Genomic DNA, 144,179 nt, shown 5'->3' on the forward strand with positions numbered 1-144,179 from the left:
ACAATAAAAATCACAGACACACCAAACTAAAAACTGAAAAACACACGCAACTGGGATTTTATCTAAAAGAAAGGGGAAAAGAGGAAGATGTACCTAATTCTGGCCATCCGACGAGTGAGGAGGTAGGGGGTGAGCGGAATGTGCCTTGAAGCTGTGCCAAAATGCCCTCGGTGATGCTGTCTAACCCTGCTTTGCTGTAGGAAGCTAGAGCTTACAGCAGGTGGAACTCCTGGTGTGGCGTGAATCCAATGGTGAAGGGAGAAAGTCAGATGGGGGTAGGGCCGACTAGCCATGGCAGGGCAGACAACACCCATGCCATGGTTAGAGTCCTTCCATAGCTGCGAGTTCCTTCAAAATGGAGCATGAGGTGTTAGTTCCAGCAAGGGGAAAAGCATGGGAAGCTTTGAAAAAGAAGAAGAATGAAGGGAAGAAGGGCGGCGGCTCCAATAGAGGATGCATTTTGCTGCAACTCCCACGGATGGGGAAGAAGGTGGATGCAAGGAGCGACTAAAAGAGGAGATGGAAGAGGAGTCGGGCTCTCTAGGGCACAAAAATCCAGGCAAAGACCCCTTTCCTTGGGCGTCTCTTGAGCTTTTAACGCATAGACCCTCTTTCTGACAATTCCAGAAAGAGGATTAAAAAGAAAATATTTTCTAGGTGCCTAGCATGGAGGGGTTTTTAGCAAAGATTTTCTAAAAATCGTGAATGGGTTGAGGTGGGTTGGATCATGGAAATTTGGCATTGATCTAGGGCCCAGATGGGCCAATTGGTTCCATTTTTTGACTCGGTTCACCTGAGTTTTGACCCGCTACACTGTAAATGCGATAACTTTCTCGTTTTAAGTCTGATTCGAACGAAATTTGAACCGTAGCTCAATGACATCTAAATGCACCTAAGTGTGGGTTCTAAACCTATAAATGATGCATTTATGCAGTAAAAATATATTATAATTATGGGTAATTTATGCATCATCAAATACCCCCATGCTAGAATAATTGTTAGTCCCTAGCAATACACCCTACCTTTTCAATAAGGATACAGACTACCTGAATAGAATGCAAGCTCTTATTAAACAACTAACTCACTTTCGTAGGAATCACGGTTGCATTTAGCACATGCAACAAGCCCTTTAAACCCCTGGGTTACCCTAGTGGATGAGCAAGGTCTCATGAGGGTTTGCAGAGATGCTACCCACAAACACCAGAAATCATGTAGAACTTCAAATTTTTCTTTAAAAATGCTAGGTAATTCCAGAAATTGAATTTAGCAGACATTTCATGTGATTTTCATCCTCAGAACACGATTAGAGATTCTATGCCTCCACGATAAAAATTTTCCTTTCACTCTTCTAAAAATCACATTTATCTATGATTGCTTCTCAGAAATTCGTGCATTGTCATGCAATTGTTTATTTTTCATCACTCGCATATTTTTCTGCACAGTCTTTCATTCTACTTCTAAGTAATGACTTTTTCTTTTCATTTAAGCTCTTATTTTCTTTTTCATTGAATTTTGAATTTTTCCACTTTTTCAATTCTTTTCTTTTCATGTCATTTAATAGCTTGTGTGTGGTCTGCTTTTGTACCCCGTGCAATGTTAATGCCTTCTTATACCACTATCTATATGTCGAGGGTGTTAACTAGGCACAAAAGTGACTTCCTTCATTTACCCTTTCGGCATGAGGTTTAGACACTTCAACTTGTATCTGGTCTCAGCTTCCGAGGCTCACAAAGTTTTCATTCTCCTTTTCAGGTGAAATTCAAACGCTTTAACTAGCTTCTGAACTCATCTTACTCGGGATTGTGAAATCATCCAAACAATGTAACACACGCTCTTTTCTTTTGAGCTCGAGCTTTTTCTAATATTTTTCATTTACTTAGTAGCTTATTTCAAACTGTGCTTACTTATACTTTGTGATTCAAAATTAACTTTTCACATTCAAATACAGTCTTTTCTTTGAACTTCACATAAATACTCACTCTTTTTAGCTTTGTTCAGAAAAAATTTTCCTCATGGGGCTTCTAAAAATTTCTAACATGTCAGATTATGTCAAAAACATTCATATATTCTAAAAAAAAATTCTGAAATGCCTAATTTATGAGTTTTCGTTACCGGAACATGATAAATAGAATAACATAGTGTGTATCTACTGAACCACCCCCCATGCTTGAATGACATTGTCCCTAGTGGCATGCAGAGATATAAAATTATAGTGTAGATGCACACTACGAGAACTTGAAATCAAGACAGGAGAGCGGATAAATACGACGTGATATGCGGGGCCTCTTGAGTTGATTCTTGACTAGATCATGCTCCACCACTAAGCATATGCCGATGCTCAGTTTTCAGCTGACCTAATCGATTGTCTGCTCTAAAAGTCGTGCTCTATGTCTGGTAACTTGGACTCATGCATTGAAGCATCAGATGGAACGGTGTTCGTGCATGATAATCAATGAAATCCAAAACAAAAATCAAAACCAAACACAAAAACAACTAACAATTTTTATTTCTAATATACATATGATACACCCTAAATAACAGTTAACAAAATAAAAACATTAACACATAAAGCAACTAAACTATGTCAAAATTACTCTATGCAATGAAACTAGCAAACATAAATCTAGATCTACATCAGTAAATTTACCAAATACAAAAAAGCACAAGCTGTGTTTTCTAAACTCACCTGCCTAATCGCTCCTTGAATCATGAAATTCAGTGAATCATAGGAAACAACATGCGAATCCTATATCTGCTAACTATGTTAAATACTATTGACTAAAACAAATAAAAACAACTAACTAAACACATATTAATAAACTGAAATCTCAGAAATAACAGAATATAATCGTCGTTCCCCAGCAACGGCGCAAAAAACTTGATGTGTATTTTGTAAGAGCTTATTTTAAATATTATTTTATCATTGAAAACATTTTGGAAAATCACCCATCAAGTAATAATATACCGACTTTCCATGAATGTGGGAAGTACGGGTCGAATCCACAGAGAACGGGATACATTCGCATTAAAATCTAAAACTTCAATTTATTAATATCACAATTGTTTACAACTATGTTAATATTATAATTCTAATTACATGACAATCTAAAAAATATGAAAATGAACTTAAACAGCTTGCTAAGTCGTCTCCAGATCACCAGGGGTAATTCTATCTTTTCACCACACGTGCATCTGCACTTCGCATTGTAAATACACCTGTAGATTTGTTTCTAACTTATCATCCTACAACAACAAAAATCAAAAGTCAGTAAATCATCACTAATTAATTCTACGTCACTCTATAACTATTCCTGAACTAATTACTAAATTAACTACAATTAAAAACAAAGAAAACTGAAACTATCATTTCTAACTAAACTAACAAGTTGAATATACTTTAACTAGACTAAATACTGTTAGTTTATTACTAAATATTAGAAAAGACTAAAAACTATGTAAAATCAAACACGTAAGCAAATGATTGTTTTGTCCCTGAACAATGCAAAATCGAATTCAAATAGGTTTTTGCAAGCAGGATATATGAAGGGGCAAACTAAGCTCAATTCTAAATATTTCTCTTTTGTTCTCTTTCTGACATACTCAAGAGTTTGTCAGACTTTACGGAATTGAAAAACTCATTCGGGAACTTCGGATACAAGCATTTCAAGTTCGATAAAGATTCTGGAACCGTTTGACCCGAAATCTAAAATCGCGAAAAACCTAATTTTGCAGAACGCTTAAAAGGCAAACCAAATCAACTCAAAATGAGTTGATTTTTGGTTTACACGTAGTTAACACCCTAATGAGTAGCATAGAATAATAATTTCAAGAAAACTCAGATGATTGCACATAAGGTAATGAGCTGAAATTAATGGAAAAACTGGGTTTCGGCTTCAGTACACTATTCACTTAAATGAATGCAAAGCTTTCACTATTTCTTAAAGCACTTGTATGTATAGTCATTTATAGTTCTAAAATTAACTAAATATCAGGGAAGATAATTAATTACATTGAGAAAATAAAACCGCAATCAGCTACCTATGTTACTTATGAAAACTACAACCTAATGTGCACATACCATACGTTAAATCAATCTCAACTAATACCTAATCCATACGTTAATTAGCAGGTAAAGCTATTAAAAATTAATGCTAAAACAAAGCAACACCTATTAACAATATTTGCACCATAATACCTAAATCGCGTGTAGGGAAGAGCACGCTTAAACGATACAAAATCACAACAATACCCAAAATTATCATCAAATGAAATCAATTTCCTAATTAAGCTTAAAACTAACTAATGCTACAACTACTATACAGAATTTAAATCATGAATTGAGTCTAATACTATAGTAAAACTACTTAATCATACCCTATCGACACAATGATGCCTAAATCGGGTGGAGGGAGTCCACCCAATTTGTGGCTAATTGCAATCTCTCTAAACAAGCACATTAGATTACACTAAAACATGATGAACAATGGATCAAACACCAAAGAAAGAAAATCAAACGACATGCCATTCCAGACTTACAATCTATTCTAAATGGTACAAACGGCTCAAATCAACATAGCCGATTAGATGTTTAAGATTCAAATCGATATTCAAGTATGGACTAACATATAAAAAAAATGCAAAACCTAATCAGAAATTAAAAGTGAAACTCGACCTAATGTGCTGGTCTCAGCACTGATCTCTACTCTATGGCTGAAACACAATAAATATCGCAGACACACCAAACTAAAAACCGAAAACCACACGCAACTGGGATTTTATCTAAAAGAAAGATGAAGACATACCTAATTCTGGCCGTCCGACGAGTGAGGAGGTAGGGGGTGAGGAGAATGTGCCTTGAAGCTGTGCCAAAATGCCCTCGGTGATGTTGTCTAACCCTGCTTTGCTGCAGGAAGCTGGAGCTTACAACAGGTGGAACTCCTGGTGTGGCGTGAATGCAATGGTGATGGGAGAAAGTCAGATGGGGGTAGGGCTGACTAGCCATGGCAGGGCAGACAACAGCCATGCCATGGCTGGAGTCCTTCCATAGCTGCGAGTTTTTGCAAAATGGAGCATGAGGTGTTAGTTCCAGCAAGGGGAAAAGCATGGGAAGCTCTGAAAAAGAAGGAAAATGAACGGAAGAAGGGCGGCGGCTCCAATGGAGGATGCATTTTGCTGCAACTCCCACGGATGGGGAAGAAGGTGGATGCAAGGGGCGGCTGAAAAAGGAGATGGAAGAGGAGGAGTCGGGCTCTCTATGGCACAGAAATCCAGGCAAAGACCCCTTTCCTTGGGCGTCTCTTGAGCTTTTAACGCATAGACCCTCTTTCTGGCAATTCCAGAAGGAGGATTAAAAAGAAAATATTTTCTAGGAGCCTAGCATGGAGGGGTTTTTAGCAAAGATTTTCTAAAAATCGTGAATGGGTTGAGGTGGGTTGGATCATGGAAATTTGGCATTAATCTAGGGCCCAGATGGGCCAATTTGATCCATTTTTTGACCCGGTTCACCCGAGTTCCGACCCGCTACATTGTAAATGCAATAACTTTCTTGTTTTAAGTCCGATTCGAATGAAATCCAAACCGTAGATCAATGACATCTAAATGCACCTAAGTGTGGATTCTAAACCTATAAATGATGTATTTATGCAGTAAAAATGTATTATGATTATGGGTAATTTACGCATCATCACTATCATTGTAAGTTTATGCACGATGAGTGAATATGTCTGTATGAGGTTCAAGACTGCCAGTTTTGTGGCGAGGATGGGCATTCCACCAACGAATGCCAAAGGAAATATACCATCGATATGGGTCGGCAGGGATCAAACGGTCTTAAGGATGAGACTTCGCGTGTCAGTGGACCACATCATTCAAGTATTGGGAGTAACAGTACCCCAACGACTTCTGATGGATCGCCAAGTCTAAGAGACTTTGATTTGAACTTCCTTGGGGAAGTCAATCACTCACCAAGCTACCACCCAACATCACATATGCCAAGCTTGAATGATCTGTATGAAAGAGGGGATTCCTTTTATTCACCGATCATAATTTCAGACTCCTCGAGTCTTGATACTGCTGTCTGGGAGAGTGGACTGACATCCCTCATTTATCCCTAGAATTCGCTTGAGAGTGCGGAAGTGCCACCCAAGCCAACTCTAGTGGTGCCTAAACCAAGGCGATATGGTAACCGATGTACTTTTCTGAGTTCATACTCGTCAAAGAAATCCAGTTCTTAAGATACTGGTGATGTTTTCGAGTCAATAGACTCATGTATATAGTTTCTCGTCGCCTATGTCTGCCAGTGTGGCATGACACTTGTATATGAGGCGATGTTTATATAATGAAATATATATAAGTAAATAAAGTTTTACTTCCCTATATACATCAAGAAACTAAAAACAAGTGCTTGTGCATGAATAAATAAATGGCTTCTACGACGCAGAGAACCATGCCGAGCAAGGAGTCCCATATACAAGGATTCTTGCTGGAGACGCTCAACAACCTGGTTACAACCATCCGTGAGACAAGGCCAGAACCAGTCATACCACACAACGAGAACCTGGGAGGAATAACCTATGAGAAGTTTCTCAAACTTTACCCACCAGTTTTCGTCGATAGAGCCTATCCAGAGCTTGTAGAAAGCTGGATCGAGGAGACAAAATGTGCCTTCCTGGTATTAGGAGTACCAAAAGAGAAAAAGACAAACTTTGGCACGTATAGACTAAAGAACAATGCACAAAAGTGGTGGGATACCACTAAGTTGATCCAGTTCTCACAATTCGAAGTCGTTCCTTGGGAGGATTTTCAGAGAATTTTTATAGATAACTACTTTTTATTGCATTCCAGAAACAAGAAAAAGATGAAGTTTCTAGAGTTAGAGCAGACTGGTATGAGTCTGATCGACTATACCACCAAATTTCAAAATCTAGAGCGATACTGCTCCCAGTTGTTTGAGACAGACCAGGAGACATCTGACAAGTATATCAACGGTCTACGAAAAGGACTGCGGTCTCGAGTTATAACAAGCATGCCCTCAACCTTTCAAGCTGCAGTAGCGTTTGCTTCAAAAATTCATATGGATTGGGAGCAATCCAAAGGGGTCATAGCAAAAAAGCCTGTAATCAATGGTGGGAACCATAAGAGAACGTTCTCGAGTGGATAGGGTTCATGACAACCCTTTCAAAAGAGAAGGTTCCAAGGTGAAAACGTCGCTCAGCAAGTCGTGAAGCCCAGGCAAAATGTGGCTCCCAATAGTCAGCAGTCCAACTCCAGCTGCCCGAAGTGCCATGTGAACCACCCTGGGAGACCATGCCCTCATGACACTGGTGGTTCTATTGTGGCAAAATGGGCCACATTGTGAGGCAGTATGGAAAGAAGCTTGAGGATGAGCAAAGGAGGAATACCGGATCTATTGGACCCCCTCGACAAGTGCCATAATGCCCCCAGTTCCAATGACCCCCACCTAAAGTAGAACAAAGGCTTGTTGCAGGTCGTGTATACGCTATAATGACTGAATAAGTCGGAAATAGTGACCTGATTGAAGGCACCATACTTGTTAATGGACATGTAACTTACGTCTTGTTTGTTTATGGTGTCAGTCATACCTTTATCTCTGATGATTTCACCGAAGAACTCCATACTTTGGTGCAACCGGTTGATAAAATGATTGAGGTATATAATCCGCTTAGTTCATGCACCAAATATATCCGGTGTGTGAAGAACCTGGATATAGAGATAGCTGGGCAACACTTGCCTATCGATGCCATCCTAATAGATATGGTACAATACGATGTCATTCTAGGAATGAATTGGTTGATCTAGAATAATGTCAGGATTTTATGCCGTGAGGGAGGGTAATTCTATCTCGACCGGGATTGCCTAAGGTGGAATACCAGCTATCCAAACCTATCCCACAGAAACGACTCATATCAGCTCTTAAGGCACAAAAATACCTTAGGAAGGGTTGTGTAGCCTTCCATTAAGCCTCTTAGTGGAAAATTCAGATATCCGGTCCCTTGAGAGTTTGAAAGTGGTGCAGGAGTTTCCCGATGTGTTTCTTGAGGAATTGCTAGGACTTCTGCTACTTCGTGAGGTTGAATTTGGAATTCAATCCTTACCTAGAACAACACCGATATCAAAGGCCCCCTATCGAATGGCGCCAGCTGAACTCAGTGAGTTGAAGTGTCAGTTAGAAGAACTGATGGAACAAGGGTTCATCCGTCCGAGTGTATCACCGTGGAGAGCCTCGGTGCTATTTGTAAAAAAGAAGGATGGATCCCTTCGGTTATGCATCGATTACTGGATGCTTAACCAAAAAACCGTTAAAAACAAGTATCCGTTGCCTCAGATTGAGGACTTATTCGATCAACTGAAAACAACGAGAGTGTTCTCCAAGATCGACCTCAGGTCTGGGTATCATCAACTCAGAGTTCAAGAAGATGATATACCTAAGACTGCCTTCAGAACGAGATATGACCATTATGAGTTCGTAGTAATGCCTTTCAGACTCACTAATGCACTTGCAGCCGTCATGGATCTGATAAATCGGATATTCAGACCATATTTAGACAACTTTGGCATCGTCTTCATTGATGACATTCTCATATATTCAGAGAACCCGAAACAGCACAGTGAACACTTGAAAATCATCTTAAAGACCCTTCAGGATAATCAACTCTATGCCAAGTTTTCGAAATATAAATTCTGGCTAGACAAAGTGATGTTCCTTGTCCATGTAATATCAAAAGATGGGATCGCAGTGGATCCTGCGGAGGTGGAAGCTGTGATAGACTGGAAGCAACCAGAAAATATCACTGAGGTCTGCAGCTTCTTGGGACTTGTCGGATACTACCGAAAGTTCATACAAGACTTCTCCCGAATCGTCGTACCCATGACGAAATTGTTAAAAAAGGGAGTCAAGTTTGAATGAAACGACCAGTGTAAGGAGTGCTTCGAAGTTCTCAAACAGAGGCTTACTACTGCTCTTGTCCTTACTCTACCCTCTGGTCAAGGAGGATTCATAGCTTACACGGATGCCTCAAGGACGGGTCTGGGTTGCGTATTGATGCAACACGGCAAAGTGATTGCCTATGCATCACGACAGTTGAGAATACATGAGAAAAACTATCCAACCCATAACCTTGAGCTTGCCGCAGTTGTGTTTGCGCTTAAAATTTGGCGACACTACCTGTATGGAGAGAAATTTGAGGTCATGTTGGACCATAAAAGCTTAAAATACCTCTTCTCTAAAAAAGATCTCAATATGCGGCAACGGCGATGGCTGAAATTCCTTAAAGACTATGAATTCATGCTTTCCTATTACCCTAGAAAGACGAATATAGTAGCAGATGCCCTTAGTCGCAAGACGGTTGGCACTCTAGCCAGCCTCGCAGGACAATGAAAGTTGATAGAGGATTTTGTCAACTAGATGCCATTTTTGGCTGATTTTGGCAGAATACGATTGTCATATTTGACAATCCATATTGAGATCCTTGATCGAATTATAGCCAAATAGTTCAAGGACCCCCAGTACTTGGAATTAAAAGCTTGTACCGAAAAGGATGACACTTTCTTCCATTTGAAAGAAGATGGAGGAATATGGATGGAAGAAAGAATATGGGTTCTAAATAACCCTGAGCTAAGAGAGAAAGTACTTCAGGAAGCTCATAGTAGCAAGTACACTATCCACCCTAGAGGTACCAAAATGTTTCGGGACTTACAAAGGAAGTACTGATGGAAGGGTATGAAAAGGGACGTGGCTACGTTTGTCTCGAAGTGTTTGATGTGCCAGTAAGTCAAGATTGAACATCAGCGACCTGATAGAAAAATGCAACAAATCAAAATTCCAGAATGGAAATGGGAAGGCATTATGATGGATTTCATTGTAGAGCTACCTCGATCCAAGAGACAACACAATTCAATATGGGTGATCATGGATAGACTCACCAAGTCTGCCCACTTCCTGCCAATCAACGCTCGTTATTCAACTGAAAGATTGGCAGAAATCTATGTTCGAGAAATCGTCAGACTCCATGGAGTGCCGATATCGATCATATCTGATCGTGACCCGAAGTTTACCTCCCACTTTTGAGAGCAGTTGCAGAGAGCCCTGGGACGAAACTCAAGTTCAGTACAACATTCCATCCCCAAACTGATGGGCAATCTGAGTGAACCATACAGACTCTTGAAGATATGCTAAGAGTCTGTATGCTAGAATGGAAGGGTGATTGAGACTCCCACTTAGTGTTGGCTGGATTTGCTTATAATAATAGCCATCACGCTAGCATTAGGATGGCACCATATAAAGCCTTATACGGACAACCCTATCGATCACCAATCTATTGAGGCGAAGTGGGTGAGCGAACCTTGGACTCGCCGATCGTGTTGCAGCATTATACTGAGCAGGTCCATATGATCAGAAAGAAGCTACTGACTGCTCAGAGTCGACAAAAGAGCTACGTAGATCAACGACATAGGGAACTCACATTCTTGGTTGGAGATAAGGTTTTTGTCAAGGTCTCCCCAACCAAGATTGTGTTTCATTTTGGAAAGAAGGGGAAGCTCAGCCCCAGATTCGTTGGTCATTTTGAAGTTCTAAACCGGATCGAAGAGACTGCCTACCGAGTAGCATTGCCACCGCAATACGTGCAAATACATGATGTATTTCATGTATCAATGCTTAGGAAATACGTTCATGATCCTTCTCATGTCATTCAACATGAAGATATCGACATTCGAGAAGATATGACGATGGAAGAATAACCAGTGGAGATCATGGACCGACATGAGCAAGTGCTAAGAACGAAGGTCATTCAACTTGTTAAAGTGAGATGGCAACATCATGGAATCGATGATTGCACTTGGGAGCTCGAATCAGATATGCGAGATAAGTATCCTGAACTCTTTGCCTTGTACTCTTAACTGAATTTCGCAGACAAAATTCTTTTAAAGGGGTAATGATGTAAGACCCGCAACTTTTCAGACAATTTCTGAATAAAATTCATGTGGCATTTACCGATAAAAATAACATTTTCACTCAGAATGCGAAACAAATCAATTTCCACGAACCAGTTATACTTAGGTATTCATCGCTTCACGAATTTATGCTCAAACACTCTGAAAGTCATAACTTCCTACCTGAACGAAATCAAGAGATTTCCTCGAGCCAACTTTCTTAGTTATGTCAATATGAAGGGAATGACGTACTCAGAATTTTTCGAAAAAAAATCATCGAAAAGCTGGAATTTTTATGGGACCTACGAAAATGTTGGTGGGACCCACAAAAATATTTCTCAAAAAATATCTCGTAGGACCCACAAAAATATCTCATAGAATTTTCATATGAGCCCCACACCAAGGAACCTCTTGGAATTAAAAAGAAGCCAAGGGCATAAAGGTAAAAGGAAAACATGGGGGCCAAGTTTCATTTTCTATAAATAGAGGTTCCCCCCTTTAGAAAAAATCATCTGCCCCCTTTTTAGCCTTTTCTCTCTCTCTCTTCCTTCCTAAACCTTCCCTACCTAGACCACTTGGTCTGAGCCTGCCTGATCTGGACCTAGCCTGTTTGACCTGATCTGAACCCACTTGACCTGGTCTAAACCCGGTTGACTTGACTTGAACCTGGTTTAGTTTGAAGTCAATGTCAAGGTCTCTTTTGGTCCCAGATTCTTGTTTGGTTTTCTAAACCAGACCCAACCTACTTGGGCTAAGTACGAACCTGCTGAACCTAGTTGACTTGGACCGAACCCAGTTTGGTTCAAACCACTTAGGTTAAGCAGCCTAACCTACTCTTCCTCTTTCTCAACTAGGTCGAACCTATCTGACCTAGTTTGACCTCTTGAAAGGAGGATCGAAGTCATCGAAGCCGTTGGAGCCTTTCGAAGTTGTTTCTTCCGCAAATTGAAGTAAGTTCGCTTCGTTGATCCATCTCTTTCAAGTATTTGTTTGTTTGTATATAGCATATACTTTCTAAAGTAGTATCTGACCCTAGTTCTTGGTTGAGCCCTTTGAGACACTTCGGTGTTCAACCGCTCGCCTCGTAACTATCGTCGAATATGTATGTTGAATACACAATATATGCATTCTTAAAAATGGCATCTTATCCTAGTTCTTGGTTGAGCCATTCAGGACACTTCGGTGTTCACCCGCTTGCCTCGTAACTCTTGTTGGATGCCGAACTTCGTGTATATCGTCTGGTGACTGCCGTTGCGTCTTATATCGCCAAGGCCTTGTAATTTATCTTTGTCGTCGCATTGTATGATGCCAAGGCTCTCTGCTTTCTGCATTTTCTAAATTATGCACTTCTAATTATGCCTTTGTATTACGCCGTCGCGTCGTATGATGTCAAGGCTCCCTGCTTTCTGCAATTTCCAATTATGCATTTCTGATTATGCATTTACTTACGCCATCGCGTTGAATGATTCCAAGGCTTCTGCTTTCTGCAAATATATATGTAGAATATTTCATTCGGTTACACACCCCGAACAATATGTGTATGCATTTTCTTTACGCCGCCACCATATAAAGCACATGCTTCTGCTTTTATTACATATATGGCGTGCGTAAATGAGCGTTCAAATAGAGATCAACTCCAAATCGCTGATGTGATTCCCTTACCGCTCCTCGTTCAAGATTTTGCTTGATGAATGAAACCCCTATTGAAAAGGCTTCGCTTTTTGGAAAAATTGCTCTTTACGTAAAAACTAAGTCATTTACGTATAGCCTGATTATGACCTAGGATTCCAATCAACATTGATGGATGCAAGGTACATACAACAGTGCACATCCATTTCCAGGGTTAAACGTGGCGATTTTCCCTTCAAAGAGGTGAGATGCCGCTGAAATGGTCAAAAGAAACTTATGCTTTCTTCATCAAAGAGAGAAAGTGCTGTTGGAATTTCTGAAGAAGCTAAAAATAGCTCAGAAAGAACGTAGCAGGTTACTCTGTCATACAGAGGAGTTGCTATCCAGTTCATTGGACACTTTCTACAACGTAGAAAGGATCGTCGCATCCTTGCCGTTAGAGTAGGGGAGGTGCTGAGGAAATGGTTGGCAGAAAAGCTACCAGAACCGGTTAAATGGCACAATAATGCCCATTGTTGGAACGATGCCAGATTGACTCGTCTCCTTGATACCTATAAGGGCACCTTGCTCATAAGGGCCGCTCCGCCAGAGTAGTGGTTGCGCCTTGACTAGGTTGTGGGCTCGTTGCGTAAAAATACGTCGAACATCCGATCCATTGAGATCGTGTCATATGCATGCTCATTAAGAGACTGATATACAACTAGACTCGTAAGGGCCACATAGCCAGAGTACGTTGTCCATTCAGAAGAGGTGAGATGCTCGTGATGGCCGTAGTGCCGAGAGCAGAGTCAAGCATGCATATGAATAAAATGAAAAGACCCCGCGATTGATGACCGTGTTAGGGGCACACTGAATGGGGTCGGGTACATACTCCTCAACGGCTGCCCTATAGGCATGCATTAAGTAGCTTGTCCGACCGGCAGACCCCTTCAGAATTTTTCACCGAGAAAGACGGTGATGGTGCAGCCTTGAGTGACTTATATTACCCTCGAACCTGATAGAGTTCATGATGACCTCCGTCACTTAGGGGTATGAAGGTCGTGGTTATCCTTAAATTCTAAGGATTGAACCCAACCACTGCAGTAGCAGAATGCATTTGAATACCTAGTAGGGACTTCTTTCGGTATGATTGTACTATTCTACTAGGGGGATGGGGTCAACAAGCCTCTAAGGTATTTAAAAATACATAGAAAAATGAACCCCCAGATCATCGCGTTGATGCTCAGATATACCTCCCTTAAGCCTAGTGGGAGGGGTTAATTATCAAAACAAAGCACTAGCTTAGGTTCAGCGATGCTTGAATGTATGAGTGAATGAACGTTGTTGAGGCAGTCCTGCATAACCTTTGTGAATGTGTCATGATCGGTATACGACTGGACCGACTGGGCAAAAATCCGTGTTGTATCCACACGACTAAGCGAAGCTCGAGGAGCTGTTCTTAGATGCATGGGATACAGATGTGCCAAGTATAAAGACTTGAGCTAGACATCCCTTTTGAGACCTAGAAGAGGTCAAGGATAAGTCATGGAGACTTGAGCGGTTATTCAATCACATCCCTAAAAAGGCTTGAGCTAAGTTATGACGACTTGAGCGGATGTTCAACTCATAGCCCTGAGGAGACTCTTACGATATACGCTAAGTCGTGGAGACTTGAGCAATGTTATTGCGAACTGCGACCTTGAGTGGTCAACACATTTATTTGAGTTGAATGAATGTGTGATTGCTTGCTTACCAGACCATCAGTGGTTCTGACCCCATTTAATGGAGATTTCAGGTGTTGGACCTGCGTTGCGATATTCAGAGCAAGGCGACATCGAGTTCCAGGGTTTCTCTAGACAGAGTTGTGCTGCTCCTTTTTATTGAACCTATTCTGCTTTTCCAAGCAGTGTATTATAATGAATATTTGATTTTCGATAAAATGGAACACTTTGGTGGTCAATGAGTTGCTTGGCCACATACCTGTAATGTGTCTAGGGTTTTCTAAAACTGACAACTCATTATCGTCTGATTCCGCAGCTAAAAGCTTTTCTAAGTTCTGCTGCAAAGAAAAAAAAAATCATGAAAATTTTAACTTAGCTTTGTTTAGGAAATCCGGGGCGCTACAGTTCCTTTAAAAATCCGAATGTTAAGACCTAGTTTTTTTTCCTTTATTTTCTTTTTAAAGATCCGAGTTCCGACTCGGGTCTCATTTTTATATTTTATTATTTTCTAAAATTATGAGTTTCGACTCGGTCTTCCTTTTGGATCCAATGCTCGTGTTGGAACCAATCGTTTCTTCGAAAATTCGAGTTCTAAACTCGGGTTTTTCTTTTTTTATTTTGAAGTTTTGGGTTCTGACTCGGACTTTCCTTTTGATTCAATGCTCGTATTTGACCAAAATTTTCTTTTGAAAAATCGAGTTCTGGACTCGGGTTTTCATTCTCTTTCAGGTTAAGGGATAAACTCGAACTTCGTCCTTTGAGGTATTTTCATTCTCCTTCAGGATAAGGGATAATCTTGAAACACCGGCAATCATTCTCGCTTCGATTTCCAAATATCTTGAGAGTGTCGACCTTATTTTCAAAATCCAGTGCTCGTACTGGTATATTTTCAAAAATTCAGTGCTCGTACTGGTATACTTTCAAAATTCATTGCTCGTACTGGTACATTTCAAAATTCAGTGCTCGTACTGGTGCATCTTCAAAAATCCAGTACTCGTACTAGTGCATTTTCAAAATCTAGTGCTCGTACTGGTACATCTAGTGCTCATGCTAGTGTCTGAATGACTGATCAGTTAGCCCCCTAGGTTCAGTCTTTGCACTAATCGCTCATCAACATTCAAAGCTCTAAATCTCAATTTCAACCTTTGGGTTACCATTCTATCAAAAATCAATCATTTTCTCTTGCAAAGGACCCTCTTCTAGGGAGATTTTGAGGGAGCTCGTTCCTTTCGCATGCAACCATTTTTTGTTCGCAAGAACCCTTTCTATAGGGAGAGTTTGAAGAGACCCGTTTCTTTGCAAACTGTTTACAAAACAACAACCCAATTTTTACACAAAGGAACCCTTTTCTAGGGAGAGCTTCGACGGAAGCCCGTTTCCTTTTGTGGCCCCCAATTTCTCAATTTTGGCCACCCCCTTCACAGAGAACCCTCTTCTAGAGAGAGTGTGATGGACTCGTTCCTCTGTGATACTTTTTTAACCTCATTTTCGGCCGCCTTTCCATAAGACAAGCCTAGAGATAGGGAGTTTTGACAAAAACTTAATTTCTCTTCGAAAGTTTCGTTTTGCAAACACTTCCTTTTCAGGGAAGAGAGGAGTATTTTATATTTCCCATTCAAGTAAGGGCCAAGCCTGAGTCTCTTTTTTTGGGGAAAAAGAGGAGAATTTTATCATGGATGTATTGATTCGATGTCAAGCAATTCCTTTCATTAAAAATTTCAATAATATTTTGTCAATCTGCTATCAAAAACCATTGTTGATCTCAAAAATTTACCACACAAAGAATTACCTCAAACTACTTTGAGTATTGTTTCCAAAAGGACAAGACTTTTGCAAAGAAAGAAGAGAATTCAAGCTTTTTCTATTGGTCAACCAAGAGGATGAAGAAAAATCTTCGATATGACCGACGAAGGAAAAATTCAATGATGTTGAAAAGCCATAAGTGAATTGATATTGATCATAGCTATGGCACATTCTTAAAGTCCATTCTTCTGGCAGTAAGGCAGTGCAAATATCCTGAGCGATAAAAAGAATTCACTCAATCCATATCTCCTTGGTCATTTAAGTTGCAATCAAATATCTGCAAAAGGGATCTCTCAATTGTCGTCAAGTTGAAGACGAATATACGAGCTAGACCCCCGGGGACGAAGAAGATTTAGATTATCTCTGAGATGAAGGAGTTTGTGACAGATTCTTCTAGGAAAAGTTCAGATCACCGTCAAGATGAAGGCGGATGTGATGAACCTCCTGACAAACCCTAAAGAATATTTGATTTTTGCTTTCATCAAAAGATTCTCAACCCAAGAAACAATATCATTAGTATAATTCCTGAGAAAAAGAAGGATCAGAGCATCTTCAAGATGAAAGAGTTTGTGACATACCCTTCTCAGAAAAAAAGAAAAGTCAGGACATCTCCAAAATAAAGGATGATGTAATAAACTTCTCCCTGAAACCCAAGAAAACTCAATGTCTCAAAAAGAGTGCCAGAAAGATCGTTTTGGGAAAAGCCCCAGGATATCAAACTGCCAAATCCGCCAAGAATCATCTTTATCTATGTGAAATTCTTCTATCAATATCTTTTCATTCAATTGCTTTTATGAAACTAAGAATATTTTTCTCTCTTTTCATATCAAGGAAATTGATATCTTTCTTGAAGAAACTCAACAGCAACAAATTTGAATTTGTTTCTTGATTCTACGGAGGTAGCCCAATTGGAGGTAATACTCTAGGTAGAAAGAGGTGATATTTTTCGCACTAAACATGCATATTTCAATCATTTTTTAATCAACTACAATTTTTGCACTTTATTGACAATATTTTCTGGTTATCCCAGCATGAAGCAAGAACTTGATGTTCATTTTTGACATATCCTGGCGTTATCCCTCATTAGGACTCGAAAGTCTTTCCCTTCTGTTTGATCTAAGTGTCTAGACTCTCGGATTCACACACTTCTCCGTGTTCCACACTGTCCCGCCATAAACAGTTCCCACTCAGGATAAGGGTTAAACCTAAACTTTCTGCAAGAGGTCACCTATTTTAGTCTGAGCAATGAGACGCACAAGAACAACTCATTTTCAAGCTTTAGGGACCCCCATTTTTCTCCTTTTGGAAACCCCTCTTGGATTTGTTAGGCAAAATCCAGAGGTCCCATCACAGTTTTCTCGCTCCTCGAGGATTCTGTATCCGTTCAGGCTAAGGATTAAACCTGTTACCTCGCTCCTCGAGGTATCATCTCGCTCAGGATAAGGGCTAAAACCTGAATTGCAAAATGTCACCTATTTTAAAAGCTATTTCAGTCTCAACAATGACACACCAAGATCAATCCCTTTTTCCAGCTTTAGGGACCCCCATTTTTCGTCCTTTTGCAAACCTCTTTCGAATTTGTTCATCCAAACTCTGAAGGTCCCATCATGGTTTCTTCGCTCGAGGATTTCGCATGGTCGACCCCTTCAGGTTAAGGGTTAAACCTGTTACTTCGCTCCTCGAGGTACCACCCGCTCAGGTTAAGGGTTAAGCTTTAACTTCGCTCCTCGATGTATCATCCCTTTCAAGATATGGATTAAGCCTAAACCTCGCTCCTCGAGGTATCGTCTCTTTTAAATTAAGGGTTAAGCCTGAACCTCACTCCATGAGGTATCTTCCGTTCAGGTTTGGGTTAAATCTGAGCCTCATTCTAATGAGATTCCTCATTCCAATGAGGTTCCTCGTTTCGACAAGGTAGTTCTCTCAGTCCCATCATGTTTTTTTTCTGTCGTAGAATCCATGCTCCTTATACCCATCCAGGAAAGGATTGTACTTGAGCTTCATCTCGCGAGTTCCTCAAAATTGTCCCATCAAGGTCTTCATGTATTCTTTTCCCATTCAGGTAAGGGTAGAACCTGAAGTTCATCTCGATATATCTTCGTCCCATCCAAGTTAAGGGCTAAACCTGAGTCAATCCAAAAAGCTTATCTCATCTCACCCATGAGACTTAATCAAAATTTTCATTTTCACCGTTTTGGAATCTTCACCCAAAGTTCCATCACGATTTCCTCATTTTCTGTTATTCAGTTACATCATTTTCGACGATTTCGTCTCCCCAAAGCCATTCAGGATAAGGTTTTAAAGCTTGAGAAACCATGTTTTTCAAAATAAATTCTTCCACACCCAATTCAGATCTGCTGACTGGGGCAACAACAACTACGCCTTCATCCCAAAACAATTGGGGTCAGCGATATGAACCAAAAAAGAAAATCAGTCTTCCACACCCAATTCAGATTTGTTGACTGGGGCATTTTTCAAAATTTGGAGTGTTTTCTTTGCCACTAAGCTCGGCTTTCAACCGGCTTAGTAGCAAAGAGGGGCATTTGTGAACACTCCAAATTTTTCAAAATTTTATAAAAATTTCCTTTTTGCCCATGGCCCCCATTTTATGAGTAATTAAGTCAACTTTAAGCTAAAATTGTAGTTATTTCTTGAATCAAATCCATTTTTTATATCTGACTCGATTTTTGATCTGGATCCAGTGCCAAAACCCAAATCTGAGCCTCGTTATTCAATTTTTAAACTGAATTTATAAAAATGCCAAAAATAATTCCTAAAAGGCTTAAACAGTTCATCCACTATCCATTTTGGATCCACTGTCCTATATTTCTCAATTCGAGGTCCAAAAACTCGAATATTTTTTCAAAATCCAGATCTAAACCCGTTTTCTAAAGAAATTCCCAAAAATTAACCTGAATTCTCAGAAAAACCTTTTTTTTGTAAATATTTTTGAATTTTGCAAAATTAGTTTAAAATCCTTAGTTTTCAGAGTTTTTACTTCAAAAAAATAGAAAATACAAAGAAAAAGAACAAAAAATCAAAACAGAAAAAGAAAACACGAAAGAAAGCTTTTAGAAACTCTTCTTTTGAAAATTGTCTTTGTTAAAACCCCTTTTGAAGAAAACCTTGTAAAGGAGCCCCTTTTGAAAATTTTTAAAAACCTTAAGGGACCCCTTCGAAGAGCCTGTAACGGCCTTTTATTACGCAAGGTCGATCATCGCCTTCTATCCACCTTCTTCCATCTCTCTCTCTCTCTCTCTCTCTCTCTCTCTCTCTCTCTCTCTCTCCTTCTTCTCCTTTCTATATAAACAGGCATCGAGAGGGGGGGAAGGGGATCATTGGTTCACCTCTCCACCATCAACTATCCACTAGCATCTCTCTCGATCAAGCCTTTCCCCCTCTTCTTCTTCTTCTCCATCGGAAGAAGAGTTTAAGAAGAAGATAGAAGGAAAGCTCCTCTGATCCTCCCTGCAACGCAAAGCAATCTGGTAAGTCCCTCCTCCTCTTCTTTTCTCTATCGTTCAATTGTTCATCTTGAATTCTTTCTGTTTTATCATCAACGCACTATGGAGGGGTTGGTTTGCCTATAGCAATATCAACCCCTCCCTTTGTGCAATATCAATGGAACAAGTGGTTCCCACATCTTGTTTTCGGTTTTATGATTCTTCTTATCAAATTTATTCAACTTGCATAAGTATAAATTTCTTCAGATCTAATTCTCTTTTTGCAATTTGTAGAATCATTTTTTTTATTTTTTTATTTTATCTTCCTTATTCTCCTTTATCTTGTTTACATTTCTGCATCATTCTCTGTTATATGATTTTCTGTCTCTGTAACTTTGCAATTTGAGGTGATTAAATTCATTTTAGCGATACACACTCTCTGAGATTGCATTTCTGTAAATGACAATCTGGAGTTGCTAATTCACTTCAGCAATTTGTCTTCTCGAAGATCATGTTTCCGCAATTAATGATGGGAAGATGTCACTCACTTTGGCGATTTCATCTTTTGAGATTATATTTCTGCAACTTGTGATTCGGCAGTGCTGTTTCTATGATTTGCCATTTTCTCTCATTTCTGTTAAACCCTTGCCTTATTATGCATTCTCTTTTCTATTCAGCACCGCATATTCATTTTTATTGCGCCTTATTCTAATCCTTTATCATTGTATAAATTGTCTTCTTTTTACTCTAGTATCCATTTCCTGTATTGTATGTGTCACGGCAATGTGCATCACACCCTATATCTCTAAATCAGTTTCTCCCCATCTCATCTTTGCAATGAGGAGGTCATGATTTCCATCGCTAGAATTTTTCTTTTTCTTTTTCTTGTTTTCTTTTTATTCTAAAAAAAAGAAAAGAAAAGATACCCCCAGATCGGCTATTAGTACTTCCACTCACGAATGCTCTGTCCCCTTGTTAGAGAGTAATATTCATTGTGTTGGTACAGAAGACGTGTTTTGTGTGCCTAGTAGATCAAGAAGTCTGTATGCTGAGGGCAATGGCTGGGGCACTAATCTTGAATTAGGGCCTCCCTCGTTGTTTCATAGATCAGGAAGCTGTCAAGGCCTATGTAAGAGTTGAGGCCAAGATTTCTAGGAATATTCCAGGAGTACCGAAGATGGAATGGGTGAGTATGAAAGGATAATTGAATTATCACTTTGTTTCCTGTGTGGGTCATGTTAGAGACAATCATTGGCATTTGCAAGCTATTTGCAATCACACGTTTGGACACAGACTTCTCTTAGTGTTAAATTGAATTCCCTCATACAGATCTGAGACTGATGCTGGAGAATTACAAACAGTATATGCTAAATCTAGGGGAAGTCAATACTTGACGAAGCATATGTTAGACTTTGTAATTGTTTTGACCTCAAGGTTGTTTGTTTCTCTTGCAGCTAGACCAGTTCTGGTCTCCTGCTGTCTTTGAGGGCAGACATCAAATGTAGTTACCTGTGTATCCAAAGAAGATGATGTGCTTTCAGGACTGATGATAAATTGTTCCCCAATTGGTGTCACCATTATAATCCTTGTATTCACAAAAACATCTCACTAGTTGGCCGTGTCTCGGTTGACACAATTGGCCTTGCCATTAGCTCATTTCCAGTAGTTCTAGTGTCTGCAATTTGTGGGGTGTCATCTTATGAATATTTTTAAAAAATTATAGGCTTCACAATCACTGTCACACTGCTGAAGATCTACTAAGCAATTTTATAACCTGTGCATTTGCATAGCATTGTTCCCACCTGCTGAAGCTAACTTATTAAGTTACCTGTGCATTCCAGACGATGATTAATGTTTACTTACCAGCATTTGCATCAGGTTAAACACCTATATGTTGGGTCATTGTAAACACCCCAAATTTTCCACATCCATTCTCAAACAACCCTTTTCGTGCAGTGCCAACCCTGTTAGGTCAGTGTAGGAGTCAAACCTCGAGTCAGTTTCAGAAAATTACCACTTTACCCATTTTTATTAGGAAAATTACCATTTTACCCTTAGGTCATCCCGGACCCCAGTTAGTCAAAGTCAACAAATCTCATTGGTCAATTCAGAATAGTTAGAATATCAGTCATTTCAAGCTTATTTGCGCTCACAGTGAGAAAGCCATTTTCATTTCTGACCATTCCTGCCATAATGGGATCATTTCTTTAGAAATGAGCTCATTTCTCACTCAAATCTAAGCCAATTGTCTCTGAGTCAGTCATTTACAGTCAGTCATACTCCTCTGAGTCTAGCCTGAGCTCACCAAGAGTTCAAGCACTCCAGTTCCAGTTCAAAACCATTTCCAAGTGTCCAGGAGCCCATTTTAGTCCATTTCAGCTCTTTCAGCTAAAACTGAGCTGAGTTCAGTCAATTGAGCTAGTGTTCGAGCTTCAATTTTAGTTCATGTCAGTATTACTGACCTTTGTTTTAGCTCAAAGCCAGCTCAGATCCCTAATTCACTTCACTTCAGCGACGATTCTGTGCCATTTCTCTAAAAATGGCAGTATTTCTTAAAAATTTAGTCGGAGAGTCTAGTTGAGTCAGTACCTTGTTAGTTCATTGGAGTTCTGAAACTCTAAAACCCAGCTCAATCCAACTCATTTCAGTTCATTTCAGCTCAAACCCCGATTTTCAGTGTCACTCTAACCCAGTAGAGTCTAAAAACCATTTCTTCATCCATTTTGCAAATTTTATCAGTTTTTATGCTTTTTAAACTGGTACAACTGCCAACTGGGTCTAATATTCAAAATTCTTCATTCAAGGTCTGCATTTCGCATGTCATTTCTCATCATTTCATATCATTTCATCACATTTCATTCCATTTTCGAAGTCCAGAACTCCAGTTTTATAAATTTCAATCGAGATTGAGTTTTAAAAATTTTCATAAATCAATTTCAAACCCTGGGTTTCCAAAAATGACATTTTTACCTCTAGGAGTCTAAATTTAGAAATATTTTCTCGAGAAAAATAATCTGGATTTCTTTCAAAATTAAATTTTCAAATTCTACACTGGATTTGCTTCGCAATGGGGTATTGAACTTCAAAATTCGAGATCATTTCAAAAACTGCCAAAAATAGCCCATTTCGTCTAGAAATTTTTTGAAAAGACTATTTTACTCCTCTAATTGTCAAAATAAATTTTAAAAGTGGAATTTGGACTCGCTCTGAGATGGTCCATCCATTTGCATTTTCTGTTTTAATTTATAAAAAAGAATTTTTTTTTTACCTTTTTCCTCATTTTCTTTATTTAATTTTTTTTAAGGTGGGACCCACAAGGAGGGGGTCAACCACCCTAGCCCTCCTTCCTCTCCATTTCCTTTCTCTCCTCCTCTCCTTTCCTTTTCCTTTTTCCTTTCTTTCCCTCTTTCTTTCTTCTTTTTCTTCTTTCTTTCTTTTCTTCCTTTCTTCTTCCTTTTTCTTTTCTTTCTTTCTTTCCTCCTTTCTTTCCTCTCCCTCCACTCACGTATGGCATTTTTCCAGCCCCTTCTTCTTCCTCTTTCCCTTTCCTTTCTTCCCCTTTCTTTCCTTTTCCTTCTTTTCCTCTTCTTTCCTTTTCCTTCCCTTCCTTCTTTCCCCTTTCTTCCTTACTCCCTTTCTATTTCCTCAAAAGCAAAAGGGCTCCAGCCATTCACGGATGGCTCATCACACACTATTGAAAACTTAGGTTTTGATGTTATCAAAACCTAAGTTCTCAAAAAGAAGAGAAGATACGGCTGCCCAAGGGATCTCCCATCTAACGCCTCTCTCTCTCTCTCTTTAGCTATCTCCTTCTCTCCTTTGCTTCTACAGCCACAACAACTCCACCCTTCATAGCAGCCATTGCTCCACCTTGAAGCACCAGCCGGCTCCGTCAACGCCACCACTGCCAGCCAACAACTTCCTCCATCGGTTCCAAGCTCCTTCCTCCAGCCGACGACCACCACAAGAGCCCTTCCTTCAGCCAGCGCTTCACCATCCTTGTTGCAGCCCACCTCCAAGCTCCCTGCTCCAACCCCATCGTCTTCAGCCTCCATTATATGCTTGCAGCCACCACACAAGAGCCTCAGCCAAGGCATCACCAACCTTCAACACAATCATACCAACACCATCCACATTACTGCAGCCACCTTCAATGGCGCCGTAACCATCATAGTTCCAGCCGATCCAAGGTAAAGACTCTTGCTTCTATAATTTATGTATAATCCCATTACAAATCTTTTTTTTTTTATAATCGAAAGGGCTATATCATGGATTCATCATCTTGGTTTGCAATAATCAAAGTGGCATAGAGGAGGGGATCCATCCGATGGATGGATCGGGTCCCCTATTCTTGATAGCTTATATCAAATCAACTACGTGCATCCCTGTTTTTCTTCATTTTAAACATCATATCCATGTTAAATATGCATTTTAAGCATTTTCTTAATTTAGTTTTATTGTTTTATTAATAGTTTATTTGATATCATTAAGATTCGTATTAAGGCCTGTAGAAGTTAGTTTTAGCATAAGTTACAACCATCATTTTATGTAGATTTTTGTTCCAATAAATAAATAAAAAATCGTGGTGGTTAGGTATGTTTGTCCATAATCTCACATTAAAAATCTGGATCAATTTGTATTTCGGAACTCCATTAGAAAAAGCAAGTCCTAAATCGGGTTTTCTGTCTCTCTGAACTTCCAGTTTATGCTCTAGCAGACAAGAACCTTCGGATTCACCCTTTTGGAGAATTCGAATTGTCCTCCAAAAATCACAGTGGATTCATAATTGAATCTACTAATGATCTGGAAATTTTGAGGTTTTTCCAAGTAGTTTTGACCTCTGTCAAAAATCGGTTTTCTCAGACCTCTGGGAAAATCTTGGTTTTCCTTTGTCAGGGTATAGATAGAACCTAATGCACTAAGTCCGTTCAACCCGTAGCCTGTCTGCAAAAACTTTCAACACGAAAGTTGTTTCTAACACATTTTACTGTCATTTCCCAAAATTTGGGGATTTTTGAAACTGTTTCATTATTTTTCCCAAAATTTTCTTTTCTGTCTAACAGATTTCAATATCCAGAAATTCCAGAGATTTGGGTCTCTGATAACAGTGCGTCCTTTTCCAAACCGTAACCCAAATCTCAATCATGAAAAAAAATCAAATTTTTTTCTGTTTGTCAATGACATCTTCTCACAACTTTAGCTTTTTTTTCATCTGTTTGCTATTTTTACCACATTTTCTACTGAAACCTGTCTGTTTCCCCCAAATCCTAAAGTCGCCAGATTCCGATCCGACTTGCCGGAGCTGTATATCTCCGACCATAGGTTAAAACCAAAATATGTAAACTGGAAAAATCCTTAACTTACTGTCCTCTATCAACCCATAAAATTTGGGAGATTTTTAATGAAGTTTTATATCCAAAATCCCATTTAGAATCAACATTTTAGGCAAACTTTTGATTTTCTTAGGATTTTAGCAATTTTCCATATTCAGAAAATACAAAAAAAATAGATTTTCGAGCCTCATTCTGTTTTTAGGGCCAGTCTAAGTATCCATGCCAAATTTGGCTCAATTCTAAGTTCATTTGCTTTATATGTTAGTTTATCTTTAAATTCAGAAGCGAAAATCAGGCGAAAATCAAGTTAAATTTGATATTTTATGATATTTTTATCATTTTAGGGTTTTATTCATGTAAATAAGCATGTCATATCATATTAGGGTTAATTTCAATCTCATTTGCATTTCCATTTTCCATTTTTGCAAAATTTATTTCAGAAAACCCTGCTTTCAAGGCCATAGTCTTGTTATCAGGGGCATTTTGGTTATTTTGACCATAATTTCGAAATTTCAATCTTTAATTCCATAAATTTTCATGCATATCATCATACTTCATCATATTATGTTTGATTTATTTCATTTTATTTTCAAATTTTTAAATTTTATAAAAATTCTATCAGAAAACCCTGATTTCATGGTCATCAGGGGCATTTTAGTCATTTTTGAACACAATTTCGATTTTCCAAGATTATTTTTGAAATTTATTTATTATTTCTCATGTTTATATCAAAGGGGGTATGAATTTGGGTTTATGTCTGAATAATATTCGATAATTTTCCATATTTTCGGATAAATTCAAAAAAACCTACATTTCTGTGCTAACATGTTTTCTAGTTTTGCAGGAACATTCAAGAAGAAGATTTTATTTTCTTATTTTATTTCAATTCAATGTAACATCAAATGTAATAATTTGGAATAAGAGTTACTTTTCTGCTTAGAATAGGATTGCATTGCATATAGTTTAATTTTAGCAATTTTCAATATTTGATGTATGATTCATGTGCATTTATTCCAAATTCACTATGGCTGACACGAATGGCATGTGCACAAGCTTTTATGAAGTTTATAAACTCGGTGGGATTCGTATTTATGGCTATAGTTAGAATACAAAGAAAACCAAGATTTATGATCTTCATATTAGCCACATTCAACCTACACACTTAGGCTAACTTAAAAAATGCACTGCATTTCTCAAAACTCAAAAAGTTTTTCTCAATTCCTCAATAAAATTCCCTTTCAAATTCATATTCATTCATTCATATCATTCAAATTACATTATTTTCAAATTCATTTTTCAATTTCAATTTCAGAAAAATCAATTTTCTCAAGGATTTACTAAGTCTTTCTCAGGATTTGATTTTCCCAGAATCCTAAGTTTTCAAACGACATTTCAAATCATTTCCCAAGATCAAATCAATATTTTCCAATGTTTTAAAATTCTCAAATTTCAAAATCCCAAGTTTTCAAAAATTGACTTTCTCAGATTTCCCATTTTTCTGATAATCCAGTTTCCTGAGAATCCATTTTCCATTTCAAAAGTCATTTTCCAATGAAATTCCTGATTTTCTCAAGGTTCTCAAATCCATTTTCTCAGAAAAGCAATTTCAAATCTCAAAAATTGATTTTCCCAAGATTCAAGTTTTCCTAAGAATTCATTTTCCAATTAAATTTCTGATTTCCAATGAAATTCAATGATTTTCCCAGGAATTCCAATTTCAAGCACTTTTCCAATTATTTTCCAAGTACATTTTAATTTTCCAAAACAAACATCATGTTTCTCAAAACTTGCATCTTTTCAAAATTTCATAGCACATGCCTGATTCTTTGTGCATTCTAGGAAAAATAGAGCATAATTTAGATATTTGAGTCAAGGCAAAACACATAATTGATCCTTGTTTCAATTACCTCTGGTAAAGGCACCAGGAACGGTTGAACCTCATACCGACAGGCGGATCCCATTCCACGGAATTTTCCAACAAATTTTTAAAATGGAGGCGAGTTAATTTTCAAAACTATTTTCAAAACTTTGGTCGAGTTTGACTCGCGAAATTCGTCTCTCTCTCGCAAGAGAAGGGAAAAATTTTGTGATGATGACAGGTTTGGCGACCGTGATGGGACCTGTTTTCGCCTGATCAATTATGTGTTTTGACTTAGCTCAATTATCAAAATCGTGTTTTATGGAATGTCAGCTTTATTTTCTGATATCATGTGAACCTAGGAGCCTAGACTTGAACCCAACTGACATGAATTGCACGTAGACTAGGCATGGTTTGGTAGGACCATATTGAGGAGAATTATTCATGCTCACTTAGACTTAGGTCTGAAATACAACACTCCTTAATCTAGGAATTGTATGAAAACAATGCTTGCTTCTTTAAAAAATTTTAAAATCTCTATCTCTTTAGGTTTTAAAGCCCTCTGTTTGTCTGCATGTGATCATTTTTCAAAAACCACCCCACCTATGTTTACTTGGTCTTCACGTTGCTGGGCTCTCTTCCAGAACCATAGTTTAGGACAAAGCCTCACAACTGGGCCACTTATTTGGGCTAACGCCCCCCTGCCACGTACCAAGGGCCATAGTCCAACGTATATCGGCAGGCGCTCAAGGATGTTGGGAAAACACAAGCCTAGAACTGGAGATGAATTTCTATGCCACGTACTTCGAGTCTCAGCTCGAGTATATCGGCGTAACTAGATTGGACACAGTTGATCTGAGCCTAGAGTCAGGATTAGGATCCTAAATCTCTTTCAAAATCAATGCATTTAGAGTCAGCTTCTTAGGGATTGTTGTATGCGCATAATTGTTTGTGATTGAATGTATGATATTCATTTTCATCTTATTTTCTCATATTTTTCCCAATTTTTCCAAAATACCGGACAAATTTTCAAAATACCTCATTTTCCATCTTTTATGAAATATCTCTTTTTTCTTAAACACCCTGGACGATTTTTCCAAATTATACACCTTTTCCTCAAAACTCCAGGTGATTTTCTATTCTTTCGTTCCTCTAGACTTCGAATTTCCAGCTTTTTATCTTGCCTGCAATTTTTAAAATTCTTGTATTTTTCTTAAGTCTAATTCAAATCTTCCTATCTTTCAGTCCAATGGCATCCAATCAGCTCGACTCCGTTTTTCCTAAGGGTCACATCTCCTACGAGGTGCAACAAAGTCTTCCTGAGCATCGAGCTCTCAGCACCGGACCCTTCTTCCCCCGGTGGTACTACATTTGGTTCAAAAACTTCTCTCGTATGTTTTCGGACCATTTGAACGATTGTGGGTTGGAACTGACATCTGCAGTGGGAAAGTTGACAGTTAATGACAATCTGATCCATGCACTGGAAGAACGGTGGAATCCGCGCACTTGCACATTTTGGTTCCCATGGAGCAAGATGAAACTATTGATGGATGAATTTTCAGAAATTATGGGACTGCCTGAGCCAGCCGGTCAGCCTGGAGATCCGTTAGATCAGCAGTTTCTGATCAATGTCAAGGGTTTGGACCCTAAAGATGTTGTGGCTCGCATGACAGGGCACAAGTCTTGGCCACTAATTGAAGAAAATGGGAATGAATACGTGAGCCTGATCGAGATCTACCGACAGGTTGGGGAATTCATAGAAGTCAGCTCGCTATACAGAACAGCTCGAGAGAAAATTCAGCATGCGATGGTTCTATGCACCGTGGGACTTGCTTTCTTTCCAAACGGACAAAATTATGTGGATGTCAAAATAGTTCAGCTTCTGAGGAGATGTGGAAGTCGACAGACCAACCGTCTCTCGATAGCCATGGTCGCGCTTGCTTTTCTATACAGAGGATTGACTTGCTTCATATTTCGAGAGTTCATCTTAGTCGAGAGATGTACTTATGCACTTCAGTCTTGGTTCCTTCAGCATGTACCGACCAGGGCTAGTTCGTTTAGATACAACGGCAAGGAGCTCCTTCCAGTTGCGCGGTACCGATTCCTGATCGATTATCTACAGGAAGAAGAAGTGGTATGAGACTATTTTGATCGAGAATTATCGTCTCCCAGATACACCTATGCATATGGCAAGAGATTCAAGTTGCTTGGTCCATTCTTCTGCACTTATTATCATCAAGAGCGGTGTGTTCGACAGTTTTCTCAGAGACAGAAGCACATAGAGATGTGGCTGCTATCAGGAGTTGTGCCAAAATTCAACCTGACATCAGCACAATGGTCCGAAACATACTATTCTGCCAGATATGGCTGAGACTTTTTTGTTACTCTTCCACTTTTCCCCGGTCCTCGTGTCTCTGCTAGTTATAAAGAGTGGTGGCAAATTGTCTGTCCGCCCCCTCTTTCTCAAGTTTATTATTAATGCAATCATATTTTCCTTTCAATAAATAAAAATCTTGCAAATTCTTTAATTCTTGGTTTGACGACCTCGCCTAGGTAACAAGGCATAATTTTCAGTTGTTTATTTTCTTTGCAAAGGAACGACAACACAATTGTCGTAATCCCAGCAACGACTCAATCCCTAGTAATGGGATACTCTTTCAATTGTCTACCAAAATTCTCAGCAAATATTTTCTTCCAATCAAAATCTCTTTCAAAAGCCTAACCATCAACCTTGCTCTGCAGAGAGCGTTTATGATATTCAATGGTTCAGACAAGGTCAGGAAAGATGACCGCAGAATACTCAATGGCTTCAGAAGAGGAAATGGATTTCTCACGATCATTTAAAAGTCAAGGAAAGTATGTTGAGGATGGCATTGATCCTCAAATGTATTTTATGTTCAAAAAGATGATGAGCAAGATGTTGGCAAAGCAAGCTGAAGCCAGTGCAGAGAAGACCCAGGTCAAGCAGAAGGCAAAGGGCCGGGTAGTCAAAAAGGTTAGCCGCAATGAGCACTGGCCTAGTCAAGGCGCAACCACTATTCTGATGCACCGGCCCTTACGAGTATGGTGCCCTTATAGACAGAGATGAAACAAGCCATTCTGGTAGGGTTCTGACAATAGAGGCATCATCGTGCCATTCAAGCTTGCTGAGGTAAGCATTTTGCCAAACATTTTGGCAGAACTTCGTCCGTTTGATAAAGAAAGCGTGATGATCCTTTCTACTTATAGAAAGTAACTTGTCAGAATTTTGGCAACACCTCTTTTGTTTGACGGATGATATGCTATGCTCTTTCTAAGCTCGGTGAGCTTCTTTCAGAAAATTTGATAGCATTTTTTCTCTTTGATGGAGAAAGCGTTGTGTTCTTTTAAGCTCAGTGAACATCTTTTTAGAAAATTCGACAGCACTTCCTCTCTTTGATGGAGAAAGAGCTACACTTAAATCAAGGATAGATGTGCACAGTTGTACATACTTTGCATCTATTATGGTTCGTTGGAACCTAGGCCTTAGTTTAGGCTATGCGCAAGTGACTTAGGTGTTTACGAAAAAACAGTTTTGCGCAAAGAGCAAAACCTTTCCAATAGGGGTTTCTTTCATCAATCAAAGTTTGGATCGAGGATGGCATATGGAATCATATTTGATGATAGGAGTTGATCTCTGTTTGAATGCTTACTTATGCACAACTATATGTAGTATAAGTAGGAGCCTCTGCATGATATAGCATGGCAGCGTAAGTAAAAGCATATTTAAGGTTTGGCTAGCAAAATCGAATTAAATAACTTACAAAAATTAAATACGTATATATTTACGAAAAGCAAGAGCCTTGGAATTGTTTGATGTGACAATAATCTCAAATGCATAAGCAAATACATATATATTACAAAAAGTAGAAGCCTTGGCATTGTTCGATGCAACAACAATCTTAAATGCATAAGCAAATACATATATATAAATATTGTGGAAAGCATGAGCCTTTGTATCATTCAACGCAATGGCAATATCAAAAGCATAAGCAAATACATATATATTGCAAAAAGCAAGTGCCTTGACATCGTTTGACGTGATGATGATCTCAAAAGCATAAGCAAATACATATATATTGTAAGAAACAGGATCCTTGGCACCATTCAATGCGACGGCAATCTCAAAAGCATAAACAAATACATATATATCGAGAAGAGTAGAACTTTGGCAGTGTTTGGTGCGCAAACCTACCCAATCTATGTGGTGGTGCTCCAACGAGGTAGAGACATTCTTAGGTTGTGGTCGACACGTCCTTTACGTCCGGTATGGTCACAATCAAGAGTGTCTCTTGAAGCTTTCGACAAAATGGTGATCCGACGAAGTCTAGACCAAAAACCGAATTGGACCTAGCTTAGCTCCAACTGGGTTCAAACCTACCTCAACTAGGCTACGTTAGGTCGGATGGGTTGGACCTAGGCAATGGAATGTTAGAGGAGGTCAAGCCATCAGGGCTAAGGGGTTTTGTCTCAACTAGGTTTAGTCTAGGTCAAGTGGGTCTAAGCTCACTTCAGGTAGGCTAAGTCTAGGTCAAGTAGGTTTGACCTAGGCTAAGACCAAGTCAAGAGAGTAGAGAAAAACTAACCTGGTAGGTCATGTGAATCTTGATCAACTAGGCTCAGCTTAGGCTAAGCAAGTCCAAGCTCACTACAAGTGGGCTAGGTCTAGGCTAGAAGCAAGAGAGATGAGAGAGGGGAGAGAGGATAGAGAGAAAAAAAGTAGAGAGAGGGTTAAACGATTTTCTAAGAGGGGTCTCCTCTTATTCATAGGCAATTTTGTGGATCTTGGATCCACATAGGGTGTGAATCCAATCCAGTCAACTTACTTGATCAAAGACCCAAACTTAGTGGTGAAGTAATAAAATAACTTATATGTCATTGTGGGGCCCACCTCATGATTCTATGAGATATTTTTGTGGGGCTCACAGGATATTTTTGGTGAGATATTTGTGTGAGGTTCACCTGATATTTTTGTAAGTCTCATATTTTTGGGGTTTCGCTGACATTTTTTGCTAAAAAATATAAGTACACCATTTTCTTTGTATCGATAAAACTAAGCATGTTGGCTCATTGAAATCTCCTAATTTTGTTCAGAGAGAGAGTTATGGTTTCCTAACTATTTGAGCATATATCTTTGAGGATATATACATCATAAGTATAATTGGTTCATTTAAATTTGTTTATTTTGCATTTTAGGTTCGTATGGCAGTTTTACATAAAATATCTCTTATATTTTTTCAAAATTTTCACTAAAAAACTGTGGGTCTTACAACTACACTAAGCAAGTATAAAAGATACGAGACCGACTTTTGACAACTCAGAGTAGGTAAAAAAGTTACACAGACTAGCGCTAGCGAGAGCTCACTTTTCAGGTAGGAGACTTTGTATTTGTTAGAGTGTCCCCTACTAAAAGTGTGTTCAGATTGGGCAAAGAGGGCAAGTTGAGTCTAGATATGTTAGCCCTTTTGGGATTTTACAGTGAGTTTGTTAGGCAGCATACAAAGTGTCATGTCTTCTCAGTATGCACAGATTCATAATGTCTTCCACGTGTCTATGTTGTGAAAGTATGTCTATAATCCGTCTCATGTTATTTGATATGAGGATTGAATATTCGGGAAGACCTGCCCATCGAGGAAGCACCACTTGAGTTTCTAGATCAAATAGAGCAAGCACTGAAATCCAAAACCATTCATCTCATTAAGGTGCATTGGAGAGATCATGGTATCAAATAGTGTACATGGGAACCCGAAACAGATATGAGGAAAAAAATACCCCAGTTTATTTGTATAATCCTTGTATCTAATTTCGAAGATGATTTTTTTTTACGGGGTAGGATGTGACATCTGACATTTTTTCCTAAAATAAAAAAGAATAAAGATGATTCTTGTGTATTTATGGCTTGAATGTGATTCTTGATTTTCTTGAATTTTTTAATGTTTTTTATATTATTGATTTTCTTGATCTTCTTGATTTTCTTGAATTAATGGTGAATTTAATCTTAATTAATATTGAATTTTATGTTATATTTTCTCTGTTGTTTGGATATTTTTTGAAATAACTTGTATGTTTGAATGTGAAAATAAATGCTAATTTAGTTGATAATGTGCAATTAAATGTGTATTTAATTTGAATCTTGGATTGTTTTATGATGGACGTAATCTAAAATTCATGTAATGAATTAGAGATCTGATTAGTGATTGATGGATCAGACTCATAGGATGGGACGGCCATAGGTGGGCCCCACTTAGAGCTCAATAGCCTATGCGGCAATTATGTAAAATTAAATAATTTAATTAATTGGATGGGATTAGTTGAGAGGGTGGGACATCCCCACCTCTCTAAGCCTTAATTCATTAAGTCACTTAATAAAAGAAAAGTCAAACTTTTGGAAGTTTGAAACAAGTTAGAAAACCTAATTAAATAAGAGTCTCAAAATAAGAAGATAAGTTAGAAAAAGAGATAAAAAAAATGAGACTCAAAGAGGGTGGGTGTGAACACACCAAATTTTTGAAAATTTTATAAATATTCTCCTTTTGCCCCTGGCCTTCATTTTCTGAGTAATTGAGTCAATTCTGATCAAAATCCCAGTTTACTTCTCGGAATTATTGGAATCAGAATCCATTTTCTATATCTGACTCGATTTTGGATCTGGATCCAGTGTTAAAGCCCAAATCTGAGCCTCGTTATCCAATTTTTAAATCAAATTTATAAAAATCCAAAATATGATTGTTGAGTGGCTCAGACAATCCATCTGGTATCCGTTTGGATCCGCTGCTTTGTATTTCTCGATTCGAGGTCCAAAACTCAAATATTGTCTAAAAACCTGAATCCAAACCCATTTTCTGAAGAAATTTTCAAAGAATGACCCTGAATTCTCAGAAAACCCTTCTTTTGTAAATATGTTTAAATTTTGTAAAAATAGTTTAAAATACTTTATTTTTCCATTAGTTTTAGAGTTTTATTTTAAAAACACAAAAAAATATATATAACACAAAGAAAAGAACAAAAAAAGAAAACGAAAAGGAAATTCAGAAAAATATGGCTTAAAACCCCTTTTTCAAAATTAGAAAAACCTCTTTTTGAAAAAGCTTTTGGAAAAGAGCCTTTCTTTTAGAAAATCTTTTTAATTTTTTGGACCTAAATCGTAAAAATTCTAACGGCTTCTTGTTATAAAAAGGGAGTTGCAGGGTCCCCTTCAATTCATCGCCTCTTCACCCTTCCACTGCGCCCCTCTCTCATCCCTTCTCCTCTCGAACACCTTCCTCTCTTGAAGGAATTCTTCAAAATCGCGTTTCACCCCCGCACCTTCCTTCCTCTTTCACTGATCCATCTTCTGCCTCTTCATCCTATGGCACTTCTCTCATTTTTCCTCTGATCTCTTCCCCTCTCCTTCATTTTCTCTCCTCTCCTTCATAATTTCTGCAAAACAACGATAGAAGATATTCACGGTAGAACGAAGGGAAGGTTCCCTCTCTCGTTTCAGAGTCTTGCAAAACTACGGTGAGTATCCTTCTTCCTTCTTGGTTTTCTCTGAATTTTTCTTTCGATTTTCTATTTCCAATCCCCATTAATGCACCTTGGATGGTGTTGGGTTGCCGATAGCAATTCCAATACATCCCTGTGCTACAGAAAATGGAAATCCATGTTCCAACATATTTTCTTCATTTTTTTGTTATTTTTGTTGTTTTATTCCGATTTATAGTCGATTTATCTTTGATTTTCGTTTGTTATTCCTTGTTTACATTGAAATCTTGATCCCGTTGCGATGAATCAACTTGGGTTTTTATTTTCCGATCCTATGTTCTGCTTTTTTCTTTTTTTCTTTCTTCTATTAGTCATAATTAGCTGTATACATTTGAATCCTTATTTTTTATTTTATTTCTGTTGTATTTTGCTTCGAATCTCATTTTGTGCATTGATCTGTGCCATCGTCGATCTACATATGGCAGCTTTGATCTATATCTTATTTTTCGTTCTGTTTTTACATTTGAGCACTCGTTTTATTAGATCTTTCGTTTCTCCTTTTGTTCATTGTAGTTACTTTTATTAACCCGTCATTTTCATTTTCTTCTTATTGAATTCCGGTTTTCATCGGCATCACATCTACTCCTCTAATCACCCATTGCATTCATATAACCGTAGACCATCCCCAACATCAATTCAGCGTATGGCCTTTCTTTCACTCATTTTCTGTAATTGGTTTCTTTCTTTTTCTGTTATCTCATTTTGTTGTAGCCCACCATCGATTCTTTTTTTCTTTTTTTTCTTCTCTTTGGTATGTTGCTTTGTATATAATTATCATCGTTCTCTCTGTTTTATTTTTATTCTTTTGTTGGTTTTAATTAAGGCACCATCATAAGCCTTCATTCCTTGAGTCTCGACATGAGCATGTATTCACACTTTATCGTAGCATAAATACAGGCTCATTGTTCCCATCATTCACTTCATTTCATCCCCTTGGGCATCATGCATCATCATAGCAGTCTATGTGTCTTAAATCGGAACCCCCTACAATATAACCACTATTGATCTAGCCCGAGTCAGCTATGGCGGCTTAATAACATGGAACAGATTAATCCGGATTTTGTCAGAATATTTTCGACTTCATTATTCACTCCGATGTGATGAGATTTCTATCACTCATAAAATTTAGCTTTTGTATATACCTGTGATTTGATTGTGGATCTTTGGAATTTGCTATTTTATTTTTAAAAGCATGGAATGATGTTTCGAGTCCACTCTGAATTTGATTACCTTGCTCCCAGACAGTCTAATTAATTAAAAATTAGGATAAGTGAATAGGAGTATGGACCACAAGAATCTGGTTGAACTTCTGGAGTTGGCTATCCTGTTAGGCTATTGCATTTGTCTGGAAATTTCCAGAATTCTGCTATATCTTATGATGTTCAGAAACAACAGTTGGGGAGGCGGCCAATGATCCCTCTATTTTCTTTTAGTTCTCGATTTATTGCTATTGATCGGTTTGTTAGTACTTTCAGATTTTTATGATGTATTTCAGCTAACTGTGGTTAGTGATTTGCTAAAGCCTTGGAAGACCAACCTGTTGTGCGTTCAGTAGCCAGGACCAATCTATCATGCCTAACAGTGTTTGATCCACATGCGAGTTCAACTCCTGGTGGTCTAAAATCAGATCGCATAGGCGTGTGCATTCTCTTTTGGTTTCAGATCTACCTGAAATAGCAATCCTACCCAATTTCCCGAGAGGTTCATATAATTTCATCATAAAACGCTGGTGTGGGACCTATTTCTGCTTTTTCTTTTATGGTTTCTCATTTCCCTTTATTGATTCTTGAATCTTAAAGCATTGTGTTGTATATCACGACCATTCAAATTACCTGCAAGCCATGTTGTCTACTGTTCATTATATATACGTTAAGCTTCGAAATCAGGGATATGCCATGCAACAGAGAGAATAAAATAAACTAGATTTATTTAGCCTTGATTTTTTGGATTCATGCCCATGTTTTTTGTATAAATCTGGGAACTAGTTGCCTCTCCAAGGCGATCGGGTTCCAACAATAACTGTCTGATTGGTTTTCTTTTCTTTTTCTTCACTAAAGATTCATTGGGGATTAAAATCCCTAATGTTTTTGCCTCATTTGCGAAGATTTCTGTATCTAGATGAGTTCGATATGACAGTAGGATGATAGAATCAGATACATCATTGGCAGGGATCAATTTGATCACCCTGTTGCGCTAGTCTTACTGAATAATTATCGAGGGCACTGGAGGCTCAAAGAGAGAAGCTGATATTATCTGTAGCATTTTTACATGTTGCTTCTGGTTGTCGGTTTTTGAGATTTATGCCCTGCATTCACATTTTCTACAACATTCACATGTCCTTCATTCCCCATCTTTCACACTCACTTTCTCAATATCACTTTCTTGCACACATTCTATCTCTCACCTACACTTTACACAACATCCCAGTTGTAGCCTCTTCATACTGCACTTCTTCATCTAACGTTTACACCATACCTTGCAATTGTTACCATACCCAACACTTGTGCACCTGCTGCTACAGTCCCATTTGCAGCAGCAGGTGCAGGGTTTTGTATTGCCATGCTTCCACCTACCCATTCTCAATCCCTGTATACACATATCCAGCATCCCAGCCTATCCCATCACTAACACTCACAACAGCCTACTATGTTCATACCTTCACCAATGCGCAACATATACATCATCTCTTCCTATCCCACTATTGTAGCCACACCTCATTTACCATTTCCTGCACTTGTACTTGCATTCTCCAGCCATTGTGGCTACCTTTAGGACTTGCTCTCAGCAATCCTGCTGAACACCATGCACATATATAAGTCCAACACCATTTTCACTGCTTCTGTAGCTGCCAATATCCACTTCCCAACACCCCCACTTTACTCACTGCAACTACCTGTATCACCCAGCATATGTGCACTATTCATTCCACCACTATTCACTATCACCAGCGTGGCCACCTTCCACTCCTTTCATCAAGGTATTGTTTATACTTTCACTGTTATACCTTTCGCAGCAATACCTTTGCTGTCCACATCATAACAGCAAGACACCGACCAATTGCATTGTTCACCACCTGCTGTAGCTATCACCCTCTCCATTCATTAACACTTCACTCACAGCACCCATATTATCACCCTTATAGCATCTATCACTTACAACACTTCTTCATTTACTCATTATCACTGCTGCTGCAGATTTCACCAACCCCTATGCCTTCCATATAACCCTTCACCACACTAGTTCCCCTTATACTTATAGCATTCCACTTACCTTCCTGCACCTTCACACACTTTCCTGCACTATTTCCCTGCATGCGTGGCAACATCTTCATGCTTTCATTATACTACAACTCACCATTGTAATTCCCACCACACTTACTACCAACCTCCAGTATATTGCCACATCCCATAGCCAACATATTGTTGTAGCTTTTCATAAGGGTAAATCCCTTTTTCTTTATTATGTAATTGTTGTTTATCCCCTCGGTGTTTTCCCCACATAATAAATACACAGTACCACTGCATTGAGTTTATGCATAGTACTTGTCACCTGTATATTTTCATTTGCATTGTTGCCTTGGGGCTCTGTGAACACCCCAAATTTTTCAAAATCTTTTAAATATTACCTTTTTGCCCCTGACCCCATTTTCTGAGCGATTGAGTCAGTTTTAAATCTAAATTCCAGCTTATTTCTCAAATTTTACTAAAATTAAATTCATTTTATATCTGACTCGATTTCGGATCCGGATCCATTATCAGAATCCAAATCTAAGCCTCGTTGTCCAATTTTCAAATTAAAAAAATACCAAAAAATAGTTTTGAAAGGCTTAGACAGTTCGTCCGGTATCCGTTCGGATCCACAACTTTGTATTTCTCGATTCGAGGTTTAAACCTCGACATATTTCCTTAAAAATCTAGATGTAAACCCGCTTTCTGAAGAAAATTTCAAAAGATGAACTCGAATTCTCAGTAAAGCCTTCATTTGTAAATATTTGTAAAATTTTATAAATAATTTAGAAATCCCATAGTTTTAGAGTTTTATTTTCAAAAATACAAAAAAAATATAAAATGCAAAGAAAAAGAGTAAAAAAATAAAAAGGGAAAAGAAAACACAAAAAAAATATATATATATAAGCTTTAGAAACCCCTCTTTTGAAATAGATTTTGCAAACAAAACTCGTTTGGAAAAGCTTTTTTTAAAAGAAGTCACGTTTTTTTTGAAAATTTTCAAAATTTTGTGGACCTTCCCCGTAAAAAAGCCTAACGGCCTCCTGTTATAAAACAGGAGGCCCAGTTCCCCGATTTCTGACCCGTTCTCACCCCTCCATACACATCCTTTTCTTCTCCCTCTTCTTTCTTCTCTGGATTCCCGAGGTTTCCTCTTCCGATCAGCTGAAGGAAGCCCACCAACCTTCATGCCAAGGCTAAGGTAAGCGACACTCCCCTTCTTTTTCTTTTTCCAGTTTTGTTTTCTTCTTCCATCTTATTTTCTGATTTTTTTTTCCTTCTTTCTTTTTTTTTCCTTTTAATCAAAACACACATGTAGAATTGATCTGTTTGCAACAAGATCGACCTACATACGTGCAACAGCAATGGAACGCTTGCGTTCCAACACTTGCTTTCCTATTTATTTATAATTTTTTTTTTTATCCGTGTATTTCTTCTTTCCACCTTGATTGTAGTTTCCATTGGGATTTCTTTTCTGATTTTGATTTCTTGTTTTTCATTTTGATTGTCTTTTAACCTTGACGTTTCGTTTGTATTTCTACTTTTTCCATCCCGATTTTAAAATTGCGTTGGATTCCCGGTTTGCATTCAATTTCCCAATCTAGTTACATTTGATTTTCCTATTGATTTCATTTTGTTCCTTTCCTTTTGATTTCGTTTTGTTAGTCGTAATTAGCTGTATACATTTGAATCCTCATTTTTTTTCTACTTTTTGATTTTCGGTTTATGCTTTCTTTCTGGTTTCGCTCTCTTAGTTTTACTTTGATTCCCTCTTTCTTATTTTAGTTACTGTATCACATTTGATTCTCAATCCCTCTGCTAACCAGTTTATGCTCAGATCTTTCTTTTTATTATTTATTTTCTATTGCTGAATCTTTGTTTTGGTTTTCCATCAAACTGAATTTCCTGTTCTGTATGGATAACCTGTTATATTACATAAATGTGTTTTGATATCATTTTGATTTCCCTTCTGCGTGTTGTGGCATTTGTGCATCACATTTTATAAATGCATGCCATTCCATCTTCAATTTATGATCCATCATATCGATCTTTGCTCCTCTATATTCTGCCTTAGGTCAGTATCCTATTCTTTCACGATTCATTGTTATCAATACAATTTGTTCATTCCTGTTTCATTACCAATAGGATTCACATAGAAGATCAACACCTCCATGTGTTTTTGATCTGGTTAGATAACCAGTTGATCAAACCTGTATAGGCATTCATGGATTCATCGTAAGAAGGCTATTCATCACAATTGATCTTGACAATAGCTACAGTCAAACCACGATAAAATCCGACCTCTTACTCTCACATTCGGACCTACTACATTTCATACATAAAAGTATGAGTGTCTTTTGCAATGATTTGGGTTCCATCAATAACGAATACTTGGTTCTTTCACTAAAAATGCCCCATCAGAAATGCTTGGGAGAGAAGTAGATTTTCTTTGGCGTTCTATTAAATTGCAGGTTGAAGAGAAGAGGATATATGGCAGAAATATGAAATACAAAAATGCCCCCTTTATTGTCTTTCAGTTCAGGTACGTCAGGACTGGTTTGAAGAAGTTAGGTTTGCTTCAAGGTAAGGCAGCACAAACATCTGTTATTGTGAATCCCATTTGTGGTTGGATTGCAAGGAGAAAGCTCAGACTACTATCCCCTTTGCAATTAACAAACTTGCATGGAACTCTCAGAAATTCTTATTATTAACCATGTTTTGCATGTTGCCCTGTATTCCTACAGGACTCATCTGGCTCCTTATTAAGGCCTACTATTAGTCGTTTGTTCAAGATCAGTGGATGCTTCGAGTTGCTCGTTATTTGCCTTGGTTAACACACTGGTGGATGACTCAGAAATGGCTTCCTTGTTCTGACGTTGAAGCAGTCGATCCTAAGCTCATGATCTACCACTTGTGTCCAGGTCCCAAAATTTACCTCATGAGAAAGAGGTAAGACAACAAGATGAGTTCGAGTGTCCCCATCGTGACATCCTGGTTGGGTTTGGAAGGTGGGAGTTCAATCCTATGGGCCTCGACAACCTATATTCAGACAATAAAAGTTGCGTCCACCTGTGGCATAGGAGTGAAGACAGATTTATACTCGCCTGGCTGCAGAGCTACATTGCTAAATGGCTTCCTTGGATATACTACCATCCTCCTCCACTTAGTAAATATGGCTAAAGCATTTGTATTATCACCTTTCAAATCATAGGTTGGCTATGATTTCCTTGTTGCACTTTCCCTGTCACTCCATCTAGTATATGGTCATCACTCCACTACATCCACACACAGCACATGCATGTTGTGCATAACCCTGCACCACCTATTCCACTGTATCATTCTCTGTTTCATTATATTCCCACATCTCTTGTAATTAGTTATAAAAAAAAGCCTGTGTTAGATCATTTTGTCATTTACTGCTGAAGCATCCCAACTGATTCAGCATAAGTTGCTACCCAGAGTCTTCTTTTTGGTCGTCATATCTGATGGTTTTCCTGCATCAATGATATTGTTCCAAGAATGTTACTTGTGGGTCAAAACCTTTTCATAGAAAAATACTTTGGGTAGAATGATCCCAAATGTCTCAAAAAAAAAACCATAATCTATATTGCAGATGATACCATCATATTTCAGGTTACTTTCATCCTCTTTTGGGCAACCATCATAACAGCAACATTGGAATTCAGTAGAGCTGGTAGATATGATAAAATGCCACTGACATATGCCCTGGGCTTCATACTTGTTGGAGAAGTTACATTCCCTCTTTCCTGCAGAAATATTTTGAATACTATCATTACAATCCATTTGCTGTTTTATGCTTCCGCCTTTGATTCCCTCATTTTTTTAACCCCTTTGGTAGTAAATCCATCCCAGCGTCACCTGTTTTCATTTGCAACCAGTCACAGCAGTGACTATTCTTGCAGCAACCAGCTGGCAGAAATCGATTTGTCGTGAACAAATCCACTTACTACCACCAGAAAAACCATGCATCAAAAGGTTGTTACTAGGGACTATATGGATAATGCTGTCGTTGGGATGCTCTTTCATGGGTTAACAATGCTGGAACCCTCGTGCTCAGAATCCGTTTGTGTAATGTGGTTATAAAACAGTTTTGTTGTTGAAGGTGATTGATCGAACCACTGTCATACTAGTTACCTCCACACCTTCATTCCCACTTACCTCCTGCACACAACATCACGATGCACTTACATCATCATTGTTGCATTATCTGTAAGACCCGCAATTTTTCAGAAAATATCTGAATAAAATTCATGAGGCATTTACTGGTAAAAATAGCATTTCTTCTCAGAATGCAAAACGAATCAATTCCTGCGAGCCAGTTATACTTAGGATATTCGTCGAATCGCGAATATATGCTCAAACACTCTGGAAGCCATAACTTCCTACCTGAATGAAATCAAAGGATTTCTGCGAGCCAACTTTCTTAGTTACGTCAATACGAAGGGAATGGCATACTCAGAATTTTTCGGAAAAAAATCGCCGGAAACCCGAAATTCTTGCGGGACCCACGGAAATATTGGTGGGCCCCACAGAAATATTCCTCAGAAAATATCTGGTGGGACCCACAAAAATATCCCATGGAATATCCAAGTGGGCCCCACACCAAGGAACCTCTTGGAATTAAAAAGAAGCCAAGGGGGTAGAAGGGGGATGAAAATTCCCAAAATGAGGTGGGCTTGGGCTATAAATAGCCCTCCCCACTCTCTCTCTTCTCATAAAAATCGACCCCCCCTCTCTCTCTTGCCTTCTCTCTCTCTCCTAAACCTCCCCTACCTAGCCTAGCCCACCTGACCTGGTCTGAGCCTGCCTGACTTAGCCTGAGCCTGCCTGACCTGGTCCTAACCCACCTGACCTGGGTCTGAACCCACTTGACCTGGTCCAAACCCAGTTGACTTGACTTGAACCTAGTTGGGTTTAAAGTCAAAGTCAAAGTCCTTTTTGGTCCAGATTCTGGTTTGGATTTCTGAACCCAGACTTAGCCTACTTGAGCTGAGTTCGAACCTGCTGAACCCAGTTGACTTGGATCGAACCCTGTTTGGTTCAAACCACTTGGGTTGAGTAGCTTGACCTACTCTACCTCTTTCTCAACTAAGTCAGCTTCATCTGACTTAGTCTGACCTCTCGAAGGAAGGCTCGAGGCCAAAGAAGCAACTCGGAGCCGTTTCTTCCACGATTTGAAGTAAGTTCACTTCATTGATCCATCTCTCTCAAGTATTTGATTGTTTGTATATAGAATATACTTTCTGAAGTAGTATCTTGCTTTAGTTCTTGGTTGAGCCCTCTAGGACACTTCGGTGTTCACGCGCTCGCCTCGTAACTATCGTCGGATATATATGTTCGAATGCGCAGTATATGCGTTCTTCAAAAATAGTATCTCACCCTAGTTCTTGGTTGAGCCCTCTAGGACACTTCGGTGTTCACTCGCTCACCTCGTAACTATCGTTGGATACAGATCTAGGTGTATATCTGCTGATTCTGCCGACGCGTCTTATATCGCACAGGCTATGTAATTTACCTTTGCCGTCGCGTCGTATGATGCCAAGGCTCCCTGTTTTCTGCACTTCCGATTACTGCACTTCCGATTATGCATTTACTTACGCCGTCGCGTCGAACGATGCCAAGGCTCCTGCTTTCTGCAATGTATTTACTTACGCCGTCGCGTCGAACGATGCCAAGGCTTCTGCTTTGTTATATATGTAGAATATTTCGTTCAGTTACACACCCTGAACAATAGTATATGCATTTCTTTACGCCGCCGCTGTATAAAGCACAGGCTTCTGCTTATACTACATATATAGCGCATAAATGAGCGTTCAAATGGAGATCAACTCCAAATCGCCCATGCGATTCCTTGACCGCTCCTTGTTCAAGATTCTGCTTGACGAATGAAGCCCCTATTAGAAAGGCTTCGGTTTTTGGCAAAATGCTCTTTACGTAATGACTAAGTCAATTTCGTATGGCCTGGCTATGGCCAAGGGTTCCTACAACCTTGATGGATGCAAAGTACGCACAACGGTGCGCATCCATTTCCCCGAATTAAGCGTGGCGATTTCCTACCAAAGAGGGGAGATGCCGCTGAAATGGATAAAAGAAACACACGCTTTCTCCGTAAAAGAGAGGAAGTGCTGCTGAAATTTCTGAAGAAGCTAAGAATAGCTCAGAAAGAACGTAGCAGGATACTCTGACATATAGCAGAGTGCTACCCAGTTCATGGTTTGCCCTCTACAACGTAGAAGGGTTCGTCGCACCACTGCCGGTAGAGCAGGGGAGGTGCTGACGGAATGGTTGGCAGAAGAGCTGCCGGAACCAATGGAATGGCATAATGATGTCCGTTGATGGAACGATGCCAGATCGGCTCGTATCCTTGTGCCTGCAAGGGCACCTTGCTCGTAAGGGCCGTTGAGCCGGAGTAGAGGTTGCGCCTTGGCTAGGTTTGGACTCGTTGCGTGAAAATACGCCGAGTAGTTGATCTATTTAGATCGAGTCATATGCATGCTCATTGAGAACGGTTACACAACCAGACTCGTAAGGGCCGAAGAGCCAGAGTGTGTTGTTTCCACCCAAAGAGGTGTGATGCTCGTGGTGGCCGAAGTGCCAAAGAGCGGTGTTCTGCATGCATATGAATAAGACTTAAGGTCGCACATACCCCGCGGTTGAAGATCGTGTTAGGGGTACCCCCTCAGTAATGACTGTGTTGGGGAAGACTGAATGGGGTCGGGTACATACTCCCGTAGTGCTGAAAGCACGGGCTGCCTAAATGGCATGCAGATTCTGTCCAAGTAATTGTAAGACTGGCAGACCCCTTCAGGAATTATGCTCACTGTGGAATGACAGTGATGGTACAGCCTTGAGTGACATGTATTTTACTTTGGACCTGATAGAGTCCACGATGGCCTCAGTCACTCATGGGTTTTGGGGTCGTGGTTATCCTTAAGATCTAAGGATTGAACCCAACTACTGCAAGTAGAGGATGCATCCGAATATGGGCCTAGTAGGATTCTCCCAGTTGAAACATACTGCCCTACTATGGATAGGGTCAACAGGCCTCTGGGGTATCTAAAATACATAGAATAATCAACCCCCAGAACGTCGCGTTGATGCCCAGACAATAGCTCTACCTGCGTACCAAAGGCGGGAGCGGTTAATTATCAAACAATGCATTAGTTCTAGGTACATCGATGTTTTGAATGTATGAGTGGATGACGTGTTGAGTCAGTCCTGCATAACCTTTGTGAAGGTGTCATGTTCGGTATACTACTGGACCAACTGGGCAAAGACCCGTGTTGTATCCGCACGACTAAGCGAAGCTCGAGGAGTTGTCCTTAGATGCGTGGGATACGGATGTGCCAAGTATGAAGACTTGAGCTAGACATCACTTTGAGACCCGGTAGAGGTCATGGCTAAGTCATGGAGACTTAAGCGGCTATTCAAATCACAGCCCTGAAAAGGCTTGCTCTAAGTCATGAGGACTCGAGCGGATGTTCAACTCATAGCCCCGAGGAGGCTCTTGCGATATACGCTAAGTCTTGGAGGCTTGAGCGTCGTTATTGTGTATTGCGACCCTGAGTGGTCATTATTTTACTTGAGTTGAATGGATGTATGACTGCATGCTTACCAGACCATCAGTGGTTCTGACCCCGTTTAATGGGGATTTCAGGTGTTGGACCTGTGTGACGATATGCGGAGCAAGGCGGCATCGAGTTCCAGGGTTTCTCTAGACAGATTTTGTACTGCTTCCTTTTATTGAACCTATACTGCTTTTCTAAGCAGTAGTGTTGTAATAAACATGTGGTTTTCGATAAAATGGAACACTTTGGTGGTCAATGAGTTGCTTGGCCACATACCTGCAACGTGCTTGGAGCTTTCTAAAACCGACGACTCATTATCGTCTTATTCCGCTGCTAAAAGCTTTTCTAAGTTCCGCTGCAAAGAAAAAAAGAAATTCATGAAAATTTTAACTTAGCTTTGTTTTGGAAATCCGGGGCGTTACAGAATTGGTATCAAAGCATGTATCTGAGAAACCTGGTTCAAGATCCGTCATAGTCCCGATATCGCACTGTAAGTATATGTTTTTATACTTTTGTTCTGATATGGGTGCATCTTTGTATAGATGGCAACTCATGACTCGCGTGGATACTGCTATCGCTGCAAGGTCATGCACGATGAGTGGATATGCCCGTATGAAGTCCAAGACTGCCTATACTGTGGCGAAGATGGGCATTCCGCCAACGAATGCCAAAGGAAATGTACCGCTGATATGGGTCGGCGGGCTTCAAAGGGTCTCAGGGATGAGACTTCGCGTGTCAGTGGACCGCATCACTCTAGTGTTGGGAGCAACCATGCCCCAACATCTTTTGATGAATTACCAAGGCTGAGGGATTTTGATTTGAACTTCCCTACGGAGGTCTATCACTCGCCAAGCTACCATCCGGCATCACATATGCCGAGCTTAAATGGTAGGAACAAAAGAGGGGATTCTTTCTGTTCGCCGATCATTATTCCAGACTCCCAGAGTCTTGATCTTGCTGACTGGGAAAGTGGACTGGAGTCCCTCATATATCCCCAATATTCGCTTGCTAGTGCGGAAGTGCCGCCCAAGCCAAAGCTAGTAGTGCCTGCTCCAAGGTCATGTGGCAATAGATGGACCTTTTGGAGTTCGTCATCATCAAAGAAATCCAAGTCTTAAAGAGACTGGTGATGCTTTGGAGTCAGTAGACTCATGTATATAGTTTCTCAACGCCTAAAGTCTGCCAGTGCGGCATGACGTTTTGTTTAAGGCGATGCTTGTGTAAATGTGATGTATATTAAGTAAATAAAGCTTTTACTTCCATATATACATTGAGAAACTAAAAACAAGTGCTTGTGTGTGCATAGATAAATGGCTCCTACGACGAGGAGAACCATACCAAGCGAGGAGTCCCATACGCAGGGATTCCTGTTGGAGACACTCAACAACCTGGTTACAGCCATCCGTGAAACGAGGCCAGAACCAGTCGCACCACGAAACGAGCACTTGGGAGGAGTGACTTATGAGAAGTTCCTCAAGCTTGACCCGCCAGTTTTCATTGGCAGAGCCGATCCTGAGCTCGCGGAGAGTTGGATCGAAGAGACAGAACGTGCCTTCTTAGTACTGGGAGTACCAGAGGAAAAGAAGACTAACTTTGGCACGTATCGGTTGAAAGACAATGCACGGAAGTGGTGGGATACCACTAAACTTATCCAGTTCTCACAAGTCGAAGTCATTCCTTGGACTGACTTTCAGAGGACTTTTATGGATAACTACTTCCCGTTGCATTCCAGAAACAAGAAAAAGATGGAGTTTCTGGAGTTGGAACAGGGCGGTATGAGTCTAATGGACTATACCACCAAATTTCAGAATCTAGAGCGCTACTGCTCTCGATTGTTCGAAACAGACCAAGAAAGGGCCGACAAATATGTGAATGGTCTGCGCGAAGGGCTGCGATCTCGAGTGATAACAAGCATGCCTTCGACCTTTCAGGCTGCGGTAGCAGCGGCTTCAAAAATCCAAGAGGATTGGGCGCGATCTAAAGTGATCATAGCAAGGAAGCCCATAGTGAATGGTGGGAATCGTAAAAGGACGTTCCCAAGTGGCCAGGGTTCACGACAACCCTTTCAAAAGAAGAAGTTCCAAGGAGGGAACAACACTCAACAAGTCGTGAGGCCAAGACAGAACACAACTCCGAATGGTCAGCAGTCCAACTTCAGCTGCCCAAGGTGTCGTATGAACCACCCTAGAAAGCCGTGTCCTCGTGACATTGGTGGGTGCTTATATTGTGGCAAGATGGGCCACTTTATAAGGGATTGCGCCAAGAAGGCGGCAGATGAACAGAGGAGTAATGCCGGATCTGCCGGACCCTCTCGACCAGCACCACAACGTTCTCAGTTTCAACGACCTTCACCTAGAATAGAACAAAGGCCTGCTGCAGGTCGTGTATACGCTGTAACGACTGAACAAGTCGAAAATGGTGACCTGATTGAAGGCACCGTACCTGTTAATGGACATGCAGCTTACGTCTTGTTTGATTGTGGTGCTACTCATACGTTTATCTCTGACGATTTCACCGAACAACTCCACGCTTCGGTGCAACCGATTGATAAAATGATCGAAGTATATAACCCATTGGGTTCACGCACCAAATGTATCCGGTGTGTGAAAAATTTGGATATTGAGATAGCAGGGCAACACTTGCCTACTGATGCCATCCTGATCGATATGATACAGTACGATGTCATTCTGGGAATGAATTGGTTGGCTCAGAATAATGCCAAGATTCTGTGCCGCGAGGGCAGAGTAATTCTATCTCGACCCGGATTGCCTAATATGGAATACCGGTTATCCAAACCTGTTCCACAGAAAAGGCTCATATCAGCACTTAAGGTACAAAAATACCTTAGGAAGGGTTGTGTGGCCTTCCTGTTAAGTCTCTCGGTGGAAAAATCCAACGACCAACCCCTTGAGAGTTTGGAAGTGGTACGGAAGTTTCCCAATGTATTTCCTGAGGAATTGCCAGGACTTCCGCCACTTCGTGAGGTTGAATTTGGAATTCAATCCTTACCTGGAACAGCGCCGATATCCAAAGCCCCGTATCGAATGGCGCCAGCTGAACTCAGTGAGTTGAAGTGTCAGTTGGAAGAACTGATGGAACAAGGGTTCATCCGTCCTAGTGTGTCACCGTGGGGAGCCCCAGTGCTGTTTGTAAAGAAGAAGGATGGATCCCTTCGGTTATGCATCGATTATAGGATGCTTAACCAGGCAACTGTTAAAAATAAGTACCCGTTGCCTCGGATTGAGGACTTATTCGATCAGCTCAGAACAGCGAGGGTGTTCTCCAAGATCGACCTCAGGTCTGGATACCATCAACTCAGAGTAAAGGAAGAGGATATACCTAAGACTGCCTTCAGAACGAGATATGGCCATTATGAGTTCGTAGTAATGCCCTTCGGACTCACTAATGCGCCTGCTGCCTTTATGGATCTAATGAACCGGATATTCAGACCATATTTGGATAGCTTTGTCATCGTCTTTATTGATGACATTCTCGTATATTCTGAGAACAAGGAACAACACATGGAGCACTTGAAAATCGTCTTGAAAACCCTTCAAGATAACCAACTCTATGCTAAGTTTTCAAAATGTGAATTCTGGCTAGACAAAGTGATGTTCCTTGGTCATGTGATCTCAAAAGATGGAATCGCAGTGGATCCTGCGAAGGTGGAAGTTGTGATGGACTGGAAGCAGCCAGAAAATATCACTGAGGTCTGTAGCTTCCTTGGACTTGCCGGATATTATCAGAAGTTCATACAAGACTTCTCCCGAATCGCCGTACCGATGACGAAATTGCTTAAAAAGGGAGTCAAGTTTGAATGGACTGACCAGTGTAAGGAGTGCTTTGAGGTTCTCAAACAGAGGCTTACCACTGCCCCTGTCCTTACCTTACCTTCTGGTCAGGGAGGCTTCGTTGCTTATACCGATGCCTCGGAAACAGGTCTGGGTTGTGTGTTGATGCAGCATGGCAAAGTAATCGCCTATGCGTCACGACAGTTGAGAGTCCATGAGAAAAACTATCCAACCCACGACTTGGAGCTTGCCGCGGTAGTGTTCGCACTTAAAATCTGGCGACACTACCTATATGGAGAGAAATTTGAGGTCATGTCGGACCATAAAAGCCTAAAATACCTCTTTTCTCAAAAAGAACTCAATATGCGGCAACGGCGATGGCTGGAATTCCTCAAAGACTATGAATTCACGCTTTCCTATCACCCTGGAAAGGCGAATGTTGTAGCGGATGCCCTTAGTCGCAAGACTGTTGGCACTCTGGCCAGCCTAACCGGACAATGGAAGTTGATGGAGGATTTCGTCAACTGGAAGCCATTTTTGGCTAATTCTGGCATAATCCAAATGTCATGTTTGACGATCCACATTGAGTTCCTCGATCGCATCGTAGCCGAACAGTTCAAAGATCCCCAGTACTTGGAATTGAAAGCTCGTGCTGAAAAAGATAACACTTTCTTCCATTTGAAAGAAGATGGAGGAATATGGATGGAAGAAAGAATTTGGGTTCCAAATAACCCTGAGCTAAGACAGGAAGTACTCCAGGAGGCCCATAGTAGCAAATATACTATCCACCCTGGGGGTACGAAGATGTTCCGAGATTTGCAGAGAAAGTACTGGTGGAAGGGTATGAAGCGTGATGTGGCTACGTTTGTCTCGAAGTGTTTGATCTGCCAGCAAGTTAAGATCGAACATCAGCGACCTGGTGGAAAGATGCAACGGATCGAGATTCCAGAATGGAAATGGGAAGGCATTACGATGGATTTCATCGTTGGATTGCCTCGATCCAAGGGACAACATGACTCAATATGGGTGATCGTGGACAGACTCACCAAGTCTGCTCACTTCCTGCCAATCAACACTCGATACTCAACTGAACGATTGGCGGAGATCTACATTCAGGAAATCGTTAGACTCCATGGAGTGCCGATTTCGATCATATATGATCGTGACCCGAAGTTCACCTCTCACTTTTGGGAGCAGCTTCAGAAAGCCCTGGGGACGAAACTCAAGTTCAGTACAGCATTCCATCCCCAAACAGATGGGCAATCAGAACGAACCATACAGACTCTTGAAGATATGCTAAGAGCCTGTATGCTGGAATGGAAAAGTGATTGGGATTCCCACCTAGCGTTGGCCGAATTTGCTTATAATAATAGCCACCACGCTAGCATTGGGATGGCGCCGTATGAAGCCTTGTATGGACGACCCTGTAGATCACCGATCCATTGGGGTGAGCGAACCTTGGACTCGCCCATTGTGTTGCAGCATTATACTGAGCAGGTCCACATGATCAGAAAGAAGCTACTGACTGCTCAGAGTCGACAGAAGAGCTACACCGATCAGCGGCGTAGGGAACTCACTTTTGCGGTTGGAGATAAGGTTTTTATCAAGGTCTCTCCAACCAAGAGTGTGTTTCGTTTTGGAAAGAAGGGGAAGCTCAGCCCCAGATTCGTTGGTCCCTTCGAAGTTTTGAGCCGGATCGGAGAGACTGCCTACCGAGTAGCATTGTCACCACAATACGCGCAAATACATGATGTATTTCACGTATCAATGCTTAGAAAGTACGTTCATGATCCTTCTCACGTCATTCAACATGAAGACATTGACATCCGAGAAGATATGACGGTAGAAGAAAGGCCAGTGGAGATCATGGACCGACGGGAGCAAGTGCTAAGAACGAAGGTCATTCCACTTGTTAAAGTGAGGTGGCAGCATCATGGAATCGATGATTGCACTTGGGAGCCTGAATCGGATATGCGGGATAAATATCCTGAACTCTTCACCTTGAACTCTTAGCTGAATTTCGCGGACGAAATTCCTTTAAGGGGGTAATGATGTAAGACCCGTAATTTTTCAGAAAATATCTGAATAAAATTCATGAGGCATTTACCGGTAAAAATAGCATTTCTTCTCAGAATGCAAAATGAATCAATTCCTGCGAGCCAGTTATACTTAGGATATTCGTCGAATCGCGAATATATGCTCAAACACTCTGGAAGCCATAACTTCCTACCTGAATGAAATCAAAGGATTCCTGCGAGCCAACTTTCTTAGTTACGTCAATACGAAGGGAATGGCATACTCAGAATTTTTCGGAAAAAAATCGCCGGAAACCCGAAATTCTTGCGGGACCCACGGAAATATTGGTGGGCCCCACAGAAATATTCCTCAGAAAATATCTGGTGGGACCCACAAAAATATCCCATGGAATATCCAAGTGGGCCCCACACCAAGGAACCTCTTGGAATTAAAAAGAAGCCAAGGGGGTAGAAGGGGGATGAAAATTCCCAAGAGGAGGTGGGCTTGGGCTATAAATAGCCCTCCCCACTCTCTCTCTTCTCATAAAAATCGACCCCCCCTCTCTCTCTTGCCTTCTCTCTCTCTCCTAAACCTCCCCTACCTAGCCTAGCCCACCTGAGCCCACCTGACCTGGTCTGAGCCTGCCTGACTTAGCCTGAGCCTGCCTGACCTGGTCCTAACCCACCTGACCTGGGTCTGAACCCACTTGACCTGGTCCAAACCCAGTTGACTTGACTTGAACCTAGTTGGGTTTAAAGTCAAAGTCAAAGTCCTTTTTTGTCCAGATTCCGGTTTGGATTTCTGAACCCAGACTTAGCCTACTTGAGCTGAGTTCGAACCTGCTGAACCCAGTTGACTTGGATCGAACCCTGTTTGGTTCAAACCACTTGGGTTGAGTAGCTTGACCTACTCTACCTCTTTCTCAACTAAGTCAGCTTCATCTGACTTAGTCTGACCTCTCGAAGGAAGGCTCGAGGCCAAAGAAGCAACCCGGAGCCGTTTCTTCCACGATTTGAAGTAAGTTCGCTTCGTTGATCCATCTCTCTCAAGTATTTGATTGTTTGTATATAGAATATACTTTCTGAAGTAGTATCTTGCTTTAGTTCTTGGTTGAGCCCTCTAGGACGCTTCGGTGTTCACGCGCTCGCCTCGTAACTATCGTCGGATATATATGTTCGAATGCGCAGTATATGCGTTCTTTAAAAATAGTATCTCACCCTAGTTCTTGGTTGAGCCCTCTAGGACACTTCGGTGTTCACTCGCTCGCCTCATAACTATCGTTGGATACAGATCTAGGTGTATATCTGTTGATTCTGCCGACGCGTCTTATATCGCACAGGCTATATAATTTACCTTTGCCGTCGCGTCGTATGATGCCAAGGCTCCCTGTTTTCTGCACTTCCGATTACTGCACTTCCGTTTATGCATTTACTTACGCCGTCGCGTCGAACGATGCCAAGGCTCCTGCTTTCTGCAATGTATTTACTTACGCCGTCGCGTCGAACGATGCCAAGGCTTATGCTTTGTTATATATGTAGAATATTTCGTTCAGTTACACACCCTGAACAATAGTATATGCATTTCTTTACGCCGCCGCTGTATAAAGCACAGGCTTCTGCTTATACTACATATATAGCGCATAAATGAGCGTTCAAATGGAGATCAACTCCAAATCGCCCATGCGATTCCTTAACCGCTCCTCGTTCAAGATTCTGCTTGACGAATGAAGCCCCTATTGGAAAGGCTTCGGTTTTTGGCAAAATGCTCTTTACGTAATGACTAAGTCAATTTCGTATGGCCTGGCTATGGCCAAGGGTTCCTGCAACCTTGATGGATGCAAAGTACGCACAACGGTGCGCATCCATTTCCCCGAATTAAGCGTGGCGATTTTCTGCCAAAGAGGGGAGATGCCGCTGAAATGGATAAAAGAAACGGACGCTTTCTCCGTAAAAGAGAGGAAGTGCTGCTGAAATTTCTGAAGAAGCTAAGAATAGCTCAGAAAGAACGTAGCAGGATACTCTGACATATAGCAGAGTGCTACCCAGTTCATGGTTTGCCCTCTACAACGTAGAAGGGTTCGTCGCACCACTGCCGGTAGAGCAGGGGAGGTGCTGACGGAATGGTTGGCAGAAGAGCTGCCGGAACCAATGGAACGGCATAATGATGTCTGTTGATGGAACGATGCCAGATCGGCTCGTATCCTTGTGCCTGCAAGGGCACCTTGCTCGTAAGGGCCGCTGAGCCGGAGTAGAGGTTGCGCCTTGGCTAGGTTTGGACTCGTTGCGTGAAAATACGCCGAGTAGCCGATCTATTTAGATCGAGTCATATGCATGCTCATTGAGAACGGTTACACAACCAGACTCGTAAGGGCCGAAGAGCCAGAGTGTGTTGTTTCCACCCAAAGAGGTGTGACGCTCGTGGTGGCCGAAGTGCCAAAGAGCGGTGTTCTGCATGCATATGAATAAGACTTAAGGTCGCACATACCCCGCGGTTGAAGATCGTGTTAGGGGTACCCCCTCAGTAATGACTGTGTTGGGGAAGACTGAATGGGGTCGGGTACATACTCCCGTAGTGCTGAAAGCACGGGCTGCCTAAATGGCATGCAGATTCTGTCCAAGTAATTGTAAGACTGGCAGACCCCTTCAGGAATTATGCTCACTGTGGAATGACAGTGATGGTACAGCCTTGAGTGACATGTATTTTACTTTGGACCTGATAGAGTCCACGATGGCCTCAGTCACTCATGGGTTTTGGGGTCGTGGTTATCCTTAAGATCTAAGGATTGAACCCAACTACTGCAAGTAGAGGATGCATCCGAATATGGGCCTAGTAGGATTCTCCCAGTTGAAACATACTGCCCTACTATGGATAGGGTCAACAGGCCTCTGGGGTATCTAAAATACATAGAATAATCAACCCCCAGAACGTCGCGTTGATGCCCGGACAATAGCTCTAACTGCGTACCAAAGGCGGGAGCGGTTAATTATCAAACAATGCATTAGTTTTAGGTACATCGATGTTTTGAATGTATGAGTGGATGACGTGTTGAGTCAGTCCTGCATAACCTTTGTGAAGGTGTCATGTTCGGTATACTACTGGACCGACTGGGCAAAGACCCGTGTTGTATCCGCACGACTAAGCGAAGCTCGAGGAGTTGTCCTTAGATGCGTGGGATACGGATGTGCCAAGTATGAAGACTTGAGCTAGACATCACTTTGAGACCCGGTAGAGGTCATGGCTAAGTCATGGAGACTTAAGCGGCTATTCAAATCACAGCCCTGAAAAGGCTTGCTCTAAGTCATGAGGACTCGAGCGGATGTTCAACTCATAGCCCCGAGGAGGCTCTTGCGATATACGCTAAGTCTTGGAGGCTTGAGCGTCGTTATTGCGTATTGCGACCCTGAGTGGTCATTATTTTACTTGAGTTGAATGGATGTATGACTGCATGCTTACCAGACCATCAGTGGTTCTGACCCCGTTTAATGGGGATTTCAGGTGTTGGACCTGTGTGACGATATGCGGAGCAAGGCGGCATCGAGTTCCAGGGTTTCTCTAGACAGATTTTGTACTGCTTCCTTTTATTGAACCTATACTGCTTTTCTAAGCAGTAGTGTTGTAATAAACATGTGGTTTTCGATAAAATGGAACACTTTGGTGGTCAATGAGTTGCTTGGCCACATACCTGCAACGTGCTCGGAGCTTTCTAAAACCGACGACTCATTATCGTCTTATTCCGCTGCTAAAAGCTTTTCTAAGTTCCGCTGCAAAGAAAAAAAAAAAAAAATTCATGAAAATTTTAACTTAGCTTTGTTTTGGAAATCCGGGGCATTACATTATCACACAACATTGCATCTTCACCTCCATTCCCAGTCACCACATTCATTCTTATATCACCTTCTTCCCTGGTTACATCTTCATATCTTCCCCACTCATGTTCACCACATCACTTCATTCACACACTACTCCTTTGTAATATCCTACCTATTACTCATATGACATCCTATGTCATATTCCACCCATAACCATATCCTTCCAGCTCATCCTTATACATAATACATTACCCCACTTCACTGCATATCACCAAATCCCTTACAGCATATCAGTCCATCACCTTCCATCAACTGTTGTAGCATCCTTTTTACTGTTGATAATTTCTACAGCAACCTTCCCAACCACTACTTTCACCTTTGGTTTACCTGTTAGTGTGAATTACACTTCATCTGCTTACCCTCACACCCATTTTCCAGCATCTTACCTTCACTTCACACCAGTCGTCATATCTCCTGCTACACCATGCTAACAGTTCCTACACAACTATTACCATATACTGCAAACTAATCCCAGCATACACCCTACTATAGCCACTTGCTTACATTTGTCTCTTGCATCCTTACCATTCCATCTACACTGCCCCCAAATCAAATTCACTTACTGTGCTTACCTGTGCATGCATATGTTCATTGTTGCACCATTGACCACTTTCATTAATCACCTCCATCACAGTGGCAAGTTCCCATTACCCCATCACCATTGCGTTAATCATCTTCACAGCAATGCAACACTTGCTTACCTATTTCCCTCACAACACATCATTTGAAATCTCGATATACCTCGGTTGAATTCTTACATTCTCATTATAAGTTACTTGACATACTCACGATATATTGGTTGGTATTGTTCACAATACAACACCCTGTTGTATTCTCTCATTGTTTCGCAGCAATAGCCAACCTTGCCACCAATCGTGGCTTCATCTACAGTCCGCTTTCTTTTCTTACAACAGTGTCAGTTATAGGGTTTACTGAAATCAGCACACCCCATTCCGATTACTTTCACACACATCACCTGCTTCACCTTCCAACAATCACTATTGCAGTCTGCCCCTATGACACTACTATTTGTAGTCTTCATTGACACTCAGCATACAATAATTATATTCCTATTCCAGCATGTATAGTTGTAGAGGTAACACCTTAGGCCAAAGTAGATACATTTGCAATTTTGTCTAAGGTACAATATCTATTTTTTTCCAAAATGTATTCATCTTTCTATTAGTTTAGAATATCACAGGTATGTTTTGATATTCATTCGATCCATCATCTCAAGGTATATTTTTTTTGTCATTTGCGTTGCATCTCCTCTTAATAAAATGCATGTGCCCAAGCATTTCATTAGTTACGTCTTGGGATTCAATGTGAAGTCATTACTTTCTATATACATTTTTCATCTTGTACTAACCCTGTTTTGCAGGAAAATATGTGAAAAAGGTCATTTTGTTTTCTTAGCTTAGAAACTGTAAAATTGATTCCATTTTCCAAGTTGCAATACTTTTCTTGCATTAAATTAAAATGCATGAGCATTTGTATATTTTAGAAATTGTTTGTTTCATCTCATTTTACCTTTTATTGCAAAATTTCACGAATGGGAACACGAATGACACATGCACCATTCTAATAAGAGGTAATTAATCCAAAGCAAATGACCCACATTGATGGCCATAGTCAAAATGTGGATAATGCTTAGGATTCTTATCTTTTATAGGATAACACTGGATCCACACTGGATCTCTTTTCAAAAATCATCATATTTTCAAATATTTTCTTCCTTTATTAGAGTTTAATTTAAAATTAACTCAAGATATATATCAATGCCCATAGTCAGGATATATTGAGAGTTAATTTCATTTTAAACTCTATAAAGGCACAAAATGTGTTTTATTCTTCACTTGAATTTAAATATAATTACTATATAATACACTCAATGATCATAGTCAGGGATGTATTATAGCTTTAATCTTATTTTAATTCACCTAAAGAATAAAATATACTTTTCAAAAACCAAATTTTAAATCCTTTTTCATTCATTTCATCATTTAGGATAGAATTGCATCATATTTTCAAATCCTCTTTCAAAATCAAAGTGATTTCCTTCAAATATCTTCTTCACTTCTCAAATCAATTTCCAACTCTTATAAATTCAAATACCATCTTCAGATTCTAACTTTAAATCCAAAGTCCAATTTGACAGTGGAACTTCAAATTCATTTCTATATTCAAAATTCAATTTCCAAATTCAAAACCAATTTCAAAATTCAGATCAACATCTCAAAGTCCAATTTCAAAGTTCAATTTAACTTTGAAATCTCCAATTCATCCTCTGATCTCAAAAACTCAAGATTTAAAATCAAATTCATCCTTTGTTTCTCATTAAGTCTTGATTTTCAAATTCAAAATCAAAGTTTGAGATGGACTCTGAATCTCAAAATTCGATTATTCTCCAAAGTCTTAAATTCAAATCTGGGTCTTCAAAACCCAGACCCATCTTCAAAAGTCCCATTTGGGCTTTTCGATTAGAATCCAATTCCACTTTGGAACCAGATTTCTAAAATCTACTCTTCATTTCGGATCTCAGACTTCAGATCCAACTCCATTTAGGAATCCAGATTTCAGAACTCAACTTCACTTTGGATCCCTGACTTCGGATCTAATTCCATTTAGGATTCCAGAATTCATCTTCACTTTGGATCCCAGACTTCGGATCCAATTCCATTTAGGATTCTAGAATTCAACCCCATCTTTGGATCTCAAACTTCAGATCCAGATTCCATTTAGAATTCCAGACTTTGGATTCAAATTCCATCTTGAATTTCGTATTTCAAATCCAATTCCATTCCCAATTCCAGATTTCAAGTCTGCCTTGATTTCCAGATTTCAAATCCAAATCCGTTTTAAGATCCCATCTGGACTTCTTAAATCCATTTCTATTTTTAAAATACCATTTAGATTTCTCAAATCCATCATGATTTCAAACTTTAAATCTAGAATTCAATATCACTTCAAATTTCATCTCCTCTCCTAAATCCAGGTTCAAAATTCAAATTCAAAGTCCATTTCTGACTTTGAAATTTCATTTATTTTCTCTCATCTTCAAAATTATTCTCCTAACTCTGATTATTTCAAAGACTTAGAACTTTAAAGTATCTTTCTTGATCTATCTCAAGTTCTAAGTTAAATTCAACTATTCAGAAATCATTTCTTCATTCCATCATCACATTTTCACTTGGAAAATCTCAGATTTCCAAAAGTGTTTTCTCAAAAGCATACATTTCTACATTTACATTGCACAAGCATGATTCTCTATGCATTTTACACTTAGAATAAATTCTTAGATGATGTTTTAGCAAATTACAAAAAGATATAAATTTGATCCTTGGTTCGATTACCCCTGGTAAAGGCGCCAGGAACGGTCGAACCTCGTACCGACGAGCGAATCCCGTCTCCCAATTTTCCCGCAAATATTTTCAAAACGGAGGCGAGTAATTTCCTAAATATTTTTAAATCAAGGTCAAGTGAGACCCCGCAAAAGAGTTCCTCTCTCTCTCTCTCTTTTCTTCTTTTTCCTCTTCTCCCTTCTTTTCTTTCTTTTTATTTTTTTTCTTCAAAAAAGAGAAAATAGAGGTTGGAAAGGAAAAGAGAAAGGAAGAGAGAGAAAATACAAGAGGAAAAATTTTGCGATGATCACAGGTTTGGCAACCGTGATGGGACTAGTCTCCGTCCGGTCAAATTTTTGCCTTTTTGCTTTGCTTTGATACTATCTAAATCTTTATTCTACAAATGTCAACTTCATTTTTCATGCAAACCTTAGGAGCCTAGACTTTGTCCTAAGCTGACATCATTGCATATAGGATTTAAGTATGGTTTGGTAGGACCATATTGAGGAGATTAATATATGTTCACATTAGACTTAGGTCTGAAATACAACACTCCTCAATTCTAGGGATTGAATGCAAACAATGTATGCAAGTGTATGCTTCTATTCATTTAAATTCTATCTCTTTAGGACTTGCATTAGAGCCATTTGATTTCTTGCATATTGAACATGTTTTGAAAACATCCCTACCTATATTGTCCCGGTCTTCACGTTGCTGGGTTGTCTCACTGAACCATAGTTTGGGAGAGAGCCTCATAACTGGACCACTTATTTGGGTTCGCGCCCCCCTACCACGTACCTAAGGGCCATAGTCCGAGGTATACCGGTAGGTGCTCAAGGATGTTGGGAAGCCATTAAATTAGAACCAGAAAAATATTTTTATGCCACGTACTTCGAGCTTCGGCTTAAGTATATCGGCATACCTTGATTGGAATCAGATGATCTAAATCTTAGAGTTAGGATTAAGGTCCTATCAGCCATTTCAAATATTGCATTTAGAGTCAGCTTTAGGGAGTGTTGTTTGTGCATCCTTGTTTGTACATCTGTGATTGTGTTATATTTTATATTCCTTATATTTTCCAAAACCCTGGGTATATATTATTCAAAAATTCCTCTTTGTTTTTAAAACCCAGGTGTATCTTTCTTTTTCTTCTTCTGATTTCTTCAAGATTCTTTTGATCCTGCCTGCAAATTTTTCAAAATTTTAAAATCTCTACCATTTTATATTCTCAAATTTATTTTCCCTCCTATATTTCCAATATATCTTATGATTCTATTTTTCTTGTTTATCTTTTCATAAATAAAAACTCTTTTTTTCAAGAGATGTCCTTTTTAGCATTTTCCTTCATGTTTTTAGTTGGTTACTCTCCCTCGTAGAGTAACAACGCAATTGTCATAGATTCTGTGACGACTCAATCCTTAGTAATGGGATACAATTTTTTTAACATATTTTAACCTAATCCTTCCTCTTGTCAAAACTTCTCCCAAAATTTCTTTGGTCTAAAACCTCCACTTTCCTCTGCAGAAAGCATTGATATTCAAAAATGGTTCAGACCAGAACAGAAAAGGAGACTTTTCAGCAATTCAGTGATAGTGAAATAGAAGGAATGAACTCTCCTAGGTCATTCAGAGGACAGAGCCAGGACAAAGGAGATGATGTTGATCCAGTTATCTACGGTTTGTTCCAGAAGATGATGGCCAAGATGGTGTCAGAACAGGCCAAGATTAGTCTAAAAAAGGCAGTCCCTAAGAGCAAGCTGAAAAAGAAGGTTGTGAAAAGGCACGTCAGAATCATCAAGAAGAAGCGACAGTCGGACAATACTTCTGAGGGGACTGAATCTGAGGAAGAAGAAACAGAAGAAGAAGAACAGTCTGTGTTCAGCCAGAATCCTCCAAGGCAGTTCATAAAGATAGCCACTGAAAAGCCTGAATTCATCAACAAGCCCAAGTCTGGAATTCCAGTAGAGGACCCAATGAGCAAGCAAATGAAGGAGATGAATCAAGCAATCAAGGACATTCAAGCTAAGAGTAAGGGCAAACAAACCTACACCGGCGAGGATTTTTACAATGGCCTAGATGGGGATGATAACCTAGAGAATCTTCCTCGCAAATTCCTCAAGTTTGACGGAACTAGCAATCCTAAGGCTCACCTAGCCACCTTTTATGCAGAATGCTAACGTTTCAGAAAGGACAACAGGGCTCTGTTTATTTGCTTTTCTTGAAGTCTAGAGGGTGTAGCGGCCAGGTGGTATGCCGACCACATCAATCCTATCGAACTATGAGAGTTCGATAAGGTAGTAAATTTGTTCATTGAACGCTTCTTATTCAACACTGAAGCTTCACCTATACTAAATTATCTTTACAACCTAAAGAAAAGTGAAAATGAAAGAGCAGGAGAATTCGTTCACAGGTGGAGAAGCACCTGTAATAAGATGAAGGTTCCCATTCCAGAGGAGCACGCACTGCAGATAATCCTCAACAATTTCTCTCAGCCCATGAGAAGCCTCATCGCCACTTCCCGGCAAAGTCCTTTATCAAGTTGATTGAGCGAGCCGAATGGCTCGAGGCAGGAATAGAAAATGGGCTCTACGAGGGCATGCCTCTGGTCAAGAATATCCAAGATCAGAAGAAGAAGGCGCAATTCGCTCATTCAGCTGATACCTCCATCAACAATCATGGCAGTAGCAGCAGAGAAAACAGAAATAACAGTGGCGATAGCCCAAGAGTAGATCAGAACAAGGGGCAAAAGGAAAGGTTCTTTAAGAACAATGACAAACCACTTTCAATTGGCCTCCAGTAAAAAGGTGATCTTCAAGAGAAGCCCAAGTACAGCAAGTGGGTGCAAGATCGAGTCTTCACTCCTTTAGATCAAACTTTGAAAACAGTTCTGGATTACCTGTTAAAGCATGGGATGATCAAACTCCCTAAAGTCGCGGATCCTCCCGTAATCTTGGGAAAGTTTAAAGACCAATTCTGCAAGTTCTATAGAGCAACAGGGCATGATACAGAGCACTGCTTCATCCTCAAGCATATGAAACAAGACTGCATTGATAGAAGTGAGCTAGTGGAGGACAAGGAAGAAGAGCACCCAGCAGTCCTGACAGAGCCATTTCTGGATCACTCAAAGAATTGAGGATGCCAAAGTTTTTCTGCACTGTCATTCCTTTTTGTTAGTCGTCTTGTAGGGGCAAGTCAGCCCAGTCTTTTAGGAATCATTTCTTTTAAAAGTACTTGTAAATATTCAGTTTTTGTTATCAACCTTTGCTTATCAATGAAATGTCAATTTTCTTTATATCTTTGATACCCAATACTTCTTTCTTTTGCCATATTGGGGCATTAAATTCCTGTTTCCTTTTCAGAATGCGGGACAATCCTAACATCATTCATGAGAGAAATGATATTACCTATGAGGGTTTTTCAAAAATCATGAAATTTTGAAAGTTTTTGCAAAGTCTTCATTATAATAACCAAAAAATTCAAATATTTTTAATCCAACCTCTGTCAAAAATCAACCCTCGTGTTGATCATATTTTTAAAAATAGGTTTCGAACCATTGCATTTGAAAAATCAACCCTCGTGTTGATCATATTTTCAAAAATAGGTTTCGAACCATTGCATTTGAAAAATCAACCCTCGTTTTGATCATATCTTCCAAAAATAGGTTTCGAGCCATTATATTCAAAAAATCAACCCTCAAGTTGATCTTCTTTTCTAGAAAATGGTGTCAAACCATTCGTCTTCAAAAAAATCAACCCTCGTGTTGATCGTATTTTCCAAAAATGGGTTTTGAACCATTATCAACCCTCGTGTTGATCGTTTTTCCGAAAATGGGTTTCGAACCATTATCAACCCTCGTGTTGATCTTATTGGCCAAAAATTGGTTTCAAAACATTATATCCAAAAATGAAAGGTCTCAGTTTTCACTGGTCGCTAAATGAAAGGTTCCAGCTCCTTCGCTCGTCGTTAAATGAAAGGTCTCAGTTTTCACTGGTCGTTAAATGAAAGGTTCCAGCTCCTTCGCTGGTCGTTAAATGAAAGGTCCCAGTTTTCACTGGTCGTTAAATGAAAGGTTTCAGCTCCTTTGCTGGTCGTTAAATGAAAGGTCCCAGTTTTCACTGGTCATTAAATGAAAGGTTCCAGCTCCTTCGCTAGTTGTTAAATAAAAGGTCCCAGTTTTCACTGGTCGTTAAATGAAAGGTTTCAGCTCCTTCGTTAGTCGTTAAATGAAAGGTCCCAGTTTTAACTGGTCATTAAATGAAAGGTTCCAGCTCCTTCGCTGGTCGTTAAATGAAAGGTCCCAGTTTTTACTGGTCATTAAATGAAAGATTCCAGCTCCTTCGCTGGTCATTAAATGAAAGGTCCCAGTTTTCACTGGTCATTAAATGAAAGGTTCCAGCTCCTTCGCTGGTCATTAAATGAAAAGTCCCAGTTTTCACTAGTCATTAAATAAAAGATTCCAGCTCCTTCGCTGGTCGTTAAATGAAAGGTCCCAGTTTCCACTGGTCATTAAATGAAAGGTTCCAGCTCCTTCGCTGGTCGTTAAATGAAAAGTCCTAGTTTCCACTGGTCATTAAATGAAAGGTTCCAGCTCCTTCACTGGTCGTTAAATGAAAAGTCCCAGTTTTCACTGGTCATTAAATAAAAGGTCCCAGCTCCTTCGCTGGTCGTTAAATGAAAGGTCCCTGATTTTTACTGGTCATTAAATCAAAGGTTCCAACTCCTTCGCTGGTCATTAAATGAAAGGTTCTAGTTTTCACTGGTTATTAAATCAAAGGTTTCAGTCTTTTCTGGTCATTAAATAAAAAAGGTTCCAGCTCTTTCGTTGGTCGTTAAATAAAAAGTCCCAGTTTTACTGGTCGAAATTTTCCAAAATCAAAAATTCAGCTCAAGGTCTCATCAAAATCTATATTTAGTGATTATTTCACACAAAATTCATGAAAACTTTGCCAATTTGCTAAAAGTATTTGTTGATTCTAAAATTCTTACTGCACAAAAGAATCACCTTAGATTACCTCTAGTATTCCTTCCAAAAAGGTGAAACTCTTTGCGAAAAAGGGATAACATTCAAAACTTTTCCCTGTTGATCAACCAAAAGGATGTAAGAAATATCTTCGGTATGATTAGCGAAAGAAATATTCAATGATATTGAAATGCCAGAAGCGAATTGATATTGGTCATAGCTATGGCGGGTGTTTAAAGACAGCTATCTGACAATTAGGCAGTGGAAATATCTTGAGCTATAAAAGAATCCACTCAATCCATGTCTTCCCAAAACCATTTCAGTTGCAATCAAATATCTGCAAAAGGGATCTCTCAATTGTCGTCAAGATGAAGACGAATATGCGAGCTAGACCCCCGGGCCAAAGAAGATTTGGATCATCTCCGAGATGAAGGAGTTTGTGACAGATCCTTCCAGGGAAAGTTCAGATCATCGTCGAGATGAAGGCAAATGTGATGAACCTACAGACAAACCCTAAAAGATATTTGATTTCTGCTATCATCTAAAGACCTTTTGAGCCAATATCATCAATAGAATTCCTGAGATAAAAGAAGGATCGGAACATCTCCAAGATGAAAGAGTTTATGACGTACCCTTCCTTGAAAAAAAGAGAAAAGTCAGGACATCTCCAAAATGAAAGATGATGTAAAAGCCCGAGAAAGCCCAATGACTCAAAAGAAGTGCAAAAAGATTGTCATGGGAAAACACACAGATATCAAACTACCAAAATTGCCAGAAGTCATCTTTTCTCATGCAAAATTCTTTTATCAATGTTTTTTCATTAGTTGCTTTTATGAAATTAAGAATATTTCTTCTCTTCTCATATCAAGGAAATGGATAGCTTCCTTGAAAAAAATCATCAGCGCTAAAATTTTGAATTTGACTCTTAAGACCGAGAAGTTAACCTCGTTGGAGGAAATACTATAGGTAAAAGAGGAAATATCTTTCGCACATACGTGCACGCATTTTCAAGCGTTTGAGTCAACTACAATTTTATCTGATAGGCAAAATTTTCTAGCTATTCCAAAAATGAAATAAATATTCAATATCCATTTTGATGCAACCTAGCGTTGTTTATATCTTCCAGAAGAGTTGCCTCATTCAGGAAAGGTATCTCTTCCTGTCCCATCACGGTTTCTTCATCCAAGGATTCCGTATGATTGTACCCACTCAGGTTAAGGGTCAAACCTGTGCTTTCTATGAAAGGTCATTGATTTCAAATGTTGATTCAGTCTTAGCAATGAGACATCCAAGATCACCCCTTTGTCAAGCTTTAGGGAACCCCATTTTTTTCTCCTTTCGCAAAAACCCCTTTCAGATTTGTTCGTCTAAACTCCGAAGGTCCCATCATGGTTTCTTCATTCGAGGATTCCATTTGATCATCCCCTTCAGGTTAAGGGTTAAGCTCGAACCTTGCCCTTCGAGGTATCTTCCTTTTTCAGGTTTGGGTTAAACCTGAGTCTCGTTCCGACGAGGTGTTTCTTCCAGTCCCATCATGGTTCTTCTTATTGAGGAATCCATGCTTTGTATATTCATCCAGGACAAGATCCTACTTGAGCTTCATCTCATGAGACATTTTTCAAAAATGTCCCATCAAGGTCCACTTATATTTCTTTCCCCATTCAATTCATCTTGATATATCATCGTCCCATCCAGGTTAGGGGCTAAACCTGAGTCATTCCAAAAAGTTGATCTTGTCTCACCCGTGAGACTTGATCAAAATTCTTATCTTTCATCATTTCGAGATCTTCGCCCAAAGTCCCATCACAATTTCCTCATTTCTTGTTATCCAGATATATCATTTTTGAGGATTTCGTCTCCCCAAAGCCATTCAGGATAAGGTATTAAGCCTGAGAAACCATGTCTTTCAAATAAATTCTTCCACACCCAATTCAGATATGCTGACTGGGGCATTTTCAAAACTTGGAGTGTTATCTTTGCCACTAAGCTCGGCTTTCAACCGACTTAGTAGCAAAGAGGGGCATCTGTGAACACCCCAAATTTTTTAAAATCTTTTAAATATTCCCTTTTTACCCCTGACCCCATTTTCTGAGCGATTGAGTTAGTTTTAAATCTAAATTCCAGCTTATTTCTCAAATTTTACTGAAATTAAATTCATTTTATATCTAACTCGATTTCGGATCTAGATCCATTATCAGAATCCAAATCTCAGTCTCGTTGTCCAATTTTTAAATTAAAAAAATATCAAAAAATAGTTTTAAAGGCTCAGACAGTTCGTCCAGTATCCGTTCGGATCCACAACTTTATATTTCTCGATTCAAGGTTTAAACCTTGACATATTTCCTCAAAAATTCAGATGTAAACCCGTTTTCTGAAGAAAATTCCAAAAGATGAACTCGAATTCTTAGTAAAGCCTTCTTTTGTAAATATTTGTAAAATTTTATAAATAGTTTAGAAATCCCATAGTTTTAGAGTTTTATTTTCAAAAATACAAAAAAATATAAAATGCAAAGAAAAAGATTAAAAAAATAAAAAGGGAAAAGAAAACACACAAAAAAATATATATATAAGTTTTAGAAACCCCTCTTTTGAAATAGATTTTGCTAAAAAAACTCGTTTGGAAAAGCTTTTTTTAAAAGAAGTCACGTTTTTTTTGAAAATTTTCAAAATTTTGTGGACCTCCCCCGTAAAAGCGCCTAACGGCCTCCTGTTATAAAACAGGAGGCCCAGCTCCCCGATTTCCCACCCATTCTCACCCCTCCATATGCATCCTTTTCTTCTCCCTCTTCTTTCTTCTCTGGATTGCCGAGGTTTCCTCTTCCGATCAACTGTAGGAAGCCCACCAACCTTCACGCCAAGGCTAAGGTAAGCAACACTCCCCTTCTTTTTCTTTTTCCAGTTTTGTTTTCTTCTTCCATCTTATTTTCTGATTTTTTTTTCCTTCTTTTTTTTTTTTTTCCTTTTAGTCAAAACACACATGTAGAATCGATCTGTTTGCAACAAGATCGACCTACATACGTGCAACAGTAATGGAACGCTTGCGTTCCAACACTTTCTTTCCTATTTATTTTTAATTTTTTTTTTTGATCCGTGTATTTCTTCTTTCCACCTTGATTGTAGTTTCCATTGGGATTTCTTTTCTGATTTTGATTTCTTGTTTTTCATTTTGATTGTCTTTTAAGCTTGACGTTTCGTTTGTATTTCTACTTTTTCCATCCCGATTTTCAAATTGCGTTGGATTCCCGGTTTGCATTCAATTTCCCAATCTAGTTACATTTGATTTTCCTATTGATTTCATTTTGTTCCATTCCTTTTGATTTCGTTTTGTTAGTCGTAATTAGCTGTATACATTTGAATCCTCATTTTTTTTTCTACTTTTTGATTTTCGGTTTATGCTTTCTTTCTGGTTTCGCTCCCTTAGTTTTACTTTGATTCCCTCTTTCTTATTTCAGTTACTGTATCACATTTGATTCTCAATCCTTTTCTGCTAACCAGTTTATGCTCAGATCTTTCTTTTTATTATTTATTTTCTATTGCTGAATCTTTGTTTTGGTTTTCCATCAAACTGAATTTCCTGTTCTGTATGGATAACCTGTTATATTACATAAATGTGTTTTGTTATCATTTTGATTTCCCTTCTGCGTGTTGTGGCATTTGTGCATCACATTTTATCAACACACGCCATTCCATCTTCAATTTATGATCTATCATATCGATCTTTGCTCCTCTATATTCTGCCTTAGGTCAGTATCCTATTCTTTCACGATTCATTGTTATCAATACAATTTGTTTATTCCTGTTTCATTACCAATAGGATTCACATAGAAGATCAACACCTCCATGTGTTTTTGATCTGGTTAGATAACCAGTTGATCAAACCTATATAGGCATTCATGGATTCATCGTAAGAAAGCTATTCATCCCAATTGATCTTGACAATAGCTACAGTCAAACCACGATAAAATCCGACCTCTTACTCTCACATTCGAACCTACTGCATTTCATACATAAAAGTATGAGCGTCTTTTGCAATGATTTGGGTTCCATCAATAACGGATACTTGGTTCTTTCACTAAAAATGCCCCATCAGAAATGCTTGGGAGAGAAGTAGATTTTCTTTGGCGTTCTATTAAATTGCAGGTTGAAGAGAAGAGGATATATGGCAGAAATATGAAATACAAAAATGCCCCCTTTATTGTCTTTCAGTTCAGGTACGTCAGGACTGGTTTGAAGAAGTTAGGTTTGCTTCAAGGTAAGGCAGCGCAAACATCTGTTATTGTGAATCCCATTTGTGGTTGGATTGCAAGGAGAAAGCTCAGACTACTATCCCCTTTGCAATTAACAAACTTGCGTGGAACTCTCAGAAATTCTTATTATTAACCATGTTTTGCATGTTGCCCTGTATTCCTACAGGACTCATCTTGCTCCTTATTAAGGCCTACTATTAGTCGTTTGTTCAAGATCAGTGGATGCTTCGAGTTGCTTGTTATTTGCCTTGGTTAACACACTGGTGGATGACTCAGAAATGGCTTCCTTGTTCTGACGTTGAAGCAGTCGATCCTAAGCTCATGATCTACCACTTGTGTCCAGGTCCCAAAATTTACCTCATGAGAAAGAGGTAAGACAACAAGATGAGTTCGAGTGTCCCCATCGTGACATCCTGGTTGGGTTTGGAAGGTGGGAGTTCAATCCTATGGACCTCGACAACCTACATTCAGACAATAAAAGTTGCGTCCACCTGTGGCATAGGAGTGAAGATAGATTTATACCCGCCTGGCTGCAGAGCTACATTGCTAAATGGCTTCCTTGGATATACTACCATCCTCCTCCACTTAGTAAATACGGCTAAAGCATTTGTATTATCACCTTTCAACTCATATGTTGGCTATGATTTCCTTGTCACTCCATCTAGTATATGGTCATCACTCCACTACATCCACACACAGCACATGCATGTTGTGCATAACCCTGCACCACCTATTCCACTTCTCTGTTTTATTATATTCCCACATCTCTTGTAATTAGTTATAAAAAAAAGCCTGTGTTAGATCATTTTGTCATTTACTGTTGAAGCATCCCAACTGATTCAGCATAAGTTGCTACCCAGAGTCTTCTTGTTGGTCGTCATATCTTATGGTTTTCTTGCATCAATGATATTGTTCCAAGAATGTTACTTGTGGGTCAAAACCTTTTCATAGAAAAATACTTTGGGTAGATTGATCCCAAATGTCTCAAAAAAAAAAAACCATAAGCTATATTGCAGATGATACCATCATATTTCAGGTTACTTTCATCCTCTTTTGGGCAACCATCATAACAGCAACATTGGAATTCAGTAGAGCTGGTACCTATGATAAAATGCCACTGACATATGCCCTGGGCTTCATACTTGTTGGAGAAGTTACATTCCCTCTTTCCTGCGGAAATATTTTGAGTACTATCATTACAATCCATTTGCTGTTTTATGCTTCCGCCTTTGATTCCCTCAATTTTTTAACCCCTTTGGTAGTAAATCCATCCCAGCGTCACCTATTTTCATTTGCAACCAGTCACAGCAGTGACTATTCTTGCAGCAACCAGCTGACAGAAATAAATTTGTCATGAACAAATCCACTTACTACCACCAGAAAACCATGCATCAAAAGGTTGTTACTAGGGACTATATGGATAATGCTGTCGTTGGGATGCTCTGTCATGGGTTAACAATGCTGGAACCCTCGTGCTCAGAATCCGTTTGTGTAATATGGTTATAAAACAGTTTTGTTGTTGAAGGTGATTGATCGAACCACTATCATACTAGTTACCTCCACACCTTCATTCCCACTTACCTCCTGCGCACAGCATCACAATGCACTTACATCATCATTGTTGCATTATCACACAACATTGCATCTTCACCTCCATTCCCAGTCACCACATTCATTCTTATATCACCTTCTTCCCTGGTTACATCTTCATACCTTCCCCACTCATGTTCACCACAACACTTCATTCACACACTACTCCTTGTAATATCCTACCTATTACTCATATGACATTCTGTGTCATATTCCACCCATAACCATATCCTTACAGCTCATCCCTATACACAATACATTACCCCACTTCACTGCATATCACCAAATCCCTTAGAGTAGCATCCTTTTTACTGTTGATAATTTCTGCAACAACCTTCCCAACCTCTACTTTCACCTTTGGTATACCTGTTAGTGTGAATTACACTTCATCTGCTTACCCTCACACCCATTTTCCAGCATCTTACCTTCACTTCACACGAGTCGTCATATCTCCTGCTACACCATGCTAACAGTTCCTACACAGCCATTTCTATTTACTGCAAACTAATCCCAGCATACACCCTACTATAGTAACTTGCTTACATTTGACTCTTGCATCCTTACCATTCCATCTACACTGCCCCCAAATCACATTCACTTACTGTGCTTACCTGTGCATGCATATGTTCACTGTTGCACCATTGGCCACTTTCATTAATCACCTCCATCACAGTGGCAAGTTCCCATTACCCCATCACCATTGCGTTAATCATCTTCACAGCAATGCAACACTTGCTTACCTATTGCCCTCATCACACATCATTTGAAATCTCGATATACCTTGGTTGAATTCTTACATTCTCATTATAAGTTACTTGACATACTCACGATATATTGGTTGGTATTGTTCACAATACAACACCCTGATGTATTCTCTCATTGTTTCGCAGCAACAACCAACCTTGCCACCAATCGTGGCTTCATCCACAGTCCCCTTTCTTTTCTTACTACAGTGTCAGTTATAGGGTTTACTGAAATCAGCACACCCCATTCCGATTACTTTCACACACATCACCTGCTTCACCTTCCAACAATCACTATTGCAGTCTGCCCCTATGACACTACTATTTGTAGTCTTCATTGACACTTGGCATACAGTAATTATATTCCTATTCTAGCATGTATAGTTGTAGACGTAACACCTTAGGCCAAAGTAGATACATTTGCAATTTTGTCTAAGGTACAATATCTATTTTTTTGCAAAATGTATTCATCTTTCTATTAGTTTAGAATATCACAGGTATGTTTTGATATTCATTCGATCCATCATCTCAAGGTATATTTTTTTTGTCATTTGCGTTGCATCTCCTCTTAATAAAATGTATGTGCCCAAGCATTTCATTAGTTGCATCTTGGGATTCAATGTGAAGTCATTACTTTCTATATACATTTTTCATCTTGTACTAACCCTGTTTTGTAGGAAAATATGTGAAAAAGGTCATTTTGTTTTCTTAGATTAGAAACTGTAAAATTGATTCCATTTTCCAAGTTGCAATACGTTTCTTGCATTAAATTAAAATGTATGAGCATTTGTATATTTTAGAAATTGTTTGTTTCATCTCATTTTACCTTTTATTGCAAAATTTCATGAATGAGAACACGAATGGCACGTGCACCATTCTAATAAGAGGTAATTAATCCTAAGCAAATGACCCACATTGATGGCCATAGTCAAAATGTGGACAATGCTTAGGATTCTTATCTTTTATAGAATAACACTGGATCCACACTGGATCTCTTTTAAAAAATCATCATATTTTCAAATATTTTCTTCTTTTATTAGAGTTTAATTTAAAATTAACTCAAGATAATGGCCATAGTCAGGATATATTGAGAGTTAATTTCATTTTAAACTCTATAAAGGCACAAAATGTGTTTTATTCTTCACTTGAATTTAAATATGATTATTATATAATATATTCAATGACCATAGTCAGGGATGTATTATATCTTTAATCTTATTTTAATTCACCTAAAGAATAAAATATACTTTTCAAAAACCAGATTTCAAATCCTTTTTCTTTCATTTCATAATTTAGGATAGAATTGCATCATATTTTCAAATCCTCTTTCAAAATCCAAGTGATTTCTTTCAAATATCTTCTTCACTTCTCAAATCAATTTCCAACTCTTCTAAATTCAAATACCATCTTCAGATTCTAACTTTAAATCCAAAGTCCAATTTGATGGTGGAACTTCAAATTCATTTCTATATTCAAAATTTAATTTCCAAATTCAAAACCAATTTCAAAATTCAAATCAACATCTCAAAGTCTAATTTCAAAGTTCAATTTAACTTTGAAATCTCTGATTCATCCTCTGATCTCAAAAACTCAAGTTTTAAAATCAAATTCATCCTTTGTTTCTCATTGAGTCTTGATTTTCAAATTCAAAATCAAATTTTGAGATGGACTCTGAATCTCAAAATTCGATTATTCTCCAAAGTCTTAAATTCAAATTTGGGTCTTCAAAACCCAAACCCATCGTCAAAAGTCCCATTTGGGCTTTCTGATTAGAATCCAATTCCACTTTGGAACCAGATTTCCAAAATCTACTCTTCATTTCGGAACTCAGACTTCAGATCCAACTCCATTTAGGAATCCAGATTTCAGAACTCAACTTCACTTTGGATCCCTAACTTCGAATCCAATTCCATTTAGGATTTTAGAATTCAACCCCATCTTTGGATCTCAAACTTCAGATCCAGATTCCATTTAGAATTCCAGACTTTGGATTCAAATTCCATCTTGAATTCTGGATTTCAAATCTAATTCCATTCCCAATTTCAGATTTCAAATCTGCCTTGATTTCCAGATTTCAAATCCAAATCCATTTTCAGATCCCATCTGGACTTCTTAAATCCATTTCTATTTTTAAAATATCATTTAGATTTCTCAAATCCATCCTGATTTCAAACTTTAAATCTAGAATTCAATATCACTTCAAATTTCATCTTCGCTCCTAAATCCAGGTTCAAAATTCAAATTCAAAGTCCATTTCTGACTTTGAAATTTCATTTCTTTTCTCTCATCTTCAAAATTATTCTCCCAACTCTGATTATTTCAAAGACTTAGAACTATAAAGTATCTTTCCTGATCTTTCTCAAGTTCTAAGTTAAATTCAACTATTCAGAATTCATTTCTTCATTCCATCATCACATTTTCACTTGGAAAATCTCAGATTTCCAAAAGTGTTTTCTCAAAAGCATACATTTCTGCATTTACATTGCACAAGCATGATTCTCTATGCATTTTAGAATTAGAATAAATTCTTAGATGATGTTTTAGCAAAGCAAAAAGGCATAAATTCGATCCTTGGTTCGATTACCCCTGGTAAAGGCGCCAGGAACGATCGAACCTCGTACCGACGAGCGAATCCCATCTCCCAATTTTCTCGCAAATATTTTCAAAACGGAGGCGAGTAATTTTCTAAATATTTTCAAATCAAGGTCAAGTGAGACCCCGTAAAAGAGTTTTTCTCTCTCTCTTTTCTTCTTTTTCCTCTTCTCTCCTCTTTTCTTTCTTTTTATTTTTTCTCTTCAAAAAGGAGAAAATAGAGGTTGGAAAGGAAAAGAGAAAGGAAGAGAGAAAAAATACAAGAGGAAAAATTTTGCGATGATCACAGGCTCCCCTATTGCATCTCCACATGAATATTAGGTTCCGGTTTCTGTGTGCATTTAAGTAAATATGTTTTCATGTGCATCTAGACACAGGCATTCTCATTTTCATTTAGATAAGATACATCTCTATTTAGATAAACACATTCACATATGCATTTTCCATTTAGTATGAATATGATATCTAGACTTTGCTTAATATTTTTCTCCACCATTTTCCATATTTTGCAATCTTGTTTTATGCTAACTCTGTTTTACAGGAAATATGTATTCCTTTCTAGATTAAGATTCTGCCATTTTAATTTTAATTTCAATAATGTAATAGTTAGATATAATGAGAAACTTTACATTTTTAGCATTAGAATAGAATGTATGAGCATAAAATTGCTTATATCGTATCATTTTTCTCTTTTATTTCAAAAATTCATGAATGAGAACACGAATGACATGTGCACCATTCTAATAAGAGGTAATTAATCTTAAGCAAATGATTCACATTGATGGCCATAGTCAAAATGTAGACAATGCTTAGGATTTTTATCTTTTATGGAATAACATTGGATCCACACTGGATCTTCTTAAAAAAACATCATATTTTCTGAATTTTTCTTTCTTTATCAGAGTTTAACTTAAAATTAACTCAAGACATATATCAATGGCCATAATCAGAATATATTGAGAGTTAATTTCATTTCAAACTCTATAAAGGCAACAAAATGTATTTTATTCTTCATCTGAATTTAGATATAGATTATTTTATAATACATTTTATGACCATAGTCAGAAATGTATTATATTTTCAATCTTATTTTAATTCACTTAATGAATAAAATATGTTTTTCAATATCTAATTTTTTCAAATTCTTTTTAAATTCATTCATCATTTACGATAGAATTACATCATACTTTTTAAATTATTTCAAATTTTCTTCAAAATCCAAGTGATTTTGAGATGATTCTTCAAATATCTTCTTTATTTCTTAAATCAATCTTCAATTCTTATTTATAAATTCAAATTCATCTTTCTATTATCAGTTCTATCTCATTCCAAAATTCAAACTTCAAATTCAAAGTCCAATTTAACTTTGAAATTTCAAATTTATCTCTAAATTCAAAATTCAATTTCCAATTCAAGTTAAATTTCAAAGTTCAATTCAACTTTGAAACTCCCAATTCATTTTCAGGATTCAATTTCAAATTCAATTCAATATTTCAGATAGAATTTTAAAGTTCAATTCAACTTTAAAATCCCAGATTCATCTTCTGATTTCAAAATTCAAGTTTAAAATCAAGTTTATTCTTTATTTTTTAAAATCTCCAAAGTTCTATCTAAACATTAAGTCTTAATTCTCAATTCAATTCATTTATCTAGGAATCCAGACTTCAAATCCAATTCTATCTTGAATTCCATATTTAAAACCCAATTCCATCTTGGATTCCAGATTTCAGATCCAATTCCATCTAGGATTCCATATTTCAAATCCAATTTCATCTTAGATTCTAGATTTTCGAATCCAATTCTATCTTGAATTCCTGATTTCAAAGTCCAATTCCAAAGCTCAGATCCATTTTCAAATCTTATTTGGATTTCAAGATTCCAATTCCAATTCCAATTTCTATTTCCAAAACCATTTTCAAATCTATTTTTCAAGTCTAAATTCAATTTTCCATTCAAAATTCTTGTTCTGGTTCTGAAATTAAGAATTTCTTTTTTAGAATCAATCCATTCAAATTCAAAGTCCATTCTGACTTTAAAACATCATTTTTCCTCAAAATTCTAAATTCAAATTCCAATTCTCCTTTTCTCTTCATCCAAGATTTATTTTTCAAACTTTGATTATTCTGAGACTTAGAATTTCAAAGTCTCTTCTTCCAGATCTATTGCTAAAAGTTCTAAGTTAGATTCAAAGTCTAACTTTTTTAAATCAATTTCAACCTTTTGAATCATTTCTCCAAGTTTCTTCAAATTTATTTCAAAATCACTTGGAAAATCTCAAAATTTCTAAATTATTCTTCTCAAAAGCATATATCTTTGTATTCGCATTGCACATACATGATTCTTTGTGCATTCTTAGACTTAGAATAATTTTTTAGATAATATTTAGGCAAAGCAAAAGGCATAAGTTCGATCCTTGGTTCGATTACCCCTGATAAAGGTGCCAGGAACGGTCGAATCTCGTACCGACGAGCGAATCTCATCTCTCCATTTTCCCGCAAATTTTCAAAAAACGAAGGCAAGTAATTTCAAAATATTTTCAAAATTAAGGTCAAGTGAGACCTTTGCAAAAGAGTTCCTCTCTCTTCTTTCTTTTATTTTCTCTCTTCTTTTATATCTTTTATTCTCCTTCAAAAAGAGAATAGAGGCTAGAAAGGCAAAGAGAAGGAAAAGAGGAAACAAGAGGAAAAATTTTGCAATGATCACAGAGTTGGCGACCAAGATGGGACTCGTCTTCGTCTGGTCAGATTTTTTCCTTTTGCTTTGCTTTGATATTATCTAAGCCTTTATTCTATAAATGCCAGCTTCATTTCCATGAAAACCTTAGGAGCCTGGACTCTGTCCTAGCTGACATAAGACATATAGGATTTAAGTATGGTTTGGTAGGACCACATTGAGGAGATTTATGCATGCTCACTTAGACTTAGGTCTGAAATACAACTCTCCTCAATTCTAGGGATTGAATGCAAATAATGTATGCAAGTGTATGCTTCTCTTCATTTAAATTTTATCTCTTTAGGACTTGCATTTGAAACATTTGGTTTTATTGCATGTTGAACATGTTTTCAAAAATATCCCTACCTATATTGTCCCAGTCTTCACGTTGCTGGGCTATCTCACTAAACCATAGTTCGGGAGAGAGCCTCACAACTGGACAACTTATTTGGGTTAACACCCCCCTACCGCGTACTTAAGGGACATAGTCCGAAGTATATCGGTAGGTGCTCAAGGATGTTAGAAAGCCATTACCTTAGAACCAGAGAAATTTCTATGCCACGCACTTCGAGCTTCGGCTTGAGTATATCTGTGTGTCTTGATTGAAATCAGATGATCTGAACCATAGAGTTAGGATTAAGGTCCTACAAGCCATTTCAAATATTGCATTTAGAGTCAGCTTTTTAGGGAGTGATGTTTGTGCATCCTTGTTTGTACAGCTGTGATTCTGTGATATTTATTATATTTATATTTTCCAAAGACCCTAGAATATTATTCAAAATTTCCTCTTTGTTCTCAAAACCCAGGTGTATTTTTCTTTCTCTGATTTCTTCAAATTCTTTTTTGATCCTACCTGCAATTTTTCAAAATCTTTGCCATCTATTTCCAATTTTTTTTCTCCTATTTTTCCAACGTATCTTCTGATTCTGTTCCAAGAATTCTTTCACCTTTCTACAATAAAATCTCTTTTTGTCAAGAGATATTCTTTTTTCAAAATAGCATTCGTTCTTCATATTTTTAGTTGTTTATTCCTCCTCACGGAGTTGAAATTCCACTAGAGGGGGGGTGAATAGTGAAATACGATGCAGATCAATAATATAAAAATTAAAGACAATAATGCACAACACCAAAAACACAGAATTTATACTGGTTCGGTCGAGTTACTGACCTACATCCAGTCTCCAAGTAAAATACTTGAGCCTTTCACTATAAAATCCATGTTACAGGATAAATAGTACAACACTCTCTTCCTCAGAGGTCTACTTTGCTCAACAGATAAGGGAAATACCCTCTTCCTCAGAGGTCTACTTCTCTCAACAGAGAAGGGAAACACCCTTTTTCACAGAGGTCTACTTCTCTCAACAGAGAAGGAAAATACCCTCTTTCTCAGAGGTCTACTTCTTTCAATAGAGAAGGGAAACACCCTCTTTCATAAAGGTCTATTTCTCTCAACAAAGAAGGAAAACACCCTCTTTCACAGAGGTCTACTTCTCTCAACAGAGAAGGGATACAGTAGATAACAGAAAGTTACAACATTTTCCTAAAGAACCTTCATAATGATATGCAGAGTATGAATGCATGTATAAAGATTCTCAGAATGTTCTCTCTTTTGAAAATAGGCAGAATAATCTCTCAGGAGAACATAATGTTCTTTTTCTTTTTCTTCACACACACTTGATTCTTTTGTCAGAGAGTTTTTCTTGTCTTTTTCTCTTTCTTTTCTTTTTCTTTTTCTTTTTCTAAGCTCTTTTTCAGTGTGTCAAGTAGGAATTCTTCTCTTTGAAAGCTCACATGTTTTTTGATATTATTTTGTTTGTATATATAGGTCTTAAAAAAAATAGTCGTTGCTTTTTGAAATGCTTTTGAAATAATTGTTTTTTTGTGATGTGAGATGTCAGGTCATCTCAAAACATATTTTTATGAAAGGGTGCGTGAAATGATATGTGTACTATATTACTTTTTCAAAAAGTCGTCATTCCATAAATTTAATATTTGAGGTACACTATACGTTGTTTGTAATTAACAATGAGATTTAATTTGTAATGGGTCTTTTCTCAAAATAAATGCTTTGTAGTACATTGAATGTTGAAGTATAATTTATAATGTAATTTTGTCTTTACTCAATTTAATGATTTGTAGTATATTAATAGTTTTCTTACAAATCGTCACTTCTTTGGTTAAATGTATATAAGTACAATAAATGCTTGTTAAGTACTTTATGTTATAAATGGTCATTTCTTGAGTAAATGCTTTAGAAGTACCATTTAATGCTTACTAAAAGAATGATGACTTCAAATATAAGTCGTCACTTTTTGAGTGAGTGTTTTTGAAATTATATTTAATGCTTAAAGAAATAAATGGCCATTTCTTAAATTAATAAAATAATATTTATTTTCTCAAATCGTCATTTCTAAAATGAATGATTTGAAGTACAATAAATGCTTGAGTAATACTTATATTATAAATAGTCATTTCTCAAATAAATGCTTGTGTATTATGAACCAATACATCTTTTCACAATTTGTCTTTTCTGACATAAATGCTTATGTATTATGAACCAATACATCTTTTCACAATTTGTCTTTTCTTACATAAATGCTTATATATTATGAACCAAGATATCTTACATAAATGTTTGTGTGTTATGAACCAATGCATTTTGTCTTTTCTTACATAAATGCTTATGTATTATGAACCAAAATTTCTTATGTAAATGTTTGTGTGTTATGAACCAATGCATTTTGTCTTTTCTTACATAAATGCTTTTGAAATCATGAACTTTTATATCTTGTCAAATTGTCTTTTTCATAAATGCTTGTAGGAAGTACAATTAATGCTTTTGAAATCATGAGCTTTTTATATCTTGTCAAATTATCTTTTTCATAAATGCTTGTAGGAAGTACAATGATTTGTTTCAAAAGGTATTTTTAAAATACTACACATACATAACGTATCTTTTTATGAAAGCTTGACTTTTTGTATATGAATGACTTGTATGATTTTAAAGCATATAGTCTAATATGAAATATGCATGCTTCTGAAGGTTCTGTTACATATGACTCTAAAGAAGAAAAAATCTTCATCTTGAAGTAGCCGATCTTCATGGATAGTCTTTATGAATGTATGTCTCATCAAGCTTTTTCTTCAGAGAAGTATGATTGCATTAAAAAGTTGCACTTGATCAGGTTGCCTTCATTCTTCTTAGATGAAATAACCTTGCATCAAATACTCGTTAAATACATGGCACATCATATCCAGTCATAATATAACATATTCAGTTTCACATATGAAAGCATATCATATTTATCATATCTCATGAAAGCATATCATGTATTTATCATGTATCATATATATACATCATGAAAGCATATCATATTTATCATGTATCATCAAAACATAGTTTCTCAACAGGAGTAACAAAACAATTGCCACAAATTCTGTGACGACTCAAATCCCTAGTAATGGGATACCATTTTTTTCAAATCTATTAACCTGATGCCTTCTCTTGTAAAAAATTTCTCCCAAAAATTCGTCAGTCTGAACCATCCCTTTTATTCTACAAAAAGCGTTGATATTTCATCATGGTTCAGACAAGGACTGGAAAGGAGACAATTCCATAACAAAGCGACAGTGAAGCAGAGGAAATGAATTCCTCCAGATCATTCAGGCAGCAGTGCCAAAAAACACAAAGCGATATTAATCTGGCCACATACAAGTTGTTTCAGAGGGTGATGGCCAAAATGATATCTAAACAGGCTGAGGAAAACCTAGAGAAAATATCTTCCAAAAATAAAATCAGGGGAAAAGTCAGCAAGAAGCAAGTTCAGTATGACATGCTTCAGAGTCAGCAGAGGAAGACTCAGAGGAAGAGCAACCAGCATATTTTCACAACCCCTTATATTGGCCCAAGAAAATCAGTGAGGGACATGAATCGGCAAGTAAAACCAAGTTTCAGATCCCAACAGAAGATTCGATGTGCAAACAACTGAGAGAAGTAACCTGCGCAATCAAAGATTTATAAGCTCAGGATAAAGGCAAGAGGACCTACACTGGTGTAGACTTTTATGACGGCTTAGAAGGGGATGACAACTAGGAAGATCTTCCTCGCAAATTCATAAAATTTGATGGGACCAGCAACCTCAAGGCTCATCTGGCCACATTCTTCGTAGAATGCAACCAGTTTAGAAAAAACAATAGGGCTCTATTTCTATGCTTTCCACGCAGTCTGGAGGGAATTGCAGCAAAATGGTATGCTGACCATGTCAACCCAATTGAACTATGAGACTTTGACAAAGTTATCAACCTGTTCATCGAAAGGTTCCTTTTCAATACCGAGGCTTCACCCACCCTTAACCATCTATTCAATTTGAGGTAAAATGACAATGAAAAAGCAAGAGATTTCATTCATAGGTGGAGATTCACCTGCAAAAAGATGGAGTCGATCTCATAAGGACATTCACTGTCAATAATCTTGAACAATTTATCTCAACCTCTGAAGGGTCTGATCTCCACTTCTCCATCTAAATCCTTCATCAAGTTAATAGCGCGAATTTAATGGCTCGAAATGGGATTAGAGAACGAAACCTATGACGGCATCACCTTGGCAAGAGGTAGTCAGTATGTGAAAAAGAAAACAAACTTCACCTTTTCTGTCAGTTCCTCCAACAACAACAATGGCAAAAACAAAAGGGGTGGCAGAAAGAACCACACTGGCAGATCAAGCAGAGATGATTGCTCTAGTTAAAAGAATGGGATCAACAGGCAGAATGACAGCCCTCCCTCGAGCATCCAATTAGAATCAAAGACCCAAGGGAGACCAAAGCACGATGGTTGGGGATACGACCGTGAATTTACCTCCTTAGAGCAACTACTTGAGCAAGTTCTTGAGTACATGATAACCAAGGGGATGGTTAAACTCCCCAAGGTAGCAGATCCTCCTGTGACTATGGGAAGGTTTAAAGATCAGTTCTGTAAATTCCATTGGGCGATGGGTCATGACACCAAGCACTGCTTTGTCTTCAAAAACATTGTCCAAGAGTACATTGATAAAAAGCTTCTGGTAGAAGACAAAGAAGAAGATCAGCCAATCGTCCTGACCTAGCTTTCCCGAACCATGCTAAAGTTTTTCTGCTTTCTTTCTTTTCAGTCGTCTTATAGGGGCAAGTTAGTCCCAGTCTTTTGTGACCTATGGTAAAAAAACTTGTAAATATTTCAGTTTTTGCTATCAATTTTGCTTATTAATGAAATGCCAATCTTCTTCATACCTTTGATGATTAAATGTCTCTTTCTTCCCCGTTATACTGGGGTATTTCTTTTATTTATTATTATTTCATAAAAAAAGTTATTTTCAGAAAACCTATTTTCAAGCAGGATCAGACACTCTTTTGTTCCTCAATTTTCATTAATCTTTTTGTCAATCTTTATCAATTTTTTGTCCTTCTTTAATTTTATCAATTTTTATCGATTTTTCATCAATTCTTTCAAATACTTTTTCCCTTTCAGGTTAAGGGATAAACCTGAACCTTGTCCTACGAGGTATTTCTTTTTTCCCTTTCACGTTAAGGGATAAACCTGAACCTCGGCCTTCGAGGTATTCTTTTTCTCATTCAAGATAAGGGATAATCCTGAGACCCCTCATAGGAGGAATAATACTACCTATGAGAATTTTTTTCAAGACAAATTTTCATCAATTTCCTCAATTTTTCTCAATTTTTATTAATCTTCCATCAAATTCTATCTCTTTCTATCTTCTCAAATTTTATTCATTCCCGTTCAGGATAAGGGGTTAATCCTAAAAATCGAACCACATACAGCTGGCTATGCTGGTCCATCTAGATCATAAATCAAGAATCTTTTTCAAATTCAAACTTCAGGTTATCTCTTTTCAAAATTCTCTTCCCCTTTAGGATAAGGGATAATCCTGAAACCCCAGCAATCATTCCCGCTTTGATTTTCAAACATCTTGAGAATGTCGGTCTCCTTTTTTCCAGTTGGAAAATCCAGTGCTCGTACTGATGCCTTTTCTAAAATCCAGTGCTCGTACTGGTACATTTCTAAAACCCAATGCTTGTACTGGAACATTTTAAAAAATCCAATGCTCGTGCGGTTGCATTTCAAAACCCAATGCTCGTACTAGTGTATTTTCAAAATCTAATGGTCGAACTGGTACATTTTCAAAAATTCAGTGCTCGTATTGGTACGTTTTCAAAATCCAGTGCTCGTACTGGAACATCTTTCAAAAATCCAGTGCTTGTACTGGTACATTAGCAAAAATTCAGTGCTCATACTGGTATGCCTAGCGCTCGTGCTAGTGTCTGGCTGATTGATTAGTTGCCCCCCCAGGTCCAGTCTTTGCACTAACCATTCATCAAAATTCAAAGTTTTAATTTTGATTTCGACCTTTGGGTCATCCAATTCTCAATTTCAAGCCTTCGGGTTACAATTCCATCAATGTCTATCATTTTCAAGCCTTCGGGCAATGTTTATCATTTTCAAGCCTTCGGGTTACAATTTCATCAATGTCTATCATTTTCAAGCCTTCGGGTTACAATTCTATCAATGTCTATCATTTTCAAGCCTTCAGGTTACAATTTCATCAAAGTATATCATTTTTCAGGCCTTCGAGTCACAACTCTATCAATGTCAATCATTTTAACCATTTCAACCATCAAATGCTGCTTTCGAGCTGGTCGAATAACAAATCCTACTTTCGAGCTGGTCGAACAAACAAAATCCTGCTTTCGAGATGGTCAAACAATCAAATCTTGCTTTCGAGCTGGTCGAACAAACAAATCCTGCTTTTGAGCTGGTCGAACAATAAAATCTTGCTTTCGAGCAGGTCGAACAATCAAATCGTGCTTTTGAGCTGGTCGAACAAATAAATCTTGCTTTCGAGCTGATCCTTCCATCAAAATTCTACTTTCGAGCTAGTCGAACAAAAAATCTTGCTTTTGAGCTGGTCGAACAACAAAATCCTACTTTCGAGTTGGTCGAACAAACAAAATCTTGCTTTGAATCTGGTCTTTCAAAAACCAAATCCTGTTTTTGAGCTGGTCTATCAATCAAATCCTGCTTTCGAGCTGGTCTATCAATCAAATCCTGCTTTCGAGCTGGTCTTTCCATCAAAATCCTGCTTTTGAGCTAGTCGATCAAATAAAAATCCTGCTTTCGAGCTGGTAAAATAAAAAATCCTACTTTCGAGCTGGTCTTTCAAAACAAAATCCTGCTTTCAAGCTGGTCTTTCAAAAACAAAATCCTACTTTCGAGCTGGTCAATCAAAATAAATCTTGCTTTCGAGCTGGTCTGTCAAAAAAATTTCAGCTTTTACTAGTAAGGATTTCTAAAACCTCATTTTTATATTATTCATTCCAAATTTCAGCTAAAGGTCCCATTAAAATCTATATTGAGTGATTATTTCACAAAGGATTCTCAAAAACTTTGCCAATTTGCTAAAAGTATTTGTTGATTCCAATATTTTACTGCACAAAAGAATCACCTCAGATTACCTTTATTATTCTTTTCAAAAGGGTGTAGCTTTTTGTGTAAAAGAGCAAAATTCATAATTTTTTCCCTGTTGATCAACCAAAAGGACAAAAGAAATATCCTTGGTATGATTAGCAAAGAAATTTCAATGATATTAAAAAGCTGGAAGCGAATTGATATTGATCAAGGCTATGGCGCATATTTAAAGACGAATTTCTGACAATCAGGCAGTGGAAATATCCTGAGCAATAAAAGAATCCACTCAATCCATATTTCCTCAGTCATTTAAGCTGCAATCAAATATCTGTAAAAGGGATCTCTTAATCATCGTTGAGTTGAAGGCTGGTGGCTGAGTTTAGACCCCCAGGGTTAAAGAAGATTTGGATCATCTCCAAGATGAAAGAGTTTGTGATGGATCCTTTCAGGGAAAGTTCAGATCACCGCCAAGTTGACGATGGATGCGACGAGCCTCCCGACAAACCTTAAAGGATATTTGATTTGTGCTATCATCAAAAGATTCTCAACCCAAGAAACAATATCATATGTATAATTCCTGAGACAAAGAAGGATCTGAGCATCTCCAAGATGAAGGAGTTTGTGACGTACCCTTCCCAGAAAAAAAGAAAAGTCCAGACATCTCCAAAATAAACGATGATGTAATAAACTCCTTGCCAAAAACCTGAGAAAGCTCAATATCTCAAAAAGAGTGTCAGATAACCGCCAAGTTGATGGTGGATGCGACGAGCCTCCCGACAAACCTTAAAGGATATTTGATTTGTGCTATCATCAAAAGATTCTCAACCCAAGAAACAATATCATATGTATAATTCCTGAGACAAAGAAGGATCTGAGCATCTCCAAGATGAAGGAGTTTGTGACGTACCCTTCCCAGAAAAAAAGAAAAGTCCAAACATCTCAAAAATAAACGATGATGTAATAAACTCCTTGCCAAAAACCTGAGAAAGCTCAATATCTCAAAAAGATTGTCAAAAAGATCATCATGAGTAAAACTCAGATATCAAACTGCCAAAATTGCCAGAAATCATCTTTTCTTATGCAAAATTCTTTTATCAATATCTTTTCATTACTTGCTTTTATGAAATTAAGAATATTTTTTCTCTGCTCATATCAAGGAAATGGATAGCTTCCTTGAAGAAACTCAACAACATAAAATTTTGAATCTGACTATTGAATCCAGGGAGTTAACCTCATTTGGAAGGAATACTCTAGAAAAAAAAGAGGGAATATCTTTTGCATACACGTGCACGTTTCCAAGCATTTTGAATCAACTACAATTTCATCTTTTTGGCAAATTTTTTTGGTTATCTAAAAATGAAATAAATGCTCAATATCCATTTTAATACAACCTGACATTGTTTTCAAAAAGAGTTGCCTCACTCCTCGAGGTATCACACGCTCAGGTTAAGGGTTAAACCTGAATTTTCTGCAAAAGGTCATCTATTTAAAAAAAAAAACTGATTTAGTCTCAGCAATGAGGCACCCAAGATCATCCATTTTTTGAGCTTTATCGACCCCCATTTTTGTCCTTTTGTAGACCCCTCTCAGATTTGTTCATCCAAACTCCGGAGGTCCAATCATGGTTTCTTCATTCGAGGATTCCGTATGGTCATCCCCTTCAGGTTAAGGGTTAAGCCTGAACCTCATTTTTTCATGAGGTATCGTTCCTTTCAGGATAAGGGTTAAGCTTGAACCACATTTTTCCATGAGGTATCTTCCATTCCGGTTTGGGTTAAACCCGAACCTCATTCCAATGAACTAGTTCTCCCAGTCCCATCATGGTTTTCCCCATCGTGGAATCCATGCCCGTTGTATCCATCCAAAAAAGGATCATACTTGAGCTTCATCTCACGAGGCATTTTTCTCAAAAATGTCCCATCAAGGTTTTCATGTATTCCTTTCCCATTCAGGTAAGGGTAGAACCTAAAATTCATCTTGATATATCTTTGTCCCATCCAGGTTAAGGGCTAAACCTGATTCATTCCAAAAAGCTTATCTTGTCTCACTCATGAGACATGATCAAAATTCACACTTTCACCATTTCGGGATCTTCACCTAAAGTCTCATCACGATTCCCTCATTTTGTTATCCAATTATCTCATTTTCGAGGATTTCGTCCCCCCAAAGCCATTCAGGATAAGGTGTCAAGCCTGAGAAATAATGTCTTCAAAATAAATTCTTCCACACCCAGTTCAGGTTCTCTGACTAGGGCACTTTTCAAAATTTGGATTGTTTTCTTTGCCACTAAGCTCGGCTTTCAACCAGCTTAGTAGCAAAGAGGGGCATTTGTGAACACCCCAAAATTTTCAAAATTTTGTAAATATTTTCTTTTTGTCCCTGGCCCCCATTTTCTGAGTAATTGAGTCAATTCTGATCAAAATCTCAGTTTACTTCTCAGATTTGTTGGAATCAAAATCCATTTTCTATATCTGACTCAATTTTGGATCCAGATCCAGTGTTAAAACCCAAATCTGAGCACCGTTATCCAATTTTTAAATCAAATTTATAAAAATCCAAAATATGATTGCTAAATGGCTCAAACAGTCCATCCGATAATCGTTTGGATTCACTGCTCTGTATTTCTCAATTCGAGGTCTAAAACTCGAATATTGTCTAAAAACCCGGATCCAAACCCGTTTTCTAAAGAAATTTCCAAAGAATGACCCCGAATTCTCATAAAACCCTTCTTTTGTAAATATTTTTAAATTTTGTAAAAATAGTTTAAAATCCTTTATTTTCCCTTAGTTTTAGAGTTTTATTTCAAAAACACAAATATATAAAATACAAAGAAAAGCACAAAAAAAAGAAAAGGAAATTTAGAAAAATATGGCTTAAAACCCCTTTTTCGCAATTAGAAAAATCTTCTTTTTGAAAAAGCTTTTGGAAAAGAGCCTTTCTTTTAGAAAATCTTTGTAACTTCTTGGACATAAATCATAAAAATTCTAACGGCTTCCTGTTATAAAAAGGGAGACGCAAGGTCCCCTTCGATTCATCGCCTCTTCACCCCTCCACTGCGCCCTCTCTGATCCCTTCTCCTCTCGAACACCTCCCTCTCCTCAAGGAATTCTTCAGAATCGCGTTTCACCTCCGCACCTTCCTTCCTCTTTCACTGATCCATCTTCTGCCTCTCTATCCTATGGCGCTTCTCTCATTTTTCCTCTGATCTCTTCCCCTTTTCTTCATTTTCTCTTCTCTCCTTCAGAATTTCTGCAAAACAACGATAGAAGATCTTCACGGTAAAACGAAGGGAAGGTTCCCTCTATCGTTTCAGAATCTTGCAAAACTACGGTGAGTATCCTTCTTCCTTCTTGGTTTTCTCTGAATTTTTCTTCTGATTTTCTATTTCCAATCCCCATTAATGCACCTTGGATGTTGTTGGGTTGCCGATAGCAATTCCAATACATCCCTGTGCTACAACAAATGGAAATCCATGTTCCAACATATTTTCTTCATTTTTTTTGTTATTTTTGCCGTTTTATTCTAATTTATAGTCGATTTATCTCTGATTTTCATTTGTTATTCCTTGTTTACATTGAAATCTTGATTCCGTTGCGATGAATCAGCTTGGATTTTGATTTTTGATTCTATATTCTGCTTTTTTCTTTTTTTTCTTTTCCTTTTTTTTCTTTTTTTCTTTTTTTCTTCTTTTGTTTGTCGTAATTAGCTGTATACATTTGAATCCTTATTTTCGATTTTATTTCTGTTGTATTATGCTTCGAATCTCATTTTGTGCATTGATTTGTGCCATCGTTGATCTACATATGGTAGTTTTGATCTATATCTTATTTTCGTTCTGTTTTTACATTTGAGCACTCGTTTTATTAGATCTTTCGTTTCTCCTTTTGTTCATTGTAGTTACTTTTATTAACCCATCATTTTCATTTTCTTCTTATTGACTTCCCGTTTTCATCGGCATCACATCTACTCCTCTAATCATCCATTGCATTCATATAACATTTGACCATCCCCAACATCGATTCAGCGTATGGCCTTTCTTTCACTCATTTTCTGTAATTGGTTTCTTTCTTTTTCTGTTATCTCATTTTGTTGTAGCCCACCATCGATTCCTTTTTTTTTTTCTCTTTGGTATGTTGCTTTTTACATAATCAACATCATTCTTTCTGTTTTATTTTTATTCTTTTGCTGGTTTTAATTAAGGCACCATCATAAGCCTTCATTCCTTGAGTCTCGACATGAGCATGTATTCACACTTTATCGTAGCATAAATACAGGCGCATCGTTCCCATCATTCACTTCATTTCATCCCCTTGGGCATCATGCACCATCATAGCAGTCTCTGTGTCTTAAATCAGAACCAGCTAGAGTATAACCACTATTGATCTAGCCCGAGTCAGCTATGGCAGCTCAATAACATGGAAGAGATTAATTCGAATTTTGTTAGAATATTTTCGACTTCATTATTAACTCCGATGTGATGAGATTTCTATCACTCATAAAATTTAGCTTTTGTATATACCTATGATTTGATTGTGGATCGTTGGAATTTGGTGTTTTATTTCTAAAAGCATGGAATGATGTTTCGAATCCATTTTGAATTTGATTACCTTGTTCCCAGACAGTCTAATTAAATAGAAATTAGGATAAATGAATGGGAGTATGGACCACAAGAATCTGGTTGAACTTCTGGAGCTGGCTATCCTGTCAGGCTATTGCATTTGTTCAGAAATTTCCAGAATTCTGCTATATCTTATGATGTTTAGAAACAACAGTTAGGGAGGCAGCCAATGATTCCTCTATTTTCTTTTAGTTCTCGATTTATTGTTATTGATGGATTTGTTAGTACTTTCGAATTTTTATGATGTATTTCAGATAACTATGGTTAGTGATATGGTAAAACCTTGGAAGGCCGATCTGTTGTGCGTTAAGTAGCCATGACCAATCTATCATGCTTAACAGTGTTTGATCCATAGGCGAGTTCAACTCCTGGTGGTCTGAAATCATATCGCATAGGCGTATGCATTCTCTTTTGGTTTCAGATCTACCTAGAATAGAAATCCTACCCAACACCTCGAGAGGTTCGTATAATTTCATCATAAAACGCTGGTGTGGGACCTATTTCTACTTTTTCCCTTCTGGTTTCTCATTTCCCTTTATTGATTCTTGAATCTTAAAGCATTGTGTTGTATATCACGACCATTCAAATTACCTGCAAGTCATGTTGTCTGTTGTTCATTATATGTACGCTGAGCTTCGAAATCAAGGATATGCCATGCAACAAAGAGAATAAAATAAATTAGATTTAATTAGCCTTGATTTTCTGGATTCATGCCCATGTTTTTTGTATAAATCTGGGAACTAGTAGCCTCTCCTAGGTGATCGGGTTACAACAATAACTGTCCCATTGGTTTTCTTTTATTTTTCTTCTCTAAAGATTCATTGGGGATTAAAATCCTCAAAGTTTTTGCCTCATTTGCGGAGATTTCTGTATCTAGATGAGTTCGATATGACAGTAGGATGATAGAATCACATACGTCATTGGCAGGGATCAATTTGATCACCCTGTTGCGCTAGTCTTACTGAACAATTATCGAGGGCCCTGGAGGCTCAAAGAGAGAAACTGATATTATCTATAGCATTTTTACATGTTGCTCCTGGTTGTTGGTTTTTGAGATTATCAGTTTATGAATCTACATGCATCAAACCACCTGTGTTTTATTGCATATCAGTATTATGCCCTGCATTCACATTTTCTACAGCATTGCCTATACTCATATGTCCTTCATTCCCCATCTTTCGCACTCACCTTCCCAATATCACTTTCTTGCGCACATTCTATCTCCCACCTACACTTTATACAACATCCCAGTTGTAGCCTCTTCATGCTGCACTTCTTCATCTAACGTTTACACCATACCCTGCAATTGTTACCATACCCAATGCTTATGCACGTGCTGCTACAGTCCCATTTGCAGCAGCAGGTGCAAGGTTTTGTATTGCCATGCTTCCACCTACCCATTCTCAATCCCTGTATACACATCTCCAGCATCGCAGCCCATCCCATCACTAACACTGATAGCAGCCTACTATGTTCATACCTTCACCAATGCACAACATACACATCATCTCTTCCTATCCCATTGTTGTAGCCACACCTTCTCATTTACCATTTCATGCACATGTACTCGCATTCTCCAGCCACTATGGCTACCTTTAGGACTTGCTCTCAGCAATACAGCTGAACACCATGCACATATATAAGTCCAACACCATTTTCACTGCTTTTGTAGCTGCCAATTTCCACTTCCCAACACCCTCACTTTACTCCCTGCAACTACCTATATCACCCAACATCTTTGCACTATTTATTCCACCACTATTCACTATCACCAGCAGCTATTTGCTGCGTGGCCACCTTCCATTCCTTTCATCTAGGTATTGTTTATACTTTCACTCTTATACCTTTCTCAGCAATACCTTTGTTGTCCACATCATAACAGCAAGACACATCTACCACTTACAACACTTCTTCTTCATTTACTAATTATCACTGCTGCTGCAGATTTCACCATCCCCTATGCCTTCCATATAACCCTTCACCATACTAGTTCCCCTTATACTTATAGCATTCCTCTTACCTTCCTGCACCTTCACACACTTTCCTGCACTATTTCCCTGCATGTGTGGCAACATCTTCTTGCTTTCATTATACTACAACCCACCATTGTAATTCCCACCACACTTACTACCAACCTCCAGTATATTGCCACATCCCACAACCAACATATTGTTGTAGCTTTTCATAAGGGTAAATCCCTTTTTCTTCATTCTGTAATTGTTGTCTATCCCCTCGGTGTTTTCCCTACATAATAAATACACAGCACCACTGCATTGAGTTTATGCATAGTACTTGTCACCTGTATATGCTCATTTGCATTGTTACCTTGGGGCTCCCCTATTGGATCTCCACATGAATATTAGGTTCCGGTTTTCGTGTGCATTTAAGTAAATATGTTCTCATATGCATCTAGACACAGGCATTCTTATTTTCATTTAGATAAGATACATCTCTCTTTAGATAAACACATTCACATATGCATTTTCCATTTAGTATGAACATGATATCTAGACTTTGCTTAATATTGTTTTCCACCATTTTCCTTATTTTGCAATCTTGTTTTGTGCTAACTCTGTTTAATAGGAAAGATGTAATATATCAAATTTCTTTCTAGATTAGGATTCTGCCATTTTAATTTCAATTTCAATAATGTAATAGTTAGATATAATGAGAAACTTTACATTTTCAGCATTAGAATAGAATGTATGAGCATAAAATTGCTTATTTCATATCATTTTTCTCTTTTATTTCAAAAATTCATGAATGAGAACACGAATGACATGTGCATCATTCTAATAAGAGGTAATTAATCTTAAGCAAATGATTCACATTGATGGCCATAGTCAAAATGTGGACAATGCTTAGGATTTTTATCTTTTATGGAATAACATTGGATCCACACTGGATCTTCTTAAAAAAACATCATATTTTCTGAATTTTTCTTTCTTTATCAGAGTTTAACTTAAAATTAACTCAAGACATATATCAATGGCCATAATCAGAATATATTGAGAGTTAATTTCATTTCAAACTCTATAAAGACAACAAAATGTATTTTATTCTTCATCTGAATTTAGATATAGATTATTTTATAATACATTTTATGACCATAGTCAGAAATGTATTATATTTTCAATCTTATTTTAATTCACTTAATGAATAAAATATGTTTTTCAATATCTAATTTTTTCAAATTCTTTTTAAATTCATTCATCATTTACGATAGAATTACATCATACTTTTTAAATTATTTTAAATTTTCTTCAAAATCCAAGTGATTTTGAGATGATTCTTCAAATATCTTCTTTATTTCTTAAATCAATCTTCAATTCTTATTTATAAATTCAAATTCATCTTTCTATTCTCAGTTCTATCTCATTCCAAAATTCAAACTTCAAATTCAAAGTCCAATTTAACTTTGAAATTTCAAATTCATCTCTAAATTCAAAATTCAATTTCCAATTCAAGTTAAATTTCAAAGTTCAATTCAACTTTGAAACTTCCAATTCATTTTCAGGATTCAATTTCAAATTCAATTCAATATTTCAGATAGAATTTTAAAGTTCAATTCAACTTTAAAATCCCAGATTCATCTTCTGATTTCAAAATTCAAGTTTAAAATCAAGTTTATTCTTTATTTTTTAAAATCTCCAAAGTTCTATCTAAACATTAAGTCTTAAGTCTCAATTCAATTCATTTATCCAAAATCAAGGTTTTGAGATTGATTCTGAATCTCAAATTTTGATTTTCCCTAAATTCAAGCCCACTTTCATATTCAATCAGGATTTCTCAAATCCAAATCCATCTTCAAGTTCTATTTGGATTTCTTGAATCCAAATCCAAATTCTATCTGGGTTCCCAAAATCCAGATCCATCTTCTATATTCACCTTGGATCTAGATTTTCGGATCCAATTCCATCTGGGATTCCAGATTTCAAATCTCATCCCGTCTAGGACTCCAGACTTCAAATCCAATTCTATCTTGAATTCCAAATTTAAAACCCAATTCCATCTTGGATTCCAGATTTTGGATCCAATTCCATCTAGAATTCCAGATTTCAAATCCAATTCCATCTTGGATTCCAGATTTTTGAATCCAATTCCATCTTGAATTCCAGATTTCAATGTCTAATTCAAAAGATCAATTCCATTTTCAAATCTTATTTAGATTTCAAGATTCCAATTTCAATTTCTATTTCCAAAACCATTTTCAAATCTATTTTTCAAGTATAAATTCAATTTCCCATTCAAAATTCTTGTTTCAGGTTCTGAAATTAAGAATTCCTTTTTCAAAATCGATCCATTCAAATTCAAAGTCCATTCTGACTTTAAAACTTCATTTTTCCTCAAAATTCTAAATTCAAATTCTAATTCTCCTTTTCTCTTCATCCAAGATTTATTTTCCAAACTTTGATTATTTCGAGACTTAGAATTTCAAAGTCTCTTCTTCTAGATCCATTGCTCAAAGTTCTAAGTTAGATTCAAAGTCTAACTTTTTCAAATCAATTTCAACCTTTTGAATCATTTCTCCAAGTGTCTTCAAATTTATTTGAAAATCACTTAAAAATCCTAAAATTTTTAAATTATTCTTCTCAAAAGCATATATCTCTGCATTCGTATTGCACAAGCATGATTCTTTGTGCATTCTTAGATAATATTTAGGCAAAGTAAAAGGCATAAGTTTGATCCTAGGTTCGATTACCCTTGGTAAAGGCGCCATGAATGGTCAAACCTCATACCGACGAGCGAATCTCGTCTCTCCATTTTCTCACAAATTTTCAAAAACGGAGGTGAGTAATTTCAAAATATTTTCAAAATTAAGGTCAAGTGAGACCTTTTCAAAAGAGTTCCTCTCTCTTCTTTCTTTTCTTTTCTCTCTTCTTTTCTATCTTTTATTCTCCTTCAAAAAGGGAATAAAGGCTAGAAAGGAAAAGAGAAGGAAAAGAGGAAACAAGAAGAAAAAATTTGCAATGATCATAGTGGGACATCCCCACCTCTCTTGAACATATTTTAATTAAATGATAAATAAAGAAAGGAATTAAAGAAAGAAAGAAGAAAGAAAAAATAACAATAAATAATAAAGAGGTTTCCCACAAGAGTGGGAGTCCTTTGTAATTTGGAGACTTTAGAGTCTCTTGGGGATTTTAGAAAACGTTGGACTCTTTCCCCTCCAAACTCGAGTTTGGAGAGATCGAGAGTCCTCTCTCTTTTGGAAAGAGGAGAGGAGGCAGGGAGTGTGTGCCATGCTCTATCTCTCTCCCCTTTTCTCTACTTTCTTTTAGTTTTTCTTTTTTTTTGCTTCTTGTTTTTCTTCTTTCTCCCTTTTTTCATGCCCTCACAGAAGAAACCTTGGGCGTGTGATGTGACATCCATTGAAGGTGCAACAACTTGAGGAGGTGGTCAAGAAAGTGGTAAGCTACACCCAATGGCTTTGTGTGATTTTTTATCTAACCCATTTTTTTAGGTAGGGTTTTACATTAGCATTGAGTGCATGCATTCACATGCATGTAGCCTAATCCAGATCTGGATATGATCTGAATATCAATCATGAATCATCCATAGCAAATTTTAGTTAAGTGTTTGAAAGATTTCTAACATATATTGAGATTTATGAAAATAGGTTTTGAGGAAAAGCTTCAAAACCCTAGATTCATGTGTATAAAATTTATGTGATGTTTAATGGTTCATGTAGGTTGTATTTGATATTAAATCAGCATTTAATAGGTCTGATTCATATTTATATTCATACAGATTCGATGTGGTTTGTGATTAGATCTACATACCTCTATGAGTTTTTTAAAAAAACATTTGATCATGCATATATTTTAGGGATATTTCATATGAAAATATGCATGATTTCATGAGAAAATGATTTAAAAACCCTATTTTACACTAGTTTTGAGTAAATGAGCTAAAATGATTTAAAAATAGAAAATGCATGAAAAATAGCTTTATTTTATATTTTGATACATATTTTAGTTTTTGACATAACTGTAGTAGTTTAGTTTTTAAAAATAACAAAAATTAGAGTTAAAATAGAGTTAGTTTAGTTTTTTTTAAAACATAAGTCGAAATGAGGTTTTTGGTAAATAAAAATTTTAAGGTAGTTTTTCTAGAATTTTTGAAAGTCTTACAACAACCCATCCGAGTGTTTTTAAAAACTCACGAAAGTGAAAAAAATTCTTCTTCCCTCTTTTTGCCAGAACCCTCTCTTCTAACCCTTCCTCTCCATCTCTTCTTACCTCCTCTTCTCCTTCTCCCTCTTTCTCTCATCTAATCTTTTCGGTGGAGATCTTCAATCCGGCGACGACATAGAGGTGGAAGTTCAACTTCTCTTCTAACATCTCCAATTTACGGTAAGTTCTCATCTTCTTCTTATTCTCTTCTTCATCTTCTTCTTTCCCATTCTCTAATTCATCCTCTTCTCCTCTGTATTCTGTAGCATAGGAATGGTTGATTTAATCCAAGAAAAAAAAGAAAAGAAAAACAAAAACAAATTATGCATCGGATTATGATTCCTGCACTTCTATTAGTTAATTTCGATCTTGTGTTCTGCGTTTTGTGTTTCTGCAATTTAATTTTTCTTTCAATCTTGCATTTCTCTCATTGTTCTACTTTGCATTGTAGCTACACATCGTTTTAATTCAGCATTCGTTTTCATCTTGCATCATTCTCATATGTTCATCATCATCCTCAATCTTCAATGCATTCATCGTGTTTGATTTAACTATCTGCAACTGCATGCATAGATTTCATCATCTGTATCAATCTTCAATGTTGCGCATAATCACTTCATCCTGCATAGTAGTTCATTAAATTCCTATTTTGCATTTTTAATTTCATGTTTTTTTGTTCATTCTAATTTCCTGATTGTTTAGAATTCTTGTTTTGCTTGTTCTGATTTTTAATTTTTTTATCTTGTTTTCCTGTTTTTTCGAATTTCCTGTTTGATTAATTCTTGAATTTCCTGTAATTTTTTTCTCTGTAATTTCCTATTTTTACATATTGCAGTTTTTAATTTCCTATTTGTTCATCTCAATTTTTCCGGCTTTTAACATTCATTTTCTGTTTTCATTTCCTATTATTCTGTTATTTCATTTTTCCAGTTTTTAAAATCGATTTCCTATTTTTCACACTTTTCATTACGGTTCCTCTTTTGATTCAATTTCTTTTGATTTCCTGTTATATTTTTTTATTTTATTTCATTTGCTATTTTAAATTCCTCATTTCCTGTTTTCATTTTTAGTATAGATCTCATATCAATTTTTTAATTTCTAGTTTTCTATTTCCTGTTTGGTTAATGCTTTGTTTTTTTTTCTGTTTTATATTCTTGTCTCTTTCATTCGTCGCATGTCTTGCTTGCTAATTTTTTTTATTTCCTGTGTAATGTCCTGTTTTTCATTGCAATTTAATTTTCTGTTTTCACTTGTTGCATTTCTTCCATGATTTCCTATTTTTCATGCATTTTATCTGTTTTGCTTCATTTAATCTTCTCTGCAATTTTTTTTTTGCTATTCATTCTTTGACCGTCTGTGTAATTTTCCAGTGTTACATGGTTTTCTGAATTTCTATTTTTCATTGGTTCAAATTCTGATTTTCATGTATTTTTAGTTTTTTCTATTTTTTTATTCAGTAATTCCTTGTTTTTCACCTTCTGAGTTCATGCTTTTCAATTTTTTTTTTGCTAAGTATCGGTTCTTCATTTTACTGAACTTACTGTCTTTCATGCATTGTCTGTTTTTCAAAACATTTCATTTCCTGTTTTTTTAGTTTTTCCTATTTTTGTTTTTACATTCTTTTTCCGATTTCTTTTAATACAGTGATTTCATGTCCTTTTTAATTCATTAATTTCATGTTTTCCATCCTATTTTACATGTCATTTCCTTGTTTTTCTTTAAATCACTAATTTCCTTTGTTTTTCAAAACATTTCATTTCTTGTTTTGTTAACTAGGTATTAGATGTTAATTGAGCTACCTGAATCATTAGTTAGTGTTAGTTAAGTAAAATAAGTTTGGTTTAATTTGTTGGTAATTAGTATTTAGTTAGTCAGATTTAATTAGAATTCATTTCCATTTGAAATTGTCATTTAGAATTCTTGCATAATTTCCTTCATATTTTTAGCATTTAATTAGTTCAATATAGTTTCTACTTCTATTTCGTGCACTGCTCGTGTTCATTTGATTCGTGCAAGATAGCACAGGACTGAAGCTCAAGTGCATATGTGACATGAAGTACATGAAGATAGAAGATTTTTACTTTTATTTTAGAATTTAGGCATTTAATTGGGTTTGTAAATAATGTCTTTTAAACCCTCTGCGTAGGGTATTCATTCATTGTAATAGCCAAGTAGTTTACTTTTCTTCGTAATTTTTCCATTTCGACAATAAAGAATAGTTTAGTTGTTTGTTTGAATACGAAATATTCCCGTTCCCTGAGTTTGACCCGGTCTCTACCACTAGTGAGAACCGGTTTTTATTATTTGATGTCTGGTTTTCACATGTTCTTCATTTAAAAATCTTTTCAAAACTACAATGATTTAAAAAAGACATCAACATTGTTTAGAAAATCCCTCAAAAATCAAAGATCCATTATATATTATCTACATGTGAGAGTTCGATTAATTTAATGTTGTAAGATGAAAGTTTAAATCGGTATGGAGGTTTGTGATTCATGTTAGTACGGATACCTAATGTTTCTTGGAATGTGCTTAAAATATAAAAGATGGTTATATTTAATTGTAGCATGTTTGTTTTGGTTTTTGAATCTGTAGTTACTGAATATTTTTCATGTTTAAACTGGATTCATATGCTTCTTGAAAGGTTATATGATGTAGGATGGTTTTATGAAAAAAATTGCTTTTGAGAAAACCTCAAAAATCAAGATTTGACTATGATTGTATTTGATTTTAAATTTAATTGTAGATGTTCTTGATTTTCAAAAGCATATGATGCATTTTAATCATGCTTAAACTGGAATAAAAAGATTTTAAAGACTATTGGACCATGCAAAAAAAGTTTTATGAAAAACCTTTTTGGGTTTTGACCCTCTTTTGGAAAAAATATATTGGGTTATTTTTTTAATCATCAAAACTTGTATTATAATTTTTTTATAGCATGATATATACCTTATTTATACTACTTTGATGATGGTACACATGACTAAAAAACAAATACGTAAAGAAAATTGTGTGGGCTTCTAGATTAGGGTTTATGTTAGCCTTTTTCGAAAAAACCCGATCTACATGATTATTATTTATGGATTTGTATTTACGATATTGTTGATCAGACCATGTGGAATTGATATAAGTTTCAATATTGTGTTTATTATGCATGTACATAATTATAATGGGTTTTCATGGACTCAAATTGGATTAGATGACTTTTTAGAATTAATTATAAATTTGAGAAATCATGTATGGGAATTCTGGGTTGTTTGGGTTCCGACTAGACCCCAAAAAAAATGTCACTCTTAGACCAGAAGCCCAACAATTTTCAAATTTTACAAATAAATACTTGACAGAATTTTGAGACTTTAGGAAGAAAAATGGGTTGAATTGGTGTTGTGGTTGGGGAGATATGCCTCCTGCAACACAACCCAGAAATTCTTGCTTAACAAAAAGTTGAAATTGACTGTCAACTGTTGTTATATATATTTATCTTAATTTGTGTATTGGTTGTAGCTTAGATTTTTGCTGCTGTTAGTTGTTATATATGTAAACACATAAAAAAAATCTTATACACAGTTTCTATATGGATTAAATATGAAAATTTTGGGAAGTTGGTCACAAAACTTGGAAATTCCTATAATTGTTCTGTAGTTTTTTTAAAATAACAAATTGTAAAATATTTTTAAATCTTTGTAGGAATAGGTTTTGAACCAATTCTTTTGGATACTGTTTGTAAACATGTATATAAGGTCATAGTAAAAAGATGGGAAATTTATTATGCTGAAAAGATTTTGGTTTGATAAGATTTTGGTTTGATATGTTTTTGAAAAACAAGTTTTGAACAGGATTGTTTTATGGATACAAAATAACTTAGGGCTTCATAATTTTTATTTTCTCATTTGGAATGATTTTGGGGCAGGATATATTTTTGTGTATTCCCGACACATTATCAAATTTTGAATAAAAATATAAAAATTAAATCTATTTTATAGAATCTATGACTGATTTTACATTTATGAATAAAATTCTGCAATTACAATTTTATGCTTAAACTGTTTTGAGTTATATGCATGTGATGTGATACCTGTGAGATGATGATGATTTGATTATGTATGTTGATAGTGATATGTAACATATATGAATGATATACTGCATATGTCTTTGATGTGTAGCATGATAATGGTATGCATATGATGAATTAAATGCATATAATGTTAAATTAAATGCATATAATGAATTAAATGCATATAATGTTAGGACATGCAGTATGAATGCATAGATGCATTTGGGGATTTTGATATATATAATGTTGTTTGCATAGCATGAGGTCATGATATATTATTGATGTAATGCATGCATATGGGTAATGACAGCATGATACAAACTGTGCATATGGCATGGACCTTAATGTGACTACAATATGTTATTTAATGAAATGTATGTACGCTCTGATGAGAATGTTGAGCATTGGTTTTAGAAAAGAACCTTTCACATACTGGATAGAGTCGAGCTCCCTGTATGATTAATGTTGCACTAGCTTATGGCCTGAATAAAGATAACCCCATGTTTGTGATTTCTGGGTATACCCTGAGGAGGTATATGTTACTGAAAATCTTGAGTTTTAAGTACACCTTGTAGAGGTGTATGTTACCAATCAACCCAAGCTACCTTGGAGAGGGTAGTGGTACACACTCTTGGGATCCTTTGTTTTTATATGATGATAAGGCATATCACTTGGTTCCCAGATCCCAAGAGTTATGGAATCGGACTACCAACACATTCTAGGTGGTATGTCCCTGTCCCAGCAAAGTCTTAAGATCGATCCATTCGCTGTTGCTACTGGTAGACTTTTTCTTGATCATGAACCATCATAGAAGATGCTTTTTCAGTCTAGCCACTCGGTTAAATTAAAAGACATGGCATAATAAATATCGAAATCGGTTTGGGCTGGGTTTAGGATATACACCTCTCATGTACACGAACGATATTAATACAAGATGTAATAATATGTAACTTGATCAGATGCACGTTTCTGACATTGCAAAGAAAGTTATTGTAACGCACCAAAATTTCTAACTTAGAATATGTTAAAATTTAACCCAATTTTTTTTTTTGAAATAGAGATTTAGAAATAGCATAACAGATATAATTGGGTTTAAAAAGTTGGACAATTCTAGCAGGTTACAGGAATAAAATAATCAAACTAGGCTAGACCCAATTTTATCATAATTGGATCCATCCCCAATCACATAATAAGAAACAAAAGTAATTTTGTTCTAAATTCATAATATCAATTTAGAACTGAAAATACAAATTTGAAAAAATAAATAAAAATATCTCAAATGAATTGAGACACCCAAAAGTAGTTCTAGGACCGCCAAGATAGTTAGAAAAGATAGTTCACAGCCTTGCTGCCACATTGCATTGCTTCCTCAATCATCACATGCACCCTATGAAATGGGGTTAAACTCTTGTGAGCAAGTAAGAAAACTTATATTCATGTGTATAATGAACATTACAAAATCATTAATCATGGATGTCATATCATGCTATCATGGTTTCATAATCAAACAGTCATGTGAGCAGTATAGATGCATAAGAAAAAAAATTATTCATAGGTATTGCAACATATGATCCACTAGCAATGGATACAACATGAAAATCAAGTAGATATCATAATCATTGAAATTATTTAACCTGGATATGATAATTACTGAGGTCAGATAGTTAGTAGTGTTAGAATAATTTTGTTTCTCTTGATTACACCTTTGAGTATGCAAAAGTACTTGTCATCATGTCTGCTAGAGTATACCATCTATGTTTGTTGTGTTATTGAATCCAGATTGCAATTCATACTACTGCAGTAACTGAGGTATACCACTTTTGGGTAACCCCAACCTCCTTAACTTTGAGTGACTGGAGGTTCAAGGATGCCATATGACATGTAGATGAAACCTACATGCGATATTGTCATTCGAGGTTGTAATATTCCACCCTAGGTAGACCAACATTTATGAATGGGTTACTGGGCGGTCTTCTTAAGATGGATAGCAATTCGTGCCCTTGCTTCACGAGGCAAATAGGCTTAGTATGCTCAATACTTCCCTCAGGGCAGTATACATGTCATGACATTTTGTACCCGTTCATGTGCTTTATTGCCTTTAGCCCATATGAATACCTTGCCTGTGAAGGCGATAACAAAAAATTTCAATGTGTGAATATATGCATGAGAAGTGAGACTTCCTCTCATAATTTGTGAGTTCACACCCTACCCAAGCTCATAAGGAAGCATTTTTTAACTATGTATTAAAACATGTATTTGTATGATGGAGAAGATCCACACACAAGGTCAATGATGTTCACTAGGTTCATTGAACCTTACGCCTTAACATCTCATAGCATAGCACAAGACATATCATTACAGTTAATTTCATGATGTACATCAATGCATCATACATCTCTACAACATGCTATGTGTTTTATTCATGTATGGGCCTCATGGCAAATTCATGTGGCATTCAAAAACATATACATGACAAATCATAGTATTTTATAGCATTTTATGGCATCATCTTATGCTTTTCTTATAGAGACATGAATCATATGGCATTCATTCATGATGTACAAATTCTAAGACAAACACATTCATACATCTTATATGCATTTTGACATAAACATGCTCACATAGATATTTCATGAAGATGAATGATTTTTGTCATATGCATCTCATTTCTATTATGAATGCATGGGCATATACATTCACACACACAGACATTTATGTGTTGCATGAGTTATTCCATCACATGGCATCTCATAATTCATTTCTCTTTGAATGCATGACTGAAACATTGGTTTACTCACATGCATATTATGTATGCACTTATGCATAAAAGTATATTTCTTCATGATTCAAATAGAACAACATTACTTGAATACATATGCATATAATTTATACACATGCATTTTCACAAGCATTTTTCTTCATGATTTGCATAGATTAAAATCAAATGAATACATATACATATTATATATACACATGCATTTTCATAAGCATTTTTCTTCATGGTTTGCATAGGCTGAAATCACTTGAATGCATATGCTTTTGATATGCATTTTCATAAGCATTTTTCTTTATGATTTGCATAGGATGAAATCACTTGAATGCATATGCATATGATATGCGTTTTCATAAGCATTTTTCTTCATGGTTTGCATAGGCTAAAATCACTTGAATGCATATGCATATGATATGCCTTTTCATAAGCATTTTTTTACATGGTTTGCATAGGTTGAAATCACTTGAATGCATATGCATATGCATATGATATGCATTTTCATAAAACTATTTATGTAGCAGTTTTATCCACTCTTTCCTTTTCTGCAGGTGGTATGGCTGACCAGTCAGTCTGCCCTGGCCAACACAGGCCTGGTCTGGGTCAGACCAGTCTGTGTGGGCTGGGTTTAGACTTAGACTAAACTGAGACTCTGGGTTCAGGCCAGTCTGACCCGGTTAGGCACAGACTAGGCTTGAATCGAGGGATTCATTTAAGGCTAGTCTTGCCCGACCCTGCCTGACCACGTCAAGACCATGCCAAGTTTTGACCCAGTCAGGCTGCTTGGTATAGACCAAGTTTGAATCATGGGCATATTTCATGCTTGTCTTGCCAACAAGAGGTAAATCCCTTGCTATATATATATATATATTGTATTAAAACAGTAACCAACATAAAAATCTCTACCACTATATTTTTTTGTTTTCTATTTTTGACAAATCGTGATTAAGTCAAGATCTAACCACGTGTATTTTAAAGATGATAAAATATGAGAAGTTGCATCAAGTTTTGAATCATGAATGGGTTTCGAAAATCATAACTTATGTATGAATCAAGTTTCAAACCATGGGTGGGTTTCAAAAATTATAACTTATCTATGAATCAAGTTTTGAATCATGAATGGGTTTGAAAATCATAGCTTATGTATGAATCAAGTTTTGAATCATGAATGGGTTTCAAAAATCATAACTTATATATGAATCAAGTTTTGAACCATTTATGGGTTATAAAAACCATAACTTATGTATTAATCAAGTTTCAAACCATGAATGGGTTTCGAAAATCATAACTTATGTTTGAATCAAGTTTCAAACCATAAATGAGTTTCGAAAATGATAACTCAAACTTCAAACCATGAATGGGTTTCAAAAATTATAATTTATGTATGAATCAAGTTTCGAACCATGAATGACTTTCAAAAATCATAACTTATGTATGAATCAAGTTTTGAACTATGATTGGGTTTCGAAATTGATAAGTCAAGATACATCATTCTTGAATCGAGGTTCCAACCATAGATGAGCTTTAAAAGGTGAGAACTCATCTATGGGTTAAGTTCTACCATGATTGACTCTCAAAAATGTCAAAACATAAGGCAAAATGCATAACCAAAGTTTTTCAATCAAAATACATTTAAATCATGGCAACCCACTCTATCTATTGTATAAACAAGGTTTCTAAACCTGATTAGGTTATAAACACACCCAAGTATATGGTCCATGACTGAGGGAATCTTCGCAAGGGTAACCAAATTGCAATCCGTACTACTACAGTGGCTAAGGTATACCACTTTTGGGTAACCTCAACCTCCCTAACTTTGAGTGACTAGAGGTCCAAGGATGCCATTGCTCCTGAATTCAAGTCGGTATGACATGTAGATAAAACCTATATGCGACATTGTCACTCGAGGCTATATCATTCCACCCTCTCTATGGTGGACCACCATTTGTGAATGGGTTATTGCGTAGTCTTATCTTTCTTAAGATGGTTAACAATTTGATCGATCGCTTCACGAGGCAAATAGGCTCAATAGCCTCAATACTACCATCAGGGCAATATACATGTCATGACATGGTTTGTACCCTGCCCATTCACGTGCTCTAGTGCCTTTAGCCCATAGGAGCACCTTATGATGCCGAGCATCCAAATGATCTGAGCATCAAAGGCGAGTTGGATGTGAATCCAACTCTCTAGGCCCGATCCAAAATATGGTTCCTGAGACGATCCAATCTCATTCAAGACTTGTCAGGTCCAATTGGATCCTCAGAGTTATCCATTTCTGTCAATTGTTATATTTTACAATATTGATTCCATTTTGGCATATTGGGAATCATAATTGATATTTCTTTTTATTTCTATTTTATTTTTATTTTATTTTTTAGGATACCGGATCCTACAAATCCGAATAGTTCTAGTACCCCGTAGGATCTTTTTGTGGCACTAGAGGGTGTACGGGATAATTGGGTAGTTTTTTTTTATTTTTTATAATTTTGATGTTGGATCCAAAGTAATAGGTGTATAAAGATCCAGTTTGAGTATTGGATCTTTGTGATCATCGCAAAAAAATTTCCCTTTGTATTCCTCCTCTTCCTTTCTCTTTTCCTTTCTAACCTCTATTTCCCTTTTTTAAAGAGGAAAAAGACAGAAAAGAAGAGAGAAGAGAAAAAAAAAGAAGAGAGAGAGGAACTCTTTTGCGAAGGTCTCACTTGACCTTAATTTTTGAAAAGATTTAAAAAGATTACTTGCCTCTGTTTTTCAAATATTTGCGGGAAAAATTGGGAGTGACGGGATTCGCTCGTTAGTACGAGGTTCGACCTTTCCTGGCACCTTTACCAGGGGTAATCGAACCAAGGATCAAATTTATGCCTTTTTGCTTTGCTTAAATATTATCTGAGAGTTTATTCTAAGTCTAAAGATTCACAAAGAATCATGCTTGTGCAATGCAAATGCAGAGATGTATGCTTCTGAGAAACTAATTTAGAAAATTTTTTGGGATTTTCCAAGTGATTTTTTTGAAATGAATTTGAGAATATTTGTGAAGAAATGGTTTTTTGAAAGTTGAAGATGGATTTGGAAAAGTTAGATTTTTCTAACTTAAGATTTAGGATAGATCTTGAGTTTTGAAATAATCAAAGATTGAGATGAACCTGAATTTGAAGAAGGGAGATTTAGAAAATAAGAATTTTGAAAAATGAATATAGACTTCAAAGTGTAGATTAAAAGTCAAAATGGATTTTGAGAAATAGAGTGGAATTTTAGATTTAAAGTTTGAAATCAGAATGAAAGTTGGATGGGATTTAAGAAATCTAGATGGGATTGGATTTGAGGAATCTAGATAGGATTTGAAAATAGAATTGGATCTGAAATCTGGAATCCTAGATAGAGTTGGATCCAAAGTCTGGAATCCAAGATGGAGTTGAATCTGGAATCTGAAATCCTAAATGGAATTGGATTCGAAGTCTAGAATCCAAGGTGGAGTTGAATCCGGAATCTAGAATCCTAAATGGAATTGGATCCGAAGTCTGAAATCCACGATGGAATTGGGTTCTAAATCTAGAATCCGAGATGAGATTGGATTTTGAAGTTCCAAATGGGACTTTGAAGATGGATCTAGATTTTGGAAATCCTGATTTTAAAAGTGGGATTTAAATTTTAGGGAAAATCGGATTTTGAGACTCAGAATCAATCTCAAAACCTTGATTTTGAATTGAGAATCAAGACTCAATCTTGGGATAAAATTTTGGAGATTTTGAAAAATAAAGAATAAACTTGATTTTCAATTTGAGTTTTTGAAACTAGGAGATGAATCTGGGAATTTCAAAGTTAAATTGAACTTTGAAATTTAATCTGAAATGTTAAATTGATTTTGAAATTAGATCCTGAAAATGAATTTGGAATTCCAAAGTTGAATTGAACTTTGAAATTTGATTTGAATTAGAAATTGAATTTTGAATATAAAAATGAATTTGAAATTCCAAAGCCAAATTGGACTTTGAAATTGAAGTTAGAATCTGATAATAGAATTTGAATTTACAAGAGTTGAAAATTGATTTGAGAAGTGGAGAAGATATTTGAAGAATTATCACTTTGGATTTTGAAAAAGAATGATATAATTCTATCCTAAATGATGAATGAATTAAAGAATTTTGAAAATTGAATATTTGAAAACCTTATTTCATTCTGTAAATGAATTGAAATAAGATTGAAAATATAATACATCTTTGACTATGGTCATAACATGTATCATATAAAAATCGTATTTAAATTCAAGTGAAGAATAAAATGTATTTTTGGTGCCTTCATAGAGTTTAAAATGAAATTAACCCTCAATATATCCTGACTATGGGCATTGATATATATTTTGACTTAATTTTAAGTTAAACTCCGATAAAAAAGAAAAATATTTAGAAATATGATGATTTTTAAAAAGAGATCCAGTGTGGATCCAGTGTTATTCCATAAAAGGTGAAAATTCTAAGTTTTGTTCACACCTTGACTATGGCCATTGATGCAAATCATCAACTTAGGATTTGATCACCTTTTATTAGAATGGTGTACGTGCCATTCGTGTTCCCATTTGTGAGGTTTTGGAAATAAAGAGAAAATGAAACATATAATCTCATGCATGCTCATACATTCTATTCTAAGAGCTGAAATATAATATTCTCATTAATATCTAACTATTACAGGTTTTGGAATTTTGAAATTGAATTTACAATTTCTAAGCTAAGAAAGGAAATAACATTTTCTACACATTTCCTGCAAAAGGACAGAGTTAGTATGAAGCAAAATATGAAGAATATAGAAGACAATGAAAAAAAGATTATATCAAAAGGGCCTATATACATCTATCTAAGAAATATATATATATACGAAAGGTATATGCGTATGTAAATATATATGGAATTATCTAAGCCATTATGGAAGCCTATGAAGATATGCATGAAATAAGAAATGTAAAGATGAGATGAAAGTGATGCTTGGCGAAAAGGGGAATTTATTATACAAGGTCCTATAATTTTTAAGACAAGGACTGGATGCAAGCATTGATACAGGAAAATTGACTAAACTAATGGGGTATTATATGAATAAATGATGGGCAAGAGATGATGGTGGCCTCATATGAAATACGAAAAGTAATGGAAGTGGGTAAGAGATGGAGTGCAGTTCACACTAGCAGGTGTATGGGGGATGATTGACTGATGTGCTGTAAGAGTTTTAGTGACAGATTGTGAAGGATGGATGGAGAGGGTATGAATGCAGGAAATGTTAAAAATGAAAGTGTGATGTAGTTGTCAAGTAGCGGATGGGTGGAGCAGCTAATGATTTATACTGTAGGTAATGATGGTAGATCAAAATGGAGATGGTGATGGAAGTAATGTATGCATGTGAGGTACCAGAAAACCCCTAGATCTGTCACAGATATGCAGGGAAGGATGGAGCAAGTGAAAGAGACTGTGATGGTTAATGCAATAAAGATGGGGAATGGAGATGAATGGCATGGAAGGTGTAACAGGGAGGAATTCAACAAACAATAGTGTGAGGTGATGGATGGATACCTACTGTATAATAGGATATGAGATGCTAATGGAGGGGTTATATGCCACTGAGAATGAAATGTATGCTGGTCATGAAGATGCAGTGTTGTAGGTAGTAATGATGACGGTGAAGGCTAACAAAGGTGTGGGGTTATTGCAATTGTGATGGCAATCACAATAAGTGATGTATTGTAGGTAAGTAGGCAGAGAAGGTGTTAGGCGTTACAGCAAATACATTGCCGTAAGCAAATGACGGAAGGTAGCTATATGCTGGGTGATGGATGTAAGTGTGCTGCTATGGGCGTGAGCACAAGATGGGTGTGTGTTGTCTTGAGTAGCGGCAGGGAAGACAGCAAATGATATTAAATGGTGTATAATAGGTGGCTGGATGTGAAGTGGATGAAGGATTGCAGGTAAACATGTAGCAGGTGAGTGGAAGAGGTGATATACACGTGCTGTGTCATGGTGAGTAGTGTTGAGTGAGGAGCTGGTGCAGCAGTGATTCCAACAGGTGAGTGAGTGTTGATAGTGCTTGTGTATGACAGTGGAAAAAGTGGAGATGTGGCTGGAGGTACTTAATGAAATGTAACAGAAAACACACAAGCTATAACAGGGAATGAACCTTTAATAGATTAAAAAAAAATCAGCAGATATTTATTGGAATTTTAGGGCAAAGTTAAGCTGAATTCCCCTTTTTCCTGCAAAATGCTTGATCAAGAGATAATGTAAGGACAGTCTTATAATACAATGGATGTGATCATCAAGAGGTAGCAGAAACGTCAACTGTAATGAATTCTCGAGGGGGGGTGGCAAGTTGCAAAAGTGAAGGTGAATGCAGGAAAAATTGTGATGCACTAAAGAAGATTTTTGTTGTAGTATTTGTATGTACACCCAAGCTCACGAAATCCACACGCAGGAACACCCCAGCGGGTCACCTCTATTGCTAGTCGGTTGTTGCCCTGCACCAATGCGGCTACCATTTTTATCATTATTTCTAAAGAAACCCTTTTTAGATGGTTGATTGGTAAGAGTCGTGCCACAGGATGAATTCTCCCAATTCATCCTTATCTTTACTTGGGTTTTCTTCTAAGAAATTTCATTTAGTTGAATTGATCATGGCCACTTGAAAAAGGTACGAAACCAACTGTAAAAGAAATTTCAGTGAAACCAGAAGGGCTTCATCACGAACTATGAAATTTGTCCCTGATCAGCAATGGGTATTTGGGACTCAGGTCTGATAACATAACCAATGGCACTAACGTACATGAACTAACAAGGTATAAATAAAAAAAAAAGAAGTGGAATTAACAAAAGGGAATGAAAATATAATACAATAGCTAACAAATGAAATGAAAAAAAAAAAGAGAGAAGAAGAAAAGAAAATCTATTGGATCCAGCTGATGCAAGGCATAGAGACTATCTCAAACATATCATCATTCACCAAGCAGTGGAATTCTTAATCATTTTCCTCACTGATGATAAGAACATTCATTGCCCTTACCTCACTGATCTCAACCTTTATTGAGGATTTGTTGCAGATGGATCGGTAAGATTCACCAGCAGCCATGCCTCAGAAATCAGAATATCTCCCTCTCAAATACTAGAGATATTAAGGGTCAGCAATCACTGATTTATCAGCACAGGCTTGACGACTTGTGATTGACTCAACCTCATCCCTACTTGCTGAATTTACTACCCCAGAAGGTCGAGATGATAATGCCACAACCAGCCACCAATGAGATGACTTATATGTTGAACTGGCTTTGTAGAATCATCATTTAGGAATGGGTTTGGGGCAAGTGAAGCATAAGAAATCATATACAGGGAAATATAAGATTGTATGCAGGAGGTTACACACAGCGAATCATACACGGTTTGCATAACACAGGATGAGGTGAATGACACAACGAAGCATCTATAGAAAATCTATTGGAGGCAAGCAAATGCTATAGCGTGAACACATGAAGATACAGAAAATGACGCAAAACAGGAAATATTAATCCAAATTGGAGATAAAGAAAATCACAGGCAATCGAACCAAAAAAAAAAAGTAATGAAAATGTCACGAAACAAACATGAAAATGATGATGAATCAAAGAAAATCTTCTAGAAATTTAACTATATGTTAACCTGAAATAGTAATGACTGCAAATAATGAAGATGCAATGACGAATTTGTAGCAAAAGGAAGAGAATGATCATCGAGCCTTATCAAAACAGGAATTCAAGTATAAACAGGCCTTTAGAATAAATAGGAAACTAAAAAGTAAAGGAAATGAGAAATCGATAATATCAACAGAAAGCCAAGATCAGAGGATAAAAAAAGTGCTGAATCAATTAATATTGCTTTAACATAAAGAAATTTTAAAAGAAAGGAACAAAGCAAGTGTTGGAGTCAGATTACTCCATTGTTGTAGCAATATCAATTAATTCTGAAATTAATATTGCTTTAAATGTCCTTTGTCACCCTATAAAATTTGGGAAATTTTTATGGAAGTTTGATATCCGAAATCCCCTTTAGAATCAACATTTTAGGCAAAAATCACAAAATTTAGGGTTTTTATTTGAATTTTCATATTTAAAAATACAAAAAAAATAGATTTTCGAGCTCCATTCTATTTCTAGGGTTAATTTAGGTATCCATGCCAAATTTGGCTTAATTCCAAGTTCATTTGCTCCATGTGTTAGTTTATCTTTAAATTTAGAAGCGAAAATCAGGTTAAATTTGATATTTTATGATATTTTCGTCATTTTAGGGTTTTATTAATGTAAATAAGCATGTCATATCATATTAGGGTTAATTCCAATGTCATTTGCATTTCACATTTTTCATTTTTGCAAAATTTATTTCAGAAAACCCTGGTTTCAAGGCCATAGTATTGTTATCGGGGGTGTTTTAGTCATTTTGACCTAAATTTCGAAATTTCAAATTCCAATTTCATAAAATTTTCATGCATATCATCATATTTCATCATATTCTTTTTTATTTATTTCATTGTATTTTCAAAATTCCAAAATTTACAAAATTTCTTTCAAAAAACCCTGATTTCAAGGTCATCAGGGGTATTTTGGTCATTTTGACCACAATTTCAGATTTTCAAGTTTATTTTCGAAATTTATTCATTATTTATCATGTTTATATCAAAGGGGGTATGAATTTGGGTTTATATCTGAATAATATCCCATAATTTCCCATATTTTCAGATAAATTCAGAAAAAAACCCACATTTTTGTGCTAACCTTGTTTTCTAGTTTTGCAGAAACATTCAAGAAGAAGGATTAGTTATTTTATTTCTTTATTTTATTCAATTCAATGTAAAAATCAATGTAATATTTGGAATAAGAGTTACATTTCTTCTTAGAATAGGGCTGCATTGCATATAGTTTAATTTCTGCAATTTTCAATATTTGATGTATGATTCATGCACATTTATTTCAAATTCACTATGGTTGACACGAATGGCACGTGCACAAGCTCTTATGGAGTTTATAAACTTGTTGGAATTTGTATTTTTAGCCATAGTCAGAATACGAATGAAACCTAGATTTATGATCTTCATATTAGCCACATTCAGCCTACACTCTTAGGCTAACTTCAAAAATACACTGCATTTCTCAAAGTTTCAAAAGAACTTTCCAATTCCTCAATTGAAATTCCCTTTCAAATTCATATTCATATTCATTCATGTCATTCAAATTGCATTATTTTCAAATTCATTTTTCAATTTCAATTTCAGAAAAATCAATTTTCTCAAGGATTTACCAAGTCTTTCTCAGGATTGGATTTTCTCAGAATTCTGAGTTTTCAAATGATATTTCAAAGCATTTCCCAAGTTCAAATCAAGATTTTCCAATGTTTTAAAATTCTCAAATTTTAAAATCCCAAGTTTTCAAAAATCGATTTTCTTAAGATTTCTATATTCTTAATTTCGTTTTCCAATCTCAAAATCAATTTTCTCAGATTTTCCAGTTTTTCCTGAGAATCCATTTTCCTTTTCAAAAATCCTTTTCCAATAAATTTCCTGATTTTCCCAGAATTCTCAAATCCATTTCCTCAGAAAAGCAATTCAAAGCTCAAAATCGATTTTCCAAAGTTCAAGTTTTCCTGAGAAATCACTTTCCAATCCAATTTATGATTTCCAATGAAATTCAATGATTTTTCTAGGAATTCTAATTTCAAGCACTTTTTCAATAATTTTTCAAGCATATTTCAATTTTTCAAAGCAAACATCATATTTTCTCAAACTTGCATTATTTTCAAAATTTCATAGCACAAGCCTGATTCTCTCTGCATTCTAGGAAAACTAGAGCATAATTTAGATATTTGAATCAAGTTAAAGCACATAATTGATCCTTGGTTCAATTACCCCTGGTAAAGGCGCCAGGAACGGTTGAACCTCGTGCCGACAGGCGGATTCCATTCCACGGAATTTTCCCGCAATTTTTCAAAACGGAGGCGAGTTAATTTTTGAATCAATTTTCAAAACTTTGGTCGAGTTTGACTCACAAAATTCGTCTCTCTCGCAAGAGAGGGGAAAAATTTATGCGATGATAACAAAGGACCAATGAAAACATTGAAATTTGATGAAGGACCAATTGGAATTTGAAGGACCAGTGTAAAACTGGAATTTTGAAAGACCAATTTGAGAAAATTGAAATTTTGAAGGACCAATTTGAGAAAATTGGAATTTTTGAAGGACCAATGAAAACGTTGAAATTTGATGAAGGACCGATCGGAATTTGAAGGACCAGTGTAAAACTGGAATTTTGAAGGACCAATTTGAGAAAATTGGAATTTTTTGAGGACCAATGAAAACATTAGAATTTGACAAAGGACCAATTGGAATTTGAAGGACCAGTGTAAAACTGGAATTTTGAAGGACCAATATGAGAAAATTGGAATTTTTTAGGACCAATGAAAACATTGGAATTTGATGAAGGGCCAATTGGAATTTGAAGGACCAGTGTAAAACTGGAATTTAAAGGACCAATTTGTGAAAATTGGAATTTTGAAGGACCGATTGGAATTTGAAGGACCATTATAAAACAGGAATTTGAATGACCAATTTGTGAAAATTGGGATTTGGAAGGACCAATGTAAACATTGGAATTTTGAAGGACCAGCGTAAAACTAGAATTTGAAGGACCAATTTGAGAAAATTGGAATTTTTGAAGGACCAATGTAAACATTGGAATTTTTTAAGGATCAACTTGAGAATTTGGAATTTGGAAGGACCAATGAAAACATTATAATTTGATGAAGGACCAATTGGAATTTGAAGGACCAGTGTAAAACTGGAATTTGAAGGACCAATTTGTGAAAATTGGGATTTGGAAGGACCAATGTAAACATTGGAATTTTGAAGGACTAGCGTAAAACTGGAATTTGAAGGACCAATTTGAGAAAATTGGAATTTTTGAAGGATCAACTTGAGAATTTGGAAGGACCAATGAAAACATTAGAATTTGATGAAGGACCAATTGGAATTTGAAGGACCAGTATAAAACTGGAATTTTGAAGGACCAATTTGAGAAAATTAGAATTTTGAAGGACCAATATGAGAATTGGATTTGATGAAGGACCAATGTGAGAATTGGATTTGATGAAGGACCAGTGTTTGGACTGGATTTAGAAGGACCAATGTGAGAATTGGTTTTGATGAAGGACCAGTGTTAAACTGGATTTGGAAGAACCAATGTGAGAATTGGATTTGATGAAGGACTAATGTGAGAATTGGATTTGATGAAGGACCAATGTTAAACTGGATTTGGAAGGACCAATGTGAGAATTGGATTTGGTGAAGGACCAGTGTTAGACTGGATTTGGAAGGACCAATGTGAAACTTGGATTTGATGAAGGACCAGTGTTAAACTGGATTTGGAAAGACCAATGTGAGAATTGGATTTGATGAAGAACCAATGTTAAACTGGATTTGGAAGGACAAATGTGAGAATTGGATTTGATAAAGGACCAGTGTTAAACTGGATTTGGAAGGACCAATATGAGAATTGGTTTTGATGAAGGACCAGTGTTAAACTGGATTTGGAAGGACCAATGTGAGAATTGGTTTTGATTAAGGACCAATGTTAAACTGGATTTGGAAAGACCATTATAGAAGGCTATACTGCTTCTATGAATGGTTTCAGGATTATCCCTTATCCTGAACGGGAAACTCAGGTTTATCCCTTAACCTGAACGGGAAAGAAGGAATTTTGAAGAGAATAAACCTGAAGCTTGAAGTTTGGAAGGGATCAGCCGGAAGGCTGAATTTTAGAAGAAGGTCCAACCTGTCAGTTGGGTTTTTGAAAAAGAACAGAGTCCGAGTCAGAACTCGAATATTTAAAAAGGTGGATGGACCAACCTGAGAGTTGGGTTTTTGAAAAAGAACAGAGTCTGAGTCGGAACTCGGATACTTAAAAAGAAAGATGGACCAACCTGAGTTGGGTTTTTGAAAAGGAACAGTCTGAGTCGAAACTCGGATATTTAAAAAGATGGATGGACTAGCCTGAGAGTTGGGTTTTTTGAAAAAGAGAAGAGTCCGAGTCGAAACTCGGATATTTAAAAAGATGGATGGACCAACCTGAGAGTTGGGTTTTTGAAAAAAAGAGATTAGGAAATCCGAGTCGGAACTCGGGTTTGTAAAACAAAGCTTTAGTCAGAAGATTGAATTTTAAAAATTTGCCAGTGCGAGGACCAGATCTAGGATTGAGAATGACCAGTTCGAGGACTGAATTATTTGATTTGAAATGAAGAAGACCATCATAGTTAATTGTATGTGGTCTGATTTTCAAGATTAACCCCTTATCCTGAACGGGGATGAATAAAATTGAGAAGAACTAATGAAAAGAGATAGAAATTGATGGAAGATTGATAAAAATGGGGAAAATTAAAGAAATTGATGAAAAATTGTCTTGTAAAAGAATTCTCATAGGTAGCATTGTTGCTCCTATGAGGGGTCTCAGAATTATCCCTTAGCCTGAATGGGAAAAGAATAAAATTGATAAATTTGACAAAATTAATAAAAGGTTGATAAAGAATCACAAGAATTGATAAAAAATGATAAAGAATAAATAAAATTGATAAATAATAAGAATGAATAAAGAATTGACAAAGATTGACAAAGATCTGGTAAAAATTGATAAAATTTGGTGGAAAAACTGAGGATACTTGGAAGACTATGAAAGACTTCAGGATTATCCCTTATCCTGAAGGAAGAAGGACCTCGCAGGACGAGGTTCAGGTTTATCCCTTAACCTGAGAGGGAAAATTCAGGTTTATCCCTTAACCTGAGTGGAAAATTAAGAATAAAGGAATACCTCATGGGAAAGAGGCATCAAGTTTATCCCTTAACCTGAAAGGGTAAAAGAAATAAAGATTGACAAAAACTGAAAGAGTTGAAAATTCGATAAAATTGATAAAATTAATAAAGAAGGATAAAATTGATAAGATTGACAAAAGATTAATGAAAATTGATAAAAATTGAAGAAAGAAAGATTTTATTTGATCCTCCCTGCAAACAGGTTTTCGAAAAAAATGAATTTTCATAAAAAAAATGCCCCAGTATAATGGGAAAGAAGAATAATGTTTGAAGAATGTAATTTGGAAAAAACAGGAGAACTTAAAAATGAGATACTTAGAAAAAGGAATTTTGAAATAAATTTTGACAAAAGAAGGAATCAAGTTGACAAAATGATATCCTATTACCAAGGATTGAGTCGTCACAGAAATTGTGACAGTTGCATTGTTTCTCTGTGAGAGGGAATAAACAATTAGAAGAAAAATGTTATTTCGAAAAGGATATCTCTTGATAAAAAGAGATTTCATTTATGAAAAGGTAAACAGGAAAAAAAAATTTAAAATAGAATCAAAAGATACACTGGAAGATATGATGATATGAAGAAAGAAGAGTTTGAAAAATAGATGGCAAAAGATTTAAAATTTGAAAAATTTCAGGCAGAATCAAAAGAATTGAAGAAATCAGAAGAAAAAATGAAAATACACCTTGGTTTTTTGAAATAAGGAGAAAGTTTTGAATAATATACCCAGAGTTTTTGGAAAATATAAAATATCACACAATCAGAATTGTACAAACAAGAATGCACAAATAACACTCCCTAAAGCTGACTCTAAATGCAATATTTGAAATGGCTTGTAGGACCTTAATCCTAACTCTAGGGTTCAGATCATCTGATTCCAACCAAGATATACTGATATACTCAAGCCGATGCTCGAAGTACGTGGCATAGAAATATTTCTCTGGTTCTAAGATAATGGCTCCCAACATCCTTGAGCACCTACCGATATACCTCGAACTATGGCCCTTAGGTACGTGGTAGGGGGCGCTAACCCAAATAAGTGGTCCAGTTGTGAGGCTCTCTCCCAAACTATGGTTCAGTGAGACATCCCAGCAACGTGAAGACCGGGACAACATGGGTAGGGATGTTTTTGAAAACATGTTCAACATGCAAGAAATCAGATGGCTCTAATGCAAGTCCTAAAGAGATAGAATTTAAATGAAGAGAAACATACACTTGCATATATTGTTTGCATTTAATCCCTACAATTGAGGAGAGTTGTATTTCAGACCTAAGTCTAAGTGAACATGGAATAATCTCCTCAATATGGTCCTACCAAACCATACTTAAATACTATATGCAATGAGGTCAGCTAAGACAGAGTCTAAGCTCCTAAGGTTTGCATGGAAATGAAGCTAACATTTGTAGAATAAAGACTTTAGACAATATTAAAGCAAAGCAAAAGGCATAAATTCGACCAGACAAAGATGAGTCCCATCACGGTCGCCAAAACTGTGATCATCGCAAAAAAATTTCCCTTTGTATTCCTCCTCTTCCTTTCTCTTTTCCTTTCTAACCTCTATTTCTCTTTTTTAAAGAGGAAAAAGACAGAAAAGAAGAGAGAAGAGAGAGAGAAACTCTTTTGCGAAGGTCTCTGTAACGCCCCGGATTTCCAAAACAAAGCTAAGTTAAAATTTTCATGAATTTCTTTTTTGTTTTTTTTGCAGCGGAACTTAGAAAAGCTTTTAGCAGCGGAATCAGACGATAATGAGTCGTCAGTTTTAGAAAACCTCGAGCGCATTACAGGTATATGGCCAAGCAACTCATTGACCACCGAAGTGTTCCATTTTATCGAAAACTATATGTTTATTACAACATCACTGCCTGAAAAAGCAGTATAGGTTCAATAAAAGAAAGTAGTACAACCCTGTCTAGAGAAACCCTGGAACTTGATGCCGCCTTGTTCCACGTATCGCCATACAGGTCCAACACCTGAAATCCCCATTAAACGGGGTCAGAACTATTGATGGTCTGGTAAGCAAACAATCGTATAACCATTCAACTCAAGCAATACGTTGACCACTCAGGGTCGCAGTTCGTAATAACGACACTCAAGCCTCCAAGACTTAGCGTATATCGCAAGAGCCTCCTCAAGGCTATGAGTTGAACATCTGCTCAAGTCTCCACAACTTAGCCTTGACCTCTTTCGGGTCTCAAAGGGATGTCTAGCTCAAGTCTTCATACTTGACACATCTGTATCCCACGTATCTAAAGACAGCTCCTCGAGCTTCGCTTAGCCATGCAGATACAACACGGGTCTTTTCCCAATTGGTCCAGTCGTATACCGATCATGATACCTTCACAAAGGTTATACAGGACTGACTCAACAACGTCCATCCATTCATACATTCAAGCATCGCTGAACCTAAGCTAATGCATTATTTTGATAATTAACCTCTTCCACCCTTGGTACGCAGGCGAAGCAATTGTCCGGGCATCAACTCGATGTTCTGGGGGTTGATTATTCTATATATTTTGGATACCCCAGAGGCCTGTTGACCCAATCCATAGTAGATCAGTGTGTTTCAACTGGGAGAACCCTACTAGACCCATATTCGGATGCATCATCTACTTGCAGTAGTTGGGTTCAATCCTTAGATCTTAAGGATAACCACGACCTCAAAACCCATGAGTCACTGAGGCCATTGTGGACTCTATCAGATCTAAAGTAAAATACGTGTCACTCAAGGCTGTACCATCACTGTCATTCCACAGTGAGCATAATTCTTGATGGGGTCTGCGAGTCTTACAATTACTTAGACAGATATTTGCATGCCATTTAGGCAGCCCGTGCTTTCAGCACTACGGGAGTATGTACCCGACCCCATTCAGTCTTCCCCAACACAGTCATTACTGAGGGGGTACCCCTAACACGATCTTCAACCGCGGGGTATGTGCGACCTTAAGTCTTATTCATATGCATGCAGAACACCGCTCTTGGCACTGCGGCTACCACGAGCATCACACCTCTTTTGGGTGGAAACAGCACACTCTCGCCCTTTGGCACTTACGAGTCTGGTTGCGTAACCATTCTCAATGAGCATGCATATGACTCGATCTAAATAGATCGGCTGCTCGATGTATTTTTACGCAATGGGTCCAAACCTAGTCAAGGCGCAACCTCTACTCCGGCTCAGCGACCCTTACGAGCAAGGTGCCCTCGCAGGCACAGGGATACGGGCCGTTTTGGCATCGTTCCATCAACAAACATCATTATGTCGTTCAACTAGTTTCGGCAGCTCTTCTGCCAACCATTTCGTCAGCACCTCCCCTGCTCTATCGGCAGTGGTGCGATAAACCTTTCTACATTGTAGAAAGTATTCCATGAACTGGGTAGCACTCTGATATATGACAGAGTATCCTGTTACATTCTTTCTGAGTCATTCTTGGCTTCTTTAGAAATTTCAGCAGCACTTCCTCTCTTTAACGGAGAAAGCGTGTGTTTCTTTTATCCATTTCAGCAGCATCTCCCCTCTTTGGTGGGAAATCACTATGCTTAACTCGGGAAATGGATGCACACCATTGTGCATACCTTACATCCATCAAGGTTGCAGGAACCCTGGGTCATAGCCAGGCTATACGTAATTGACTTAGTCTTTACGTAAAGAGCATTTTGCCAAAAAGCGAAGCCTTTCTAATAGGGGCTTCATTCGTCAAGCAGAATCTTGAACGAGGAGCGGTAAGGGAATTGCATTAGCGATTTGGAGTTGATCTCCATTTGAATGCTCATTTATGCGCCATATATTTAGTATAAGCAGAAGCCTGTGCTTTATACAACGGCGACGTAAGGAAATGCATATACTATTGTTCAGGGTGTGTAACTGAACAAAATATTCTACATATATATTTGCAGAAAGCAGGAGCCTTGATGTCTTTCAACACGACGGCCTAAGTAAATGCATAATCGGAAATTGCAGAAAGCATGAGCCTTGGCATCATACGACGCGACAACAAAGGTAAATTACATAGCCTGTGCGATATAAGATGCGTCGGCAGAATCAACAGATATACACCTAGATCTGTATCCAATGATAGTTACTAGGCGAGCGGGTGAACACCGAAGTGTTCTGAAGGGCTCAACCAAGAACTAAGGCAAGATACCATTTTGAAGAACGCATATACTGCGTATTTGAACATATATATCCGACGATAGTTACGAGGTGATCAGATGAACACTGAAGTGTCCAAAAGAGGCTCAACCAAGAACTAAAGCAAGATACTACTTCAGAAAGTATATTCTATATACAAACAATCAAATACTTGAGAGAGATGGATTAATGAAGCGAACTTACTTCAATTTGAGGATGAAACGACTCCTGAATGCTTTTATGCTTTGAACGAGGTCAGACTTAAAAAAAGATCAACTCCAGACTTCAGACGAAAAAGGACTTTGACTTTGACTTCAAACCTAACTAGGTTCAAGTCAAGTCAACTAGGTTTGAACTAGGTCAGGTAGGTTCAGACCTAGGTTAGGTGGGTTAGGACCAGGTCCGGCAGGCTAAGACCAGATCAGGCAGGCTCAGACATACTGGGCTAGGTGGGGGAGGTTTGGAAAATGGAGGAGAGAGAGTGGGGTGGCGATTTTTAAAGAGAGAGAGGGCACCCCTATTGATAGGAAGTGAAGCTTGGGCCCCAAGTTTCACTTTTACCTCTTTACCCTTGGCTTTTTCAGAAATTCCTTCCATGGAAGGTGCTAGAAGGTCCTGGAAGGTGCTGGAAGGCTCTGTAATATTCTAGAATATTTTTTGAGAATTATTTCTGTGGGTCCCACCAACATTTCCGTGGGTCCCACAAAAATTTCGGGTTTTCGGCGATTTTTTTCCGAAAAATTCTGAGTACACCATTCTCTTCATATTGACGTAACTAAGAAAGTTAGCTCGAGGAAATCTTTTGATTTCATTCAGGTAGGAAGTTATGGCTTTCAGAGTGTTTGAGCATATATTCACAAAGTGACGAATATCTTAACTATAATTGGCTCGCAGGAATTGATTTGTTTTGCATTATGAGAAAAAATGTTATTTTGACCGATAAATGCCTCATGAATTTTATTCAGAAATCATCTGAAAAATTATGGGTCTTACATCATTACCCCCCTTAAAGGAATTTTGTCAGGGAAATTCAGTTAAGAGTAAAAAGTGAATAGATGAGGATACTTATCCCGCATATCAGCTTCGGGCTCCCAAGTACAATCATCGATTCCATGATGTTGCCATTTTACCTTCACAAGTGGAATAACCTTCATTCTTAGCACTTGCTCTTGTCGGTCTATGATCTCTACTGGCCTTTCCTCCATCGTCATGTCTTCTTGTATGTCAATATTTTCATGTTGAATGACGTGAGAAGGATCATGAACATATTTCCTAAGCATTGATACGTGAAATACATCATGTATTTGCGCAAATTACGGTGGCAATGCTACCTGGTAGGCAATCTCTCCGATCCGGTTCAAAATTTCAAAGGGACCAACGAATCTGGGACTGGGCTTCCCCTTCTTTCCAAAACGAAACACACTCTTGGTTGGAGAGACCTTGATAAAAACCTTATCTTCAACCACAAAAGTGAGCTCCCTACGCCATTGATCTGCGTAGCTCTTCTGTCGGCTTTGAGCAATCAGTAGCTTCTTTCTGATCATGTGGACCTGCTCAGTATAGTGGGATAACACAATGGGCGAGTCCAAGGTTCGCTCACCCACTTCACCCCAATGGATTGGTGATCGACAGGGTCGCCCGTACAAGGCTTCATACGGTGCCATCCCAATGCTAGCGTGGTGGCTATTATTATAAGCAAATTCAGCCAACGCTAGATGGGAATCCGAATCACCCTTCCATTCCAGCATACAGGCTCTCAACATATCTTCGAGAGTCGATATGGTTCGCTCAGATTGCCCATCTGTTTGGGGATGGAAAGCTGCACTAAACTTGAGTTTTGTCTCGAAGGCTCTCTGCAGCTGCTCCCAGAAGTGGGAGGTGAACTTCGGGTCACGATCAGATATGATCGATATCAGCACTCCATAGAGTCTGACGATTTTCCAAATGTAGATTTCTGCCAATCGTTCCGTTGAATACCGAGTGTTGATTGGCAGAAAGTGAGCAGACTTGGTGAGTTTGTCTACGATCACCCATATTGAGTCATGTTGTCTCTTAGATCGAGGTAACTTTACGATGAAATCCATCGTAATGCCTTCCCATTTCCATTCCGGAATCTCGATCCGTTGCATTTTTCCGTCAGGTCATTGATGTTTAATTTTGATTTGTTGGCAGATCAAACACTTTGAGACAAAAGTCGCCACATCACGTTTCATACCCCTTCACCAGTACTTTCTTTGTAAATCTCGGAACATTTTTATAACTCTAGGGTGGATGGTGTACTTGCTACTATGAGCCTCCAGGAGTACTTCCTTTCTGAGCTCAGGGTTATTTGGAACCCAAATCCTTTCTTCCATCCATATACCTTCATATTCTTTCAAATGGAAGAAAGTATCATCCTTTTCAGCATGAGCTTTTAATTCCAAGTACTGGGGGTCCTTGAACTGTTCGGCTACGATGCGATCAAGGATCTCGATATGGATCATCAGGCATGACAATCGAATCTTTCCTGGATCAGCCAGGAATGGCTTCCAGCTGACGAAATCCTCAATCAGCTTCCATTGTCCGGTGAGGCTGGCCAGAGTGCCAACAGTCTTGCGACTAAGGGCATCTGCTATGACATTCGCCTTTTCAGGGTGATAGAAAAGTGTGAATTCATAGTCTTTGAGGAATTTCAGTCATCGTCGTTGCCGCATATTGAGTTCTTTTTGAGAAAAGAGGTATTTTAAGCTTTTATGGTCTGACATGACCTCAAATTTCTCTCCATAAAGGTAGTGTCGCCAGATTTTAAGTGCGAACACCACCGCGGCAAGCTCCAGGTCGTAAGTTGGATAGGTTTTCTCATGTACTCTCAACTGTCATGACGCATAAGCAATTACTTTGCCATGCTGCATCAGTACACAACCCAGACCCGTTCCCGAGGCATCGGTATAAGCCAGGAAGCCTCCCTGATCAGAATGTAAGGTAAGGACAGGGGCAGTGGTAAGCCTCTGCTTGAGAACCTCAAAGCACTCCTTACACTGTTCAGTCTATTCGAACTTAACTCCGTTTTTCAACAGTTTTGTCATCGGTACTGCAATCTGGGAGAAGTCTTGTATGAACTTTTGGTAGTATTCAGTAAGTCCAAGGAAGCTGCGGACCTCAGTGATATTTTCTGGCTGCTTCCAGTCCATCACAACTTCCACCTTTGCAGGATCTACTGCAATTCCATCCTTTGATATTACATGGCCAAGGAACATCACTTTGTCTAGCCAGAATTCATATTTTGAAAACTTGGCATAGACTTGGTTATCTTGAAGGGTTCTCAAGACGATTCTCAAGTGCTACATGTGTTGTTCCTTGTTCTCAGAATATACAAGAATGTCATCATTAAAGGCGATGACAAAGCTGTCCAAAAAATGGATTGAATATCACGTTCATCAGATCCATGAAGGCAGCAGGCGTATTAGTGAGTCCGAAGGGCATTACTACGAACTTATAATGGCCATATCTCGTTCTGAAGGCAGTCTTAGGTATATCTTCTTCTTTAACTCTGAGCTGATGATACCCAGACCTGAGGTCGATCTTCGAGAAGACTCTCGCTGTTCTGAGCTGATCGAATAAGTCCTCAATTCGAGGCAACGGGTACTTATTTTTAACGGTTGCCTGGTTAAGCATCCGATAATCGATGCATAACTGAAGGGATCCATCATTCTTCTTTACAAATAGCACTGGGGCTCCCCACGGTGATACACTCGGACGCATGAACCCTTGTTCTATCAGTTCTTCCAACTGACATTTCAACACACTGAGTTCAGCAGGCGCCATTCGATAAGGGGCTTTGGATATCGGCGTTGTTCCAAGTAAGGATTGAATTCCAAATTCAACCTCACGAAGTGGTGGAAGTCCTGGCAATTCCTTATGAAACACATCGGGAAATTCCCGCACCACTTCCAAACTCTTAAGGGGCTGATTGCTGGATTTTTCCACCGAGAGACTCAACAGAAAGGCCACACAACCCTTCCTAAGGTATTTTTGTACCTTAAGTGCTGATATGAGTCTTTTTTGTGGAACTAGTTTGGATAACCGGTATTCCATTTTAGGCAATCCGGGTCGAGATAGAATCACTCTGCCCTCGCGGCACAGAATCTTGGCATTATTCTGAGCCAACCAATTCATTCCCAGAATGACATCGTATTGTATCATATCGATCAGGATGGCGTCAGTAGGCAAGTGTTGCCCTGCTATCTCAATATCCAAGTTTTTCACACACTGGATACATTTGGTGCGTGAACCCAACGGGTTATACACTTTGATCATTTTATCAACCGGTTGCACCGAAGCGTGGAGTTGTTCGGTGAAATCATCGGAGATAAAGGTATGAGTAGCACCACAATCAAACAAGACGTAAGTTGCATGTCCATTAACAGGTACAGTGTCTTCAATCAGGTCACCATTTTCGACTTGTTCAGTCGTTACAACATATACACGACCTACAACAGGCCTTTGTTCTACCCTAGGTGGGGGTTGTTGGAATTGCGAGTGTTGCGGTGCTTGTCGAGAGGGTCCGGCAGATCCAGCATTACTCCTCTGTTCATTTGCAGCCTTCTTGGTGCAATCCCTTATAAAGTGGCCCATCTTGCCACAATAAAGGCAACCACCAATATCACGAGAACATGGCTTTTTGGGGTAGTTCACACGACACTTTGGGCAGCTGAAATTGGACTGCTGACCATTCGGAGTCGTGTTTTGTCTTGGCCTCACGACTTGTTGAGTGTTGTTCCCACCTTGGAACTTCTTCTTTTGAAAGGGTTGTCGTGAACCCTAGCTACTTGGGAACGTCCTCTTACAATTCTCACCATTTACTATGAGCTTTTTTGCCACGATCACTTTAGATTGCGCCCAATCCTCTTGAATTTTTGAAGTTGCTGCCACCGCAGCTTGAAAAGTTGAGAGCATGCTCGTTATCACTCAAGATTGCAGCCTTTCGCGCAGACCATTCACATATTTGTCGGCCATTTCTTGGTTTGTTTCAAACAATCGAGAGCAGTAGCACTCTAGATTCTGAAATTTGGTGGTATAGTCCATCAGACTCATACCGCCCTGCTCCAACTCCAAAAATTTCATTTTCTTTTTGTTTCTGGAATGCAACAGAAAGTAGTTATCCATGAAAGTTCTCCAAAAGTCAATCCAAGGAATGACTTCGGCTTGTGCGAACTGGATAAGCTTAGTGGTATCCCACCACTTTCGTGCATTATCTTTCAATCGGTATGTGCCGAAATTTATCTTTTTCTCTTCTGGTACTCCCAATACCAGAAAGGCACTTTCAGTCTCTTCGATCCAACTCTCTGCTAGTTTTGGATCAGCTTTATCGATAAAAACTGGCGGGTCCAGTTTGAGGAACTTCTCATAGGTTATTTCTCCCAGGTTCTCGTTGCGAGGTGTGATTGGTTCTGGCCTCGTTTCATGGATGGATGTAACCAAGTTGTTGAGCATCTCCAGCAGGAATCCTTGGGTATGGGACTCCTCGCTCGGCATAGTTCTCCTCGTGGTAGGAGCCATTTATCTATTCACACACAAGCACTTGTTTTTAGTTTCTCGATGTATATGAGGAAGTAAAAGCTTTATTTACTTATATACATTCATTTACACAAGCATCACCTTAAACAAAACGTCATGCTGTACTAACAGACTTAGGTGTTGAGAAAGTATATATATGAGTCTATTAACTCCAAAACATCACCAGTCTCTTTAAGACTTGGATTTCCTTGATGAAGACGAACTCATAAAAGTTCATCTATTGCCACATGGCCTTGGTTTAGGCACAACTAGAATCGGCTTGGACGACACTTCCGCGCTCTCAAGCGAATATTGGGGATGGATGAGGGAAGCCGGTCCACTCTCCCAGTTGGCAGTATCAAGACTTTGGGAGTCTGAAATTATGATCGGCAAATGAAGGAATCTCCTCTTTCATTCCTGCCATTCAAACTTAGCGTATGTGATGTCGGATGGTAGCTTGGCGAGTGATTGACTTCCGCAAGGAAGTTCAAATCAAAGTCTCTCAGCCTTGGTGATCCATCAGAAGTTGTTGGGGTATGGTTGCTCCCAACACTAGAGTGATGCGGTCCACTGACACGCGAAGTCTCATCCTTAAGACCCTTTGATGACCGCCGACCCATATCGGCGGTATATTTCCTTTGGCATTCGTTGGCGGAATGCCCATCCTCACCACAAAACTAGCAGTCTTGGACTTCATACGGACATATCTACTCATCGTGCATGAACTTGCAACGATAGCAATAACCGCGCGAGTCATGAGTTGCTATCTATACAAAGATGCACCCAAATCAGAACAAAAGTATAAAATGTATACTTACAGCGCGATATCGTGAACATGATGGATCTAGAACCAGGTTTCTCAGACACATGCTCTGATACCAATTTTGTAATGCCCCGGATTTCCAAAACAAGGTTAAGTTAAAATTTTCATGAATTTCTTTTTTTTTTTCTTTGCAGTGGAACTTAGAAAAGCTTTTAGCAGCGGAATCAGACGATAATGAGTCGTCAGTTTTAGAAAACCCCGAGCGCATTACAAGTATGTGGCCAAGCAACTCATTGACCACCAAAGTGTTCCATTTTATCGAAAACCACATGTTTATTACATCACTGCCTGAAAAAGCAGTATAGGTTTAATAAAAAGAAGCAATACAACCCTGTCTAGAGAAACCCTGGAACTTGATGCCACCTTGTTCCGCATATCGCCACGCAGGTCCAACACCTGAAATCCCCATTAAACGGGGTCAGAACTGTTGATGGTCTGGTAAGCAAACAACCGTATAACCATTTAACTCAAGCAATGTGTTGACCACTCAGGGTCGCAGTTCGTAATAATGACGCTCAAGCCTCCAAGACTTAGCGTATATCGCAAGAGCCTCCTCAAGGCTATGAGTTGAACATCTGCTCAAGTCTCTACGACTTAGTCTTGACCTCTTTCGGGTCTCAAAGGGATGTCAAGCTCAAGTCTTCATACTTGGCACATTTGCATCCCACGTATCTAAAGACAGCTCCTCGAGCTTCGCTTAGCCGTGCAGATACAACACGGGTCTTTGCCCAGTCGGTCCAGTCGTATACCGATCATGATACCTTCATAAAGGTTATGCAGGACTGACTCAACAACGTCCATCCATTCATACATTCAAGCATCGCTGAACCTAAGCTAATGCATTTTTTTGATAATTAACCTCTTCCACCCTTGGTACGCAGGCGAAGCAATTGTCTGGGCATCAACTCGATGTTCTGGGGGTTGATTATTCTATGTATTTTGGATACCCCAGAGACATATTGACCCAATCCATAGTAGATCAGTGTGTTTCAACTGAGAGAACCCTACTAGGCCCATATTCGGATGCATCCTCTACTTGCAGTAGTTGGGTTCAATCCTTAGATCTTAAGGATAACCACGACCCCAAAACCCATGAGTGACTGAGGCCATCGTGGACTCTATCAGATCTAAAGTAAAATACGTGTCACTCAAGGTTGTACCATCACTGTCATTCCACAGTGAGCATAATTCTTGAAGGGGCCTGCCAGTCTTACAATTACTTAGACAGATATTTGCATGCCATTTAGGTAGCCCGTGCCTCAGTACTACGGGAGTATGTACCCGACCCCATTCAGTCCGCCCCAACACAGTCATTAACTGAGGGGTACCTGTAAACACCCCAAATTTTCACCCTCATCCAGTGTTTGTCCATTTCATATGTCATTGCATATCACTGCATGAATTCGACATACCATTTCATTGCATCGCATAGCAATGCATGACATCCCATCTCATTTTCGAGATCCAGCACTCCTGTTTTCAAAACATTCAATCCAGATTTGAGTTTTAAAGCTTTCTTTCAAAATCAATTTCAAAACCTGGGTTTTTATTCAACAATCTATCATTTTCCAACCCCAGGACTTTATATTTTGAAATATTTTCTCAGAAAACAATCTGGATTTATATCAAACTCAATTTCAATTGATTTCAATTCTCAGATGAGACCCATTTAGGTGGTGTCGCTTCTGGATTCCTTTACTTGTCAAAAATCTTCAAAAATTTCAGAGTCCTAGTTGGATTAGGACTCTTTTTCCAGAATCCTAGTCGGATCAAAACTCTAATTTTCACTACCTTTTTACCTATTTTTGAGAAGAACCTTTCAAAATCTTCTGTTTTGGCCAAAATGTTAGAGTCCTAGTTGGATCAGGACTCTTCTTCAAGAGTCCAGTCGGATCAGGACTCTTCTTTAGAGTTTCAATTGGATTGGGACTCTAATCTTTTACAACTATTTTATCAATTTTCAATCAAATCTTTCAAAATCTTTCAAAATAAGTCAGAAACTCAGAGTTTCAGTCAAAGCAGGACTCTGTTCAGAGAGTCCTAGTTGGATCAGGACTCCGATCCTGATTTCAATTTTGAGAGAATCTTTTAGGAATCTTTCGATCTACCAAAACAATTACACTTTTATCAAAGAATTTCAAAATTCTGAGATTTTATCTCAGAGTCCTGATCAAATCAGGACTCTACCCCAGAGTCCTGATCGAAGTAGGACTCTATCCAAAATTGATTTTCTCACTTCATTTTCACTGGTTTTTAAAAGCTTTGCTTAAAATTCATCATTTGCCTACCAGAAAAACCAAAATTCTTAGAGTTCTGATCGAAATCAGGACTCTTTCTTAGAGTCCTAATCAGATCAGGACTCTGAACCGAAACTTCGATTTCATCCTGTTTTTAACTGTTTTTCAAAATTCTCTCATTTGTTTTCTCACAAAATCCAAAAATCTGAAAGTCCTAGTTCAATCAAGTCTCTGTCCTCAGAGTCTCAGTTGAATCAGAACTCTGTTTTATTTCAATATTCGTTATTGTTTTCACTGTTTTGACAAGTTCTTTTATTTGTTTTTCAGAAAATACCAAAAAAATCTAGAGTTTCAGTCCGATCAGGACTCTGTCCCAGAGTCCTAGTCCAGCCAAGAGTCTTCTTTGAAGATTGTTTTTACTCTGTTTTTTTTTTATTTATTTCCATTTGTTTTAAAAAATTAGGTCATTTTGTAGAGTCCAGTTAATCCAGGACTCTATTTCAGAGTTCTGATTGAGTTAGGAGTCTGTCCCTGACTAGTTTTCACCATTTCCTGATAAATTCTTTTAAAAATTCTTTCACTTGGTTTTTAAAATCCAAAATCACAGAGTCTTAAGAGTTCAGGACTCTAATTTGGAGTTCCAGTTCGCTTGAGAACTCTATTTTCAAAAATCTTGAATTTCAAATACTGATTTTAACCCCTTTTCAAAGCCATTTTCAGTGTTTATTTCAAAATTCTTCAAAACTCGATGTGGGCCCACTCAGTTGGCACCATATCCAGAGGAGTTTTGACTCGGTTAGAACCCTATGCCATTTCAAAAATTCTAATTTTAAGTTTACTTTTGAAAATCTTTTGAAAACTCCTTCAATTTCAAGTTTTAAAATCGCTTTTTGAAAAACTCAAGTAGGGCCCACTCGAGGTGGCGCCATATTCGAGTAAGTCAGGGCTAGACTAGGGTTAGTCGGTATCTTGGTTAGTGTTAGAGGTTTAGAAAAGTCAAAACCATTTTGAAAACTCATTTTGAAAATTAGTTTTTAAAACTAGTGTTTTTAAATGTTTTTAAAGGTGTTTTAAAAACCCAAATGTGAAAGATGCCAAGTGGCATCACATTTGGGGGTTTTCTAGGTTTAGTTAGGGGCTAATTAGGGATTAATTAGAGTCCCACCTAGGCTATAATTCTCAAAAAAATCGTTGCCTTTAGTGGATTTATTAGAAAGAGTCCTAAAAAAATGAAAAAACTCTTAATTAACCATAATTGACTTTTTGAAAAACTATAAAAAGGGACCTAAGGGGGGCCAAAAGGGGGTCTATTTTCTCTCAAATTTTTGTGGCCTCTCTCTTCTCTCCATCACCTCCACCTTCCTCCATTGCTGCAACTCCAAGGTAAATAATTTCTTCAATTTTTAATATTTTATTTAGTGTTTTTAATAATTTAAACCTAGATCTAGGCTTGGATACCCCTCCTTATGGAAGATCAATCATGGTTTAACCTCAAGAACCATCAAGAATCAGCAAGAACAATCCAAGAAGGTGATCTAACCCTGTTTTATGTGATTTACAGGGATTTTAATCCATTAGAATTGATTTTAATATGATTCTTTACATTATTAACCAATAAAATATATGATTTACCCTTTTAATGGGTTAAATCTATGTTTTAAAGGTGATATCAAATTTCAGCCATTGATTCCCTGTTTTTATTTTATTTTCATGGTTTATTCATGTTTGTTTTACGTTCTATAGCATAGAAATAATTTTTATTTACTGTTTTATGGTTTATTTTATTGATTTACATTAGTTAATGCATGGTTTTTCAAGTTTCTTAAATTTCTGTGTGTTTTAGGTTTAGAACAGTAAAGATAATGTTATTTCGGATTGAAGTGCTCATTGTTTATTTCTGATTTTTTTATATGTGATGCATGCATGAGTTATTGAGTTACTGTAGAAAAATCAGAGGTTTTGGATCTCGGTAACCCTGTCAAAAAAATCAGACATTAAACCGGGTTTTTAAAGCTTTAAAATCGTGGTTAAAATCAAGAAGGTAACTTGCTGTGATGATATTTCTCTCATCTTATATTCGATTTTAGATCTGTAAAGTGCTATGGATTTACATTGAGTAGATCTGTCTGCTGTGAAATTTTCGGATTTTTTGATCACTGTTTAGTATTTTTCCCTTTTCAGAGAATCTGTTTTTAAATTTAAATTTCGTTAGGGTTTACCAAAACCCTAATCAGACTTGTGTTAGTCATAAATCCCAAACCACAGATCCGATTCATAATCTGTAAAAAGTGAGTATTGTTATTTTTTTGTCTAATATTCACCACTAAAATTTCATAGATTTTTGTTTAGGATTTCTATTTATGTCTGTATTTTCAATCTGAAGTAGCCGTTTTAATCCCTGTTAAAAGTGATATATTTTAGCTCAGATTGCCGGAAGGGTTTCTCCCTAACCGGAGATGCTTTTTCCAATTTGTAAATTGGAAAATCTCTGTTTTTATTCTTAGTTAGTCTCTGTAAAATTTCATAAATTTCCATGGAGATTTGACCCCTGGTTCAGGTCTTGGATTGAAACTGGTTGGTGAATTAGGTCAAAAATAGCATATTTTTAGGGTTTGATGCTATTTTCGGATTAATTTAATGCCAAAAAAATATTTTTATAATTCTAATTTGATATTAGGGTTATAACAAGTGCAGGTACCAAATTTGATCAATTTTGGAATCCAATTGATGGCTGAATTAAGCAAATTGCAAAACAGGGTTCCTGAAAGATCCAAAAACACTGCCAAAATCACAGTTTTTGTGATATTCTTGGATTTTCGTGCATAAGCATATATTTTTAGGGTTTTATCATGTTCATAATCATATTAGGATGCTTTAGGTTTAATTTGATGATTATTTGACTTCATTTAGTGCATAAAACCTAAGTTTTACCAAAATTTATTTCAGAAAACCTTGATTTCAAGGCCATAGTCTTGCTATCAGGGGCAATTTGATCATTTGACCTAAATTTCGAAATCCCTAACCCTAATTTTCATATTTTTTATCATGTCATATCATATTTGGGTTAATTTATCCTTATTTGCATTTCAAAAGTTGCATTTTATAAAATATCTTTCTAAAAACCATAATTTCAAGGCCATAGTCTTGTTATTAGGGGTATTTTGGTCATTTTGACCCCAATTTCGAAATTTCATATCTTATCTTCTTTATTTATTCAATTTTATTTCATACTTTATCATTTTGATTTAAGGGAATCATGGCGAAAAGGCTTATATCTAGCAAAATCCAGCAATTTCCTGATATTGCTGGATAAATCTAGAAAAGCCAACATATCATCACTAACAAAGTTTTCTAGTTTTGCAGGTAAATTGAAGACTTTATTTTTCATGTATTTAAATTTCAATAGTGATGTAAACTAAATTAAACTTTGGAATAAGAATTTACATTTCCTGCTTAGCTTAGGCAGCATTGCATATAGTTTATTTATTTTTTAATAATGTTAATGTGTGATGGATGATGATTCATGCATATTCAAACTCACTATGGTTTACACGAATGACACATACACTAGCTTTTATGAAGTTTATAAACTTGATGAAATTCATATTTATGGCCATAGTCAGAATATGAGGGATATCCAGATTTATGATCTTCACATTAGCCACATTCAGCCTACACTCTTAGGCTAACTTCAAAATGCACTGCATTTCTAAAAAATACAAAGAGTTTTTCCCAATTCCTCAAAATCATATTCATTCATTTCATGAATTTTCCAATTCCAATTCCAATTCAAATTCCAAGTCAAAGGAATCAAATCCTTCAAAATTTCCTAAGTCTTATTCAAAATCGATTTTCTCAAAATATTGATTTGCCAATGATATTTCAAGTATTTCCCAAGTTCCAAATTCGATTTTCTAAGTTAGATTTTTAATCTCAAAGTTTGAATTCAAAGAAATCAAGTTTTCCAAAGTTATTTCACATTTCTTAGAATCGATTTTCACAAAATCCTTATATTTCTTCAGAAATCGATTTTTACTTTTTTCAGAAGTACATTTCAAATCCCAATTCACGAGTTTCCATGTGATATCTTTTCCAAGTATTCCAATATTCAAAGCAAACATCATGTTTTCAAATGTGCATTTTTAGAAATTCATAGCACATGCCTGATTCTTTGTGCATTTAGGAATTAGAATATGGTTTAGACAAGTTGAACAAAGCAAAGCATTTGATTGATCCTTGGTTCAATTACCCCTGGTAAAGGCGCCAGGAACGGTTGAATCTCGTACCGACAGGCGAGTCCCATTCTTCAGAATAATCCCGCATTTTAAAAACGGAGGTGAGTTATTTTCAAAATCTTTTTCAAAGGTCAGTTTGACTCGCAAAAAGTAAAAAATTTTGCGATGATAACAGTACCCCTAACACGATTTTCAACCGCGGTGTATGTGCGGCCTTAAGTCTTATTCATATACATGCAGAACACCGCTCTTGGCACTGCGGCCACCACGAGCATCACACCTCTTTTGGGTGGAAACAACACACTCTGGCCCTTCGGCATTTACGAGTCTGGTTGCCTAATCATTCTCAAGCATATGACTCGATCTAAATAGATCGGCTGCTCGACATATTTTTACGCAATGGGTCCAAACCTAGTCAGGGCGCAACCTCTACTCCGGCTCAACGACCCTTACGAGCAAGGTGCCCTCGCAGGCACAGGGATACGAGCCATTTTGGCATTGTTCCATCAACAAACATCATTATGTCGTTCAACTAGTTTCGGCATCTCTTCTGCCAACCATTTCGTCAGCACCTCCCCTGCTCTATCGGCAGTGGTGCGACGAACCTTTCTACATTATAGAAAGCATTCCATGAACTGGGTAGCACTCTGATATATGACATAGTATCCTGCTACGTTCTTTCTGAGTCATTCTTGGCTTCTTCAGAAATTTCAGCAGCACTTCTTCTCTTTAACAGAGAAAGTGTGTGTTTCTTTTATCCATTTCAGCGGCATCTCCCCTCTTTGGCAGGAAATCACTATGCTTAACTCGAGAAATGGATGCGCACCGTTGTGCGTACCTTGCATCCATCAAGGTTGCAGAAACCCTGGGCTATAGCCAAGCCATACATAATTGACTTAGTTTTTACGTAAAGAGCATTTTGCCAAAAAGTGAAGCCTTTCCAGTAGAGGCTTCATTCGTCAAGCAAAATCTTGAACGAGGAGCGGTAAGGGAATCACATTGGCGATTTGGAGTTGATCTCCATTTGAACGTTCATTTACGCGCCAAATATTTAGTATAAGCAGAAGCCTGTGCTTTATACAACGACGGCGTAAGGAAATGCATATACTATTGTTCAGGGTGTGTAACTAAACGAAATATTCTACATATATATTTGCAGAAAGCAGGAGCCTTGGTGTCTTTCAACACGACGGCATAAGTAAATGCATAATAAAAAATTACAGAAAGTATGAGCCTTGGTATCATACGATGCGACGCCAAAGGTAAATTACATAGCCTGTGCGATGTAAGATGCGTCGGCAGAATCAGTAGATATACACTTAGATCCATATACAACGATAGTTATGAGGCGAGCGGGTGAACACCGAAGTGTTTTGAAAGGCTCAACCAAGAACTAAGTCAAGATACCATTTTGAACAACGCATATACTGCGTATTTGAATATATATATCTGATGATAGTTACGAGGCGAGCAGGTGAACACTAAAGTGTCCAAAAGGGGCTCAACCAAGAACTAAAGCAAGATACTACTTCAGAAAGTATATGCTATATACAAACAATCAAATACTTGAGAGAGATGGATTAATGAAGTGAACTTACTTCAATTTGAGAATGAAACGACTCCGGAATGCTTTGATGCTTCGAACGAGGTCTAACTTCAAAAAGGATCAACTCTGGATTTTGGATGAAAAAGGACTTTGACTTTGACTTCAAACCTAACTAGGTTCAAGTAAAGTCGACTGGGTTTGAACTAGGTTAGGTAGGTTCAGACCTAGGTCAGGTGGGTTAGGACAAGGTCAGGCAGGCTCAGACCAGGTCAGGTAGGCTCAGACCTACTGGGCTAGGTGGGGGAGGTTTGGAAAAAGGAGGAGAGAGAGAAGGTTGGCAATTTTTAGAGAGCGAGAGGGCACCCCTATTTATAAGAAGTGAAACTTGGGCCCCAAGTTTCACTTTTACCTCTTTACCCTTGGCTTTTTCAGGAATTCCTTCCATGGAAGATGCTGGAAGGTCCTAGAAGGTGCTGGAAGGCTCTAGAATATTCTAGAATATTTTCTGAGAAATATTTCTGTGGGTCCCACCAACATTTCCATGGGTCCCGCAAAAATTTCTGGTTTTCGGTGATTTTTTTCCGAAAAATTCTGAGTACGTCATTCTCTTCGTATTGACGTAACTAAGAAAGTTGACTCGAGGAAATCTTTTGATTTCATTCAGGTAGGAAGTTATGGCTTCCAGAGTGTTTGAGCATATATTCGCAAAGCGACGAATATCTTAAGTATAACTGGCTCGCAGGAATTGATTTGTTTTGCATTCTGAGAAAAAATGCTATTTTGACCGGTAAATATCTCATGAATTTCATTCAGAAATCATCTAAAAAATTATGGGTCTCATAGTCTCACTTGACCTTAATTTTTGAAAAGATTTAAAAAGATTACTCGCCTCCGTTTTTGAAATATTTGCGGGAAAAATTGGGAGAGATGGGATTCGCTCGTCGGTACGAGGTTCGACCTTTTCTGGCGCCTTTACCAGGGGTAATCGAACCAAGGATCAAATTTATGCCTTTTTGCTTTGCTTAAATATTATTTGAGAGTTTATTCTAAGTCTAAGGATTCAGAAAGAATCATGCTTGTGCAATGCAAATGCAGAGATATATGCTTGTGAGAAAATAATTTAGATTTTTTTTGAGATTTTCCAAGTGATTTTTTTGAAATGAATTTGAGAATATTTGTGAAGAAATGGTTTTTTGAAAGTTGAAGATGGATTTGGAAAAGTTAGATTTTTCTAACTTAAGATTTAGGATAGATCTTGAGTTTTGAAATAATCAAAGATTGAGATGAACCTGAATTTGAAGAAGGGAGATTTAGAAAATAAGAATTTTGAAAAATGAATATAGACTTCAAAGTGTAGATTGAAAGTCAAAATGGATTTTGAGAAATGGAGTGGAATTTTAGATTTAAAGTTTGAAATCAGAATGAAAGTTGGATGGGATTTAAGAAATCTAGATGGGATTGGATTTGAGGAATCTAGATAGGATTTGAAAATAGAATTGGATCTGAAATCTGGAATCCTAGATGGAGTTCGATCCAAAGTCTGGAATCCAAGATGGAGTTGAATCTGGAATCTGAAATCCTAAATGGAATTGGATTCGAAGTCTAGAATCCAAGGTGGAGTTGAATCCGGAATCTAGAATCCTAAATGGAATTGGATCCGAAGTCTGAAATCCAGGATGGAATTGGGTTCTAAATCTAGAATCCGAGATGAGATTGGATTTTGAAGATCCAAATGGGACTTTGAAGATGGATCTAGATTTTGGAAATCCAGATTTTAAAAGTGGGATTTAAATTTTAGGGAAAATCGGATTTTGAGACTCAGAATCAATCTCAAAACCTTGATTTTGAATTGAGAATCAAGACTCAATCTTGGGATAAAAGTTTGGAGATTTTGAAAAATAAAGAATAAACTTGATTTTCAATTTGAGTTTTTGAAACTAGGAGATGAATCTGGGAATTTCAAAGTTAAATTGATTTTGAAATTAGATCCTGAAAATGAATTTGGAATTCCAAAGTTGAATTAAACTTTGAAATTTGATTTGAATTAGAAATTGAATTTTGAATATAAAAATGAATTTGAAATTCCAAAGTCAAATTGGACTTTGAAATTGAAGTTAGAATCTGAGAATAGAATTTGAATTTACAAGAGTTGAAAATTGATTTGAGAAGTGAAGAAGATATTTAAAGAATTATCACTTTGGATTTTGAAAAAGAATGATATAATTCTATCCTGAATGATGAATGAATTAAAGAATTTTGAAAATTGAATATTTGAAAACCATATTTCATTCTTTAAATGAATTGAAATAAGATTGAAAATATAATACATCTTTGACTATGGTCATAACATGTATCATATAATAATCGTATTTAAATTCAAGTGAAGAATAAAACATATTTTTGGTGCCTTCATAGAGTTTAAAATGAAATTAACCCTCAATATATCTTTACTATGGCCATTGATATATATATTTTGACTTAATTTTAAGTTAAACTCTGATAAAGGAGAAAAATATTTAGAAATATGATGATTTTTGAAAAGAGATCTAGTGTGGATCCAGTGTTATTCCATAAAAGGTGAAAATTCTAAGTTTTGTTCACACCTTGACTATGGCCATTGATGCAAATCGTCAACTGAGGATTTGATCACCTTTTATTAGAATGGTGTACGTGTCATTCGTGTTCCCATTTGTTAAGTTTTGGAAATAAAGAGAAAATGAAACATATAATCTCATGCATGCTCATACATTCTATTCTAAGAGCTGAAGTATAATATTCTCATTAATATCTAACTATTATAGGTTTTGGAATTTTGAAATTGAATTTACAATTTCTAAGCTAAGAAAGGAAATAACATTTTCTACACATTTCCTGTAAAAGGACAGAGTTAGTATGAAGAAAAATATGAAGAATATAGAAGACAATGAAAAAAAGATTATATCAAAAGGGCCTATATACATCTATCTAAGAAATATATATATATATATATATATATATATATATATATATATACGGTATATGTGTATGTAAATATATATGGAATTATCTAAGCTATTATGGAAGCCTATGAAGATATACATGAAATAAGAAATTGAAAGATGAGATGCAAGTGATGCTTGGCAAAAAGGGGAATTTATTATACGAGATCCTATAATTTGTAAGACAAGGACTGGATGCAAGCATTGATACAGGAAAATTGACTAAACTAACGGGGTATTATATGAAGGAATGATGGGCAAGAGATGATGGTGGCCTCATATAAAATACGAAAGTAATGGAAGTGGGTAAGAGATGGAGTGCAGTTCACACTAGCAGGTGTATGGGGGATGATTGACTGATGTGTTGTAAGAGTCTTAGTAACAGACTGTGAAGGATGGATGGAGAGGGTATGAATGCAGGAAATGTTAAAAATGAAACTGTGATGTCGCTGTCAAGTAATGTGATCACAAAGGTTAGAACATGCGAAGCAAGGTGCGCTCACTTATGTTTTTATAAGAAAATATAAGCAGAAGAAAGGAGGCTTGAACAAAAACTTGACGAATTCTCTGGATTGCTATTCGTGCATCGTATGGCTCATCGGCAGATGGGTACTCAGTACCCAGATATGCCTCCTCCGAATGCCAACCACAAAACGCAACTAGATGGAACTCGTAGAAGCATTGGTTATTAAAGAAAGAAAAGAAAAGGTAAAGATAACTAGCATGAATGGCATAAAAGAGTAGGGAATCCATTAAAATAGAATAGAGGAATACCGGGCATAGACAGGTTTTCAAACCGAAATCGGGGGAAATAAATACACAGAGAAGATGTGGGGATGAACCCTTCGTTGCTTTTGCATAAGGGCAGTTGATGTTGCACAAGCAACTCAACGTTACCCATGATGCGTTAATGGTTTTTTTTTTTTTTTTAAAAAAGAAGAAGCAAGAAAAGCAAGAAATCAAAGAGAGAATTAGAAATTACGGAAGGGAGGGAACGTGCTTACCTCTTTGGTGTAAGAAAGAGGGAGATCACTTCCCCCAGTGGATTGGGGAAGAAGAGAGGGATCCAAAGCATCTGATGGGAAGGTGGGCGGCCAATGGTGCGATCTCCTGTAAGGCTCTCTTTGGGACTTCCAGATGAAGAAGGATGCAACCTGAGCTCCAGAACCGATTCCCCTGGGTTTCTTCTGATGTTGGTTTTTATAAGAGGCCAGCGAAAGATCGGGAAAGGGGAGGCTGTTAAGGATGGATGGTGAGGAGGAATCGGTTGGCGATCGGCGATGGAGATTCAGAGAAACTCCTGGAGGATCGGTGATGGAGGGCGGATGGAGGCCATGGAAGCTTCGAGAAGGGGTTTCGGTTGGAGATTGAGGGTGGAGGGTGGCCATGGATGATCGGAGGGTTCATGGAGGTTTTTGTGAAAAGGGGGAAGAAGGCCTAGAAACCCTCTTCTACGAAAACCCTAAAGAAGTGAGTTTCAAAGGGGCTCCTCGATTTTTTAAGTTTTTGCAACGAGAGGGGCTCCCTAATAAATTTTTGCAAAAGAAGTTTTCTTAGAAAAAAAAAAAAACTGATTTTTCAAAAAGGGTGGTTTTCAAAAAGGTTTTTTGCAAAAGAATGGTTTTTTTTAAAAGTGATTTTTCAAAACCAATTTTTTTGTTTCTTTTCTATTTGCATTTTCCATTTTTTTTTTTTTTTTTTGCTTTTGGAATAAAATCCTAAAGTTTTACTGGAAAACAAAGGTTAAACACTAATTTTTTGTATTTTTCTGAGAAATATTTACAAAAGTGTTTTTCCGAGAATTTCAGACCATTTCGAGAAAATTTCTTCAGAAGAATGGGTTTGGACCCCAGTTTTTGAGAAAATATTCGAGTTTTAAACCTCAAATCGAGGAACATAACGCGATGGATCCAAACTGATGCCGGATGAACTTGTCTGAGCTTTTTAGAAGGTTATTTTGGTAATTTTGAGAATTTGATTTAAAAATTGGACAACAAAGCTCAGATTTGGATCTTTTATCTGGATCCGGATCCGTAATTGAGTCAGATATGTAAAATGAATTTAATTTCAGTAAAACCTGAGAAATAAGCTGGATTTTAGATTTAAGAGTGACTCAATTACTCAAAAAATGGGATCAGGGGCAAAAAAGGGGATATTTATAAGATTTTGAAAAATTTGGGGTGTTCACAATGACCTTGTCGCACCTCGTAGGAGATGTGACCTTTAGGAAAGATAGGATCGACTTGACTGGATGCCATCAAACTGAAAATAGAGAAAGACTCAGAATGAGACTTAGGAAAATGTGGGAAATTTTGAAAGATTTCGCAGGCAGGATAAAATGCAGCTGGAAATTCAAGATCCAGTAGAAAGGTGGAATGGAAAATCACCTGGAGTTTTGAAAGAAATGGGATATTTGAGAAAATCATCCAGGGTTTGAGAAAAAGATCTCGTGGAAAATAAGGATATTTTGAAAAAGGCCTAATAAATTGAAAAACATTGGGAAGTATAAAGAATTGAGGAAATAACATACAATTACATCCTGCACAAACATTTATGCACATTCAGCACTCCCTAAAAGACTGACTCTAGATGCATCATTTTGAAAACAGGTGTAGGACCCTAATCTTGACTCTAGGTTCAGATCATCTTTCTCCAATCGAGTTATGCCGATATACCTGAACCGAAATCCGAGGTACGTGGTATAGAATTTCAACTCCGGTTCTAAGGTAAGGTTTTCCAACATCCTTGAGCGCCTACCGATATACTTCGGACTGTGGCCTGCGGTACGTGGTAGGGGGGTGTTAACCCAAATAGTTGGCCCAGTTGTGAGGCTCTGTCCCGAACTATGGTTCTGGAAGAGAGCCCAGCAACATGAAGACCGGGACAATATAGGTAAGGGAGGTTTTGAAAAATGATCACATGCAAGAAATAGAAGGCTCTAAGTCCTAAAAGATAGATTTTGAAAATCCTTGAAGAAGCATACATTGTTTGCATTCAGATCCTAAATTGAGGAGAGTTGTATTTAGACCTAAGTCTATGTGAGCATGAAAATTTCTCCTCAATCTGGTCCTACCAAACCATGCCTAGGCTATATGCAGTCAATATCAGCTAGGTCAGAATCTAGGCTCCTAGGCTCACATGATATTGAAAGTAAAGAGCTGACATTTTTAGAACACAGTTTTGATAATTGAACTAAGTCAAGCACTACTTTGACCAGACGAGGACAGGTCCCATCACGGTCGCCAAACCTGTTGTCGTCGCAAAATTTTTCCCGTCTTCCCTTCCTTGCGGAAGAGAGAGGGAAACACTTTCGCGCTTCAAACTTGACCGGATTTTGGAAAATGGTTTTGAAATACTCGCCTTTGTTTTTTAAAATTGCGGGAAAATCCATGGGATGGGGCTCGACCTGTCGGTACAAGGTTCGACCGTTCCTACCGCCTTTAACAGGGGTAATCGAACCAAGGACCAAAATTATGCTTGACTTAGTTAAATCATCAAAATCGTGTTCTATCCTAAATGCACAGGGAATTCAGGCATGTGCTATGAGATTTTGGAAAATGGAAGTAGGAAAAACATGATGTATGCTCAGAAAACATTTGGAGTTGAAAAGCATTTCTTAGGAAAAAGTCAATTTCTCAAGAAACTCAGAAGAAAGGGGTCTTGAAATCACGAGAAAATTCATAAAGTTGTGGGAAAATCATGAATGGTTGCAAATCCTGGGAAAATAGGAGTGATTCTTGAGAAAAAGGTGAACATTTGAAAAGGGAAACATTTCTCAGGAAAACTCGGACTTTGAGAATTTTCTTAGGAAAATGATGAAAAATTTATAGGAAATACTCATTGGAGAAGGAAAACAGAAACTTGGGAAATTGAAATCCTGGGAATCTTACCCTTGAAATACTTGGAAATCGATTTTTGATTCTTGAGAAAGATTGGAAAACTCCTTTTGAAAATCGTAAGGAAATAACATTTTCCAAGGAAAATCGAGGGAAACTTTGATTTTGGAAATCCAACTTAGAGGTTTCTTGAGAGACTGGTTTTCATGGAAAACTGTGAAAATTTGACTTGGGAAAACCGATTTTGGAAAATACTCAGAGTTTCTTGAGAAATCGATTTCTTTGAGAATGAAGTTTTCTTAAGAAAATCATGGGAAAACCAATGATTTCATGATGCAAATGATATGAGTGAATGAATGCATTTTGAAAGATTTTCTAAGAAATTTGTTGGAAAAATGTGTATTAAGTCAAAATAAATCCTTCATATATTCTGACTGTGGCCATGAATATGTTCAGAGTTTAGTTGATTTAATGCACAATGCTTTGAAAATATTGGAAATATGATGTGCATTTTAAGATAGCCTATGAGTGTAGGCTCAATGTGACTAGTAGAAAGATGATGGATCTGGGTCTCGTCCATATTCCGACTAGGGCCGTAAATATGGACTCCACCGAGTCCGTCAACTCCCTAAGAGTTGCACGTGCCATTCGTGTACATCCATAGTGCTTTTGGAATAGAATGCATGAATCACATAAACAGGATATTGCAGGAATTTAAACTATATGATATGCATCCTAGTCTAAGCAGGAAATTAAATCTCTTATTCCAAAGTTTACATTTTTACATCACTAAATAAATGAAATAAAAGAAATTGCAGACTTCAACTCCTTCCTTTGAATGTCCCTGCCAAACTTGAAATAAGGTTAGCTCAAATATGTGGGTATTTCCAAGATTTTCCAATAATATTATGAAATTATTGGACTTAATTGGATATAAACCCTATTCTCATGCTTCCTTGATAATTGAAATGATGAAAATGCAAGAAATTCAGTAGAAAATAGTTTGAAATTCGAAATGGTGGTCAAAATGACCAAAATACCCCTAATTATAAAGTTATACCTTTAAAATCAGGGTTTTTGAAGGAAAACTTGGTAAAATTGAGATTTCGAAATTCAAATTGAATCAAATGATGATGAAATGCATAATGAGACATGATGACATGCTGCTAAACACATTAGGACTGTAAAATCAGAATTTGACATTTTGCAATTTATCCAAGATAACGAATTTCGCTTGTTTTTCGCTTGGATCCGGGTCCCGCGGGGCCCTGTTTTGATGATATGGCTAAACCGAACCTCAAACGAATTCCAAATTACACCAAATTCGGTATGAAGCATCTACCTACTCTGATAAACAGCCTAGAATGCTAAAAATCATGAAATGATATGATTTGAATGCTAAAATTTAAAGAAAGTCTTAAAAAGGGTGGATTTCGCCTACGGACCCGAACCAAATGCAATGCTTAATATGATAATGCAAGATTTACACCATAAAAACTTCTGATATTTTGCAGACTGCTAAAGGACTTAAAATAGAACACTTTTGGTTTTCACAGCCTCGGGATTTGAACTATGGTGAGTTCGGTAATGGGGATTTGGTTCTGATGGAGGTAAAATTGACCTAATCTGATTTAAAATGCTAAAAAAATAGAAAACAGCCATGGAAATTTCTGATATTTAACAAAGCTACTCATGACACCTACAGGGACAACTTTCATGTTCATGACTTTAGCATTTGATCAACAGACACATGGATAAAAATATAACTTTTCATGCCTAAATCAACAGAATAGACAAATGTGGCAAAACAGGAGACTGACAAAAAAAATCCGAAACAGGTATCACAACTGTTCTAAAAATTACAAGCTTTCATATGGAAATAGAAAACATCCCGAACGTGACATTCACTTTTTACAGATTCAGATTTGGAGAAATACCCAAAGAGAACCCATCGACTTAATTCGATCCAAAGTCTCAGAGGCCCAAATCAGGCTCTGACACGTGTCCCGAACTCTCGGATTTTTGTCAGACATAAAAAAAAATCAGAAAACTCTGAGAAAATTAAAAACTACACATCCTCTTGAGTTCAGAACATCTCTCGGATCGAAAATCGGATCTCCCATGAGGGAGATCTCGATTTTATAAGTCGGAAATGAAATTTTAACATGCATCCCGGGTAATAAAACCCGACTCACCTTTTTGAACGTTTACCGCAGTAAACAAATTCAAATCTCCTTGAATTTTTGGCACATTTCTAGGGACACCTAAGGGCGCATTCCATGATTTTTTTAGAATTTTTAACAAAAAATAAATGCATGAAATGACGTGTGGACTGATTGACAAAAACAGAGAGATACTGAAATTGAGCAGAATTGAAATAAATGCTTAATTAAACCTAATTAACCTATAAAACATGCTAAATTAATGAAATAAAATACAAATTAAATTCAGCTAAATGCATGAATGCTAAAAATCATCAAGGAAGTGAAATTGCATATTTTTATATATGTCGTTTTATGAGAATAGCTCAACCCATCCCTCGGATGAGCTCTTTCTTCAAACGACGCATGAATTAAATCATGATATTATGAAATCATGAGGAAAATAGGTGCACCTTGCTTCGTTATGTAGCGTTGAAGCTCTTGAAAGGGACGGCTACCAAGGGCTTCATTCGTCCTTTGATCAGGGCTTCGGATGATTCACCAAGATCGACTCACGCTTGAATCAGATTGGCTACTTCACGAGCAATGTAGATGCTTCACTGCACCTTCTCCACTGAGCCCTAGGGGGCATGAATTCCAAGGAACACAAGTGAGCTCTAGAGGAGACCTAGGCTGGAGTTCAAAATCAAAATTGGAGTAAAGCTTGGAGTCCAAAATTCGATTTTTTTTTAGGCTGGGCGTGAGCCCTTGTATTTATAGAATTTTTTGAAAATTTTGAATTTCAAACAGGCTCAATCTGAGCCCTCCATGTGGCGCCATCTCAGGGGGTGCTATTTTGATTTTTTTGAGAAAATAAAATGGGAAAATTTGTGGGTGAGACACCTCAGCAGAATTTAAAATTTTTTTAAATTTGGGTCTGCTTGATTTTCTCTGCAGGAGGCTCCCAAATTGCGCCACCTCAGGAGGTGCTTTCTTGGAGTTTGAAATTCAAACTTGGCTTTTCTGAAGCTTCTCAAATGGCGCCACCTCAGGGGGCTAATTTTTAAAAAGAATAAAAGAAATAAAAGAAATGAAGCCAAGTGGGGCTCTGGATTGGTGCCACCTCAAAAGAGATTTTGAGGTGTAAAGTTGGAAACAGTAGGAGCATGCCATGTGGCGCCACCTCTGGAAGCTCTTGACACATGTCAGAAGGACAGGAGTGGAAGAAGCAGACTGTGCCACCTCAGAGGAATTCAAATTCTACTTTTTCTGCAGGAAAGGAGAGGCTGACATGTGGCGCCACCTCAAAGTGGCTCCACACTACCATGTGGCAGGAGAACAGGAATGGAGGAAGCAGAATGCGCCAACTCAGAGGGGGGCTTTTCTACTTTTTCTGATGCAGGGAGGTCTGGACATGTGGCAGACAAGTGTCAGTTGTCTGGAGAAGCCTTCTCAAATGGCGCCACCTCAGAAGGAGATTTGAATTTCAAATGGAGGTTGGCCCTGGAGGAATAGAGGGTGGACATGTGGCAGTCCTCAGAGTGGCTCCTACAATGTCATATGGCAGGAGGGAAAAGCAAGAAACATGTGGCGCCCTTCTATTCAAAGTAGAAAAAGCAGAATCCGGGATTTGCGCCACCTAGCTCTTGTCTGAAAATTTTTGAATGGTTGCTTTTTCTGAAGAAAGCCAGGAGTGACATGTGTCCTCTACTTTTTCTGAAGGAAGCTAGACATGACATGTGTCATCTACTTTTCTGAGAAATGGTAGGGGGAAGACATGTGTCATCCTGCTTTTTCTGAAAGAAGCAGAGATTGACACGTGGCAGAGGGAAGAGAAGGAGGTCCAAGCCCTGTGGCGCCATCTCAGACAAAATGGAAAAGGTGAAGTTCAGGATTTGCGCCACCTCTGGAGAGATTTGAATATTTGAATTCCAGTTTTTTCTGAAGAGAGCAGGAAATGACACATGGCATTTGCTTTTTCTGAGGAAATGAGAGATTGACATGTGTCCTCTGCAGGAGACACACTTCAAGTGGCGCCACCTCAGAGGAGACAAGCCTACTTTTTCTAGAGGAAGCTGGGAGTGACACGTGTCTCCTACTTTTCTGAGAAAAGTAGGGAGAGACATGTGTCAGTCTACTTTTCTGAAGGGGGGGGGGGGGGGGGAGGTTGACACGTGTTCTCTGCAGGAGACACACTTCAAATGGCGCCACCTCAGAGGAGACAAGCTTTACTTTTTCTGGACAGGACAACATATGACACTTGGCATCTCAGGGTGATCTTTGGAATGACACATGGCGCAGGGTGAAGATGGTGGATGCTGACACATGGCATGGAATGAAGAGGGGGTCTAATGACATGTGGCGGCTTCTTAAGGTAGCCCCACACTGACACTTGGCAGATAAATGGGAGGAGAGAGAAAAGACAAGTGGCGCCAATCCAGGGGACAAGGCTCCTATATTTTTGGGTTTTTCAAAATTCAAATTTTTCAAAAGAAAAGCCTATGTTACACCACCTCAGTGTGGGTCCCACATTGCTTCTTTATTGAAATAAGGACAAAACCTCTTTTTTTGGAATTTTCATAAAATCTGGACTAATTGGTAAAACAGAAATTTTTAGAAATAGTTGGCCCCTGTAGGGCGATTTTGTAAAAAGAAGATATTTGAAATTGTTGACAAAATGGCAAAATCTGAGTTGAAGTGGCTGAAATCCATATTGAAAACTATTCAGATCGTTTTCCTGAGGAAATATTTTGAAATTCAGAGCCCTGGGGGTAAAATGGGAAGAATTGATAATTTTGAAGACCCAGGGTTTTGAAATCAATTTTGAAAAGAGTTAAAATTCTAATCTGGATTGAAAATTTTGAAATCAAGAGTTCTGGACCTCGAAATGACATGCTGTGCAGTGCAGTGATATGAAATGTTCATGCAATGATATGCAATGCCATGTCTTATGAAATGTAATCCTGAACCGGGCTTTGGGGATTCCCGTCTCCTGTCAGGAGTAAAATTTTGAACATCTGAGCCTAAAATAGAGAAATTTTGAGAGTTGCGGATGAAATTTAGACTTTTGCAAGGTCCGGGCTCAGAAAATGACCATTTTGCCATCCGACGATTTCAAAGGCTGAATGATGATGCTTTGTGGAAATGCTGGAGAGGTGAGTGAAAATTTGGGGTGTTTACAGCATACAAGCAGGATATCACAAAAAGAAAATACTCTTGATTACCATTAAAGCAAGGGATCAAATATCGACCAGTATTTGAAGTTAAAAACAGGAGATCAAAAGCCGAAGTAGGAGAAGGAAATGGGATCTAAAGTGAAGAAAAAGAAAACTCGACCATCAAGATCAACCGTCGACCCAGATTTAAACAACGATCAAAACAAACCTGGGTTGCGGATGGGAAATCAGATAAAAATGAAAATAAGGAAACGGGGTATAAACAAATAATCAATCAAAACTAGAGGAAATTCCACAAGCATAAAAGGAAATGTCGGAACGAGATCCCCATTACTTTTGCACAGGGGAGGGTTGATGTTGCACAAGCAACTCAACACCACCAGAAGTGCGTCAATGAGAAAACGAAAAAAGAAAGGGAGCTAAACAGAAAACTTAGGAAAAATGGCAGAGGAGGAGGGGAATTTTCTTACCTGATTCTTGCAGGGATTTAAACCAAGGAGGGCTGGAGCTGATCGAGCTCCTTGGTGGTACTTTTGTAGTGGAGCCCACTTACCTCAGTCGGTGGAGAAAACCAAGGGAAGAAACAAGAAGAGGACGATGCACAAGAGAAGAATCGTGAAGGGGAGGGGTGAAAACGGGTTATTTTGTGCTGCAGGGTGGAAAGGGGCTTTTCCTTCTACCA

This window comes from Nuphar pumila, chromosome 1 (genome assembly GCF_984573655.1).
Source record: "Nuphar pumila chromosome 1, dmNupPumi1.hap1.1, whole genome shotgun sequence".
NCBI lineage: Eukaryota > Viridiplantae > Streptophyta > Magnoliopsida > Nymphaeales > Nymphaeaceae > Nuphar > Nuphar pumila.